Below are 144,179 nucleotides of genomic sequence, written 5' to 3'. Positions count from 1 at the left end.
CTGGGAGCTGCTGGCTCTGGGCAGGCTGGGAGCTGCTGGCAATGCATGCTGGGAGCTGCTGGCTCTGCGCAGGCTGGGAATTGCTGGCAATGCATGCTGGGAGCTGCTGGCTCTGGGCAGGCTGGGAGCTGCTGGCAATGCATGCTGGGAGCTGCTGGCTCTGCGCAGGCTGGGAATTGCTGGCAATGCATGCTGGGAGCTGCTGGCTCTGGGCAGGCTGGGAGCTGCTGGCAATGCATGCTGGGAGCTGCTGGCTCTGCGCAGGCTGGGAATTGCTGGCAATGCATGCTGGGAGCTGCTGGCTCTGGGCAGGCTGGGAATTGCTGGCAATGCATGCTGGGAGCTGCTGGCTCTGCGCTGTGTTGCTCCCCCGCGGACTCAGAGTGTAGAGAGAGGCAGAGAGATGTAGTTCCTGTCCCGGCCTCTCTCCACACACAGCGCCACCTACTGGCCGGCGGCGGCGGCATTGCATCTAATTTCAATCATAAAAAAACAGGTTATTGCTGGTGTTCTATCAGATTACTATGTTTACACCTGTATTATTGTAGCCTGAAATACCGGCCAGGTGGCAACCCTAAGCACAGACTGGGTGAGCGTTTAATGGAAAAGGGAAGGGAGTTCCACAAGAACGGCGGAGCCTTAGAGAAGGCGAGCATGGGGTTCGAACGGTGTGTATTGGGGAGTCATGGGGTGTGAGTATTGGGGAGTCATGGGGTGTGAGTATTGGGGAGTCATGGGGTGTGAGTATTGGGGAGTCATGGGGTGTGAGTACTGGGGAGTCATGGGGTGTGAGTATTGGGAGTCATGGGGTGTGTATTGGGAGTCATGGGGTGTGAGTATTGGGGAGTCATGGGGTGTGAGTATTGGGGAGTCATGGGGTGTGAGTATTGGGAGTCATGGGGTGTGAGTATTGGGGAGTCATGGGGTGTGAGTATTGGGGAGTCATGGGGTGTGAGTATTGGGAGTCATGGGGTGTGTATTGGGAGTCATGGGGTGTGTATTGGGAGTCATGGGGTGTGAGTATTGGGGAGTCATGGGGTGTGAGTATTGGGAGTCATGGGGTGTGAGTATTGGGGAGTCATGGGGTGTGAGTACTGGGGAGTCATGGGGTGTGAGTATTGGGAGTCATGGGGTGTGAGTATTGGGGAGTCATGGGGTGTGAGTATTGGGAGTCATGGGGTGTGTATTGGGAGTCATGGGGTGTGAGTACTGGGGAGTCATGGGGTGTGAGTATTGGGAGTCATGGGGTGTGAGTATTGGGAGTCATGGGGTGTGTATTGGGAGTCATGGGGTGTGAGTATTGGGAGTCATGGGGTGTGTATTGGGAGTCATGGGGTGTGAGTATTGGGGAGTCATGGGGTGTGAGTACTGGGGAGTCATGGGGTGTGAGTATTGGGGTGTCATGGGGTGTGAGTATTGGGGAGTCATGGGGTGTGAGTATTGGGAGTCATGGGGTGTGTATTGGGAGTCATGGGGTGTGAGTATTGGGGAGTCATGGGGTGTGAGTATTGGGGAGTCATGGGATGTGAGTATTGGGGTGTCATGGGGTGTGAGTATTGGGAGTCATGGGGTGTGAGTACTGGGGAGTCATGGGGTGGGAGTATTGGGAGTCATGGGGTGTGAGTATTGGGGAGTCATGGGGTGTGAGTATTGGGAGTCATGGGGTGTGTATTGGGAGTCATGGGGTGTGAGTATTGGGGAGTCATGGGGTGTGAGTATTGGGGAGTCATGGGGTGTGAGTATTGGGGAGTCATGGGATGTGAGTATTGGGGTGTCATGGGGTGTGAGTATTGGGGAGTCATGGGGTGTGAGTACTGGGGAGTCATGGGGTGTGAGTATTGGGGAGTCATGGGGTGTGAGTATTGGGGAGTCATGGGGTGTGAGTATTGGGGAGTCATGGGATGTGAGTATTGGGGTGTCATGGGGTGTGAGTATTGGGGAGTCATGGGGTGTGAGTACTGGGGAGTCATGGGGTGTGAGTATTGGGAGTCATGGGGTGTGAGTATTGGGGAGTCATGGGGTGTGAGTATTGGGAGTCATGGGGTGTGTATTGGGAGTCATGGGGTGTGAGTATTGGGGAGTCATGGGGTGTGAGTATTGGGAGTCATGGGGTGTGAGTATTGGGGAGTCATGGGGTGTGAGTATTGGGAGTCATGGGGTGTGTATTGGGAGTCATGGGGTGTGAGTATTGGGAGTCATGGGGTGTGTATTGGGAGTCATGGGGTGTGAGTATTGGGGAGTCATGGGATGTGAGTATTGGGGAGTCATGGGATGTGAGTATTGGGAGTCATGGGGTGTGTATTGGGAGTCATGGGGTGTGAGTATTGGGGAGTCATGGGATGTGAGTATTGGGGAGTCATGGGATGTGAGTATTGGGGTGGCATGGGGTGTGAGTATTGGGAGTCATGGGGTGTGAGTACTGGGGAGTCATGGGGTGTGAGTATTGGGAGTCATGGGGTGTGAGTATTGGGGAGTCATGGGGTGTGAGTATTGGGAGTCATGGGGTGTGTATTGGGAGTCATGGGGTGTGAGTATTGGGGAGTCATGGGGTGTGAGTATTGGGAGTCATGGGGTGTGAGTATTGGGGAGTCATGGGGTGTGAGTATTGGGAGTCATGGGGTGTGAGTATTGGGAGTCATGGGGTGTGAGTATTGGGGAGTCATGGGGTGTGAGTATTGGGAGTCATGGGGTGTGAGTATTGGGAGTCATTGGGTGTGAGTATTGGGGTGTCATGGGGTGTGAGTACTGGGGAGTCATGGGGTGTGAGTACTGGGGAGTCATGGGGTGTGAGTATTGGGAGTCATGGGGTGTGAGTATTGGGGTGTCATGGGGTGTGAGTATTGGGGTGTCATGGGGTGTGAGTACTGGGGAGTCATGGGGTGTGAGTACTGGGGAGTCATGGGGTGTGAGTATTGGGGTGTCATGGGGTGTGAGTACTGGGGAGTCATGGGGTGTGAGCACTGGGGAGTCATGGGGTATGAGTATTGGGAGTCATGGGGTGTGAGTATTGGGAGTCATGGGGTGTGAGTATTGGGGAGTCATGGGGTGTGCGTATTGGGGTGTCATGGGGTGTGAGTATTGGGGAGTCATGGGGTGTGACTATTGGGGAGTCATGGGGTGTGAGTATTGGGGAGTCATGGGGTGTGAGTAATGGGGAGTCATGGGGTGTGAGTAATGGGGAGTCATGGGGTGTGAGTATTGGGGTGTCATGGGGTGTGAGTATTAGGGAGTCATGGGGTGTGAGTATTGGGGAGTCATGGGGTGTGAGTATTGGGGAGTCATGGTGTGTGGGTATTGGGGAGTCATGGGGTGTGAGTATTGGGGAGTCATGGGGTGTGAGTACTGGGGAGTCATGGGGTGTGAGTATTGGGGAGTCATGGGGTGTGAGTATTGAGGAGGCATGGGGTGTGAGTATTGGGAAGTCATGGGGTGTGAGTATTGGGGAGTCATTGGATGTTAGTATTGGGGAGTCATGGGGTGTGAGTATTGGGGAGTCATGGTGTGTGAGCATAGGGGAGTCATGGGGTGTGAGTATTGGGATGTCATGGGGTGTTAGTATTGGGGAGTCATGGGGTGTGAGTATTGGGGAGTCATGGGGTGTGAGTATTGAGGTGTGAGTATTGGGGAGTCATGGGGTGTGAGTATTGGGGTGTGTCACGGTGTGTGAGTATTGGGGTGTGTCATGGGGTGTGAGTATTGGGGAGTCATGGGGTGTTAGTATTGGGGAGTCATGGGGTGTTAGTATTGGGGAGTCATGGGGTGTGAGTATTGGGGAGTCATGGGGTGTTAGTATTGGGGAGTCATGGGGTGTGAGTATTGGGGAGTCATGGGGTGTGAGTATTGGGAGTCATGGTGTGTGAGTATTGGGGAGTCATGGGGTGTTAGTATTGGGGAGTCATGGGGTGTGAGTATTTGGGAGTCATGGGGCAGGGCCGCCATCAGGGGGTGACAACCATAACGGTGGGGCCCATCGGGTGGCCCACACACTTAGGACCGCCTGATGGGCCCCCTCCTTCAGGGGCCGTCTGTCTGTCTGCATGTATGTCTGTATGAATGTATGTCTGCGTATCATTAAGAACGTATGGATGTCTAAATGCATGTATGTCTGTCAGTATGTCTGTATATATGCATGTATATCAGTCTGTATGTATGTATGTATGTATGTATGTCTGTATGTGATTATGAATGTATGTGTGTATGGGTGTCTGTATGTATGAATGTATGTGTGTATGTATGTGTATTTATGTCCTCATGCATGTGTGTCTGTATGTATCTTAGTATGTGTCTGTCTGTCACTATGTATGCCTGTGTGTGTGTGTCAGTATGTATACCTGTATGCGTGTATGTCTGTTTCAGTATGTGTGTCTGTTAGTATGTATGTGTCCTTTTGTATCAGTGTGTGTGTGTGTGTGTTTGTGTCTGTGTGTGTATTCCTGTGGGCGGTATTTGGAGGCAGACCCAGTGGGCGGTATTTGGAGGTGGGGCCCAGACCCTGAGCTGAGTTGGGGGCCCCAAAATTTCTGGTAGCGGCCCTGTCATGGGGTGTGAGTATTTGGGTGTCATGGGGTGTGAGTATTGGGGTGTGTCATGGTGTGAATATTTTTCTATGTGGACTTACTAATTACAATTTTTGCAACTGAAATGTAATTTATATTAAGAACAATGTATCATTAAAGGGACACTCCAGGCACCCAGACCACTTCTGCCCATTGGAGTGGTCTGGGTGCCAACTCCCACTACTTCTAACCCTGCAAGTGTAATTATTGCAGTTTTCTATAAACTGCAATAATTACCTTGCAGGGTTAGCTCCACCTCTACTAGACAGCCACTAGAGGGATCTTCCTGGATTATAGCACAGATTATCTGTGCTAGAGCGTCGCTGGACGTCCTCACGCTGTGTGAGGACCTCCAGCGTCGCTCATTTCCCCATAGGAAATCTTTTTCAATGCTTTCCTATGGGGAGACCTAATGTGCATGCGCGTTAGGTCTCCTCGGCCGGTGGGCGGGGTCAGTCTCGCCCACCGGCCGACGGAGTCAGTAGGAAGAGCGGCGCGGAGGAGGAGGCAGCGACGAGGTAACTTCAGTAACTGGGGATTGGGGGGTGGGAGGGAGAGGGAACCTGCAGTGCCAGGAAAACGGATTGTTTTCCTGGCACTGGAGATTCCCTTTAAATTGGGTAATAGTAACACTCAGCACGCCAGCCGCTCAGCAGCCCCACTGGACCCAGGGACTCCATGCCAGCACTCCTAAAGGTAGGGGGGCTGGGTGGAGTAAAATGTAAAAAAAAAAATGTATGTGTGTCTGTTACACACACTCACTAACACACTGCCACTCACACGCACAGTGTCACTTACACACTCTCACTAACACACACACTGCCACTCACATACACAGTGTCACTTACACACACTCACTAACACACACACTACCACTCAAACACAAACTCACATCACTTTACATAAAGTCACACTTTATTTACTCACACAGCAATTCAGTACACACAGACACACCAATTTACAATTATGTAAAATAATAAGTTCTCCTTACCTCCTGAATGGAGAAGGGGACTATCATCCAGCCTGCAGGAAGTGTTCTTGTTTCTGCTGGGGTTGCAGGAGAGCCGTGCACTCTGAGGACGGATTGCTCCCTGCTCTCTGCAGAGTGTTTCCGATGTTCACAGGCAATGGCAGCCAGGATACCAAGTCATGTTCTTCCCGGGAGGTGAGGAAAGGAGTCCAGCAGATAAATGGCTGCCAGGAAACCTCTCGATGGGCGCTCCAAACAGGCCGGCGCCCCAGGCCAATGCCTTATTAGCCTAATGGTAGCGCAGGCCCTGCTTGGCAGGTATGCAGAGGTCTGAAGTGTGCTTGATGGTTTATGCGGGTTGGGGTATGTCAGGTGGTTACTGTGTTTGGGTCATGGGAAGCTGAATGTGTATTTTATGTAATTATTCGTCTTGCATGGTGAATCCAGCAGGACACAGAGAATTAGCATATTTGGGGACAGCCCGTCCCTTTTCTAGGTCACGTTGGCCCCGTACCCACAAACTCTGAACTGTCCCAAACCAAGTCTAAACAACAAACTGCTGTCCTCGGAGTGGGAGTCACTCTCCAGACACAATATGACTAATTGGCTCGAAAGGCTTTGCTTCTAATGCTGGCCTGGCCAAAACCTATTTTAATTAGTCCATTAAGTATATGCATAAAATCTGTTCCCCGGTGAATATCTATGTGTTTTTTTTCTGCCTGGGCTGGCATGTGTTCTGCCTAATGCACCCTAAGTAATCGCTGCCGCTCTAATGAGCTTGTAAAAAGAAACGGTCAGTCTCGGCGTTCCTTCATTAGCCCTCTGTTATTTCTCCTGCCGGGATTCATTTAACCCTTCGCCGGCTTAGTCTGACGGCTGAAACAGTTGCTGCTTTGAGACGGAACTTGTGAAACAAAACAAAGTCACGTACTGCCCTCCCCAGCGGGTACTTAAAGAAGATTTCTCGGGTGTTATATGGCGGCTTTAAAGTCAGCGAGTATAAATAGCCATTATAGGGTTTATACACCAAATGTGTCATTCTGATGATCTGACAAGGCAATGGGAAACTTCAGGCCCACGCAGACAAACTACAATCTTTTAAAAATATATCTTGGCCTAAAAATGGCAAATCTCTTGTCAATTCTCTACAATGAGCTGTTTTGTATTAAACTTTAAAGTATGTCTTGCTCCCAAAAAGTTATAATTTGCAGTATTGAAGAGGAATTGTCAGAAATTCAAAAGGAATTCAGAGTGAAAGTCAAATTTTAGGCCAAATTACATGTACCCAGCTCCATTTTTTTAGAGCCTCCTCTGTGCTGCTCGGGCTAGTCAGGAAGCATAGTCTGAGCAGCAATGGGCAGCTGTGATTGGCTGAGAGTGTCAGCTGATCACTATCAGCCTATCACAGTGCCATTGCAGGTATGAATGGCCACAAGGAAGTGTATAATCTCTGCCTTAGCCACACCTCCAGTGGGGGCGGAGCTATGGGAAGCCAGGGACTCTTATTCAGTTGAAAATGGTTTAATACTGGATGGCTGGACAGCACCAGAGGACTCCAGGTACTATAACCACTTCAATGATGTAAGCTCGATTGAGCAGGGTCCTCTTCAACCTATTGTTCCCGTAAGTTCTTTGTAATTGTCCTATTTATAGTTAAATCCCCCTCTCATAATATTTTAAAGCGCTACGGAATCTGCTGACGCTATATAAATGGCAATAATAATAATAATAATAATGAGATGATATTGTTATAATGCCTGCAGTGTCCCTTTAATGTCCCAATCCTCTGGTGAATTCTTGACAATCTGTGGATTAGTGTGTAACCCTAACAGTTTCACCATGCATATTTTACTTGTTTTGCCAGGTTCACAATTAAGGTTTGAGTCCCAGTTGATGTGAAAGAGCTCGGCTAGACTCACAAAATCCAGTGAAACACCCACTGCTGAAACCGTGAACAGACTCTGCTTTAAATGTCATGTCACGCATTTATTTAATAAGTAAAAATTACACATGATTTGGACATCTGTGGGTTGAGTATACAGTTTGTATGTAATACATTTTATCTATGTCTGCTAGCTAGAACTGTGGTGGAATCTCGGTAAAAATAAATTTAGTAGGCCGAGATTACCACGTGGCATGTGTACGTGCATATGCTGACGTATCGATCAGTTGGTTGCACGAGGCAAGATACGATCAGTAGTGTACGGAGCATGTGCAAGAATACAGGATATAGTATTCCCCCTCCTCCATTGTGCTGGACAAGCCATGCGGTCAAACAGGAAGTTAATTCTTATTGTGTTGATTGGTTAAGAGAATGTGCGGGTGGAGCTTAATATGGGAGGAGTTATATGCCTATATAAGGAGCCTGCACTATTGTCCGGGGCTCAGAACTTGTGGTATTTTGGTGACGCTAGTCCCTCTGAGTCCCGATCGGTGATCCAATAAAGAATCTCTTCCTTCCTGAAGAAACCTGTGTCCATCTCTCTGTACTTGGCTTCCGTCAGTTTCTCCGGTATCATTTGGTGCATTGGCCGGGAAGCTCATCGTTCAACGGTAGCTGAGAGGCAGAGGCGTGAGACGGTCTATCTTTGCCCACGTTCTCTACGGCTGCACCCCTGAACTTCTGCGTGGACCTCCCTTCGTCTCGGCGCCACTGGGCCGTTGTCCAGGAGATCATCGGCCTCTACGTGAGAAGTGCTGGGGTGTCCCCGTCGATGAGTGTGAACTCAGGTTCAGGAACGAGGAGGTAAGACAACTGCTGTTTTAGACGGCAGGACCCACTAGGGGTATACCGATTGTGCGGTAGGCCCAAAGGGGTTTTGAATCTGTGTATCTGCCCCCTCTGTCGGAGGGAAGGAGCGAAGGCGCACCGCTCGATCGAACGCTCTTTAGTCAGACCGTTTGATTTGGTTAGTCAGGCGGGGCGCTCTGGTGTAAAATAGCCCTAGCCGGACACCGGTGTCTTGTCTAGACTAGCGTTCTAGGGTGTATATTTTGTTCGCTAGGTCGGAGGGACCGGGAGACTAAGCGGCGTCTGTGTAAATCCGGTTCGCTAGTTCTCATCCTATCTGGGCTAAGTGGGAAGGCGTGTAAATTTGGAACCCACTAGACTTTTGATAGTGCGACTAAGAGGCGTCTGTGTAAATTCGGTTCTCTAGCTCGCTATATATGTGGTGATTGGGCAGTGTGGCTAACCAAAACGTATGTAGATTGTTTTTAGGTAGTCCATTCAAGGTACTGGCCAATAGTTTAGTTGGGAATTGTAAATGTGTTAGCGATTGTTTAGTAAAGTGTATATCTTGTTAGATAGCGCGAGCTCAGCCGTCTAGCGAGAGTGTTAATAGTGTGTTGCTGTATTATAATGCACGGTACCATAACCCTGTATATTTACTGACATTGTATAATAAGTACTAATCATTGTCGTCCATTGCATGTTTAACACCATAACCACTAATAATTGTATTGTGACCTTAACTTGTACTTTGACCTATGCTAACCGTACTGTAACCGCTATTTGTAAAAGACGATGTTACTGGGGTGTGTTATAGACGGGTAATTCGTATATAGAGAATTATAGCGTGGGTGACTGTATAGTTACGCCAAAGGGCATAATATTGATTATCTAGTGACTGGTGTAACAGCTGTGTGTGTACGGGAATTCCCTGAGTGTTTATTGTTATTGTGTACGTTTCACTTGGTAACCGTACCACGTGGTGCTGTTGCCAGAGGAAACGGGTGTGACTGTTGAATAGTACGCGTGTATAGTATTTGTTGTCGACGACGTTCCATTGTTAAGTATGGGTGCGTCGCAGTCAACGATTCCGGATCCCTTAGGTTGCATGGTAAAGAATTTTAAAAAGGGATTTAAAACTTGTGATTTTGGGGTTAAGATGTCTCCTGTACGTTTGGTTACTTTGTGCACTAGGGAGTGGCCTACTTTGGTTGCGGCATGGCCGCCACGTGGCAGTTTGGATCTAACTCTGGTACAGCGCTTACACGTGGCTGTATCAGGTAGGCCTGAACTTTACGGCCAGTTTCCTTATATTGACTGTTGGAGACAGGCCGTAAATGACTCGCCAAAATGGCTCCAGACATGCCACGAGGAGCAGTGTCGCCTCATGGTAGCTAGGACTTGTTCGTCCACTAGGACTGGTGTTAGGCCCATTTTGGACACGCCCCCTGAGTCCGAGATCCCTTTGCCGCCCCCTTATTTTCCGTTAAGAAGAAGTGACGCAAACGCAGGAAGCCCTGCTGTCAGGATCGGGACAGGGATCCAACACGCAGAGTACAAAGAGTGGAAAGGTACGTATACCGGGCCTTAGAATGGCCGGACTAACGTACCGAGAGTAATAGAGAATAGTCAGAGACAAGCCGAGGTCGAGGGAACGGGAAGACAGATAAGCGAGAGACAAGCCGGGTCAAGGGAGAACAGAGAAGCAGGGAAGTACAACAAGCCGAGTCAAAACCAAATAGAGCAAACTAGAATACCAGAGCACTGAGTGACTAGACAAGCTAGAACCACGACAGGGCAATGAGCTGAAGAGAGAAGTAAGCTTAAATACCCTGGCTCTGGATGGTAATCACGCCTCTGACAAGTGCCGATTGGATATCGGACACTTGAGTGACAGGTCGCTCGTGATAGCGTCATGACGTCACGTATTGAGCGTCCTGCTAGAAAAGGATGTGGATTCCTCGCGGCCGGTGTTTAAGTGGCTGGATGGACCGCGAGGAACGGAGGAAACAGCTCGCCTGGACGGATAAACCACCAAGTCTCTACCTCCCTTAGAGGTAGAGACCTCAGGTACCCTGACAGTACCCCCCCTCTCAGATACGCCCACCGGGCGGAAGGAACCGGGGCGAGATGGGAAGCGGAGGTGAAATGCTCTGCGAAGGCGAGAAGCATGAACGTCCTCCTGAGGTACCCAACTCCTCTCCTCAGGACCATATCCCCTCCAGTTGACCAGATATTGCAATTTTCCCCTTGAAATTCTGGAATCAACGATGGAGCTTACCTCGTACTCCTCCCGACCCTCCACCTGAACAGGACGAGGCGAGGAGACTTTAGAGGAGAATTTGTTGCAAATAAGAGGTTTCAACAAGGAGACATGAAAAGAGTTAGGAATGCGTAAGGCAGGTGGCAGAGCAAGGCGATACGCAACCGGATTGATACGAGTGAGAACCCTGTAAGGGCCTATGTAGCGAGGAGCAAATTTCATAGATGGAACTTTTAGTCGAATATTCTTAGTACTTAGCCATACCCTATCCCCAGGAACAAAAACAGGAGCCGCTCTTCTATGCTTGTCAGCGTGTTTCTTGAACAACGAGGAACTATGTAACAGAATTTGCCGAGTCTGATCCCATAATTTCTTCAGGTTGGCGACATGATCATCAACCGACGGTATCCCCTGAGAAGAGGAAACCGAAGGAAAAATCGAGGGATGAAAGCCATAGTTCATGAAGAAAGGGCTAGAGCGAGTTGAATCGCAAACAAGGTTATTGTGTGCGAACTCCGCCCAAGGAATCAGACCGACCCAATCGTCCTGGTGTTCGGAAACAAAGCAACGCAGATACTGTTCGATCTTTTGATTGGTACGTTCAGCAGCTCCGTTAGACTGAGGGTGATAGGCCGAGGAGAAGTTCAATTTGATGCCCATTTGAGAACAAAAGGATCTCCAGAAACGTGAGACAAATTGAGAGCCTCTATCAGAAACAATCTCCGAAGGAATCCCATGTAGGCGAAAAACCTCTCTTGCAAAAATCTCCGCCAATTCAGGAGAAGTCGGAAGTTTAGGTAATGGCACGAAATGGGCCATCTTAGTAAATCTATCCACTACCGTGAGAATAACAGTCTGTCTCTTGGAAGCAGGCAAATCAACGATAAAGTCTATGGACAAACAGGACCAAGGTTTCTCAGGAATGTCCAAGGGGTGTAACAGGCCACATGGAGATGCATGAGGTAGTTTAGTCTTGGCACAAGTTTCACAAGCTGCGACGAACTCCTCAATATCTTTTCGAAGTGAAGACCACCAGAAATCCTTGGATATCAAAGAGTATGTCTTGCGAATACCAGGATGACCAGCTATTTTACTTTCGTGAAAACACTGTAAGAGCTCCAGTTGAAGTTCAGGAGGAACAAAGTTTCTTCCCTCAGGAGTGTTTCCGGGAGCTAGATGTTGTGACTTCAAGATCTGGTCAAGTAGCGGAGAATGAATTTTGAGACTGGTATTAGCAATAATATTGCATTTGGGTACAATGGAGGACATAAGTGGTTCAACTGAAGCAGAGGGCTCATATTGGCGAGATAGCGCATCGGCTTTAGAATTCTTTGACCCAGGTCTGTAAGTCAGAACGTAATTGAAATGGGTAAGAAACAACGACCAACGAGCCTGCCTGGAGGACAACCGCTTAGCCTCTCCGATATAAGACAAATTTTTGTGGTCAGTTAGAATGGTAACAGGATGTAATGTACCTTCCAATAAATGTCTCCACTCTTTCAAAGCCTTGATAACCGCTAGTAATTCTCTGTCACCAATGTCATATCTGCTTTCAGTACCGGTCAATTTTTTAGAGAAAAATCCACATGGATGTAATGGTTTATCAACCCCCAACCTTTGAGATAGGACAGCACCTAAACCAGTCTCTGATGCGTCTACCTCAAGTAGAAAAGGCAGAGAAGTGTCGGGGTGAACTAAAATTGGAGCGGAAGCGAAAAGCTCCTTGAGAGTTTTGAACGCAAGGAGAGCTTCAGTAGTCCAATTCTTAGTATCAGCCCCCTGTTTGGTCATATTAGTGATAGGTGCGATAATGGAAGAATAGCCCTTAATAAAGCGCCTGTAATAATTAGAAAAACCAATAAATCTCTGTATGGCTTTAAGACCTTTGGGTAAAGGCCACTCTAGAATGGATTGGAGCTTATCCGGATCCATCTTAAATCCCTCCCCAGAGATCACATAGCCGAGAAAGGTTACCTGGGTTTGATCAAAGCTACATTTCTCCAACTTGCAGTACAAGCCATGCTGGAGAAGCTTGTGCAAAACCCTCCTGACTTGCTTGTGATGAGTCTCAATCTCACTAGAATGAATGAGTATATCATCTAGGTATACAATGACGCAATCTTGCTGAAATTCCCTAAGAACCTCATTTATCAGATCCTGGAATACAGCTGGCGCATTGCATAACCCAAAAGGCATAACAGTATATTCATAGTGACCATATCGAGTATTGAATGCCGTCATCCACTCATGTCCCTGCTGGATTCTCACCAAGTTATATGCCCCTCTGAGGTCTAACTTGGTGAAAATTGTAGAGCCCTTCAAACGATCGAAGAGTTCGGTGATCAAGGGAATCGGGTAGGCATTTTTAATGGTTATCTTATTCAAGCCTCGATAATCAATACAAGGTCTCAAAGAACCATCTTTCTTTTTAACAAAAAAAAATCCAGCCCCGGCAGGGGAGGAGGACCTCCTGATGAATCCCTTGTCTAAATTCTCGTGAATATACTCCTCTAGAACTGAGTTCTCTTTTGTAGATAATGGGTATACATGACCTCTGGGAGGCATGGTACCAGGGAGTAGGTTAATTTTGCAATCAAAGGACCTGTGTGGGGGTAAGGTATCGGCTTTCTTTTTGTCAAATACTGCCTTTAAATCTAGATACTGAGGCGGAATTTGTGTCTCTGTAGGATTGTCAGAGGTAGTCGATGTATTAGTTAATCCGAGAGGTAAGACCTTCCGCAAGCATTTCTCTTGACAATTCTCTCCCCACGAAACTATCTCCCCTGACTCCCAATTAATAATAGGGTTGTGTCTCCTCAACCAGGAGTACCCCAGGACTATGGGAATAGACGGAGAAGAAATGAGCATTAAGGATATATCCTCTTTATGTAGGATGCCAACAGTTAAGTTAATCGGTATGGTCTCATGGAAAATAACAGGCTCAAGTAACGGTCTACCATCGATGGCCTCAACAGCCAGTGGTGTCTCTTTTAACTGGGATGGGATGGCATGCTTGGCAACAAAACCCTGATCTATAAAGCTCTCAGCAGCTCCAGAATCGATTAGTGCCATAGTCTTACTACTCCCTTCTCCCACCTCAAAGAAACGGGTAACAGAAGCCTGAACTCTTTGTAATTGTGAATAGAGGACAAAGTAGAAACACCCAAGGCCTGTCCTCTAGAGAAACTTAGGTGCGAGCGTTTCCCGAACGATTGGGACAATTTAGGCGTAAATGTCCTCTGACTCCACAATACATACATAAACCCTCCCTTCTTCTGTACTGTCTCTCTCTCTCTGTGAGATGAGTACTGCCTATCTGCATAGGTTCAGAATTACGTAAGTCCTCGAACTCAGAATTTTGAAAGGTAGGCGCTAGTTTAAAGGAGGGTCTACGGGTCCTATCTCGAGTGTTCTGCCTCTCTCTTATGCGTTCATCAATACGAGATATAAAAGAAATTAAATCCTCCAAATTCTCAGGGAGTTCTCTAGTAGCGACCTCGTCAAGAATTACATCTGATAACCCATTCAGAAACACATCTATATAAGCCTGTTCGTTCCACTTAACTTCTGCCGCCAAGGACCTGAACTCTAGTGCATAGTCCACAAGTGTTCGATTGTCCTGTCTAAGGCGCAACAGTAATCTAGCTGCATTGACCTTTCTACCAGGAGGGTCAAAAGTTCTTCTAAACGCAGCTACAAAGGCATTATAATTATAGACTAGTGGATTATCATTCTCCCATAAAGGATTGGCCCATCTCAGAGCTTTCTCAATGAGTAAAGTAATAACAAATCCAACCTTCGCTCTATCTGTAGGATAAGAGCGGGGTTGTAATTCGAAATGAATGCTAATCTGGTTCAGAAAACCACGGCACTTCTCCGGTGACCCGCCATAACGTACTGGTGGGGTAATACGGGAAGAAGCACCTACAGTGGCTACCTCTAGACCTGAGACTGCAGGAGAAATAGAAGGAGTACGTGTCTCCTCAGGTGGGTTACTAGCACGAGACAAAAGTGCCTGTAGTGCTAGAGCCATCTGATCCATCCTATGCTCCATGGCGTCAAACCTGGGATCAGAAGAACCAAGCTGACTGTTTGTACCTGCAGGATCCATTGGCCCTGTCGTAATGTCAGGATCGGGACAGGGATCCAACACGCAGAGTACAAAGAGTGGAAAGGTACGTATACCGGGCCTTAGAATGGCCGGACTAACGTACCGAGAGTAATAGAGAATAGTCAGAGACAAGCCGAGGTCGAGGGAACGGGAAGACAGATAAGCGAGAGACAAGCCGGGTCAAGGGAGAACAGAGAAGCAGGGAAGTACAACAAGCCGAGTCAAAACCAAATAGAGCAAACTAGAATACCAGAGCACTGAGTGACTAGACAAGCTAGAACCACGACAGGGCAATGAGCTGAAGAGAGAAGTAAGCTTAAATACCCTGGCTCTGGATGGTAATCACGCCTCTGACAAGTGCCGATTGGATATCGGACACTTGAGTGACAGGTCGCTCGTGATAGCGTCATGACGTCACGTATTGAGCGTCCTGCTAGAAAAGGATGTGGATTCCTCGCGGCCGGTGTTTAAGTGGCTGGATGGACCGCGAGGAACGGAGGAAACAGCTCGCCTGGACGGATAAACCACCAAGTCTCTACCTCCCTTAGAGGTAGAGACCTCAGGTACCCTGACACCTGCACCCCTCCCCTCATTACCCCCATCCACTTCCGCTTCCTCCTCCAGTACAGGATCCACCCCCCCTCGTACTAAATCTCCCCTTCCGGAACCAGAACCCACCCCCATTAGAAACGAATATCCTGATTTGGCGCCACTTCAGACTTCCGGTCAAGCTTCATCTAGCTCGGCTCGAAGTGTTTTATTTACGACCTTTTCCCAAAACCAACCTCCCACATCCCCATACCCTACCTCTCCCCGACCGGAACCCATGACTGACGCCTCTCTACGTAGCCCCATCCAAACCCGACAGTTAACTGGTGCCCAACAATTAAAGCACTATCAGATGCCTCTTCGCCTAAATCCCGGGTCAGCTTATATCGATGCCGCAGGTCAAATGGCACACGCTGACCCAGTCTTCGTATATGTCCCATTTACCACAACCGACCTTTTAAACTGGAAGACCCATAATTCCTCGTATACTGAGAAACCACAAGCCATGACTGATCTGTTCACCTCAATAGTACAGACGCATAATCCGACATGGGCTGATTGCCAGCAGTTATTAATGACTTTATTTAATAATGAGGAAAGAACGAGAATAAATCAAGCAGCCATTAAAGCATTAGAGGATAGAGCCCGTGCTTTGAACCAAGCTAATCCAGCAGCATGGGCCGCAACACACTATCCCAATACCGATCCCGATTGGAACGTAAATGGTGCTGACATGGTTCAACTCAGAGCCTATAGAGACGCTATAATTGCTGGCATGAAAGCAGGAGGAAAGAAAGCCATTAACATGTCGAAGACAGTTGAGGTGATCCAGAAAAGCGATGAAGCGCCCAGTGTCTTTTATGACCGATTATTGGAGGCATACCGCTTGTATACCCCCTTTAATCCGGAAGACGCAGACAATTCCCGAATGGTTAACTCCGCCTTTGTCAGCCAAGCATACGGAGATATTAAGCGCAAGCTACAAAAGTTAGAAGGGTTTGCAGGTATGTCAATCACCCAACTAATGGAGGTAGCAAATAAGGTCTATATGAACAGGGATACAGAAAATAAGAAAGAGGAAGAGCGCAAGATGCGTAAAAAGGCTGATATGCTAGCGGTAGCGATCGCAGGCGTAGATAGACGGGGCCCAGATAGAGGCGATAGTAAGTGGAATGAGGAACCTCTAAGTAGGAATCAGTGCGCTTACTGTAGGGAAGAAGGGCATTGGAGAAATGAGTGTCCGCGAAGAGAACAGTCTGAGAGAGACAGACCTAGGTCAGGTTACGGAAACTTTAGAGGCAGAGCGAGAGGTAGAGGAGGCCCCGGAGGGAGTAATGGTTATAGAGGAAGTAATGGGAACAGAGGAAGTGTTAGGGAAGATAGATATATTTCAGCAGCGCAGAGGTCCCGCGATAGAGAAGGTAGGGACTTTGTAGGATTGGCTGACACGGTCATGGAGGACTATTGATACCGACCGGGCTCCATCCCCCTTGGCCGAGCGGAGCCTATGGTCGATGTATCAATAGGGGGGAAAAGGAGTGCGTTCATGATCGACACTGGTGCTGAACATTCAGTGGTGACTAATCTAGTTGCTCCTCCATCTGGAAGGACTATTACTGTGATAGGAGCAACTGGAAGAAGTGCTGAAAAACCGGTTCTTAAAAGTCGACTCTGTACATTGGGAGGCCACGTAGTGAAACACCAATTCCTTTATATGCCTGAATGTCCAGTCCAATTGCTGGGACGTGATATGCTATCAAAATTACAAGCGCAGATTACGTTCCTACCAAATGGAACAACATCCTTAAAGTTTAATGGACCTTCAGGTATTATGACTTTATCCGTACCAAAGGAAGAAGAGTGGCGACTTTATACAGTGTTGACTAGCCAAAACCCTAGGAGTGATGAGACATTATTCAACATACCAGGAGTTTGGGCAGAGAACAACCCACCAGGACTGGCCCGCAATATTCCACCCATAAAAATTGAACTAAAACTTGGGGTTTATCCAGTAAGCCTACGACAATACCACATCCCACAGAAGGCTAAGAAGAACATTCAATCCTATCTGGATAAATTCATACGGTATGGTATCCTAAAATTCTGTACTTCCCCCTGGAACACCCCATTGCTGCCTGTTCAGAAGCCCGGTACAGATGAGTATCGACCTGTGCAGGACTTAAGAGCAGTCAATGATGCGGTTGTTAGCATACATCCAGTTGTACCCAATCCATATAACCTGCTTGCTTTAATTCCGGGCGGGGCTACTTACTTCACAGTCTTAGATCTCAAAGATGCCTTCTTTTGCCTCCGAATTGCCGCAGAAAGTCAATGTATTTTCGCTTTCCAATGGGAGAATGCTGTAACGGGCTCAAAACGCCAAATGACTTGGACAAGACTGCCCCAAGGGTTTAAAAATTCACCTACCCTATTTGGTTCAGCCCTAAGTCAAGATCTATTGGATTTCGAGTCCATCCCAGGAGAGTGTGTATTGTTACAGTATGTAGATGACTTGTTGATAGCAGCAGTTACCAAAGAAAAATGTCAGCAAGCAACGCACGATCTACTACACATTCTCTGGAAGGCAGGATACAAGGTGTCTAGAAAGAAGGCTCAGTTGTGTTTGCCAACTGTCAAGTATCTGGTATTCCATATCTCTGAAGGTCAAAGGATTATGGGGCCAGAGAGAAAAGAAGCTGTCTGCCAAATACCAATACCCAAGAATAGAAGACAAGTGCGAGAATTCTTGGGGGCAGCAGGCTTCTGTAGGATATGGATTCCCAGCTATGCGATACTAGCAAAACCTCTGTACGCAGCCATCAAAGGTACAGAGCACGACCCCTTCTTATGGACCCAAGAACAGCAAACGGCATTTGAAGATGTGAAGAAGGCTTTGATGAGTGCCCCAGCATTAGGTCTACCTGATCACACACGACCATTCTACTTATACGTACATGAGCAAAGAAGAATGGCTGTGGGAGTATTGACACAGTACTTGGGATCATGGCAAAGACCTGTTGCCTACATGTCTAAGCAATTGGATGCAGTGGCCAGCGGACTTCCACCTTGTCTAAGAGCCGTAGCTGCAGCCGCCCTGCTAGTAGCTGAAGCCGATAAACTCACTCTGGGTCAAGAACTTTATGTACGAGTTCCACATGCAGTACAGACGTTGTTGGATTACAAAGGAAATCATTGGTTTAGTAATAGCCGTATGACCAAGTATCAAGCAATGTTGTGCGAAAACCCAAGAGTGCATTTAGAGACTGTAAACACTTTAAATCCGGCTACCCTTTTGCCACAACCTACTGAAAGTCAACATGATTGTTTGGAAGTAATGGATGAAGTATTCTCAAGTAGACCAGATCTTCGTGATTTTCCCATCCAGAACCCCGATGTTCAATATTACACCGACGGCAGTAGTTATGTGAAAGAAGGGATCCGCTATGCAGGATATGCAGTAACAACAATAGACAAGGTGATAGAAGCTCGGCCACTGGCAAAAGGAACATCAGCACAAAAGGCAGAATTAATAGCACTAACACGAGCGTTACAATTGGCTGAAGGTTTAAGAGTAAATATCTATACGGACTCTAAGTATGCGTTTTTAACCACTCATGCCCACGGAGCTTTGTATAAAGAAAGAGGACTACTGAATTCAGAAGGCAAAGAAATCAAGTACGCAGCTGAAATCCTACAACTATTGGAAGCAGTGTGGGAGCCGAAAGAAGTCGGTATTATTCACTGTCGAGCGCATCTGAGAGGAGATGGTGATGTAACCAAGGGAAATCGGATGGCAGATAGTGCAGCTAAGCGTGCTGCCGAATCAGGAAGACAGGAGTATGTGGGGCATATAGCTGCTCTAATACCAACCCCACTGTCTCAATGGACTCCAGTTTATACAGCTCAAGAAGAGGAGTGGTTAAAGACTGAACCGGGAAAGTATTTGGAGAACAAGTGGTATCAGCTAGAAGATGGAAGAATAGTTATACCAGCATCACTAGCAGTAGAAATTGTCCAGAACTATCATAACGGGACACATTCTGGGAGAGACAGTACAGAAGAATCTCTCAGGAAACATTTCTACATACCAAGACTGTCCAACTTGACTCAGGCCATTGTACGTAGATGTGTAACGTGTGCTAAAAATAATGCAAGACAAGGACCAGTAAAGCCACCAGGAGTCCAGTTTATGGGGGGACTCCCCATGTCCGATCTACAAATAGACTTTACAGTGATGCCTAAATCGGGTGGACATCGTTACCTGCTGGTAATTGTGTGCACCTATTCAGGCTGGGTAGAAGCATGTCCCACTCGTACAGAGAAAGCAGGAGAAGTTGTGAGATTCCTGCTACGAGAAATAATACCCCGATATGGACTACCCTGTTCTATAGGATCGGACAATGGTCCAGCTTTTGTTCACCAGTGCCTACAACAACTGACTCATATGCTTGGTATAAAGTGGAGGCTTCATACTGCATATCGACCCCAGAGTTCTGGTAAGGTAGAGAGAATGAATAGAACTATTAAGAACCAGTTGGCTAAAATGTGTCAGGAAACCCAACTTAAGTGGAACGTTCTCTTACCCATAGCTCTATTGCGAATCCGCAGTACCCCTACCAGAAGGATGGGCCTCTCTCCTTTTGAAATTATGTATGGGCGACCACCTCCCGTACTTGGTAACTTAAGGGGGGATTTGAGTCAGTTGGGAGAAGGAATTACCCGGCAGCAGGTTGTAGAGTTGGGTAAGACTATGGAGGAGGTACAGAAATGGGTACAAGATAGATTACCTGTGAATATTTATCCCCCTGTTCATAGTTATCATCCAGGAGACCAAGTGTGGATTAAAGAGTGGAATAATGTACCGTTAGGGCCCAAGTGGAGAGGTCCTTATGTTGTTCTTTTGTCTACCCCTACAGCGATAAAAGTAGCAGAAGTGACTCCGTGGATACATCACTCCAGGGTTAAACCAGCAGCAGTCGATTCTTGGCAAGTTACAGCAGATCCAGAGAATCCCTGCAAGATCCGGTTGAAACGCACTACTCAGTCGGAGTAACGAGGAATTATTGTGGATTACAAATTTTATTGTTACAGGTGTGAGTGAGAAGGCCATAATAAAGCCTGTCCGCTTACCATCACATAGTGTATAAGCCAGGAAAGTCTCGAAGAGACACCTGTGAAGACGAGCAGAACTCCATTCCCTGCAGCCCTCACATCCTGGAAGCTGAGGTTCCATCGCACGGACGAAGACTGAGGATGACGGCGAAAGATGTGCTTTTGATTGTGTTTATTTACATGTGTTTTTATATTCAGGAAGGTAGAGGTACCGACACTCCTAGCTGTGAGGTATGCATTAAGACTACGAGAACAGGTAACCATATTTCCCAAACCCTAATTTGGCATTCACAATACGAGTGTAAAGGAGAGGTATCAAGATGTAGATACCTAAATATAGACTATAGTGTGTGCCATTTAGGAGTAGGAGAACCTAAGTGCTTCAGTCCGGAGTATCAACCTCGTACAATTTGGTTGACTCTCAGGAATGGAGATCCTCAGGGGACCCTAATTAATAAGACGGTGTTAGAATCCGTATATTCTTCGGGTGTTCTGCTATTTGATGCATGTAAGGCGATATCAAGTGGTAGAAAGCCGTGGAATGTATGTGGGGATCTTAGATGGGAGAGGACGTATGGATCTAACGATAAATATATTTGTCCCAGTAGTAAAAATAAATATGTGAGTCCTAGATGCCCAAATAAAGACTATAACTTTTGCCCATATTGGTCTTGTGTGGGGTGGGCGACTTGGGGACAGACAGTAGATAAAGACATGATAGTGACTAAGTTGCCGACTAGCCCATATTGTAAGTCTATGGAATGCAACCCAGTCCATATACTTATAAATAACCCCGACAAGTTCCTAGATAAGTATGGAAATTTATTTGGGTTTCAGATATACGGGACGGGTTTAGATCCTGGGACATTATTGTTTATAGGAATAGAGACTGATACGGTATCCTCCCAGACTCATCAAGTATACCATTCCTTTTATGAAGAGATGAGTATAGGTAATAAGATCCCCCATAGCGCTAAGAACCTGTTCATAGATTTAGCCGAAAGTATTGCCGGTAGTCTTAATGTTACCAACTGCTATGTGTGTGGAGGTACTAACATGGGAGACCAATGGCCTTGGGAAGCAAAGGAGGTAATGTCCGGTTCTGAGGCAGTTGACCAACTAATATCTGCACAAGCCGATTATCATTTGAGTGTTAGAGGTAAATCTGAGTGGAGATTAAAGACCTCCATCATAGGTTATGTTTGCATAGCAAGGAAAGGAATAATGTATAATACTTCTGTAGGAGAATTAACTTGTCTAGGGCAAAAAGCTTATGATGATGATACTAAAAATACAACTTGGTGGTCGGCTTCAAATGTCTCAGAACCATCTAACCCGTTTGCTAGATATGCCAATTTAAAGGATGTGTGGTTTGATTTATCCATCACATCTACCTGGAGAGCCCCAGCAAATTTGTACTGGATCTGTGGTAAGAAAGCCTATTCGGAGTTGCCACAGGACTGGGAAGGGGCATGTGTGTTGGGTATGCTCAAACCATCCTTCTTCTTGTTACCGATTGAAACAGGTGAGACTTTAGGTGTTAAAGTGTATGATGTGAATCATAGGAAGAAAAGGGGACCCCTAGAGATAGGTACCTGGGAAGATAATGAATGGCCTCCCCAGCGTATCATAGATTATTATGGGCCAGCCACGTGGGCAGAAGATGGTACCTTTGGTTATAGAACCCCTATTTATATGCTCAACCGCATTATAAGGTTACAGGCGGTGGTTGAGATTATCACCAATGAAACATCACAAGCACTCAATCTCCTAGTGAAACATAATACCAGGATGAGGACAGCAGTATACCAGAATAGATTAGCCTTGGATTACCTTTTGGCAGTAGAGGGAGGTGTATGTGGGAAGTTTAACCTAAGCAATTGCTGTCTTCAAATAGACGACGAAGGGCAAGCAATAGCTGAACTTACTAGCCATATGGTTAGACTAGCGCATGTGCCTACTCAGGTATGGAAAGGGTATAATCCAAGTAGTTGGTTTGGTAGCTGGTATGAGTGGTTTGGAGGGCTTAAGGCAGTGGTAGGTGGAGTCCTATTGATCTTATTGTTGTGTCTACTCCTACCGTGTCTTATCCCCTTAGTAGTTAGGTCTGTGCAAAGCCTGGTAGGAAGTATAGCAGAGAGGAAGGCTGCTGCACAGATAATGGCGATATATAAATATAGGGCTCTAGATCAGGGAGAACCAATGCAGGAAGATGAATGTTGAAGATTCACATCATAAGATAAGTCTGGTCTGGTTCAAGGTAACTTGCGGTGTAAGCAAAACTAAGGTTATGTGATGCCTCAAGTAATTGTAAAATATCAAGAGGCATCAAAGGGGGGAATGTGGTGGAATCTCGGTAAAAATAAATTTAGTAGGCCGAGATTACCACGTGGCATGTGTACGTGCATATGCTGACGTATCGATCAGTTGGTTGCACGAGGCAAGATACGATCAGTAGTGTACGGAGCATGTGCAAGAATACAGGATATAGTATTCCCCCTCCTCCATTGTGCTGGACAAGCCATGCGGTCAAACAGGAAGTTAATTCTTATTGTGTTGATTGGTTAAGAGAATGTGCGGGTGGAGCTTAATATGGGAGGAGTTATATGCCTATATAAGGAGCCTGCACTATTGTCCGGGGCTCAGAACTTGTGGTATTTTGGTGACGCTAGTCCCTCTGAGTCCCGATCGGTGATCCAATAAAGAATCTCTTCCTTCCTGAAGAAACCTGTGTCCATCTCTCTGTACTTGGCTTCCGTCAGTTTCTCCGGTATCAGAACTATCATGTCCTTACCTTGCTGCATTTTCTGACCACTAGACTTATTGTATCTTACTCATTCCGGAGGGTTGTTTAACTCACTAAACTCTGGGATAACCCAATTAACACCCAGAAACATGGGCGTAGAGAGCAAATAAGGTCCGAAGAATACAGCCATTTAAATGCAACTCTTATTATTTTACGTAATCTGCAGTGACGGAACGAGACAAAATGAAATGAACATACTTCTTGCAATCAATGTCAGTATTGCTTTTCATTTTATTATTTATCAAGTGCCTGCATGTTCTGTAGCGCAGTACAATGGTTAAATAGAACATTCAAAACATTGCAACAAAGCAAACTTGATATACTTCCACAAAGGAGCTTGCACTCTAAAGGAAGTGGGTAAACTGCACATGTTACTGAGGGAAGACAGATTTACGATCTAAGACAAATCTCGACTTTGCATAGTTTTAAATTAATTTTAAGATTTATTTATTTTTGTGAGTTGCGCAGCCTTATTGGTGACTGAGAATAGATTTGCAAACTGCTTGGTACACAGATGTTTTTGAGATAATGTATTAAGTTAATTGGAACATTTCTTGCCAAACACATAACAATCATCTACCAAGTTCAGCTCCGAGCTGGGAACGCAGCAAATCAACACCTATTAATGTTTACAACGAAATGTCAGACATTTTAACAATACGCCTATGCCGCAAATAGAATTCTATGAATTCATATGTTTGTACACTGCATATACAGAGAGAGACGTGCGCGTTCATTAAATTTGTCAGCAGACAGGACAGCGCGATGGGAGAGATTTACTAAGGAGTGAGCAATGTAGACGTTTCAGTAATATATTTGGAACTGCAGTGTTGTCTATAGATAATTTTACCATTGGGGGGTGCTGGCCTGCGAACAGTGTCCGTTTTACGTAATTTTGTAGGTGTAGATCATTAATATCGTTGGCAAGCAAATGTATAGGTCTAAAGGGAATAGCTTAAAATGTTACGGGTGAAAATTAATCATTGAAAATGAAGATTTAGTTGTAGGGAAGAAGAACAATGGTGGTGGCTCATTCAAACAAGTTAGTAAAAGTTAGTGAAGGTGACCATTAGTCATGATTCAATCCACTGTTTTGTTATATTTGTATTGTAGGCCAAGTAGTTCTGGCACAGCCTGGCATACAATGCAAATTCTAAATGTCCCATGATTCTCTACGTATGACTGTGAGCACGTGTCCTAGCAGGTAATTATGTGAATTATGGCATCACAATCGACTGTTTAGTAAATATTCCAATTTATTAGCGGCTGATCAATAATGACAATTCCATTGCATGAAGCAGTTATTGTACGCAATGGACTTTATTTTCGGACGACGTTGGCTGTTTAGACGGTAGGCAGTATCTGGCAGAACGATTACCCGGTCTCACACAGACGCAACTGGCGTCCGTACGATGCAGAGAAACAAGTCTTTAAACCCCCAGGAGAACAGATATGAAGGGGCTTTATTTACTAAGCTGTGAATTGGGAGAAACTGAAATGTGAATTTCAGAGATAAACCAACGCCGCTATTTGCCCGCTCAGTTATACTGGTTTAAAGTGTCCTATTCCCATCTGAATGCTCTGTTTCGTTGCCCCCAATATACTTGCAGGGGGGATGGGGCTTTAACTTGCAGGCATCGGCGTAGGAACCGGGGGGGATGGTGGGGACGCATCCCCCCCAGCAAATCATGCGGGTGGGACAGGTTATGGGGAAATCCCCCCCAGCTCCGCCGGCCCCCTCATGCTGCAGCCGCCCGAGCGCTCTGCAGAGAGCCTCAGGCGGCTGCAGCTTTGCCCGGGCTGGTGCGTCCATTAGGGCGCACCGCTCAGGCGCAGCATGAGGAGAGGGGCTGACGGGAGGGAACCACCCTGGGCCCTGTCACTCCCTCACTGTAGCGTGGCCGAGCCCTGTATGGTCCGCGGGTACAGGGAGCATCTGTCTCCTGTACCCGGCCGGACTAACAGGAAGTGCACACTGAGTGTGCACTTCCTTTTAGTCCGGCCGAGTACAGGAAACAAAAGCTCCCTGTACCCGCGGACCATACAGAGCTTGGCCACGCTACAACATAGGTAGGGGAGGGGGGAGGAAGAGAATGACAAGGGAGGGAGGGGGAGAAAAAAAAGAGAGTGACAAGGGAGGGAGGGAGAGAAAAAATAGAGTGGGGAGGGAGGGGGAGAAAAAAGAGTGGCAAGGGAGGGAGGGAGAGAAAAAAGAGTGGCGAGGGAGGGGGAGAAAAAAGAGTGGCGAGGGTGGGGGAGAAAAAAGAGGGGCAAGAGAGGGAGGGGGAGAAAAAAGAGTGGCAAGGGAGGGAGGGAGGGGGAGAAAAAAGAGAGTGGCAAGGGAGGGAGGGGGAGAAAAAAGAGAGTGGCAAGGGAGGGAGGGGGAGAAAAAAGAGAGTGGCAAGGGAGGGAGGGGGAGAAAAAAGAGAGTGGCAAGGGAGGGAGGGGGAGAAAAAAAGAGAGTGGCAAGGGAGGGAGGGGGGGGGGGGAAAGAGTGACAAGGGAGGGATGGGGAGAAAAAAGAGAGTGACAAGGGAGGGAGGGGGAGAAAAAAGAGAGTGACAAGGGAGGGAGGGGGAGAAAAAAGAGAGTGACAAGGGAGGGAGGGGGAGAAAGAGTGACAAGGGAGGGAGGGGGAGAAAGAGTGACAAGGGAGGGAGGGGGAGAAAGAGAGTGACGAGGGAGGGAGGGTGGGAGGGAGGGAGGGAGGGGGAGAAAGAGAGTGACGAGGGAGGGAGGAAGGGGGAGAAAGAGAGTGACGAGAGAGGGAGGGAGATTGACATCCATCACACACACACACAATCACACAATCATGCAACCCTTACACACACTCAATGCACCCCGTGCACACACACACACACACACACAAACACAATCACAATCACACAATCATGCAACTCTTACACACACAGAAACACACAATGCATTCCTTACACACACACAGAAACACACAATGCATTCCTTACACACTCAATGCACCCCGTACACACACTCAATGCACCCCTTACAGACGCGCACACTGCATCCCGTACATACACAGAAACACACATTGCAGCCCTTACACATACAAACACAGATTCACACAATGCATTCCTTACACACATATCAGGACATCCTCTACACACTCCACCCCCTGTGAACAAAATCATTGGTGGAACATGACCAGACCTTGAGCTGTGTAAAGGGCCCCCCAAAAATGGAGCTGCTTCCCGTTCTCCCAGAACATTGATTTTTGTGACCACAGTTACAAACAGCCTCCAGAGAGCCTGTTCTACACCAGACCAGTGGAGCCAGACTGCAGCTAGAGCCCATCATCATCCTCATCTGGTTGTAAGTAGGCAATATAGTATATTATTAGTGACACTAATCTCTAATTAACCTCACATTAACCCCTTAAGGACCAAACTTCTGGAATAAAAGGGAATCATGACATGTCACACATGTCATGTGTCCTTAAGGGGTTAAAGGGACACTATAGTCCCCAGAAGCACTGCAGCTTAATGTAGTGGTTCTGGTGTCTATAGCCTGTCCCTGCAGGCCTTTTAATGTAAACACGGCGGCACTCCCAGCACTGGCGTTAGTTACCATGGCAGAAAAATAATTGGAAAGGGTTAGGGGGGCTACTAATAAGGATAGGGGGAGAGGGGTAGGTAGAAAAATAATTGGAAGGGTTTAGGAGGGGGCTACTAATATGGATGGGAGGAGGGGGGAGGTAGAGAAATTATTGGAAGGGGTTAGGGGAGTACTGAGTTTGGATTCCAATATTGTTGAATGGGTAAGGCAGTGGCTGAGTGACAGGCAACAGAGGGTTGTAGTCAATGGAGTATATTCGAAGCTTGGGCTTGTCACCAGTGGGGTACCTCAGGGATCTGTACTTGGACCCATTCTCTTTAATATTTTTATTAGTGGTATTGCAGAAGGTCTTGATGGTAAGGTGTGTCTTTTTGCGGATGATACTAAGATATGTAACAGGGTTGATGTTCCAGGAGGGATAAGCCAAATGGCTAATGATTTAGGTAAACTAGAAAAATGGTCAGAGTTGTGGCAACTGACATTTAATGTGGATAAGTGCAAGATAATGCATCTTGGACGTAAAAACCCAAGGGCAGAGTACAGAATATTTGATAAGGTCCTAACCTCAACATCTGAGGAAAGGGATTTAGGGGTGATTATTTCTGATGACTTAAAGGTAGGCAGACAATGTAATAGAGCAGCAGGAAATGCTAGCAGAATGCTTGGTTGTATAGGGAGAGGTATTAGCAGTAGAAAGAGGGAAGTGCTCATGCCATTGTACAGAACACTGGTGAGACCTCACTTGGAGTACTGTACACAGTACTGGAGACCCTATCTTCAAAAGGATATTGATACGTTAGAGAGAGTTCAAAGAAGGGCTACTAAACTGGTTCATGGATTGCAGGATAAAACTTACCAGGAAAAGTTAAAGGATCTTAACATGTATAGCTTGGAGGAAAGACGAGACAGGGGGGATATAATAGAAACATTTAAATACATAAAGGGAATCAACACAGTAAAGGAGGAGACGATATTTAAAAGAAGAAAAACTACCACAACAAGAGGACATAGTCTTAAATTAGAGGGACAAAGGTTTAAAAATAATATCAGGAAGTATTACTTTACTGAGAGGGTAGTGGATGCATGGAATAGCCTTCCAGCTGAAGTGGTAGAGGTTAACACAGAAAAGGAGTTTAAGCATGCGTGGGATAGGCATAAGGCTATCCTAACTATAAGATAAGGCCAGGGACTAATGAAAGTATTTAGAAAACTGGGCAGACTAGATGGGCCGAATGGTTCTTATCTGCCGTCACATTCTATGTTTCTATATTTCTACTAATATGAATGGAAGGGGTAGGGTGGGTTCTAATATGCATGGAAGGGGTTAGGGGGTACTAATATGCATGGAAGCGGTTAGGGGGGTACTAATATGCATGGAAGGGGTAGAGGGTTAATATGCGTGGAAGGGGTAGGTGGGGTTCTTTTGTGCATGGAAGGGGTAGGGGTGGTTCTAATATTCATGGGAAGGGTAGGGGTGGTTCTAATCAGGAGGATCCCGGCGCTGTATCCGGGTAAGTAAAACCCCTTCCTTGTAGTGACCCTTTAATGTTATTATTTAATCATTTATATAGCAACTGCAAATTCCGTAGCGCTGTACAATGGGATAAACAACTCCTAGTTTACAGAATAAGAATATACCCGGCGAGTAAAAATGCTATCCCCCCCAGATTGTTTTGGGTTCCTATGCCCATTCTTGCAGGTAACACGACATTTAGAATTAGAAATGTTTTCTTACAGCTCCCGGTACCCTTAATTAAACAAACTGGCTCTAATTAGCAGCTCAGTAAATTAGTTGCATTTTTAAGAACATATAAGCGTTTTTTTTCCCCACTGCCTCTGGGTTTTGAAGAATATTGAGTAGATTTACTGGCACAAGAGGAGTTAAATGTAGAATCTGTTGGTAGTCGAGGGGTTAATAGAGAGAACAACATGAAAACCTGTTTTATATAACGTATTTATACGTGCTATTATGTTGTTTGTGTGTTTGGTATTTCTATAAGATTAACAGCTTGGTTCTCCCTTTCTGCCATCCAGAGAGACTCCCAGGCCGGCTAGGGAGCCGGTGAGGCACGGTGCACCTGACCAGGAACTAACTGTAAATCTTCTGGAACTCCTGATTAGATCATAGAGTTGCCGTGGTCCGGTGAAACTTTGAGGAGGGCTTGACAGAGGAGGTGGCGAGATTTCCAACGATACCAAGGACTTGAGGGAGCTCCATGTACTGACTGAAACCGCTATCATTTAAGGCGACCGCTTTTCTACCAAGCACTCTGGAACTCTGAGCCGGATCAGAGGTTGGTCGCGGTCTGCTGAAAACTGCACCTTCTAGTCCTTCACCATCTAACTTGGACTAGAAAACTGAATCAAGTGCTTTTTGGACTGATTGAACACTCGTAGGAAAGCTTCTCAGGGATGGCATGGTTGTGATGATGTGGGTACAAGAACCTTTTGTTTTACCCATTTTTTTTAACCGTGTGCCAAGGTGCCAGGCCGCTAATTCCATTTTCAGCTCAGGTACAGATACCAAGGCACTGGGTATGTCGCATTTGCATTGTTCTTCCTGGGGACCTCCTGTTGTGGCTTCAGGTATACAAGTGTGACCGTGTGACGATAAAATAAGTTCTAATTCACCCTTCACTAAGTTTGGGCTAGTGTTTGGGTGAGACGGGTATAACACAGTGGCAAGGAGCCGTAATCACTCTATAAACACAAGGGAAAGGTGGACCTTCGCAGTGACAACCCAACTACTCAGGGGTATACCACCACAGACCAGAACAGCCGTATTCACCGGTTGCTGGCAAACCATCTGTAAATGTGTTACCGTGGGGAATGGGTATTTCACTTACTGCTAGGACCACGTCTGTAAAATAGCAACCTGTTAGCCTGTCCGCCGTAGGAAAGGCGAGTATTACTGAATACAAGTCTGTAATGGACGCCTGTTCTGGCAGTGAGTCAGTTAATGGGACACTGGGCAGTCTTGTTCTATGGCACCGGATTCCTTTGTACGCCATTTTAATTGTACACGGGAAAGGGCAGCTGGTTCCCAGGATGGCTGTCACATGACTCGGGGTCAGGGTTCACCATTTGTCCCAAGCTGATAAGAATTGCATTGGTAAAGAACACATTTTTTTAGAAGGAAACCATGGGTAATTAATTATTGAAGACTGCGGGGAAAAAAGCTTTTTAAAGGGAAAAACAGAACTCACAGTGTGTGTGTAAAGGAAGCCATTTTGAAATGGGACATACATAATTTCAATGCAATTAACGTTCACTCTGTAACATGGCCAACACAGAGAGAGAGCTACTGTGATGGTGAATAGACCGGCCATGTCGCTGTTAAACGGTGCCAGACTACACCGTGCCCTGCGTATTATGATGCCAATGTCTTTATATAAACTCATGCATTTAGATAACAGTCTCAGAACATTTAGTACCACTGAAAACCATTAGTACTTGAATTACATTTTCTCTGTTCTCTTTTATATCTGTCACAACAGAAGAATTTAAACGAAAGAAGTGAGGTAGCGCTCCTTACAAATGGTGAGGTCGTGTCTGCTTGAATAGACGCCCAGGAGGTCGCGTTGGCACAAGAATATTTTGTCACAAGCAGATAAGCCGCAGACATTGTATCACCATGTACGAAGCTGTGGTATTGTTCTTTGAAAGTGAAGGGTCTGCGATGGGCGACAACAAGAACTGAAGAATAGAGGGAGATGTCAGAGTTTGTGCAGGTGGTCAAGATAAGAAATCTGACGAAGCATAGCCAATAGTTCCATTGTTGGAGATTTCAAGTCCTACTCTACTAGCCAGCCCTAAAATGTACTAGCCACTGCAAGCAAGACGGTTCTGGGCACACTCATCAGGGGGAGTTTCTACTCCTGGCTAGTGGCAATTGGAAATTTTCAAAATTTTTGTTTGGCCTTTCACATATCTCTGTTTGATGCAATTCCTAATTGTGCTACAAAAATATTAGTAAATTTATCATGTCTTCAAAACGAGTCAGATTTCTCTGTGGATTAACTAGTGGTAAATACTCGACATATGATTGGTTAATATGCCCCATTTCCCTTACAGTCTGCATCTAATCTGGGTGTCCATTGGGATAAATACAAATCATACCCATTCAGCGCCAGTTCCAAGCGTAGCTTGTGGTGATTGCAATGCTAGTGAATGGTCAGTGAGGGCCGTGTTTGTATTATCTGCAGACAGCTGTGACCTTTCAATACACTGGTTACAGAGCGAGGGCTTTGGGAATTTATTTTACAATAGTAAAGACCCCTTCCTCTGGCTGGCAGGTGACCCATTGCAGTTTGGCAGCCACGAGAGTTGTGCTATGTCTTTATTTCTTCCTCCCAATGCCAACGTCACCCTTTCTGTGCCCCTCTGAGCACTTTCATTGTCAATAAGAGGAAAGAATGGATTCACAATGGTAACAGACTAAGGGAGGACATGTACTAACAATGAGTAAAAAAAAAACCTGATGTTAATAAATAATTATAAATTTTTCTTTCCCCCCGTAGTGATTTATAAATCAAAGTGCGTTATTAACAAATCAATCGATTAAATAAATAGAGGTATTTTAGCATGTCGGTCTACCCTAATGTCACAATACCCGGTAATGCCAACTCTATCTTTGGAAATGAATGTTTTCCTCGCACATTTTGTTCATTATTGTGCAATGATTTGTCCATTATTTGATGCACATTTATTTTCAATTTATCGATTTATCATTATTTGCTGCATACCGATAAGACTTTCGAATAATGAAGAGGTTGAGCCAAATTCTCATTTTGGAGAATTTATTCTTAATACCACGTACAGCCCGTATTAATTGTTATTTGTTGTTTCCACATAGTGATTTGTGTTTTATTGTAATATAAAGTGTTTTTTCCTAACTGACGCACAGAGGATCCTTCCCAAAATAAACTATTTACATTGAGTTGCCGACAGACCTGTCAATTTTTCCAATGAAGTATTTTGACTTGTTCTCTGATGGCTTAGGCCTCAATTCAACAGTGTTGGATACGTTTTCAAATGATTTCATATTTGTATATAAGTATATACAATATTTACAAATGATATCAATTTTTTTAAAACATGTCAAAATATTCAAATATTTTTTTCAAATATTTAACCATTTTAAAAGTTTATCCAAAAAAAATTAAAGTTTATCCAACCATATTAAATTGAGGCCTTAGTTGGCAAATCTTTCCGAACTTGCAGTTTTATCCACTTTGTCTACGCATCCCAAATCAGTGTTTAGCAAATAAATCCCCCAGTAATTCTCTGTAGCCGTGTGGCCCCTCGCTCTCGCAGATATAATACGACTGGGAGGTCATTAGTGGTTTCAGCTGCTTTGAAGAGATCTGTGTCCCTTTTGGCCTAGGAAGCGATCGTCAGAAATCACAGCCAAGTACAATAGAGGCTCACTTTGGCAGGGAATATTAATTTTTACAGGATTCAGCTACTCTGGGAGTTTCGCTGCGCTTACTCTCATTCTTCCTTTTTTGGACAAGCTGAGATGAGGAAAATGTCCGTATTTCTTTATACATGAATTTGGCTGAAGGCAGACAGGGGGGATAGACTTGTCCCCACATAAATAAATGAATTGGAGCAGGACCAGGCAGTGGCATATGTGATGATCTGATGGAGCCCATCGGTGGGTCATGGCAAAGATTAAAAAAATATTAATGGCCATTGGCTGGGCCTTTCACTGTGTTTGAGAATAATGGTCGGCCAATGGCAATATGTGCACCACTGGATGTAAAAACTGTTGGGTAGACAAGACATTTCTGCATTCGGTAAGATAGCACTGTAGGTTACGGTGTTCAGTGGTGGCCCATGTTACCATGAATAGGTTTGCTGAGAGTCCTGACCCCATGATATTCTGACCTCACGGTGTGGCTATCTTTATGCCATTGTAAGGACCTACCTCATCTTCACCCACTACGCTCTTCTGGCCTGTGCGACTCTGGGGGTCTGACTCTGGATGTAGTTATGGAAACTCAACGAAGATAGCGTCAATCTGTCTCACACACAACTGAGAGCAAGCTCTTGTGCACCCCCGTTATCTCCAAGAGACGCTCTATGCACTAACACAGGTCTTATGTCGTGCCCTCAGTTTCCCCACCTTGGTGGCCTTTGGCGGTCTTCTTCTGATTGCACATGTTTTAATATTTTATTATTCGAGGTTGGCTGTACTGATCTTTAGCTGGTTTTCAATGAGCGCCCTCTGATCTCCTGACCTCAGACGTGTTCTGTTTTCCGATTTCTTCTGCCTTTCGATTTTTTACCTCCTTGGGTGGAAAGTTGGATGTTCAGTAATACACAACTCTTACTTCCCGTGCCTCTATCAGGCCACAAACACCTGAATTTGCAGTCACTGAGGGGATCTAAGACGATCCTGACACCCAGTCTAGGTGTTTTGAACTCTTTATTTTATTTCCACTAAATCAGCAGGTTACAGCGGTGGTTTTCAGCATATGTGGTTGTAATCATCCATTTTCTCTTGACTCTTTTCATTTTGAAAGACTAGTCTACGTGGGATCATCATCGTACCTTCTAATGGTTGTATTGCCGTCACACATTTTTAAGTCAAGCTGATTAGGAATGGCTTGAGCCACTGGTTATGTCAAACCATTCTTAAATTTAAACCTCTGGACTATACCAGGACATTGTAGGCAACATAACCATAACTGCGAGCTGAGATGGTCATGTTGCAGAGTGCTCATTTAACTTGTATAAAAAGGTCATATGGCTTCGATACTGGTTCCCTGGGATTATTCTGGCTATTTAACCCCTTATTTATACCCTGGCAGTCAAGGCATGTCATCTGTCAAGAAGGAGTTAAATCAGATCAGATACGTTAGTTGACCAATAATAACCAGGGTAGGCTTGCGTTAACCCTGCAGGTGCTATCCGTGTGTTACAGCGCATTGCTCGACCCCTAGCAGATGAAGCATGGCGGACACTGGCGGCCTGTCCCGTGTGACTAATGACGCGGGTCTGCTTTAAATCTGACATCCCCAGGCTACAGCGCTCGCTAAACAGAGGAGAAAGGGATTAAACGCTGCACGCTGCCTGTCTATACTTTGTTTATAGTCATAACAATCTGGTTTGAATCAAAAGATAAAACATCTCCAGTATCATGAGTTAACACTTCCTACGCCAGACTCTGCGCGCTGCTTCCCTCTTTCAACCGATATCTTTCACGTTTCATACCGGGCCGGTGTATTTACCTCCAGATCTATAGCAAATAAAAACAAAGCATTACTGTTCATTCTGGGCAGCGCAAGAGACTTACCGTCTTTTTCATAACAACAATTTGTCTGATAGAATTCACTTTGTATATTTATGGTTGCGCACTAACCAGCCGCTATTAAAACCTCATCATGAAAATGATCAATGTGGGAAAATACTCACTAATGAATCCTCGGTCTTGTTTTCTTTAAGGTTATTTTCTGTTTAGAATGTGGTGCTTACTAATCGCCTGAAATACACAACATTTTGCTGGTTTGTTAAATTACTATATACAGTGCATGTGTTGGGGAATATTTGCTCTTAATTTCCCAATCAAACTATATATATATTTTTTAATTTTCTGTAATATTCATTCACAATGGGAGCAAGGCACAGTCTGGCATCTAATGCAAATGAACCATCTCCCCATGACTACAGCGCCCATGGCATCACCGAAAGAATATGATGAATATGCGAATCAGTCGGACGTGAGGCAGAGGCAGATTTTTACATTTACCTCCACTGCACACAGCACCCCATTAATAGTAGTTATTGGGGGTATCCCTTTACCCGTTGATTAATGCCCCTTTCCCATTGCTGCCATTTCCTCTGTTAGTTTTAGCAACATCCCTCTCTTCTTCTGTATGTTATCATTTAACCATTTCAGTGCCAGAGGATGAATGAGGCGATCTTTTTTAATGCAATCTTTGAAATAATTTTAAGTGCTGCTGTTTTTGACCAATCGATACGGCAGCAATTTGTCTTGGCCGATACTTTTGTAAAGTTAATGGCAGACCCCTGCATCTCTGGCTATTGATCCCTTTTCATTCCATTCTCTCCATCCTTCCATTCACTTCCCCCAGTACCCTTTCTCTGGTCTCCCGCATCTCTCGCAGGTCTCCCCCTCCTTCTCCAGATCTCTCACTTTGCCGTCTCTTTAACAGAATCTAAAGCGGCTAAATGAGACACTTAAACTCCGGTGTTTAAATCCCTCTTATTATCTTAACCATTTAAGAGTGAAATCTCCATGTAATTTCAATTTAAACTCATTACTACCAGCTGCATTTACTAGCCCCCATCCCACTCCCGTCGCTGACGCTTTCGCAATAAGAATACAGAGTTTTGTAGGACTTGTAAGCCATCTGTATCTAAAAGGAAAAGAATTACACAGACACACAAACACATTTACACGTGTGCGCTGACATAACTCACAAGTGCCTTTTATTTGAACACATTTAAAACGCTCACTTTAATGGAGAGCCCGCTGTATAGATAATGAGCTCCTGGTATCTGACGGATACTCTCGCAGGCTGAGCAAATAATACGCTTTGACAATAGGCCGTCGAATTGACATGGATATAATTTGTGGTAATTTTCTGCTCGTTTTGCTTAGACTTTAATGACAGGGATTTGACAGATTGGGATTTAAAGGCTGTCAGAGGAAGGAAGTGAATTTAGCGTGAGCGAGTGCACAAGCTGGCTTTAACTAGCTGAGGCAAATCTGACTGGGCCTGTGCGGCATGATTCGCTTCCAAGACGCACGCCGCAAAAAGTCTTCTGTAAAAAGGTTCACCCAGAATAGGCCGCGCTGCCTTACCTGAGAAAGTGAATTTCTCTTCACGGCACAGTTTGTGTTTTTTTTTTGTGTCCGATAATATTAGAATATGTTGGAATATTATTCTGACAACAATAATCCCGCAGCGGGCAGATATTTTATTTCTATAGCAGATACATTTATTTTAGAGAATACACCTAATTTCTTTTAGTAAAGTGAAAAGAGATTTTCAATCATTCATTACGTAAAGGGACACTGCAAGAACCATCACTACTACAACTCATTATTCTATTACAGCTTATTGCATTATTACAGCTCAGTGTATTATTACAGCTTATTGTATTATTACAGCTCGTTGTATTATTACAGCTTATTGTATTATTACAGCTCATTGTATTATTACAGCTTATTGTAGTATTACAGCTCAATGTATTATTACAGCTCAGTGTATTTTTACAGCTCAGTGTATTATTACAGCTTATTGTATTATTACAGCTCGTTGTATTATTACAGCTTATTGTAGTATTACAGCTCAATGTATTATTACAGCTCATTGTATTATTACAGTTTATTGTATTATTACAGCTCAATGTATTATTACAGTTTATTGTATTATTACAGCTCGTTGTATTATTACAGCTTATTGTAGTATTACAGCTCAATGTATTACAGCTCAATGTATTATTACAGTTTATTGTATTATTACAGCTCAATGTATTATTACAGTTTATTGTATTATTACAGCTCGTTGTATTATTACAGCTTATTGTAGTATTACAGCTCAATGTATTACAGCTCAATGTATTATTACAGCTTGTTGTATTATAACAGCTTATTGTAGCATTACAGCTCAGTATATTATTACAGCTTATTGTATTATTACAGCTCATTGCATTATTACAGCTCAGCGTATCATTACAGCTTATTGTATTATTACAGCTCAGTGTATTATTACAGCTCGTTGTATTATTACAGTATTATTACAGCTCAATGTATTATTACAGTTTATTGTATTATTACAGCTTGTTGTATTATTACAGCTCAGTGTATTATTACAGCTAATTGTATTATTACAGCTCAGTATATTATTACAGCTTATTGTATTATTACAGCTCGTTGTATTATTACAGCTCAGCGTATCATTACAGCTTATTGTATCATTACAGCTTATTGTATTATTACAGCTCAGTGTATTATTACAGCTCGTTGTATTATTACAGCTCATCGTATTATTGCAGTTTATTGGATTATTACAGCTCAGGGTATTATGATAGCTTATTGGGCAATGAATGTGGCTACTGAGAGGATGGACAATGAATGTGGCTACAGAGAGGATGGACAATGAATGTGGCTACTGAGAGGATGGGCAATGAGCGTGGCTACTGAGAGGATGGGCAATGAGCGTGGCTACTGAGAGGATGGGCAATGAGCGTGGCTACTGAGAGGATGGGCAATGAGCGTGGCTACTGAGAGGATGGGCAATGAATGTGGCTACTGAGAGGATGGGCAATGAATGTGGCTACTGAGAGGATGGGCAATGAATGTGGCTACTGAGAGGATGGGCAATGAGCGTGGCTACTGAGAGGATGGGCAATGAGCGTGGCTACTGAGAGGATGGGCAATGAGCGTGGCTACTGAGAGGATGGGCAATGAATGTGGCTACTGAGAGGATGGGCAATGAGCGTGGCTACTGAGAGAATGGGCAATGAATGTGGCTACTGAGAGGATGGGCAATGAGCGTGGCTACTGAGAGGATGGGCAATGAATGTGGCTACTGAGAGGATGGGCAATGAGCGTGGCTATGGTGTTTGGGTGCAGTCTTTCCAGTTTTTGTTAAATTATCTTTCTGAGGGTTTCTGGACACCGAAGGCTAATCTCAGTTCTATCTGGTTATTTACCAACGTGAGAATTCAGGGTGAATGTCACATTTAACGCCAAAGTATCTGAACTGACGGCATAGCTAATTAGAGAATGTTTACAGTTTGGCTATTTTAACCCTAATTTAGAAATTCATGTTGAATTCACACCTTAGTGAATATCCCTGGAACAAGAACATTAGCAGAGGGGTTTCCATGGTAACTACAAAACTATTAGAACTATTAGAAGCCCCAGAAGTTCTCTTTATCAATCTCACTCCAGCACTGCGTACACGTTGCTAAATCTTATTATCGTAAAGCAGCCGTGCCCCTCACACAGACCCTCACTCACAATTTCCAGGCTCTTTATACGAACGCCCGTTTCCCCATAAAACAAATAAAATGTAACCTAAGCCCTCACTGTGAAACGGCTCCCTTTAATCTCCGGCTCCTCTAAGCTCCCAGCCCTTCACTCACAAGTGGAAGAGTTCAGTGCAATTAGTGACCCTAGAATCTGCTAAAACAACTTCACTTTCCCCCCAAAAGACCTGTTTGAATAAATAGAACTGACAAAAAAAGCCTTGGAAACAAGAAACAGGAAAGGGATCGATGTTTGGCAGAGAAAGAGGCTCGCTTTAGGGGGATTCTTGTCATAAAGTTTATCCGCTGAATTGTTTGAGTGAAACATCTAATTATTGTTATGTGTTAAGCGCCAACATATTCCGCAGCGCTGTATGATTTCTGCCAGTGATGAATGTATAATGTGTATATAACTATATTGAACACTATGATTGTAGGGAGTGAGATTGCTCTGTTTAATGTCTTCATAAATGGCCGCTGCGTTGAGAAGCTCCTGCCTGACGTAAATAATATCCAATATCCACCAAAAACCACCAACATGATATACACAAGCTATAGGTAAGGGGGCGAAACTATACCAAAGCTCTCCCTAGCAATGCCTTGGGGACGGGTACTCAGATCCTATTAACAGAGGGGCACCTTGGAGGCTGGGCTCCCCCTGCTGTGCTGTGGGGGGCAGTTTAAAGAGACTGCGCACAGTGGATGACTGTCTGAACCTTTGCTGTTTAACTCCTACACGTTGTTTACTAAGAGGAACTGGAATGTAAACCAATGTGCTTCGGTCTGATTAAAGAAATTCTCTTGGGCCAGTGAAAGCCAACATCACACTGGCTTTCTGCGGAGTGCGGTAAAACAAATCAGATCATGTTCCAAATTGGCCCAGGCCGGAATATGACCAGAAACAAGCAATTAAACAAACACAAACATGAGCATCGACGTGCAATCTGCAAAGCAGCTAGTCCGGCATGAAAGAGCAAATTAGGTTATTTTTGGCACACTGCGATACACAAAACTTGGCTCCTGAATATACAGCCTGCAGTGGGGGGCAGTTATAGTTTGTGCTTTGTATATTATTATTATTATTTTATTATTTATATAGCGCCAGCAAATATATTTAGATATCTCTGTCAGTGTACACATCGCTGTGCTAGGTTTGTTAAATTGTGCATATGTGTCTCTGTCAGTGTACACAGCGCCTTGCTATGTATGTTACAATGTATAATGTGTCTCTGTCAGTGTACACAGGACTGTACTAGGTTTGTTACATTGTATAATGTGTCTCTGTCAGTGTACACAGCGCCTTGCTATGTATGTTACAATGTATAATGTTACAATGTATAATGTCAGTGTATACTGTGCTGTGCTATGTTTGTGACATTGTATAATGTGTCTCTGTCAGTGTACACAGGACTGTACAAGGTTTGTTACATTATATAATGTGTCTCTGTCAGTGTACACAGTGCTATGTTTGTTACAATGTATAATGTGTCTCTGTCAGTGCACACAGTGCTGTGTTTGTTACAATGTATAATTTGTCTCTATCAGTGTATACAGTGCTATGTTTGTTACAATGTATAATGTGTATCTGTCAGTGCACACAGTGCTATGTTTGTTACAATGCATTATGTGTCTCTGTCAGTGTACACAGTGCTATGTTTGTTACAATGTATAATGTGTATCTGTCAGTGCACACAGTGCTATGTTTGTTACAATGTATTATGTGTCTCTGTCAGTGTACACAGTGCTGTGCTGTTTGTTACATTGTATAATGTGTCTCAGAAATATGTTTCTATTCCTTACATATATAAGACATTTAACGAATAAGGAGATCATGTATTATTTAAAAAAAAATGTGTCTCTGTCAGTGCACACAGTGCTATGTTTGTTACATTGTATAATGTGTCTCTGTCAGTGCACACAGTGCTATGTTTGTTACAATGTATTATGTGTCTCTGTCAGTGTACACAGTGCTGTGCTGTTTGTTACATTGTATAATGTGTCTCTGTCAGTGCACACAGTGCTATGTTTGTTACATTGTATAATGTGTCTCTATCAGTGTATACAGTGCTATGTTTGTTACAATGTATAATGTGTCTCTGTCAGTGCACACAGTGCTATGTTTGTTACATTGTATAATGTGTCTCTATCAGTGTATACAGTGCTATGTTTGTTACATTGTATAATGTGTCTCTGTCAGTGCACACAGTGCTATGTTTGTTACAATGTATAATGTGTCTCTGTCAGTGTACACAGTGCTATGTTTGTTACAATGTATAATGTGTCTCTGTCAGTGCACACAGTGCTATGTTTGTTACAATGTATAATGTGTCTCTGTCAGTGCACACAGTGCTATGTTTGTTACAATGTATAATGTGTATCTGTCAGTGCTCACAGTGCTTTGTTTGTTACAATGTATTATGTGTCTCTGTCAGTGTGCACAGTGCTATGTTTGTTACATTTTATAATGTGTCTCTGTCAGTGCACACAGTGCTATGTTTGTTACATTGTATAATGTGTCTCTGTCAGTGCACACAGTGCTATGTTTGTTACATTGTATAATGTGTCTCTGTCAGTGCACACAGTGCTATGTTTGTTACATTGTATAATGTGTCTCTGTCAGTGCACAGAGTGCTATGTTTGTTACATTGTATAATGTGTCTCTGTCAGTGCACACAGTGCTATGTTTGTTACATTGTATAATGTGTCTCTGTCAGTGCACACAGTGCTATGTTTGTTACAATGTATAATTTGTCTCTATCAGTGTATACAGTGCTATGTTTGTTACATTGTATAATGTGTCTCTGTCAGTACACACAGTGCTATGTTTGTTACAATGTATAATGTGTCTCTGTCAGTGTACACAGTGCTATGTTTGTTACAATGTATAATTTGTCTCTATCAGTGTATACAGTGCTATGTTTGTTACAATGTATAATGTGTCTCTGTCAGTGTATACAGTGCTATGTTTGTTACAATGTATAATGTGTCTGTCAGTGTGCACAGTGCTATGTTTGTTACATTGTATAATGTGTCTCTGTCAGTGTACACAGTGCTATGTTTGTTACATTGTATAATGTGTCTCTGTCAGTGCATACAGTGCTATGTTTGTTACATTGTATAATGTGTCTCTGTCAGTGCACACAGTGCTATGTTTGTTACATTGTATAATGTGTCTCTGTCAGTGCACACAGTGCTATGTTTGTTACATTGTATAATGTGTCTCTGTCAGTGCATACAGTGCTATGTTTGTTACAATGTATAATGTGTCTCTGTCAGTGCACACAGTGCTATGTTTGTTACATTGTATAATGTGTCTCTGTCAGTGCATACAGTGCTATGTTTGTTACATTGTATAATGTGTCTCTGTCAGTGCACACAGTGCTATGTTTGTTACAATGTATAATGTGTCTCTGTCAGTGCACACAGTGCTATGTTTGTTACATTGTATAATGTGTCTCTGTCAGTGCATACAGTGCTATGTTTGTTACATTGTATAATGTGTCTCTGTCAGTGCACACAGTGCTATGTTTGTTACATTGTATAATGTGTCTCTGTCAGTGCACACAGTGCTATGTTTGTTACAATGTATAATGTGTCTCTGTCAGTGCACACAGTGCTATGTTTGTTACATTGTATAATGTGTCTCTGTCAGTGCACACAGTGCTATGTTTGTTACATTGTATAATGTGTCTCTGTCAGTGCACACAGTGCTATGTTTGTTACATTGTATAATGTGTCTCTGTCAGTGCACACAGTGCTGTTTGTTACATTGTATAATGTGTCTCTGTCTGTGCACACAGTGCTATGTTTGTTACATTGTATAATGTGTCTCTGTCAGTGCATACAGTGCTATGTTTGTTACATTGTATAATGTGTCTCTGTCAGTGCACACAGTGCTATGTTTGTTACATTGTATAATGTGTCTCTGTCAGTGCACACAGTGCTATGTTTGTTACAATGTATAATTTGTCTCTATCAGTGTATACAGTGCTATGTTTGTTACATTGTATAATGTGTCTCTGTCAGTACACACAGTGCTATGTTTGTTACAATGTATAATGTGTCTCTGTCAGTGTACACAGTGCTATGTTTGTTACAATGTATAATTTGTCTCTATCAGTGTATACAGTGCTATGTTTGTTACAATGTATAATGTGTCTCTGTCAGTGTATACAGTGCTATGTTTGTTACAATGTATAATGTGTCTCTGTCAGTGTGCACAGTGCTATGTTTGTTACATTGTATAATGTGTCTCTGTCAGTGTACACAGTGCTATGTTTGTTACATTGTATAATGTGTCTCTGTCAGTGCACACAGTGCCATGTTTGTTACATTGTATAATGTGTCTCTGTCAGTGCATACAGTGCTATGTTTGTTACAATGTATAATGTGTCTCTGTCAGTGCACACAGTGCTATGTTTGTTACATTGTATAATGTGTCTCTGTCAGTGCATACAGTGCTATGTTTGTTACCTTGTATAATGTGTCTCTGTCAGTGCACACAGTGCTATGTTTGTTACAATGTATAATGTGTCTCTGTCAGTGCACACAGTGCTATGTTTGTTACATTGTATAATGTGTCTCTGTCAGTGCATACAGTGCTATGTTTGTTACATTGTATAATGTGTCTCTGTCAGTGCACACAGTGCTATGTTTGTTACATTGTATAATGTGTCTCTGTCAGTGCACACAGTGCTATGTTTGTTACAATGTATAATGTGTCTCTGTCAGTGCACACAGTGCTATGTTTGTTACATTGTATAATGTGTCTCTGTCAGTGCACACAGTGCTATGTTTGTTACATTGTATAATGTGTCTCTGTCAGTGCACACAGTGCTATGTTTGTTACATTGTATAATGTGTCTCTGTCAGTGCACACAGTGCTATGTTTGTTACATTGTATAATGTGTCTCTGTCAGTGCACACAGTGCTATGTTTGTTACATTGTATAATGTGTCTCTGTCTGTGCACACAGTGCTATGTTTGTTACATTGTATAATGTGTCTCTGTCAGTGCATACAGTGCTATGTTTGTTACATTGTATAATGTGTCTCTGTCAGTGCACACAGTGCTATGTTTGTTACATTGTATGATGTGTCTCTGTCAGTGCATACAGTGCTATGTTTGTTACATTGTATAATGTGTCTCTGTCAGTGCACACAGTGCTATGTTTGTTACATTGTATAATGTGTCTCTGGCAGTGCATACAGTGCTATGTTTGTTACAATGTATTATGTGTCTCTGTCAGTGCACACAGTGCTATGTTTGTTACATTGTATAATGTGTCTCTGTCAGTGCACACAGTGCTATGTTTGTTACATTGTATAATGTGTCTCTGTCAGTGCACACAGTGCTATGTTTGTTACATTGTATAATGTGTCTCTGTCAGTGCACACAGTGCTATGTTTGTTACATTGTATAATGTGTCTCTGTCTGTGCACACAGTGCTATGTTTGTTACATTGTATAATGTGTCTCTGTCAGTGCATACAGTGCTATGTTTGTTACATTGTATAATGTGTCTCTGTCAGTGCACACAGTGCTATGTTTGTTACATTGTATGATGTGTCTCTGTCAGTGCATACAGTGCTATGTTTGTTACATTGTATAATGTGTCTCTGTCAGTGCACACAGTGCTATGTTTGTTACATTGTATAATGTGTCTCTGTCAGTGCATACAGTGCTATGTTTGTTACAATGTATTATGTGTCTCTGTCAGTGTGCACAGTGCTGTGCTGTTCCAAACTATCCTCACTGGTTCAAGAACCATGGTAGATTGTCCCTATATTTAATCCAACATTAACAGGAGTGTATAAGGGCAGTTATTCCAGCATTTATAGGGTGCACTGTGTGATAATTTCAGGCCATCTGGCAGTAAAGTAGTTAATTTCTGATTCAATTAAACCCACACATTCCATCAGAAGAAAAGCCTGTAAAAGCTCTGCTTTGCACTTTCCCTCCATAAACATTAAGTAGTGCGTATCGCCATTAAGCGTTCCTGTGTTTTACAGACAGGGGAGATAAGGATGTAGTCACAAGACTAAACAGCACAGATATTCATGGCTGCGTCAGCTCATCGTCTCCCATCGTCCGGAATTATTCCAGGAGATTGATACTATCCATGGATAACAATCGTCCGGAATTATTCCAGGAGAGCGATACCATCCATGGATAACAATCGTTCGGAGTTATTCCAAGAGAGCGATACTTTCCATGGATACCCATCGTCCGGAATTATTCCAGGAGAGCGATACTATCCATGGATAACAATCGTTCGGAGTTATTCCAGGAGAGCGATACTATCCATGGATACCCATCGTCCGGAATTATTCCAAGAGAGCGATACTTTCCATGGATACCCATCGTCCGGAATTATTCCAGGAGAGCGATACTATCCATGGATATCCATCGTCCGGAATTATTCCAGGAGAGCGATACTATCCATGGATATCCATCGTCCGGAATTATTCCAGGAGAGCGATACTATCCATGGATATCCATCGTCTGGAATTATTCCAGGAGAGCGATACTTTCCATGGATACCCATCGTCCGGAATTATTCCAGGAGAGCGATACTATCCATGGATATCCATCGTCCGGAATTATTCCAGGAGAGCGATACTATCCATGGATATCCATCGTCCGGAATTATTCCAGGAGAGCGATACTATCCATGGATATCCATCGTCCGGAATTATTCCAGGAGAGCGATACTATCCATGGATATCCATCGTCTGGAATTATTCCAGGAGAGCGATACTTTCCATGGATACCCATCGTCCGGAATTATTCCAGGAGAGCGATACTATCCATGGATAACAATCGTCCGGAATTATTCCAGGAGAGCGATACTATCCATGGATATCCATCGTCCGGAATTATTCCAGGAGAGCGATACTATCCATGGATATCCATCGTCCGGAATTATTCCAGGAGAGCGATACTATCCATGGATATCCATCGTCCGGAATTATTCCAGGAGAGCGATACTATCCATGGATATCCATCATCCGGAATTATTCCAGGAGAGCGATACTATCCATGGATATCCATCGTCCGGAATTATTCCAGGAGAGCGATACTATCCATGGATATCCATCGTCTGGAATTATTCCAGGAGAGCGATACTTTCCATGGATACCCATCGTCCGGAATTATTCCAGGAGAGCGATACTATCCATGGATACCCATTGTCCGGAATTATTCCAGGAGAGCGATACTATCCATGGATACCCATCGTCCGGAATTATTCCAGGAGAGCGATACTATACATGGATACCCATTGTCCGGAATTATTCCAGGAGAGCGATACTATCCATGGATACCCATCGTCCGGAATTATTCCAGGAGAGCGATACTATCCATGGATATCCATCGTCCGGAATTATTCCAGGAGAGCGATACTATCCATGGATACCCATCGTCCGGAATTATTCCAGGAGAGCGATACTATCCATGGATATCCATCGTCCGGAATTATTCCAGGAGAGCGATACTATCCATGGATATCCATCGTCCGGAATTATTCCAGGAGAGCGATACTATCCATGGATACCCATCGTCCGGAATTATTCCAGGAGAGCGATACTATCCATGGATATCCATCGTCCGGAATTATTCCAGGAGAGCGATACTATCCATGGATATCCATCGTCCGGAATTATTCCAGGAGAGCGATACTATCCATGGATACCCATCGTCCGGAATTATTCCAGGAGAGCGATACTATACATGGATACCCATCGTCTGGAATTATTCCAGGAGAGCGATACTATACATGGATACCCATCGTCTGGAATTATTCCAGGAGAGCGATACTATCCATGGATATCCATCGTCCGGAATTATTCCAGGAGAGCGATACTATCCATGGATACCCATCGTCCGGAATTATTCCAGGAGAGCGATACTATCCATGGATATCCATCGTCCGGAATTATTCCAGGAGAGCGATACTATCCATGGATATCCATCGTCCGGAATTATTCCAGGAGAGCGATACTATCCATGGATACCCATCGTCCGGAATTATTCCAGGAGAGCGATACTATACATGGATACCCATCGTCTGGAATTATTCCAGGAGAGCGATACTATACATGGATACCCATCGTCCGGAATTATTCCAGGAGAGCGATACTTTCCATGGATATCCATCGTCCGGAATTATTCATCACAATCTTCAAACCATCTGTATTACTGATAGCAAACAAGGCTGCAGTAAACATGTGATGTCAGCAGCCAGTCAGAGTGCTGGATTTTCAGTGAATTTCCCGACATTCCGCTAGTTGTTTGAAGTCTCTCATTAAGCTCAGTGTTCCATGTCTAAAGTTAGTTGTATTTGATTTTTATAAAAAAAAACACTCCCAAAATTATTCAGCGTTAACCTGATCCCCTCAAGGCAGATACAGATGCATAATTGATATAATGACAGATCCACAGAAGGCATGCTGGATTTTGGGGACAGGTGTTATGAAATTTCCACAATATAATCCGGTCTATCCACTGCAGTGGGTATGCCATGTTTTAGTGTGAAGCATGCTGGGAAATGCCGCTTTTCTCAAAGGGAGACCAGCGACTCATCGTAGTGCATTCTCTCTACGGTTTCCTTGTAAATAATGAAAAATTAACTCATACTTACCAATATTTTCCTTTCGCGGTAATGGGCCACGGCAGTATTAACAGTAGAGTTAAGCTCCTCCCACCACTCCCAATGGACAGAAATAAAACTATTAAGCAATTAAGAAGACACTTAAAATACCCCTCCAAACTGGGCGGGGCCTGACCAGCATGGCGGAGAGACGTGTTCTCCACGAGCTCCTGCACAAACTCGGCGAAACGAGAAAAATAAGGCCCCTACAGGCGACACAAGCGGCAATCCCAGGCACCCTCCTGCCACCCACAACAGGGGGCACGCGATGGGACGCCGGGCAATCCGATTGGGACCAGCTGGAACCGCGACAGAAACAGCGGCCTGGGCGGATAAGCACAAAACAAATAAATAGTGTTGGTAAGCACATAAATATATTAAGCTGAAATAAATTAAACAGTTGAGGCCAAAACTATGTCCTGGTTAAGGTGAAAGCTGGAAACCAACGGAATTCTGGAACTGATCATAGAAATATCCTGAACACCATTCTTCTACCAATAAGGCTGTCTATTTCAAGCTCGTCTGCCAGAGGTAAAGGCCATCAGGAGAGCTGTCTTCCGTGTAAGTAGAACATCAGAGGGATGTCCTGTAAAGGTTCAAAGCTGAGAGACCCAATGGTAAGCCCCATGGAGGAGAGGAGAATCGCACTGTAGGTGGGATATGAAGAATAGCTTTCATAAATTGGGCAACATCTGGGTCTAAAGCCCAACGGACACCAGAAACTACTGACAATTAATGAGAACTATCTGTCTAATGAAGGTCATTGAGAAAATTACTTCTCTCACCCCCCATTCTCTCCATTAATCGCTTGTAACCTCCACCACCCCAACAAGAAGCATTTTATTTAACTACATCTAAAGCCATCCTGCAGCCAAGACAGTGCTCCTGAGTATCTAACCACTGCTCCTAGGTACAATACACCTGCCTATGCTCTTTTTGTATTTATTTGGCCGTAGTTTAATGTTTATGATTTGCTGAGCAATTAGAAAAGAATGGTGGATTTTGTAACATTTTAAGAGAATTAAATGGCTGAAATGTTTATCGATTCTCCTAACTCCTTTTGTTTTCCCATCACCATCAAACCTGGGACCTTGTTGTCTACACATGACAAGAAGTGGCCAATCTCCTGTTCTTGTGCAGATACAATAACCTAAAGTGCCCGATTTACCACCTCTTTGGACCTGTGGGAGCTATCCTAGTTGACACCTCCTTTACAATGCATAGAACTGCTTAATTCCAGACCTTCAGGATTCATGTTTATGAGTGTGTCTCCATTCTACTACTTTCTATCCAATATGGCTGACCATTCTAGCTTGGCGAAGACCACAAGGTATGCAAGGTTTTCAGGCCTCACAGGGACTTTCTCAGCAGGTTTAATAGCCAAAATATTTTTATTACCCTCAGGGTTATTATCTAAAGTGAGAATTCAAAGGGAATTTAAAGTTAATTTCAAATTTAAAGTCAAATTTAAAAATGATCTAAATCTACAATGCATTCAGTTTGGGTACTCTGACTTAAAATATGAAATTCCCTTTAGTAAATAACCCTGTAGACTGCCGAGAAGGAGACTCGAGAAAAGATCCAGGCTGGAATATGGGTCTGTGACTCAGCAAGTGGCTATATTTTTTCATTTATTCAATATACAATGTTACTGTTGAGATGGCTACTGGATAAGGTCATTTATCTTCTTTTTATCTCCAGTGTCCACTTCCTGATATATGAAGCCAGCTTGGGGTGTAACGTACAGCATCAAACACGCGGGTATAGAATAATTATTTTTGTTGTTTTTCTTTTTATCCTTTTTTTATGGTGAATTATCTGAATTTAAATAGTCCTGATTCCATAGAGCACATATATAAATAGTTTTTTTTTTCTTGAAAGGAAAAAAAGATTGGTTGATTATAAAAACAGAATTATTTACGAAATTCGAGAGCAGACCAATTATACCGGTGTCCTTATAATTTGTATTTAATAAGTGTGTATAACACTTTTAAATTAAGTGCTTAATGATTGCCTGATTAAATGTATAATCAAAATGCAAATTACATCTCATTTCTTGTCTTTTGGTGAACCATTTCAGTTCTGGAGGATTCTGGGATTGAAATTCCACACCGGCGGGTGTTTGTAACGCAGGGTTATAAATACATTGACGTTGTAAAGGTGAAGTGATGTAAAAGGGGGAGATTTAATTTTGGGGTGTAGTTTTATATCTATAAAAAACAAAGTAATCATAGATACTTTTATCCCCTCATACATTCTGATCGCATAACAGAAAGAACAGACAGATGGCTACAATTTCATACCGTGTATCAGAACGTCAATACATTGGGAGAAGCAGTTAATAACTGTGAGAGCTCAGTTAAGGTGTGAAATTATTTATTTAGGTATATAACCCACAGAAATACTGTCTCAGCTGTTATTTCGTACTTTCTGACCTTTGAAACCTTAATCAGTAAGCCGGGACACACTTTTCCCTAATTTTTAGTCCAGTTTGTTGAGTGATGGACAGGTACAGCTCCCGATAATAGTTGTCCGACTCAGCTCGAGTTTACATCCGCTATTTCCATCTCTGAGGAAAACCATTTTCTGCCTTCAGCTGAAGAGAGAGAATTTAAATGGAAAGTTATTGTGAAGCATCAAATCAGTGATATTAGCTGAAAGTATTATTTATGGTAAATAGTATTACAGGAAGGATATTGGGTAAGATATTGTCTATTTCGTCTCTTATTGACCTTACATGTCCATCTTTACGGCTGTATCCTTCTTCATATTCCGCATTTTCACCGAAACAGTCAAACCAAGAGAATTATCTCGGATTTTCTGCTTGGTCAGTAATTATAATCCCTGATTGGCCTTGACAACAATTAACACTATATTGAAATCTGAAGAAAGAGAAGCTCAAAGTATCATCAATCTGCTGAGATATTTAGACAAAACTGTGGAAGAAAAAATATTTAAGAATTAAAAAAATAAAATAATGTCCTTTATTCAATTAAAAAGGATTTGTGGAGAACTAATTGCAAATTTTACTCCAAAATTCTCAAAAGACTCATCATTCTCCAACTATACACCTGGCGAAAAGACTCCTTATTTTCCAACTATACACCGAGCATAAAGACTCATCATTCTCCAACTATACACCCGGCGTAAAGACTCATCATTCTCCAACTATACACCCGGCGTAAAGACTCATCATTCTCCAACTATACACCCGGCGTAAAGACTCCTCCTTTTCCAACTATACACCCGGCGTAAGGACTCATCATTCTCCAACTATACACCCGGCGTAAGGACTCATCATTCTCCAACTATACACCCGGCGTAAAGACTCCTCCTTTTCCAACTATACACCCGGCATAAAGACTCATCATTCTCCAACTATACACCCGGCGTAAAGACTCATCATTCTCCAACTATACACCCGGCGTAAAGACTCATCATTCTCCAACTATACACCCGGCGTAAAGACTCCTCCTTTTCCAACTATACACCCGGCGTAAGGACTCATCATTCTCCAACTATACACCCGGCGTAAGGACTCATCATTCTCCAACTATACACCCGGCGTAAAGACTCCTCCTTTTCCAACTATACACCCGGCGTAAGGACTCATCATTCTCCAACTATACACCCGGCGTAAGGACTCATCATTCTCCAACTATACACCCGGCGTAAGGACTCATCATTCTCCAACTATACACCCGGCGTAAAGACTCCTCCTTTTCCAACTATACACCCGGCATAAAGACTCATCATTCTCCAACTATACACCCGGCGTAAAGACTCATCATTCTCCAACTATACACCCGGCGTAAAGACTCATCATTCTCCAACTATACACCCGGCGTAAAGACTCCTCCTTTTCCAACTATACACCCGGCGTAAGGACTCATCATTCTCCAACTATACACCCGGCGTAAGGACTCATCATTCTCCAACTATACACCCGGCGTAAAGACTCCTCCTTTTCCAACTATACACCCGGCGTAAGGACTCATCATTCTCCAACTATACACCCGGCGTAAGGACTCATCATTCTCCAACTATACACCCGGCGTAAAGACTCCTCCTTTTCCAACTATACACCCGGCGTAAGGACTCATCATTCTCCAACTATACACCCGGCGTAAAGACTCATCATTCTCCAACTATACACCCGGCGTAAGGACTCATCATTCTCCAACTATACACCCGGCGTAAAGACTCATCATTCTCCAACTATACACCCGGCGTAAAGACTCATCATTCTCCAACTATACACCAGGCGTAAGGACTCATCATTCTCCAACTATACACCCGGCGTAAAGACTCATAATTCTCCAGCTATACACTCGGCGTAAAGACTCATCAGTCTCCAACTATACACCCGGCGTAAAGACTCATCATTCTCCAAGTATACACCTGGCGTAAAGACTCATAATTCTCCAAGTATACACCCGGCGTAAAGACTCCTTATTTTCCAACTATACACCGAGCGTAAAGACTCATCATTCTCCAACTATACACCCGGCGTAAAGACTCCTTATTTTCCAACTATACACCGAGCGTAAAGACTCATCAGTCTCCAACTATACACCCGGCATAAAGACTCATCATTCTCCAAGTATACACCTGGCGTAAGGACTCATCATTCTCCAAGTATACACCCGGCGTTAAGACTCATCATTCTCCAACTATACACCCGGCGTAAAGACTCAACATTCTCCAAGTATACACCCGGCGTAAATACTCATCATTCTCCAAGTATACACCCGGCGTAAAGACTCATCATTCTCCAACTATACACCCGGCGTAAAGACTCATCATTCTCCAAGTATACACCTAGCGTAAAGACTCATAATTCTCCAAGTATACACCCGGCGTAAAGACTCCTTATTTTCCAACTATACACCGAGCGTAAAGACTCATCAGTCTCCAACTATACACCCGGCGTAAAGACTCATCAGTCTCCAACTATACACCCGGCGTAAAGACTCATCATTCTCCAAGTATACACCTAGCGTAAAGACTCATAATTCTCCAAGTATACACCTGGCGTAAAGACTCCTTATTTTCCAACTATACACCGAGCGTAAAGACTCATCAGTCTCCAACTATACACCCGGCATAAAGACTCATCATTCTCCAACTATACACCCGGCGTAAGGACTCATCATTCTCCAAGTATACACCCGGCGTAAAGACTCATCATTCTCCAACTATACACCCGGCGTAATGACTCATCATTCTCTAACTATACACCCGGCGTAAAGACTCATCATTCTCCAAGTATACACCCGGCGTAAAGACTCCTCATTCTCCAACTATACACCCGGCGTAAAGACTCCTCATTCTCCAACTATACACCGAGCGTAAAGACTGACCATTCTCCAACTATACACAGCGTAAAGACTCATCATTCTCCAACTATACACCCGGCGTAAAGACTCATCATTCTCCAACTATACACCCGGCATAAGGACTCATCATTCTCCAACTATACATCCGGCGTAAAGACTCATTATTCTCCAACTATACACCCAGCGTAAAGACTCATCATTCTCCAACTATACACCCGGCGTAAAGACTCATCATTCTCCAACTATACACCCGGCGTAAAGACTTATCATTCTCCAACTATACACCCAGCGTAAAGACTGACCATTCTCCAACTATACACCCGGCGTAAGGACTCTTCATTCTCCAACTATACACCCGGCATAAGGACTCATCATTCTCCAACTATACATCCGGCGTAAAGACTCATTATTCTCCAACTATACACCCAGCGTAAAGACTCATCATTCTCTAACTATACACCCGGCGTAAGGACTCATCATTCTCCAACTATACATCTGGCGTAAAGACTCATTATTCTCCAACTATACATCTGGCGTAAAGACTCATTATTCTCCAACTATACACCCAGCGTAAAGACTGACCATTCTCCAACTATACACCTGTCATAAAGACTCATCATTCTCCAACTATACACCCAGTGTAAGGACTCATCATTCTCCAACTATACACCCAGCGTAAAGACTGACCATTCTCCAACTATACAACTGTCATAAAGACTCGTCATTCTCGAACCTTACACCTGGCGTAAAGACTGACCATTCTCCAAATATATATCCGGCGTAAAGATGGTCTACTGTGTTCTATGGGTTGTGAGCTCAAAGACCACTTTGAAGCCAACACTTACTGTATAGACTGAGGAAATGTTAAAGGGGAACTACCCCTTCCATGGAAACTACACAGTGAACTAAGCATTGAAAATTGCCTATAATCCGTGCCGAGCTTTGAGATTAGATGCTTCATTTTCCTTTAAATTATTTTCTGATAAGATAAAGATAATCTGGTTCAGCTCACGCGCAGCCAGAGAACACAGTATATTGGAGGAAGAGACATAGATACCGTGTTCTATTGCTCCTCTTCACTGTTTGCTCTCTCTCTGCTGATTGCCAGGTACAAAGGACAGAGCTTATAACAATGAATGACAGGAAGCCAGGCTGAGTGTCGCAGATTTCTATATTTAATGTTATTTTGAGACATTAGAAATACCTATTTGTTAAACATAGGGGTTAATTATATGCAGTGGCGTACTAAAGGGGGGGCGGGGGGGGCGGCTCGCCCCGGGTGCCACTGACTAGGGGGGTGCCATGACGTCCAGTGTCATGTGTCACCCCCCCATCATTACGCTGCGGCGGCTGCGCACAGCCGCAGCACCTTTGCGCCCGGCGGGACTTAATTCAAGGAGAAGGGGGAGGAGTGTTGCGGGCCGCGACGTCGCGCAACATGATGACGTCGTGCGCAGCGCCGTCAGCCCGCCTTCACGGATATTCAGGCGGTCAAGGCATCATCAAAATGTGAGTAGTCATTTTATGTGATGGGGCTAAATTAATTAAAGGGGGGGGTGGATAATGGATTAATTAAAGAAGGGGAGGGAGGTTTAATTAAAGGGGTGAGGATTAATTAAGGGGGGTGTATTAATTAATTAAGGGGGGGTGTATTAATTAATGGGGGTGAGTATTAATTAAGGGGGTGTATTAAGGGGGTGTGGATTAATTAAGGGGGGTGTGAGGATTAATTAAGGGGGTGTATTAATTAAGGGGGGTGTGGATTAATTAAGGGGGCTGTATTAAGGGGGGTGTATTAATTAAGGGGGTGTGGATTAATTAAGGGGGTGTATTAATTAATTAAGGGTGGTGTATTAATTAATGGGGGTGAGTATTAATTAAGGGGGTGTATTAAGGGGGTGTGGATTAATTAAGGGGGGTGTGAGGATTAATTAAGGGGGTGTATTAATTAAGGGGGGAGTGAGAATTAATTAAGGGGGTGTATTAATTAATGGGGGTGAGTATTAATTAAGGGGGTGTATTAATTAAGGTGGGTGTATTAAGGGGTGTGAGGATTAATTAAGGGGGTGTATTAATTAAGGGGGGTGTGGATTAATTAAGGGGTCTGTATTAATTAAGGGGGGAGTGAGGATTAATTAAGGGGGTGTATTAATTAAGGGGGGGTGTGGATTAATTAAGGGGGCTGTATTAATTAAGGGGGGAGTGAGGATTAATTAAGGGGGTGTATTAATTAAGGGGGGTGTGGATTAATTAAGGGGGCTGTATTAAGGGGGGTGTATTAATTAAGGGGGGTGTGGATTAATTAAGGGGGTGTATTAATTAATTAAGGGGGGTGTATTAATTAATGGGGGTGAGTATTAATTAAGGGGGTGTATTAAGGGGGTGTGGATTAATTAAGGGGGGTGTGAGGATTAATTAAGGGGGTGTATTAATTAAGGGGGGAGTGAGAATTAATTAAGGGGGTGTATTAATTAATGGGGGTGAGTATTAATTAAGGGGGTGTGGATTAATTAAGGGGCAGTGAGGATTAATTAAGGGGGTGTATTAATTAAGGGGGGTGTGGATTAATTAAGGGGGGTGTATTAATTAAGGGGGTGTGTATTAGTTAAGGGGAGTGTATTAATTAAGGGAAAGTGAGGATTAATTAAGGGGGTGTATTAATTAAGGGGAGTGAGGATTAATTAAAGGGGTGTATTAATTAATGGGGTGTATTAATTAAGGGGGGTGTATTAATTAAGGGGCAGTGAGGATTAATCAAAGGGTGTGTGTATTAATTGAGGGGGGTGTATTAATTAAGGGGGGGTGGATTAATTAAGGGGGGTGTATTAATTAAGGGGGTGTATTAAGGGGTGTGTGGATTAATTAAGGGGGTGTGGATTAATTAAGGGAGGTGTATTAATTAAGGGGGGTGTGGATTAATTCAAGGGGGCTGTGGATTAAAGAATTAAAGGGGGAGGTTTAAATAATGGGGGTGCAGGTTTTTTTTGATTAAGGGGGTTGCAGTATTCTATTTATTAAGGGAGGATGTGCACTGCAGATTTTTGTTTTGTTTTAAGGGGGTGTGCAGGGTTTTTATAAGGGGGGTGTGCAGGTTTTTTGTTATTAAGAGGGGTTGTGCTCGTTTTTGTTTTTTATTAAGGGGGTGTGCAGGGTTTTTTATTAAGGGGTGTGCAGGATTTTTATGTGTAGGGAGTGAATGAAATTTATGTGATCGGGGTGCAGGGTTTTTATGTGTAGGGAGTGTCTGAAATTTATGTGATCGGGGTGCAGGGTTTTTATATGAAGGGCGAGACAAGGGGCTTTGTAGAAAGGGGCAGGGCAGGAGTTTTCTAGAAGGTTCTCACCAGCCCCTTTCTACAAAAGCACTGGTCTTCCCCCTTCTACAAAACTGGCGCATTTTACAAATTTTACAAGCAGTTTACAAATGTGTGCAATAAATATTATTGAAAACATTTAAAAAAATGTGGGTGTTTTCTTACATTTTTATTATGGGGGGGGAGGGGGGGGGTGCCACACTCAGGGTCCGCCCCGGGTGCCAAATGCTCTAGGTACGCCCCTGATTATATGTTATATTAAAATCCTGGGAAGGGATGGTGCCCCTTTAAATCCTGAGGAGGACAGACTGTATTAGATGAAGTCAGGCTCTGTCACTCGGTGGAGTTCCTGTGATAGAATCGCTGCAGTGCAATAAAGCATTTTAATATAATTTATACTGCCGTAACATTCTAATACAATGCAACCTTTAGATAACATCCCAATGGCACATGTCTGCAGATTTCGGGGAGATATCTTAAACCTTCATATAACTCAGGATATTGGACGTATAACATTAAGGCCCGTGGTACGTTATTAAAATGATATATTAATAGGCGTCTCCTTAACCCTTTCAGCATCACGGCCAGGCAATCGCTTATGTTCTGGACGAATCAATGGTCTTGAAAGGGTTAAATATACACAACATGGGATCAATACGTGTAGGTTTACGAGGTTGCTTTGCCATTACAGCAGAGACTAAGAATTTCAATTTAAATTGTATGAATATTTGTTTGTAAGATATTTGATTATTCTGTCCTGTAAGAGCAGGACTGGAGGATGATAGCTGACTCCCAAAATGTAAATCAGGTGAAGATATACACATGATGTCATAGATTGTGCGTGGAGTCATAGATTACATGTGATGTCATAGGTTGTACACATGGAGTCATAGATTGCACATGATGTCATAGATTGTACAGATGGTGTCATAGACTGCAGTGATGTCATAGATTGCACTTGGAGTCATAGATTTGCGTGATTTCATATATTGTACATTATGTCCTAGATTACACATGGAGTCATAGATTACACATGATGTCACCATGTGATACATTGTATGATTTTTCATTTCAAAGAACATTCTATTGCTCCGTAGAATGCAGCCCTAGAATGCAGTAATAGAATGCAGCCCTAGAATGCAGTAATAGAATGCAGCCCTAGAATGCAGTAATAGAATGCAGCCCTAGAATGTAGTCATAGAATGCAGCCATACAATGCGGTAATAGAATGCAGCCATAGAATGTAGTCATAGAATGCAGCCATGCAATGCGGTAATAGAATGCAGCCATAGAATGTAGTCATAGAATGCAGCTATACAATGCGGTAATAGAATGCAGCCATAGAATGTAGTCATAGAATGCAGCCATACAATGCGGTAATAGCATGCAGCCATAGAATGCAGCCATGCAATGCGGTAATAGAATGCAGCCATACAATGCAGTAATAGAATGCAGCCATAGAATGCAGTCATAGAATGCAGCCATGCAATGCGGTAATAGAATGCAGCCATAGAATGTAGTCATAGAATGCAGCTATACAATGCGGTAATAGAATGCAGCCATAGAATGTAGTCATAGAATGCAGCCATACAATGCGGTAATAGAATGCAGCCATACAATGCGGTAATAGAATACAGCCATACAATGCGGTAATAGAATGCAGCCATACAATGCGGTAATAGAATGCAGCCATAGAATGTAGTCATAGAATGCAGCTATACAATGCGGTTATAGAATGCAGTCATACAATGCAGTAATAGAATGCAGCCATAGAATGTAGTCATAGAATGCAGCCATGCAATGCGGTAATAGAATGCAGCCATAGAATGCAGTCATAGAATGCAGCCATGCAATGCGGTAATAGAATGCAGCCATACAATGCGGTAATAGAATGCAGCCATAGAATGTAGTCATAGAATGCAGCTATACAATGCGGTAATAGAATGCAGTCATACAATGCGGTAATAGAATGCAGCCATAGAATGCAGCCATGCAATGCGGTAATAGAATGCAGCCATGCAATGCGGTAATAGAATGCAGCCATAGAATGCAGTCATAGAATGCAGCTATACAATGCGGTAATAGAATGCAGCCATAGAATGTAGTCATAGAATGCAGCCATACAATGCGGTAATAGAATGCAGCCATACAATGCGGTAATAGAATGCAGCCATAGAATGTAGTCATAGAATGCAGCTATACAATGCGGTAATAGAATGCAGTCATACAATGCGGTAATAGAATGCAGCCATGCAATGCGGTAATAGAATGCAGCCATGCAATGCGGTAATAGAATGCAGCCATGCAATGCGGTAATAGAATGCAGCCATAGAATGTAGTCATAGAATGCAGCCATGCAATGCGGTAATAGAATGCAGCCATAGAATGTAGTCATAGAATGCAGCTATACAATGCGGTAATAGAATGCAGCCATGCAATGCGGTAATAGAATGCAGCCATTCAATGCGGTAATAGAATACAGCCATACAATGTGGTAATAGAATGCAGCCATGCAATGCGGTAATAGAATGCAGCCATGCATTGCGGTAATAGAATGCAGCCATGCAATGCGGTAATAGAATGCAGCCATAGAATGTAGTCATAGAATGCAGCCACTCACTTTCCTGTGCACCAAAGCAGCGTCTTCATTAGTTTTATTCCCTACATCAGGGTTCTGCTGAGAACTGCAAAATTGCAGAACTTAAGCCAAAGTAGCTGAAACAGAAACATGCAGCAATGCAGGGAGTTTGCCCAATCATTTCAATCCCCTTTCAGTTCCCACCAGGTTAACTCACTGCATGGTGAATAGTGGGGAATCGTACATCGAAATTTCATGTCAAAATAGTCAAATTAGGACCAAACCGGCTATTTTGACCTGAATGGTGTTTTCCTATTTCCAGCTGGATAAATTCACTGTTTAGTAAATAAAACCCATTGGTGAATTCCTAACAAACTGTCAGTTTGTATAACCTTATATATTTTCACTAAATACTCTGAAGCAGCTCACCTGGTGAAACTCCCTCGTCCCCTGATTATTACTATTATTATTATTATTATTACTATTCTATACAAACATCTAGTTCAGTGTTTAGTGAATAGTTCGATATGTTTAGACGTGGTTAATGGATGAGATCTTGTCTTTGCCATGCCAGGTGTCCACGTGCTAAGTTTAGCAGCGGTGGCACGGCTGAGATAAGGGCTCCCCTCACTAATGTCTAGGCGGTTAGCAAAACATTGGGTTTTAGTTTGTGGTCCGTGGCGCTGGGGCCACCGACCTACTCCCTCGTGGTCAGCAGCTGCTCCGGAAACGGCCAGTGGAAGAGCCTGAGCCCAGCCAATGTCTGAAGGGAAGTGAGAGCGAGTCGAGAGTTCTCTCTCTGATAAGATCCTGAGAAAGATCTTCTGCCCATCTGTAGCGCAGGAAACAAGCCCTCACCAGACCTCCTATCATTATCTGCAGAACCTCTGCCTTTCCTGTCTTCACCTTCCTCCCCCTGGGCTGCGTACAGCCTGATTTCCGAGCCTGACCAGTGCCAGCGTCACGCCACAGAGCTTAGTATAGGTCAGAGTCGCACAATGACAGACACTCTATCTCTGTAACGAGTCAGGGATACTTTTAGATTATACTATTTCCCACTTTCCTTAGAAACAAATAGAAGTAACTGTTTATTTATTTTTTAGTTTTATCATTCAATCATTTTGTTTTGTTCCTTTTTTATCCATTACATTTAGAATTTAATTATGAATTCATTTATAACATTACTGCCCATCTTCCAATAAATTGCAAGCTTTTTTGGAGAGTGTGAAATGACATATTAACTCCTCCCTATTCCTGTCAAATGGACAGAATAAATAAATTGGGGAGAAATAATCCTTTTAATATGATTACGATGGATGCCCCCAGCATGCTGAACCATTAGATCTATACGAATAGCTTTAGCACGATGGGGCATTCAGCATTGAATGATTATTGCACTATAACTGCAGCATATAACGCAGCGCTACCAACAGGGTTATCCACAACACCACGAACTGAAGAGAACTGGCAAATTTTAGGCAAAATAATAGAAGCCGAATTGAGCCTAAAATCTGCAGTTTTAGTATCAGTTATCAGCAAATTTCTAGTTTAGTGAATGTACGCCAGATTCAGCTATGTTTGCTTACATGGTGATTTGGAGAATTGACTCTTGAGGATGGAATCTGATCTAGAAGATGGGAGACAAACATTTGTCTAACTGTTACATTATTATTATTTTATTATTTATATAGCGCCATCAGATTCTGTAGCGCTGTACAATGGGACATTGATCCTTTATGGAGTTAAAGAGTTTTTTTTTTTTTCTGTCATCTCGGTTCCAAAGATTCCTTGCCAGCACGTGGAAGGATTAGTTACAGATCCGTCGCTGCTTTGCGTTACTCTGACGCTCAGTTTTGGTTAAACGTCTCCCTTTACAAACAATCTTTGGGGACTAATTCCAGATAACGTCTCAGCCAGTCAGAATGCGACAGCTATACGATGCGTACGGAGAGATGCGCAGAGGATATAAAATTCTAGCGAGCGTTCAGTTCAGCACCTACACAGAGATGTTAATTAAATGAAAATTAGGCCATCTGTTCGTGTGACAATGAAACTGTAAAAGGTGATTAAACGGAAATGAAGTTTTTCTATATATGTAAATTTATTATATTTCTTTTAGATCGTTTAACTGAATATATGTCTTGGCATAAAGGGGTTAATGGGAGAACGATGGAGAAGATTTAATTCACTAACCTTTTATTGAGATTGGTAAATATTGCTGATTTGTGTTATTTTACCTGCTACAATCAGATGTCTCCTGCTTTCACGTCATTCAGCCTTTGATCAATATCTGATTTGTGTCCTAATGTCATTGCGGTGACATTGCAATGACATTTTAGTTGACACAAATTGGTCGCTGAAACAATCGTAACACACCTGTATACACAACACACCTAATACTACGGAGGGGAAAACGTTTCTACTGTGACACAAAAGCTGAGTTTAAAGCAAACAGATTAATTGCTACTGACTGCATAAATATTCACCCCCCCCTTCCTGTCGAACCCTATCATAAACTCTGGTGTAACCAACAGCAGAGTTACAGGACTAGCTGAATGTAAACCACCTGTGCACAAGCATCACACAATGAACAAGTAATGTCTCAATGCTTGGAGAAGGCTGTCCTCAAAATCGTATTGACCAGCAGGACTTTTACTGGGTTACAGAAACACCGGGGGCTTGTGCTCAAAGTATAATTCCATAACCCCTACACTAACAGCGAGGTGGGACGCTAAACCATATCCCGCCTTTTTATGTTATGTCCCCACCTTTGTAAATCTTGTCCCCTCTTCTCTACCCATAACCAGCTGCCGTTGCTCTCCAGGATCTTAAAGAAACAATCTACAAGGCCAGGTATTCAGTGTGATCCTGCCACTACCGAACTAATAGAGGGGTATCAGCAACGTTCTAATCCACAGTACCCCCTCCTGACAATCACCTGGGGGCACCACCTCCTCGGGCTAAGTTCTACACCTGCGATCTATCTACATATAGTAGGCGGCTGCTTTGAGTGGTGGCTCCCTGATGTACATTTAAAAATAAAAGCACTAATGTCCTGTTACATGATCCACCAACTGTTCACATCTGGGGCTTAAGATCCCCACACCTGCGACTTCTGCCCCGAAGCTCCCTCCAGCAGCGCCTGTGATGACCAGGTAAACACGTACGTCAGAGAAGCATATTAGAGCTCAGTGATGGTATTGTTAGGAAGGCGCATGTATTTACAATATCCACACTGTTTAATTAAACTGAAATGGAGCCGTTTCCATTATAGGAAAATGTCGATTCAGCACTCATGGTTACGTAGCGTCATTATAGTTTAATGTATTTTACAATTTTATCTTCAAACTGTGGTCTTGCGAATTCTGACTGATATCACTATTTGTGCTTCCATTTTATTGTGCTAGAAATGAATAAAAAAACGAACCTTTTAATATTGCCCATTTTAACCCATTATGCTCTTTCTCTGTGCCACGTATAGCCAGGCAGGTCACTGGCAGGACAGAAGACTATTTGTGGCACAGCGTGGGACCGGTGCTTGTCAAAATGTCCTTTTTTAGGAACAGAAAGCACTTTTAAAAATATAGATATGAACACAATTAGTAGCATATCCCGGCCAGCCTGAGGAAGGAAGCCGGGGCAGATCAGCGTGCGTTCTGGGGAGGCTCGATCCCACATCCGAGATCAGGAAATATTTTCTGACATAATCGGGAAAAATCACTCTCCCTGCGTTAACCCTTCCAGCGATTTGCAGGCAGGATTGGAACCGTACCTCACAGTGTTCAATGCTTAAAGGTTAAAATTCAGACTGTGACCAACAGGGTTAGCGGAACCCCGTATTGTTTTCTAGGAGTTCCCTTAGGATTTACAAATACTCTCCATCTTTATCTCTGCTACACCCTGAATGAAACAAGAATCAGCAAGTTGCCACAGTTTGCCAATAGTGAAAGGGTGCTATCAGCTGGGGAAATGTTTGTGGATGTCAGGACGCTGTGACGGCAGCTGTCAGTATCCGTCTATCTCTCTGTGTGTTCAGGACGTGATACTGTAACAGATCCTCCACGGTTTCCTAGACACTTTGCACAGTGCGAGAAAAGTTTGTCTCTGTAGTATGCAGCAGTTACATTATGCAAAGTTATTTATTAAAGGAACAATGCAATCGCTATGAAGTTGTTATGGTGTCCCTCACGCTGGCTGACCTTTAAGGATTTAACCATTAATGAATGTTTTAACCACAACGCTTTTTAGCTCCTCTCATCTCGCTTTTCTCCAAGTCTTGAAACAGTAAGTCTCAGACAAGGGCGCAGCTTATTGGCTTACAGTGCCAGCTGGTGCGCTAAGCCAATTAGTAGCCACCCTTTCACAAAACGCTGCAGAAATGTGGTTGTGGTGCCTGGAGGTTCCCATTAACAGCCATTCACTAAGCAGTTCCTTTGGATTCCTCTTTGATTAATAAATAGGCCCCTCCGTGCAGTGGCGGATCCGGGGGGGGGGGGGGGGGGGCAATGGGGCAATTGCACACCCCCCTCCCTCCAAGAAATTGAACAACGCTCCTTCTCTCTTGCCTCCCCCCTGGCTCTCCCTCACTCTCCCATGCAGGGCTGGCGCTATGCAAGTGCCAGCCCTGCTGTGTGCTTTCACGTAACGGAGAGGAGATCAGAGATCTTCCCTCTGGCCCACAGGCACATTGCTGGCAGCTGGCATGGGAGCGAGAGAGGACTCCGGAGCTCAGCCTGCACCCCTCACTCACACTGTACCCCCATACACTCACTGCATCCCTCAAACACACTGCCCCTCATACACTCACTGCACCCCTCCCATACACTCACTGCCCCCCACACACACTGCACCCCTCACTCACACACCCTGCTGCCCATACTCTCACTACACCCCTCACACACACTGCACCCCTCACTCACACACCCTGCTGCCCATACTCTCACTACACCCCTCACACACACTGCACCCCTCACTCACACACCCTGCTGCCCATACTCTCACTACACCCCTCACACACACTGCACCCCTCACTCACACACCCTGCTGCCCATACTCTCACCTCACCCCTTACACACACTGCCCCCCATACAATCACTGCACCCCTCACACACAATGCATCCCTCACTCACCCTCACTGCATCCCTCACACACACTATCCCACACATACACACACTCACTGACCCCTCAAACACACACTGCATTTCACACACACACACACTGCCCCCCTCATTCACACACACAGCCCCAAACATACTCACACTGCACCTCTCGCACACTACATCATTTATAGACACAAACAAACTGTACCCCGCACACACACTACACCACTCATACACACACACTGTACCCCTCACACACAGTACACCACTCATACACACACACTGCCCCTGTCCCCTACTACAGGCCCTACCCCGACAGACCCCAGGTAAGCCGTCAAACTGTTCCTAAACAATTTCACTACTTACTCTGTTTCGGTTCCACGATACTCCTGGCACCATAACCAGTACAGTGAGCTGTTGTGGTTATTGTGCCTGGATTGTTTCTATAAATAACCATGTGCCCCTCCCGAGATTGGGTTCCGGATCCGCCCCTTCCTCCTTGCAACATATGAATTGCCCATAGCAGAGGGCAGCATTCTATACAATCTGCCCAGCAGGTTACTCAGTACAGTACGGATGTTAGGTTAAAGTAGCCAGATCAGCAATATTATTAGTTAAAATGGAAAATGAACTTTAAATCCACTATGATTGCTCAGAAATGCCCACTTTAGTGACACAGGCTGTAATATACAGCAAGGAATGTGTTCAATGTCTCGTTTATCATTTACAATACAGCAAAATTCAGGCTTAAATGGCCGAGCTGTGACTGTAACTCGTTGGAGAATATGTTTTACGTTCACCATTATGGCTTTAATTTTACAACTAGTTTTTATTTTGCTACCATTCACTCCACACGGATATGCCCTATTATACTTAAGATTTCAGTAACTTAGCAGGGATCACATTGAAAGTTTTGGGAATATTTTAGTTTAGCAGAGATATGCCTTGGGTGGCAAATCCTGTGCAGAAGCCCCTCCCTTCCTCAAGCTCCGCCTCCTAATTATCCCCAGGCACATTTGCTTCTATTACTGGGGAAGGCAAGATATGCAAATTATCCCAATATGGCTGCCCCCAGTGAGGTGCAGATTATACTTTGATAATAAATATGTATCTCTTTGAAAGGCTTTCTGAGCATTCTGGGGAATGTAGTTGACGAATAGCTGCAGTGCCAAGATTAGCTGCTATTGATACATTTACCCTCAATAACATTGCTATTTATTTTTATTTTAAACTGGCTGGATAAACACTACCCCCCATGCACACTACACCTGATCATTTATATTCATATTATAAATACAGAGCTTAGGAGGTGGAAATCGAGATCTTGTTAAATCTTCGCCACACAATATATGCGTAATGTTTCATTTCCAGCGCTTTGTTTCTGTTCACAAATGAGTCCCAGGTGTTCTATCCCCCAAATCAGGCGTTATTTATTCTCAGAGCCCTGAAAATCACAGGGTTTATCTAGCACTGTACCCCCATCGCCAGCATTAACCCCTTCCTAGCCGCACATTTCAAGCTGCTAATCTTGCTGTTGACGAGGTGTGTCAGAGCGAATTAAAACAGGCTGATTCAGGTCACTTTTTATGGAGAGTCGCGCACTCTGAGATTAACGCCACAAAGAAGGGAATTACCTGTCAATCCGTGCAACAGCCAGAAACAGATTGTCAGCTGTGCGATCACTAAACTAATGTGTAAATTCGCAGAGCGCTAACAGCCGGGATTTGTAACAATTATTGTGAATGAGTTGTGGGCAATAACTGTGTCTGTTACCGATATGTGATCTGTTAAACATGTTCCCTCCGTTACTGCTCCCGGTAATAAAGCACAACTACCACTTTCTGTGTAAGTCACCAAGCGACATTCTGACGATTACCGACAGTGGGTGATCAGTTCCACAGGCAATAAGTGCCCCATTTTAATAACCCCAGTGCACCAGCCATGGAGGTATTTTCCCTAACTTTTCTTTGTGTCTTTGTTTTATATAAGCAGCTTGCCAGCTGTAACACGGGGATGTGAATGAGTGAATGGGGCATTTTGTGCTAGCACCCCTCCACAGACACATAAACTGCGACGGCAGATAAGAACCATTCGTCCCATCTAGTCTGCCCAGTTTTCTAAATACTTTCATTAGTCCCTGGCCTTATCTTATAGTTAGGATAGCCTTATGCCTATCCCACGCATGCTTAAACTCCTTTACTGTGTTAACCTCTACCACTTCAGCTGGAAGGCTATTCCATGCATCCACTACCCTGTCAGTAAAGTAATACTTCCTGATATTATTTTTAAACCTTTGTCCCTCTAATTTAAGACTATGTCCTCTGGTTGTGGTAGTTTTTCTTCTTTTAAATATAGTCTCCTCCTTTACTGTGTTGATTCCCTTCATGTATTTAAATGTTTCTATCATATCCCCCCTGTCTCGTCTTTCCTCCATGCTATACATGTTAAGATCATTTAACCTTTCCTGGTAAGTTTTATCCTGCAATCCATGAACCAGTTTAGTAGCCCTTCTCTGAACTCTCTCTAAAGTATCAATATCCTTCTGAAGATACGGTCTCCAGTACTGCGTACAATACTCCAAGTGAGGTCTCACCAGTGTTCTGTACAATGGCATGAGCACTTCCCTCTTTCTACTGCTAATACCTCTCCCTATACAACCAAGCATTCTGCTAGCATTTCCTGCTGCTCTGTTACATGACAGGTGTATAGTCGCCATTTGGGCAGTCGGAATCCAGGACAAACCAAACCCATATCCTAACCCAATAACACGCAGACACTAAGAATATGGGGAAATTTGTCCACAGCTTTATTAACCAATAATAATAATAATAATAATAATAACGATAATAATAAATTAACAGGTAAACATGGGTCATTGCCCCCCATACTCCGCCCTCGCATCCTGTTCCTCCTGCTACCATACAAAAGGCAATATAAATAACACATATACATACTTATAACATACACCAACATTATTCCAATCCACCAATTGTAAAAGTGCCAACCATCCATTAACCACGGCAGGGGTATACCCGGATACCCCTACCCCACCAGGTTCTGAGCCACCTCCAGCACTCGAAACCTCTCAACCACCGATGACCACAACTTGTTTGTTCCACCTCACGTTCATCCTGGGGAGCCTATTTCCTCTCCTTCAGCTCCCCGTCCCGCCGCTGTGAAAGAAACGGGTAAATTGACACATAACAAACAGAGGGAGGGTGGGTGGGACAAACTCAACCAGGTAGAAAGTTAGAATGACTCACCTAAAATGGCTGCCCATTTAAATAGCCAATCCCACTTACCCATAACTCCAATACTTGCTTACTTCCTCCTAAGCCCGCCTCCTAACCCCTGTCAAGGCCTTTTTCCGCTTAGCTGCGCTCTAGCTACATGGGGCTACATGACAGGTGTATAGTCGCCATTTGGGCAGTCGGAATCCAGGACAAACCAAACCCATATCCTAACCCAATAACACGCAGACACTAAGAATATGGGGAAATTTGTCCACAGCTTTATTAACCAATAATAATAATAATAATAATAATAACGATAATAATAAATTAACAGGTAAACATGGGTCATTGCCCCCCATACTCCGCCCTCGCATCCTGTTCCTCCTGCTACCATACAAAAGGCAATGACCCCCATATAAATAACACATATACATACATATAACATACACCAACATTATTCCAATCCACCAATTGTAAAAGTGCCAACCATCCATTAACCACGGCAGGGGTATACCCGGATACCCCTACCCCACCAGGTTCTGAGCCACCTCCAGGACTCGAAACCTCTCAACCACCGATGACCACAACTTGTTTGTTCCACCTCACGTTCATCCTGGGGAGCCTATTTCCTCTCCTTCAGCTCCCCGTCCCACCACAAGCTCAGACCTTGACCCCTTAAGCTGTCTGAGCTCCGCCACCCCGAAGAAACAGTGCCATCTGAATACCATCCTGCCAACCCAAGTTGAGCAGGTCCAGACCCACATCTGAGAGATGAACACCATCCGAGCGGTAGTATCCTGGCAACCCTTCCTCCAACTCATGGTGCCTCACTACCACACCCCCCACCTTTCTTACAAAGCTTGCCATCAAGCTGTTCACTTTCTTCCTGCCCTTATCAACAGCCATCGGGTCCCGTGCGTGCCGCCATCGGCGCCGCGGGACAATCTCCGACCAAACCAGCATAACACCCGGAAGCAGATCCCTCAACTTGTTAATGTCCTGCTTCATCCACTTCACCAGCCGGCGTTGCGGCGTAAGACCCAGGTCATTACCCCCTGCGTGCAGGACCAGCAGGTCCGGCGTGCGCCCACCCGCCAGCATCCTGAACAGTGCTCCACAAACATCCCCCCAGCAGAACCCCCGGTACCCAAACCATCGAACCGCCAACAGGCCCCTCGGAAAACCCAGCTGCTGGCCTTGTGCTCGAGCTGCGGCCCCCCTCTCGGCCCAGAAGACAAAGGAATGGCCCACGATCCATGCAACACGCCCTGGGGAGGAGAAAACAAACGGTGAGGGAAGTCCGAGAGAGACCCTCACACCCAACCCAAAACATTACAGTGTGCCTCCGTATTTTTTTTAATTTTTTTTTACTATGCTCCCCGGCAACGTTAATCCAATAAACCCAACCGTACATAGGAACGGAACCTTACCGATTCCCATCTCCCTATCCGCTTCACGACCTCATCCCCAAGTCCCAACCGTGCGGCCTCCGTGGCCGCCCCAATACGGAACGAGTACGTTCCAAAACATTCAGCCCGGAGCCCCAATTTACTTAGACCCAACCGAAAAACCTTCGTAAACTGAAACCGAGAAAGGGACGATCCATCGACATGGACCAACAGGGAACCCCTTACCGCCGGCCTCCGTGCCAGGTACTCCGCCATGGCGGCCAACGGGCACAATGCCGATCCCGGCAAGGCCCACAACGTTACGTCCCGGCCCACGCCGCGGACATCCGTTTTGGACCTTCCAAGGTGCACCACCACCTTCCCATCCAAAATACGAACCCCCGAAACTTGCAGGCCCCCCTGCACCACCTTATTAGCACTCACCAACTCTCCAATGCGGAACGCCCCAAAAAACGCCAAGAGAAACGCCGCTTTGAACAGAGAGACCTCAAACCCATCGAAACAGACCTTGGGCAACAGACCCACCAAATCCCCCAATACCCTAACCGACACCGGGCGCCTGGTATCCGGCGACCTGCGACCTTTGCGATAACCTTTCAAAGCTTGCCTGATGACGAAGGTCTTGGTAAAGTCCTCCGCCCCGCGCCACCTAAACCAAAACGCCATAGCCGCCATGGACCTGTCAACCACGGCAGGGGACGCCCCTTTTGCCAGCAACTGACAGGTGTACCACAGGAAAGCATCCCGCAGCGCATCCCCGTTCCCTGTGGTCAGCCCGTCCAGGGACCGTTCCCACGAGTCCCAAACCTTACTGTATGAGGCCCAGGTGGCCGGTGCCAGAGAAGTCTTCACAAGTCCTCCAAGCAGGATGCTCCCAGCTGCCATATCTAGTCCGGGCAAGCCTGCCCTTCCTTCGATGCCCCCGGCGCTGCCAGACAAAATCGGGACCACTGAAAACGAGACAGAGCATCAGCCACCTCGTTCAAATACCCAGGAACATGGCGCGCGCGAAAAACAACATTCCGAGACATACACAGCAATACAAAACGCCTGAGCAGCTTAACCACCGGCTTCGAGGCCGCGGACTGACGATTCACCGCGTGTACCACCGCCATGTTGTCCGAGAAAAAGACCACCTTCCGATCGCGCAGCCCGTCGCCCCACAGCGCCATTGCGACGACCAACGGGAACAACTAAAGGAAAGCCAGGTTGCGCATAAGTGGGCTCGACCCCCAAGACTCCGGCCACCTCTCCGCGCACCAGCATCCGCCGAAATATGCCCCAAAGCCCACACTGCCCGATGCATCTGTGAAAAGCTCCAGCTCGGCCGCCGACCGGCCTTCCTACCGGAAAAACACCGTCCCATTAAAATCCTGCAAGAAGGCATCCCAGACGCCCAAGTCCGCCCTCATGGCCGCAGACACCCGGATGAAATGGTGTGGGGACCGAACCCCCACGGTAGCAGCCGACAAGCTGCGACTGAAGACCCTCCCCATTGGTATGACCCGGCATGCAAAATTTAGCATCCCAATCAAAGACTGCAGCTGCCGCAGGGTAACCTTGTGCGCCCCAGCCACAGCATCCACCGCCCCTCTGAGCCTGTCCAGCTTATCCCGGGGCAGCCGGCATTCGCCCAGCCCCGAGTCGACCTCCAGTCCCAAGAAACTCAGACATGTGGTCGGGCCCTCAGTTTTATCCGCCGCCAGCGGAACCCCGAAGTGGCCCGCCACCCACTCAATCGTCCGCAGCAGGCGCAGGCATTCCAAGGAATCAGCCGGCCCCACACACAGAAAATCATCCAAGTAATGAACGACAGAACGGTTCCCCGCCTCCTCCCGTACCACCCATTCGAGAAAAGTGCTAAACTTCTCAAAATAGGAGCACGAAATGGAACAGCCCATAGGCAGGCACAAGTCCACGAAGTAGGCCCCCTCGAAAAAGCAACCCAGTAGGTGATGACAGTCCGGGTGGACCGGCAGCAGCCGAAACGCAGCCTCAATGTCCACTTTAGCCATCAGAGCCCCACGCCCGGCCCGTTTGACCAGCTCGACCGCCCGGTCGAAAGATGCATACGAAACCGAGCATAAGTCCCTACTAATACCATCATTCACCGACTCCCCTTTCGGGTACGAGAGATGGTGAATGAGTCTGAACTTCCCAGGCTCTTTCTTGGGAACCACCCCGAGGGGGGAAATCCGCAGGCCCTCCATCGGAGGTACAGCGAACGGGCCCGCCATGCGGCCCAGCCCGACCTCTTTGCCCAGCTTTTCCCTCACCACGTCCGGGAAGTCAGTAACAGACTTCAGGTTGCGCAGCCTCCCCGACCCCTCCCCCCGCTCCTGGAACAGAATAAAAAACCCACTCGCAAAACCCGCCCGGAGCACAGTAGCATCAGCCCTGTTAACGTAGCGGCTTAGCCACGGTTCCATCGCGCCTAGCCTCACCGGGGTTAGGCCCCGGGGAAGCGGACGCACCCCCTCCCCCAGTTGCGACAGCTGCTCCGGCGTTTCCGGACTCACCCTTCTTGAAGCAGCGGTTGAGCCCATGAGCACCCCCGCAGCCGGAGCTCTCGTGCTTGAAACGACAGGTGGCTCCCCATTTGCATTGGCCCTCATTATAGAGCCAGCATAAGACCTTTTGTAAGGCGGCCGACGAGGCGGACTGCCCCCTTGCGCCGGCCGAGTTTTGAAAGGGCTGCGCCTTCTGCGCCATCATTAGCTTCATCCAGAGCGGCAGGTCCATCTGATCCCACCTCATACCTGGATTAGCCGACAGCCGTTGCCTAAACTGCTCGTCATACCGCCACCAAGCCAACCCCCCATAAGTGCGGTATGCCTCCCAAATACCGTCCAGATAGCAAAACAGAGACGAGCATAACCCCGGCGATTTCTCGCCGAGCACGCTGGCCAGCACGCAAAAGGCCCTCAACCAATTACCAAAGGATTTCGGAATCTTGCGATACCGCTTCCTCTTCTCCTCCTCCTCTTTCTTCTCATCCTTTTTATCCTCCTCCTTGAGGTCAATAAAGTCCTCCAACGGGAGAAGGGAGAAAATCTCGCAAAACTCACCCTTCCAGATCTTTTCCTTCACGTCCTGTTTCAGGTGAACCCCCAGCGGGCCCGCGAAAGAGACATACGCGTGCTGCCTAGCCGCGTCGGGGATACCCCCTGTCAACTCAGCCCGCTCACTCCCAACCTCCCTTAGGTCCTGCGGCACAACCGTGTCCCCACCCGAACTAGGCCCTGCAGAATTCCCGACCCGAGAACCCGTAGCCCCAGCTCCTGGGGCCCACACCTGACCAATGCCGCCCCCAATGTCAACCCCCTGCCCCCAATGAGTCGAGTAGTGCTTGAAGTGTGGTAACTAAAGCGCTGGAGTGTAGTGACCCACTGGACTCACCGGCCAAGCCCCCCGACACCTGAGCGGTGGGGGCTGCATTGTCGATCGCCCGACGTCCAGGAAGAGGAACTTCCGCCGCGGTCTCGCCAACCGGGGAGCCAACCTGGTGCCTTGCCTGCGAGGAGATGGAACGGCTCCGAGATCTAGGAAAAGGAGAAGAAGTCCTGGGTAGGGTGTAATGAACATCAACTCCCCTCCCGTCACGACCCCGGGAGCGCCTGCCCTGAACCGAAGCCTCCCGCGGAGCTCTACTTCCCCGTGGCACCTGAGAACCCCTGGGACTACGACTCCTCTCGTCCCTACCCGTGGACCGCCCCCGCCGACCATACCTGGGGGCTGCCACACCATCGCCTGCTGAGCTGTCTGAGGGGGAGCAATGCCGTCCAGACCTACCCCGATTACCCTTGGACCCCGAGGATCTAACCGGCGAGGGGCTGCCACTACTACTCCCCAAACCCGAACCACCCCTAAGGCCACAGCCCCCCAACCGCCCACCCCCCGCGGAAGATCCCAACCCCCTACCTACCCAGCCTCTCTGCCTAGCCGCACCCGAAACCCCTCGCCCCGCACCAACCGCCTCAGCCCCCTTACCGGTCCCCACATGCTTACCCGACCCTGACAGCCCAGGCCTACCATCACCACCCCCGCTCACTGACCCAGCAGCACCCCCTAAACCCCCACCACCCCCAGTACCCACTCCCCTTAAGCCACACTTTCTCTTAAGGGCCCCAGAGCCCCCCCCCTACAACTAAGTCCCGGGCGCCCTCCACTGGCAAACTCCTGCCCCCCCCCTGTAACAGAGCTCCCCCCAGCGTCGTTCCCGCCAAGAGGGCCCCAGCCGGGGCCCCCTGCACTTGCCTGTTGCCTCCTGGGCCGGCCATGCGTCCTCCCGGATCCGGTCCCGTCATCCTCGATCTCTGATGGGGGGGAGGCCCTCCTGGGCCTCACCTCCGTGGTCCCCGACCCACCGGGGGGCCGCCCGGTCACCTCCGACCCGAAAGCAGCAGCACCCCCGTCCACGACATCCTTCTGCCTCCGAGCACTCATCCTAGGCTCTGGCCGCACGCGGGGAGGCAGGGCCTCGACCACGCGGCTACCAGGCCTGCTGCCGGCCACAACCGAAACTCCACTACCTCCAGGGATAACTTCACCGGGCCCCGCGCCCGGGCTTAGCCTCCTCGGGGGCCTCCTGGCCCGAACCGGTCTACCGCCATCGCCGTCCCAATCCGCCGCCTCCGCCAGGGCAGGGCCCAGCTGGGCCAGAAGCCAGTCCGCACCCTGATGCCGTGCCGCCGACCTGATCCCCTCCAGCAAACGCTCCACGTTGTCCATTGGCCCTGCAGAGGACACAAAGAAAATCCGACCAAGCAAAGTCCGCGCACACCGGGGTGAACACAAACTCAACCAGGTAGAAAGTTAGAATGACTCACCTAAAATGGCTGCCCATTTAAATAGCCAATCCTACTTACCCATAACTCCAATCCTTGCTTACTTCCTCCTAAGCCCGCCTCCTAACCCCTGTCAAGGCCTTTTTCCGCTTAGCTGCGCTCTAGCTACATGGGGCTACATTGTCTGCCTACCTTTAAGTCATCAGAAATAATCACCCCTAAATCCATTTCCTCAGATGTTGAGGTTAGGACTCTATCAAATATTCTGTACTCTGCCCTTGGGTTTTTACGTCCAAGATGCATTATCTTGCACTTATCCACATTAAATGTCAGTTGCCACAACTCTGACCATTTTTCTAGTTTACCTAAATCATTTGCCATTTGGCTTATCCCTCCAGTTTTACACTTGGCCGTATTTACCTGACATCCGAGATGTGTGAGAAATTGCAGCAATTATTATCTCTGATCAGGAATTCTGCCATAAATCAGCAGCAGCTTAAATAAAATAAAAAGAGATTACACTGAGCTGAAGTCTTTGTATTTATTTATTTATCAAAGTAACTATTTCACTGCCTTGTATTGCATCACGTAATCGATTTCACTTCCTTTATAAATACTTCCAAAAACATAACATACTGGGACATAATTTCTAATTAGTGGGGTAATAGCTGCTTGATCCAAGGAGATATCTGACTGCTATTTTGGGGTCAGGAAGGAATTTTTTCCCAGTTTGTATCAAAATTGGAAGCGCTTCAGACTGGGTTTTTTCCCTCTTTTGGATCAACAACAAAATTCAAATGTGAGAAAGGCTGAACTGGATTGACACTATAACTATGTGACTATGTCACTCTGTCATCAAATTAAAATATAAGTGAAAGAATTGAGTAGGACAAGATCATTTCTAAGAACTGACTAGAAGTCTCTATTATTACTAATAATGGCCGAATATCACCTGAAATCGCACAGGGGTAATATCTGGAATAACGTGGAGAGAGAAGGATTTGGGTAGCTCTACTTCATATATGAATTACTTGTTTATTTAGATCCCAGACCAGACTCCTTGAGTTAGGCACCTCACCCCTTCATACACCGGTCACACATGCCAACAGTCCCGAATTCATCAGGACAGTCCTACTTTTGGGCCCTTGTCCTGTCACCTCAAGTGTGAGCACATGTGTAAATGCATTTACTGCAGCACCAGGCATGCATCACAGAGCATGTCAGACCAGCAGGACTGTGCAATGTGCAGAGCTTTTTGACTTGCTGCAGATACTGTCATCCCGGCACACATTCTCTTTATCCCAGATTGAGTGCCTGGCATTCTTCACTCGGGGCACCACAACCTCCTGTCCCGGTCTCATACATGTCAGAGTAGGCGAATCCGCCAAGTACCCCATTACAAATGTCCTGAGTAGTATATAAATCTGAGCAGACCCTCTGGGAGCCATTTATGCTGTGTATAACGTAGACAGAGTCTGTATCTGTTATCTGAATAGGTGATCAGGACCCAGCAGTATTGGGGGCACTTCCAGGTGGGGTCCTAAAATAGTGTGATTATACAGCTTGACTAAACCCCCTTGTGTGTTAAGATTTTAAACGTTATGCTATGTGCGCAATGCTAACACATTCTTATCGTGTCACGAAATACCACACCCTGGTCTAGAATTAAATAAATTACCCAGTGTCTCCATACAATACGTGTCCTTTCTTCAAGTGGGCTTATAGAATGGTAGATTATATTTATATAAATTGCCAAAACAACCAGAGTATTGCACTTTGCAATTATATCTTTTTTTTATTAGACTAAATATTTAAAAGACAAGTTTTCGATAGTTCTGAAGCAATACTGATCAATATATATATATATATATATAGATGAGTCTGCAAATTTTTCCAAATCAGCTCTTTCTGCCTAAGTTTTGCAAAAAGATTTCCGATCGATTCACTGCAATTCTTTATCTTAGTAAATAAACCTCTGCGTCGTTATCGGATAAGACTATCCAGCAACTCCCATGATCCACCCAGAACCCACCGCTATGCTGTGTGGCTGAGAATGACAGATCAGGAAAGCAGTGACCCATTTGCTTCCCCTGTATATTATTATTATTATTATTATTGCCATTTATATAGCGTCAACAGATTCTGTAGCGCTTTACAATATTATGAGAGGGGGGGGGGGGGGGAATGTAACTATAAATAGGACAATTACAGGAAAACTTACAGGAACGATAGGTTGAAGAGGACCCTGCTCAAACGAGCTTACAGTCTATAGGAAATCTGTATATTCTATAAGTGACTGGTCTCTGTCTATAAACAATTTTGTCATTAATATTACATATGTTTATATGCATTTGAAAACTCAGCTCCGATTGTTCTTGTGTCAATATTTTTCCGGAATCGGTCACAGGACACTGATTTATAGCCAACTTTGAAATTTGTTCTTAAAAACTAATTTCCTTTGACATAATCAAAGCCAGCTGTTTCGCCGCTGCTCCGGTGCCAAAACAAATCTGCCTCTTTGTGACAGACAATCCAAACTTGCTTTATTGGGGCTCGGTTTTTTAACACCCCCTCTGGCAGCCCCCCTCCTCCTGCCCTAATATACACAAAGCTGCTGCGTTTTAACCCATGGAGGACACGTCTGTTAAAATGACAAAGATTCCTGCGCTGTTTGAGTGGGGGCTACGAATCCTCGGAGTTTCCATCTTGAAGAGATTCAGGAATTGAAGGGAAGGTCTAATTTGTCCTGTTTACAGAAATCCAATGTAAATTAGCCTTGCTCAATAGTGTTTGAGTCCGTCTGAAGGGAAGAAGCGTTTGCAATGTATTAAAAAGACGCAAGAAGAGGGCAACAAATAGGCAGACCCTTCAGAGGACTGTTTAGCTGTCTCCGGGTCTGATCCCTATATGCGGAGTGTCACTGTAAGGGGCACTGCAAGCTGGAGGACCCCCCTTATTTATTTATCACAATCATAAAAATATATATACACACACAAACACCTACACACAAATACATACACACACAATCAAAATAATACAAACATAAACAGATTATTCAAGTTCATGCATTTACTGAAAATCCCCTGACTGTGCAGGTTCTGCTGAGTTCTCAGCCCAGACCAGGAAATGATTCAGCCAATCATGATGCTCACTTCTTCACTCTTATTATAGAACTGCTAAGCTTATCCCATAACTCAGTGTTTCTCAACCTTTTAGGGAAAAGTAAAAAAAATAATTTCTATTGATTTAACTTCCGAATGAAACGTGTAGACATGAATATTTACGTTAGTCCCACATTGGAGAACAAGCCTGATTAAAGGTAATAAAGAATATTTATAAAATAAATATGGCACAATGTGAATATTGTGTATGTAAGGAGGAATGAAATATTAATCTGAAGTATAAAAATGTAATGCACACATAATACTAACACACAGAGAACACCAATACACACAGACACACACATACACAGAGGACACCAACACACACATTTACACACAGAGAACATTGTCACACATACATGTATACACAGAGGAAACTGACACACACACAAATGACAGTGACATATATTTACACACAGAGGACACCAAAACACACACACACATTTACACAGCAGCACACACACATATTCACACAGAGGAAACTGACACACTCGCAGTTACACAAAGAGGACACATTTACACACAGAGGAAACTAACACACACTTACACACAGAGTATACTGACACACTCTCACTGATTTGACACACATTGACAGACACACTTACCGACTCACACACACACACACACACACACATTCAATGACAGACACACACTCTCACTGACAAACACACTCACTGATTTGACACACACTGGCAGACACACCTACACACACACACACACACACACACATATTCTCAGTGATTTCACACACTGACAAACACACACACACACACACATTCACTGACAGACACACTCATTGACAGACACATACACATTCTCTCACACACACTCACAAATTATAATTGTTTACCTTAATTATTAAAGTTCACCCAGCCTCCATACCTTTGGGAGAGCTGAAGTGGAACTCAGAGCCAATCCTGGGTGGGTGTAGATCGCCCAGGTGGTCTGCAGATAGGTGGGGTGTGCAGTGCTAGGCTGTGCCCTCTTGGTTAGTGCCCACTCCCTCTCATTAGAACCTGCCTTATGTTGTCTAGCATTGATCATAAGGGTGCGGAGCCTAACACTGCCCACCACCCCACCTATCTACAGAGCAGCTGGGTGGCCTGCAATCACCTATGATCGGCTCTGGTGAATCCATTCCGTGGGGTCCAGTGGGATCCTTTCCCTGGGGTCTAGTGTTGCTGCTGTCATCTTCATGTTCTTCTTGATCTGCTCCTTCACGCGCTGTTTAGTGATCCTGGGGCTGGAGTGACGCCATAACCCAAATCCCGGTATCACCGCAGGCCATGCCAAGGAGCAATGCTGGAAGAGCACAGAGATTACAGCTCCCTCACCGAGCAGTTACAGCCATTCCCCGGACACGGCATATTTGGACAGTCAGATGTCAGGTGTCGACTCTGCCTAAGTGCACAGCCGGCCGCATGCTGGGGGCCCTAAGGTAGTCAGAGGGCCGGTTCCCTGGTGTACCCAAGTATGCACCTTACAGGTTGAGAAAGCAGACCATAACAGATACCTTCTTAAGCTGTTTTTCAGTTCTCACCTTCCCATTGTGACATGCTAACGGCTAAACCACAACTAACTGACGGGAAGCTCAATGAATGCGTTTATTTTATGGCCCGAGTTAGAAAACCTCTCTTATTGGGTGTTATTGTGTCTATCTTAAATTGTACAACTCTTCTCTAACTGGTTCATGACTCAATATAATGAGCCACAATGTTCAGAACAGATTTAGGGAATGTTAATGAAACAGTGTTTTCTTTCTTTAAATACGTTAATAACTTTTTTGTCACTGGCCCCATTTTACGAAAATACTAGAATCTGCTAGAATTCCGCAAGGTAAAGTTTTCACGAGTTTTGTTTTTGTTTAGTTACAGTTATGCAGAAAGGGCGATGGACCCCCAGGAGGCCACCTTCACTCACATCCTAATTCAGTACTCGCAATCTACCAGACAGGCTGCATGGTGGCTGGGATTAAGCCCTTCACTGCCAAGGATAAATAGAGAAATATAGTTTTTTCACTGCTCCCCTGGTTCTTCCTCCTGTTGGTTGATATATTTTAAAATACGCTCCTATCAGTGTGCTGCAAAATACGTACATAATATTTACCGTATGTGGTGATTAATATTTATACTACGTACATTTTGTACAATGCACTGATTGGCCCATATTTACACCCTTTTGGTTCATGTGATTCGTTTCCCAAATTAGTTTTTTGGTACCGAAATTCTGCCGATTTAAACCGACATATGGCTTAAATTCAGCCGTTCTGATAATTGTTTTATTTTCAGAAAAAAACTAGTTTGACTGACAAGTCTAGTCTTTTGCTATAACATCGTCACTATATCCTCTAAGGGCAGGATAGAGTTTTGAGATTCCCTCGTGTCTGGTCTTTTACCTAATAAGACATTCTTTCGATATCTGTGCGTGCCGTAAACGTCATATTAAGAGCTAACAGATCCTAACTGCGCAGAGACAAAATATTGTGATGGAATTTGTAGTGTTCGTTATATTGTTGTTTAGACCCTGTATCAGCATTAATCACCGTCACAAACCCCTAATAATCTCATTAGAGCTACTAGACTGTTTTATAACACGTACATCTCACGGGTGCTGTAAAGGTTAATGGGGTCTCACTCCTCATGTGTCACAGGTCCCTGTGAGGGGTTAAGGGTTAATATGTCTTTAAGGCAGTAATCCTTCTTATATCCCATGCCTTGTGTCAGACTTCCAAACCTCTGCTACCCCAGACTTCACATGAGTAAGGGACGCTCCTACCGTAAAAAAACTGAATGAATTTTATCATGTCTGGTTATCAACACAACCTATTTATTGTTCACAGAAAAACATTAATTGCTAAACCAAAACCAGCATCACACACTTACCCACATTTCAAATGTGGGTCATTTTAGCGGTGGGAGTGGGGATGTGGCCGGGGGCGGGATGTTTTCACTTACTAATAAAAAATTATAGAACTAAAATGTAGTTTACAAGAACAATGTATCTTATTTACACAGACTGATTTCTAAACACATTTATTGTAGCTTAACCCCTTAAGGACCAAACTTCTGGAATAAAAGGGAATCATGACATGTCAGACATGTCATGTGTCCTTAAGGGGTTAATGACACATTACTGGGAGTATTATTACTGTGGAGCTCTGTTATACACTCAGACACATTACTGGGAGTATTATTGCTGTGGAGCTCTGTTATACACTCAGACACATTACTGGGAGTATTATTACTGTGGAGCTCTGTTATACACTCAGACACATTACTGGGAGTATTATTGCTGTGGAGCTCTGTTATACACTCAGACACATTACTGGGAGTATTATTGCTGTGGAGCTCTGTTATACACTCAGACACATTACTGGGAGTATTATTGCTGTGGAGCTCTGTTATACACTCAGACACATTACTGGGAGTATTATTGATGTGGAGCTCTGTTATTCTCTCTGACACATTACTGGGAGTATTATTGCTGTGGGGCTCTGTTATACACTCAGACACATTACTGGGAGTATTATTGCTGTGGCGCTCTGTTATACACTCAGACACATTACTGGGAGTATTATTGCTGTGGAGCTCTGTTATACACTCAGACACATTACTGGGAGTATTATTACTGTGGAGCTCTGTTATACACTCAGACACATTACTGGGAGTATTATTGCTGTGGAGCTCTGTTATCCACTCAGACACATTACTGGGAGTATTATTGCTGTGGAGCTCTGTTATACACTCAGACACATTACTGGGAGTATTATTGCTGTGGAGCTCTGTTATACACTCAGACACAGTACTGGGAGTATTATTGCTGTGGAGCTCTGTTATCCACTCAGACACATTACTGGGAGTATTATTGCTGTGGAGCTCTGTTATACACTCAGACACAGTACTGGGAGTATTATTGCTGTGGAGCTCTGTTATCCACTCAGACACATTACTGGGAGTATTATTGCTGTGGAGCTCTGTTATACACTCAGAAACATTACTGGGAGTATTATTGCTGTGGGGCTCTGTTATACACTCAGACACATTACTGGGAGTATTATTGATGTGGAGCTCTGTTATACACTCAGACACATTTCTATGAGTGTTATTGCTGTGGAGCTCTGTGATAAACTCAGACACATTACTGGTAGTATTATTGCTGTGGAGCTCTGTTATACACTCAGACACATTACTGGGAGTATTATTACTGTGGAGCTCTGTTATACACTCAGACACATTACTGGGAGTATTATTACTGTGGAGCTCTGTTATACACTCAGACACATTACTGGGAGTATTATTACTGTGGAGCTCTGTTATACACTCAGACACATTACTGGGAGTATTATTACTGTGGAGCTCTGTTATACACTCAGACACATTACTGGGAGTATTATTGCTGTGGAGCTCTGTTATACACTCAGACACATTACTGGGAGTATTATTGCTGTGGAGCTCTGTTATACACTCAGACACATTACTGGGAGTATTATTGCTGTGGAGCTCTGTTATACACTCAGACACATTACTGGGAGTATTATTGCTGTGGAGCTCTGTTATACACTCAGACACATTACTGGGAGTATTATTGCTGTGGAGCTCTGTTATACACTCAGACACATTACTGGGAGTATTATTGCTGTGGGGCTCTGTTATACACTCAGTCACATTACTGGGAGTATTATTGCTGTGGAGCTCTGTTATACACTCAGACACATTACTGGGAGTATTATTGCTGTGGAGCTCTGTTATACGCTCAAACACATTACTGGGAGTATTATTGCTGTGGAGCTCTGTTATACACTCAGACACATTACTGGGAGTATTATTGCTGTGGAGCTCTGTTATACACTCAGACACATTACTCGTACACCGGGGAGACGTTACATGTGTCTGAGAAAAGACTGCTAATCTGGTAACTGTAACGGAAGCAGGGTCCGTGATCTACGAAGGGATTATAGTACGCACTATAGAGAGATAACCCGCCTTCTCCAGTAACCGAGAGACAATGAACAAACCCTATGATGGGGCGATTTGTCAGTCATGATTCACAATCCCGTCTGGATATTTATGAGGGGTTTTTCCTTCCAGTAAATTGGACGTTTGTCCAAACTGCTGTGGTTAGACTGAGGAATGTATAACTATAGTGTTCACAAAGAGACGTAGGCTGACGCTGGATCTGGCTACAGTGAGATTTAATAATAATTACCGCTCTGAATTTTAACTGTCATATGCTTAACCGCGTCGCAATACATGCCTTTATTCCCACGCCAGGTGGAAGGGTGTGGATACATCAGAATCCAAGCCAAAGAGGCCTTTGATTTACTAAAATACTTAATTAAAAAGGAAAAGTTGTATCACTGTGGCCAAGAATCACATGAAGAATTATATTAAGAATAAAAGAACAAACATGTGGGTCTGTTTAAAAAAAATAGACCAAATCTGGATAGGGCAAAAATATTTAGCAACAAAACATCGAAATATTTTTAATTCCAAGGTAATTTGCAGACATGATCCAGCGTGACGTGAGTGAGTTTATTCGCTAAATTGTGAATTGTAGAGAATTGCAAATGGAATGGCAAATTTTAGGGGCAAAATTGCAAATTAGAAAAAAAAATCATTAAGATTCACCAGTATTCCAACTCATCTTTTCGCCGGCCGAATAGTTCATGGCGAACGCGTTTGCCACAGATGGCGAATATATGCGATGTTCGGTCCGCCCCCTATTCGTCATCATTGAGTAAACTTTGACATTATCCCCCCCATAGCCAGTAACCTGTGTTTATTATACATTATCCCCCCATAGCCAGTAACCTGTGTTTATTATACATTATCCCTCCCATAGCCAGTAACCTGTGTTTATTATACATTATCCCCCCCATAGCCAGTAACCTGTGTTTATTATACATTATCCCCCCATAGCCAGTAACCTGTGTTTATTATACATTATCCCCCCATAGCCAGTAACCTGTGTTTATTATACATTATCATCCCATAGCCAGTAACCTGTGTTTATTATACATTATCCTCCCATAGCCAGTAACCTGTGTTTATTATACATTATCCTCCCCATAGCCAGTAACCTGTGTTTATTATATATTATCCTCCCCATAGCCAGTAACCTGTGTTTATTATACATTATCCTCCCCATAGCCAGTAACCTGTGTTTATTATACACTATCCTCCCATAGCCAGTAACCTGTGTTTATTATACATTATCCCCCCATAGCCAGTAACCTGTGTTTATTATACATTATCCCTCCCATAGCCAGTAACCTGTGTTTTTATACATTATCCCCCCCCATAGCCAGTAACCTGTGTTTATTATACATTATCCCCCATAGCCAGTAACCTGTGTTTATTATACATTATCCTCCCATAGCCAGTAACCTGTGTTTATTATACATTATCCCCCCCATAGCCAGTAACCTGTGTTTATTATACATTATCCCTCCCATAGCCAGTAACCTGTGTTTATTATACATTATCCCCCATAGCCAGTAACCTGTGTTTATTATCCATTATCCCCCCATAGCCAGTAACCTGTGCTTATTATACATTATCCCTCCCATAGCCAGTAACCTGTGTTTTTATACATTACCCCCCCCCCATAGCCAGTAACCTGTGTTTATTAGCCAGTAACCTGTGTTTATTATACATTATCCTCCCATAGCCAGTAACCTGTGCTTATTATACATTATCCCCCATAGCCAGTAACCTGTGTTTATTATCCATTATCCCCCCATAGCCAGTAACCTGTGCTTATTATACATTATCCCTCCCATAGCCAGTTACCTGTGTTTATTATACATTATCCCCCCATAGCCAGTAACCTGTGTTTATTATACATTATCCCCCCATAGCCAGTAACCTGTGTTTATTAGCCAGTAACCTGTGTTTATTATACATTATCCTCCCATAGCCAGTAACCTGTGTTTATTATACATTATCCTCCCCATAGCCAGTAACCTGTGTTTATTATACACTATCCTCCCATAGCCAGTAACCTGTGTTTATTATACATTATCCCTCCCATAGCCAGTAACCTGTGTTTTTATACATTATCCCCCCCCATAGCCAGTAACCTGTGTTTATTAGCCAGTAACCTGTGTTTATTATACATTATCCTCCCATAGCCAGTAACCTGTGCTTATTATACATTATCCTCCCATAGCCAGTAACCTGTGTTTATTATACATTATCCTCCCATAGCCAGTAACCTGTGTTTATTATACATTATCCCCCCCATAGCCAGTAACCTGTGTTTATTATATATTATCCCCCCATAGCCAGTAACCTGTGTTTATTATACATTATCCCCCCATAGCCAGTAACCTGTGTGTATTATACATTATCCCCCCCATAGCCAGTAACCTGTGTTTATTGTACATTATCCCCCCATAGCCAGTAACCTGTGTTTATTATACATCATCCCTCCCATAGCCAGTAACCTGTGTTTATTATACATTATCCCCCCATAGCCAGTAACCTGTTTATTATACATTATCCCCCCATAGCCAGTAACCTGTGTTTATTATACATTATCCCCCATAGCCAGTAACCTGTGTTTATTATACATTATCCCCCCATAGCCAGTAACCTGTGTTTATTATACATTATCCCCCCATAGCCAGTAACCTGTGTTTATTATACATTATCCCCCCATAGCCAGTAACCTGTGTTTATTATACATTATCCCTCCCATAGCCAGTAACCTGTGTTTTTATACATTACCCCCCCCCATAGCCAGTAACCTGTGTTTATTAGCCAGTAACCTGTGTTTATTATACATTATCCTCCCATAGCCAGTAACCTGTGCTTATTATACATTATCCTCCCATAGCCAGTAACCTGTGTTTATTATACATTATCCTCCCATAGCCAGTAACCTGTGTTTATTATACATTATCCCCCCATAGCCAGTAACCTGTGTTTATTGTACATTATCCCCCCATAGCCAGTAACCTGTGTTTATTATACATTATCCCTCCCATAGCCAGTAACCTGTGTTTATTATACATTATCCCCCCATAGCCAGTAACCTGTTTATTATACATTATCCCCCCATAGCCAGTAACCTGTGTTTATTATACATTATCCCCCATAGCCAGTAACCTGTGTTTATTATACATTATCCCCCCATAGCCAGTAACCTGTGTTTATTATACATTATCCCCCAATAGCCAGTAACCTGTGTTTATTATACATTATCCCCCCCATAGCCAGTAACCTGTGTTTATTATACATTATCCCCCCCATAGCCAGTAACCTGTGTTTATTGTACATTATCCCCCCATAGCCAGTAACCTGTGTTTATTATACATTATCCCTCCCATAGCCAGTAACCTGTGTTTATTATACATTATCCCCCCCATAGCCAGTAACCTGTGTTTATTATACATTATCCCCCCATAGCCAGTAACCTGTGTTTATTATACATTATCCCCCATAGCCAGTAACCTGTGTTTATTATACATTATCCCCCCATAGCCAGTAACCTGTGTTTATTATACATTATCCCCCCATAGCCAGTAACCTGTGTTTATTATACATTATCCCCCCATAGCCAGTAACCTGTGCTTATTATACATTATCCTCCCATAGCCAGTAACCTGTGTTTATTATACATTATCCCCCCCCATAGCCAGTAACCTGTGTTTATTATACATTATCTCCCCATAGCCAGTAACCTGTATTTATTATACATTATCCTCCCATAGCCAGTAACCTGTGTTTATTATACATTATCCTCCCATAGCCAGTAACCTGTGTTTATTATACATTATCCCCCCCATAGCCAGTAACCTGTGTTTATTATACATTATCCTCCCCATAGCCAGTAACCTGTGTTTATTATACATTATCCTCCCCCATAGCCAGTAACCTGTGTTTATTATACATTATCCTCCCATAGCCAGTAACCTGTGCTTATTATACATTATCCCCCCATAGCCAGTAATCTGTGTTTATTATACATTATCCTCCCATAGCCAGTAACCTGTGTTTATTATACATTATCCCTCCCATAGCCAGTAACCTGTGTTTATTATACATTATCCCTCCCATAGCCAGTAACCTGTGTTTATTATACATTATCCTCCCATAGCCAGTAACCTGTGTTTATTATACATTATCCCTCCCATAGCCAGTAACCTGTGTTTATTATACATTATCGGATTGTATGCTTTTAAGCGGATTGTATGCTTTTCTTGTTCAGCTGTTCCAGTTCGGAGTGTTATTTCGTATCCAGATCGGGAGTTTGGTGTTCTGCAGTAGCTGTGCCTGTCTCTAGAAAAGGGGATTATCGCCTAAACTGGGTTTTATCCTCTTGTAAGTGAAACGGTCCGTTACAATTGGTGTCAGCGGTGGGATCGTTCCTACAACCAGAGGGACAGCTACAGACAACACCATTCCTGGATTACAAAGTGAGGGCAACGCTAGTACTCGTACAGCGTCCCCACCAGCAGTCATGTTCTATCGATATGAAGGCGTAGAGTTTGCTAATGAGGTAATGAGGAGAATAGCCAAATATGGCCCGAATCCCCTGAAGGTGATTGTTGATGCAGCTATACAGCAACTGCTTGAAGAGAACCAGAGGTCACGTGATCTCGAGCACGATTTCATCCTGTTAATGGTGAGTCATGGTCAAGAAGATGAGGTAGCCGATATCCTCCTCCAACACAAACCAGAGAAACCCAAAGTAGAGGACTGCATGGAGTGGTACTGGAAAGGCCCCCAGCAGGCAGGTGGAGATGGGACCGAGGTCTCTCTACCGGCCCTACAGGGATGCTGGACAGTCGGCCCAGATCCCCAACGGCAGTGTGTACCCCAGGGAGCTGATGGTGTCGTCCATCCTCCCCAGCGGCAGTGTGTGTCCCAGGGAGCAGAAGGTGCAGTCCTTCCTCCCCAGCGGCAGTGTGTACCCCAGGGAGCTGATGGTGTCGTCCATCCTCCCCAGCGGCCGTGTGTGTCCCAGGGAGCCGAAGGTGCAGTCCTTCCTCCCCAGCGGCAGGCTGAGTTACAGGGGGCAGAGGTAGTTGTTCCTGCCCCCCAGCAGCAAAGTGATATGCCAAGAAGGCAGTGTGAAGTGAAGGGAGAGGAGAGCAGCGTCCTCCCTCCCCAGCGGCAGTGTGTACCCCAGGGAGCTGATGGTGTCGTCCATCCTCCCCAGCGGCCGTGTGTGTCCCAGGGAGCCGAAGATGCAGTCCTTCCTCCCCAGCGGCAGGCTGAGTTACAGGGGGCAGAGGTAGTTGTTCCTGCCCCCCAGCAGCAAAGTGATATGCCAAGAAGGCAGTGTGAAGTGAAGGGAGAGGAGAGCAGCGTCCTCCCTCCCCAGCGGCAGTGTGTACCCCAGGGAGCTGATGGTGTCGTCCATCCTCCCCAGCGGCCGTGTGTGTCCCAGGGAGCCGAAGGTGCAGTCCTTCCTCCCCAGCGGCAGGCTGAGTTACAGGGGGCAGAGGTAGTTGTTCCTGCCCCCCAACAGCAAAGTGATATGCCCAGAAGGCAGTGTGAAGTGAAGGGAGAGGAGAGCAGCGTCCTCCCTCCCCAGCGGCAGTGTGTACCCCAGGGAGCTGATGGTGTCGTACATCCTCCCCAGCGGCAGTGTGTCCTGCAGGGAGCAGAGACAGTCAGTCTCGCACCCCAGCAGCCGGACAAGAGAATGAAAGGGGAGACAGCTGGTCCCCCTTTCCACCAGCAGAGAGAGTGCCAGGGAGAGGAGCCTGCTAACCCCTCTCCCCAGCGGCAGTTTACCATCCAGAGAGAGGAGCTTGTTACACCCTCTCTCCAGCGGCAGCCTAACCCACCAAGGGGAGATGTTAAGCCCCACATCGGTGCAGATGGGACCGTAGTCTCTGCACTTACAGCACCAGGGGTAGGGACGGTCGGTCCTGTCCCCCAGCCACAGAGCGATATATCCAAAGGGGAGACAGTCGGTCTCCAGCAACCAGGCTCCAACCAGACTACTCCCGTGGTAGTGCTGGCAACAGGACAGAGTACAGCTGGTCTCTGCCTCCTCAGCAACCCACCAAGGCAGCCTACCAGCCCCCCACACAGCCGTGGTGAGGCACCTGAACCCGGACAAGATCCTCCCTCACCCAGGTGTAGTAACTGTTTATTGTGGGTGGGCTGCTCTACTATTTCTATTTTGTGGGTGGGTTGCTGGACTAACCAGGGCACTGACCGGCAGGAGGTCAGATACCCTGTTAGTCTAATTGGTAAAGGGGAGAATTGTGGCGAAACCAACTACGCCACTGTGAACTGGAGAAGCCTGGTTGCTAGCCTCCTGCCCTGCGACTATGGCCCCTGGACATATTGTACTGGAAAAACTATATTTGGGCATGTAATAATGTATATTACTGCTACTGGGCCTTTAAGGGCCATCCGTGGATCTATGGGGACTTTTGGGATACTGTACCTCTAAGACTGTGGAGCGTAGTACAGTAATCCTGCCTTTAATACTTTAATGTCATGTATGTATTTTTGTATGCAGTTAACCTGGGTTATATATATATGCAGCATTCATCTGATTGTTCGGTAGAATCACTCCATTCATTGTATTGAGGAAACTACCGAACAACCAGACCACCCAGGACTAAGTGTGCCTCCAATTACCGTTTGCAACAATGTTGCAAACGGGTAATTGGCAATCAGTGTAGTGTGGTCCTTGTCCTCTGGGTGGCCGCCATTCGGGAAACAAACACGTGGCGGCGGCCATCTTAAACTACCGAACAGCGGTGTTTTGCCGTCGAGTGTCTGGAACTGAAATCGGACACTCGACTAGGCAAACACCGCTGAGACCTCCAGACTTCCAGGATTTCGTGGGGAAACTACCGAACGGCCCGCCGTTCGGTAGAAAGAAACGTACGAACTAGGGGATTCATACGAATCCCCCTTAGTCTCTATAACACTAGTAATTCGTCTGTTTCATTCACTTGTTTGTGACCGACCGCAGGGCCAAAATGCATGGAACTGTTTTCGGATACTTTACCCATGCGGTCGGTCAAATCTTTGGAACCTCATATCTCCCGAACCATTCATCCGAATGACCTGATTCTTGAATATGTTGTCCCCCTGAATAAGGGCTATCAGGGATATCTGTTTTGGAGGTGTAGCATATGTATTTGGGGTACATCCAGGAATTGGGGAAAAGGGTGTACGGTATAATTATATTAAGTGCTAATCTAAGGGGAGGAAATGTGTGGGAGGTACATCCCTGTGATTGGTTAATTTCATACTCCCCCTGGGAGTGTCCTGTATGTACTTGTTTGTAATAAAAGCCAGACTGGGTGTCCCAGTCCTGAGTTCCTGCTTAACCCTCAAAATGAAGTGTCGTCTCGTTATTGGGGGGAATTGGATTGTAAGCTGACTGCCAAGAGTGTAAGCGGATTGTATGCTTTTCTTGTTCAGCTGTTCCAGTTCGGAGTGTTATTTCGTATCCAGATCGGGAGTTTGGTGTTCTGCAGTAGCTGTGCCTGTCTCTAGAAAAGGGGATTATCGCCTAAACTGGGTTTTACCCTCTTGTAAGTGAAACGGTCCGTTACACTTTCCTCATTTCTTTCTCGGGATGAGGAATATATCGGTTGTAGACTGAGGATTTCCATCTGCCCAATCTTTTAATAATATACACTGGAGTGTCAGTGTTGAAGGAGACCAAAGCTGCCCCTATTCTAAATGAAAGACCCGAGACATGGATACAACCCAATCTTAGAAGTAGTGTTCTGATGTAGAAGATGAATTTAGCCGTAGTCAGAGGGATTCAGTGAGAGTAGTGGTGAAATGTGTGTGGCATGACTGAGTGTGGGTAAGTAAGAGTCAAGTATTTTAACTGGGCACTAGTTCTAGGTGGGATAAAGTGGTATAGCGGATGGATGAGTAGTTTGGTTCGTTTTAGAGGTTTGTAGAGAAAGTATATAGTGATCATGATTTTTAGCGATATCCAATATTTTTAAGGTGGTCCCAGTGCCACCACTCATATCTGGTGTCACAATAGATTGCATTTAAAAAAAACCAAAAAACTTTTTTGACTGTAATATATTAGCAGTCAGTTTCCTTCGCACGTGTGCATTTCAGGGCCTGCCAGGGCACAGTGTCACACCAGTGCAACTCATATCTGGTGTAACAGTAGTGTACATTTAAAAAAAAAAATACAGGGGGCTTGTTGTCACCTTTCGGGGACCCTTGGTGTTGTACGTGGCTGGGTGGAGGAAGAGACCTTCAATGACATCAGTGAGGACAAGGAACGGGACATAGCTAGCTTGGTATCCAACCTTGTGCAAATGGGGAGTTTGCGGTTGTGCAAATGGACTGTTTGCGGTTGTTTGCGGTGCGTTAAACGGGGAGTTTGGTCTGTCACTGTGAAGCGGGCGTAGCCCTTACACTTCCTGATCGATACAACATCATACCTGATGTTTTAAAGCACGTTATTCCAAACAATTTAGGAATGTTAGGTGATTTATGCCCTTTATGGATTAAAACCAGACTCTGCATCAACTATGTCATTTTCCATGGGAGGTTTGCCATGGATCCCCCTCCGGCATGCCACAGTCCAGGTGTTAGTCCCCTTGAAACAACTTTTCCATCACTATTGTGGCCAGAAAGAGTCCCTGTGAGTTTTAAAATGTGCCTGCCTATTGAAGTCTATGGTATTTCTGACCTAAAATCCACAATTTTAGTGAATTTAGGCTCATATTGTTACTCAACAGGATTGCTGGGGTTAACCCTGTGAGTGCCAACTTCTCCTGCGAAGGTTTAATTACCTCAGCGCGATTTCATGGAACTTGATACTCTGCGTGTGCACGGATTCCGGAACAATCTGTGAGAAGCGTTTCAGCGATCTGATAAATATCTGTTTCCGAGAACCAGTTTGGTTTAAAATAGATGCAGATTTTCTGAAGTTCTTGGTCGGGTTTCAATTACCTGCATGTCGTTTCTTTATGGTTTATCTTCAAATTCTCTTAGTTTATAGAAAGTAAAAGTTAAAAAAAAAAAAAACTCTTTCAACTATTTCACAGCTAATATAATCCAGCTCAGGCACGGATTCTCGTGACTTCCGTTCCATCCATTAGACCCATTACAAGCTGAATTGACAGCACAGAAATGTAAGATTTGTGGATTTCACTTTGCCCGCCATATTTCCGAAGAACGCAAACAATATCGGCGCTTCTTGTAACCAATCCGCAGATTGATAGGGTTATTCCTAAAGGGCAAATTGTCAGGAATTATAATTTTAGGTCAAAGTAAGTCTAAATTTAGGTCTGAAATTTCAAATAAACTTTTTGAATTCACTTTGAATTCCTCTCAGTTCCCGTTAGTGGGTTACATTTTCAGAGAAATAGGGAAAAGGTTAGATGTTTTGGCTAAATCTGGTCCAGTGATGTGTTGTGCGGTGCAACAGTAATCAAGCAACTTCAGCACTTCATACCACAGAGGAACACAATTCTAAAAAATGTGATGATGATCCTAACCTGTAACCTGAACGTAGCAATAAACTAGCTGGTGTTCAACCATCAAAGTTGCAGATTTTGTTCCCAGTGGGGTAACTCAGTCCCTCATCCTTGTGAGGTTGACAGCATGACTACACCGTCTATAAGATAAGAATACAGCAAATTATACCGTGATCTAAGTGTTTGGAAGTCCATTTAGGGTAAAAAAAAAAGTGCTGTGCGGATATTTATTACATTCCACCAATTCTATCGGAATTATTTCAGCAATATTTAACATTACTACTGTTCCCACCATAATAATAATAATAATAATAATAATAATTATAATAAAAAACTTGTAAGGATTTGTCACATATTTAAAAAGCTTTTAACTTTTTTTGCAATTTACCTAATTTGATGAGTTCCAGTTCAGCCCCCGCTGTGTTCCCTATCGGCCCTAAATGTGCCCCAAATAGTTTAACAGGTTATTTATTAACGTGGGACTTGAGGGGAATTCAAAGTGATTTCTAATTTGAAGTCCAAAATCAACAATTTAAGCAATTTTTTTCCTTAAATTTGAAATTCACTATGAATTCCCAATAATTCAAACTTTATTTGAATGAGAGTTTCCCAGAATGAATCAATCCTGGCCGTTGGGCAGATCCTACCCTTAGTTACAGGGGTCTTCATCCCACCGTTAGTGATACATTTGACATATTTTGGAATATTGAATAGCCCTGTCATAAAACTCCTTCATTCCAATTTTAGGGGGAAACGTTATAAATTGATGACAAAATGATTACAAAGCACCCATTGTATAACGCTGTATCCAGCACCCATTGTATAACGCTGTATCCAGCACCCATTGTATAACGCTGTATCCAGCACCCATTGTATAACGCTGTATCCTGCACCCATTGTATAATGCTGTATCCAGCACCCATTGTATAACGCTGTATCCAGCACCCATTGTATAACGCTGTATCCAGCACCCATTGTATAACGCTGTATCCAGCACCCATTGTATAACGCTGTATCCAGCACCCATTGTATAACGCCGTATCCAGCACCCATTGTATAACGCTGTGTCCAGCACCCATTGTATAACGCCGTATCCAGCACCCATTGTATAACGCTGTATCCAACACCCATTGTATAATGTTGTATCCTTCACCCATTGTATAATGCTGTATCCTTCACCCATTGTATAACGCTGTATCCTGCACCCATTGTATAACGCTGTATCCTGCACCCATTGTATAACGCTGTATCCAGCACCCATTGTATTACACTGGATCCTGCACCCATTGTATAACGCTGTATCCATCACCCATTGTATAACGCCATATCCAGCACCCATTGTATAACGCTGTATCCAGCACCCATTGTATAACGCTGTATCCTGCACCCATTGTATAACGCTGTATCCTGCACCCATTGTATAACGCTGTATCCAGCACCCATTGTATAACGCTGTATCCATCACCCATTGTATAACGCCGTATCCAGCACCCATTGTATAAAGCTGTATCCATCACCCATTGTATAACGCCGTATCCAGCACCCATTGTATAACGCTGTATCCAGCACCCATTGTATAACGCTGTATCCTGCACCCATTGTATAACGCTGTATCCTGCACCCATTGTATAACGCTGTATCCAGCACCCATTGTATAACGCTTTATCCAGCACCCATTGTATAACGCTGTATCCAGCACCCATTGTATAACGCTGTATCCTGCACCCATTGTATAACGCTGTATCCAGCACCCATTGTATAACGCTGTATCCAGCACCCATTGTATAACGCTGTATCCAGCACCCATTGTATAACTCTGTATCCAGCACCCATTGTATAACGCTGTATCCAGCACCCATTGTATAACGCTGTATCCAGCACCCATTGTATAACGCTGTATCCAACACCCATTGTATAATGTTGTATCCTTCACCCATTGTATAACGCTGTATCCAGCACCCATTGTATAACGCTGTATCCAGCACCCATTGTATAACGCTGTATCCAGCACCCATTGTATAACGCTGTATCCTGCACCCATTGTATAACGCTGTATCCAGCACCCATTGTATAAGGCTGTATCCAGCACCCATTGTATAACGCTGTATCCAGCACCCATTGTATAACGCTGTATCCAACACCCATTGTATAATGTTGTATCCTTCACCCATTGTATAACGCTGTATCCAGCACCCATTGTATAACTCTGTATCCAGCACCCATTGTATAACGCTGTATCCAGCACCCATTGTATAACGCTGTATCCAGCACCCATTGTATAACGCTGTATCCTGCACCCATTGTATAACGCTGTATCCAGAACCCATTGTATAACGCTGTATCCTGCACCCATTGTATAACGCTGTATCCTGCACCCATTGTATAACGCTGTATCCAGCACCCATTGTATAACGCTGTATCCAGCACCCATTGTATAACGCTGTATCCAGCACCCATTGTATAACGCTGTATCCTGCACCCATTGTATAACGCTGTATCCAGCACCCATTGTATAACGCTGTATCCAGCACCCATTGTATAACGCTGTATCCAGCACCCATTGTATAACGCTGTATCCTGCACCCATTGTATAACGCTGTATCCAGAACCCATTGTATAACGCTGTATCCTGCACCCATTGTATAACGCTGTATCCTGCACCCATTGTATAACGCTGTATCCAGCACCCATTGTATAACGCTGTATCCAGCACCCATTGTATAACGCTGTATCCAGCACCCATTGTATAACGCTGTATCCAGCACCCATTGTATAACGCTGTATCCAGCACCCATTGTATAACGCTGTATCCAGCACCCATTGTATAACGCTGTATCCAGCACCCATTGTATAACGCTGTATCCTGCACCCATTGTATAACGCTGTATCCTGCACCCATTGTATAACGCTGTATCCAGCACCCATTGTATAACGCTGTATCCAGCACCCATTGTATAACGCTGTATCCAGCACCCATTGTATAACGCGGTATCCTTCACCCATTCTATTTATACAATGGGGTAAATGCTGTTGCTTTATAATTGATAACATTAATTATCCTTTGCAGTAGAATGGGCGTTCTTGGTGTCTCCTCATTGTGTTCCCCACAGCTGTTCTTGGATATAAATCAGTACTAAACACTGTTACAGGTTCCAACATAAATCTTCTGATCCTGCCTATCTGCAGTTTGTTACAGCTTGAGGACCTTAGGATGCCATTTAATGTGATCACATCTGGAGGGTGCAGGATTGTCCCCATGGTCACAGGGTTTAATCCTTGAAATGTCAGAGTCAGATCTACAGCCGTCATGGGGAGCGGGCACTGGGACATTGCGGAGAGGCCTGAGAAAAGGCTTCCTGGCCCCTGAGAAATCTGGGGTTTTTCATCGAAATGCAGTCTAACCCCTTTCATTAAAACCTAATTTGGCTCCAGTATAATACCCCAGGGCTCAGCTTGCCCTGCTGTTATTGCCCACTCGCCATCTTGCCCCTCTCTGCACTTTGCATCACAGTGCAGTTTGGTGCCCCCCCAGAACACCCCCACTGCAGTTTGAAGCCCCTTTACCTTGATGCAGTTTGCCAACCCCCATACCTTGTGATAACCTGAAACTTGCCAGCCATCCCTAGCTTGGTGCCCCAGGAAATATTTATTTTTAACTTTTAATCAAGTTACATTATATCAAGCACGAGTCTCAAATTAATATTGTTGTTTAAGTTTTCAAATAATTTAATATTTTTGGATAAACTTTTAAAATATATATATTTTTTAAATATTAATATAAAATAAAAATATATCAATATATAAAAAACAATATCAAAACATCAGGAAATTTAAATATTTTTTAATAATATCAAATCATTCTAAAAGTTTATCCAAAAATCTGAAATAGTTAAGAAAGCGTATCCAACAATATTAAATCGAGGGCCGAGTTGCGAGAAGTGGCTACAATAAAAAAAAAATATATATTTTACGACTGGAGTGCATGGTGTCCAGTCGGATAGAGACACAGACATGAAAGGATCATTTTTAAGAGTAACATTTCTGATAAATTAGCGTTAAACAGCCGCTGCGTAACCACAGAATGATGTGAAAAGAGCTATTCTGGGACAAAATGTTAAATGTGGGCAACTGTTTCTATAATGACTGCTCAATTCCCCACAATGCACTTTTTCTCAGCACCATTATTATCAAACAGTTGGATTCTGGGAGTTGTGGTCTTTCAGCAGCTGTGTTGAGTTTATTAGTATCAGTGATAATGCTACACATTGAGCCAGCATGTCGCACTGTTGTGTACGTGTAAAATGCCTAATCACAAGCTATCAGGCGATCCGTCACACCGCGCCGGCTGACCTAAACCGTTTTTTTTGGCAAGTTAAATGATATGTTCTTGGTTCTGCGTTGTGTAGTTTGCAGAAGACATCGTTTCGTGAGAAATGGATAAGATGACATCCATCAGTGGGAATCCGAGATGTATAATTACTTCTGCATTTTATTCCCACTACCCAAACGCAGAGACCATATGACTAAGTACCCCTCCTTCCTAATTGCACCTCAATCTTTCCAAAGTGATTAATGTCTCCAGCTAATTGTGCTTCTCTCTCACCCAGGGCCTCCTCTCCGCCCCTGTTATTCTGCACTGGGAATGCTGTCTACTAGCTATCCCAGCCACATGGCGCTCACTACGGGACGTCACACTCCGGACTTATCATCACATCAAGACTGTCCCCAGGGCGATAACAAGATCAAAGGGAGTCTGTGGCAAAGATTGAATTACAGGCCGCTATTGGTAAATTTGTTATCGGGTCTCCGTCCCAAACTTCCAGGGTTCTGCAGTGCTCGTTTCCAACTCAGTCTCCGAAGGGAACGCCAATCCGAGTTAAACAGAATCTGTCATTCAGAGTTATCATAGTGACACTTTGTAGTCAGTTTTAATAAATGCTAGATAGATATTCTAGGGTTATTCTGCATTGCCAGTGTGTGCGGTGCCTACTTCCCAAAAAACTCGCCGATCACTACCAGAAGACAGTCTGTTAGACAGTAATACTGACTGCATATCGCGGCGAGGTCTATTAGCAAAAGTGGTGTTAGTGAAATGTTTAATCTATAAATTTGCTGCTGATATTGTGAGCCTAACAGGAGAATTACATTTGAATCTGGAGGGTCATCGAGACCTTTGTCGTGATCTTGTCATCGAGACCTTTGTCGTGATCTTGTCATCGAGACCTTTGTCGTGATCTTGTCATCGAGACCTTTGTCGTGACCGCTAAGGAGAAACAAAACTTGCCCGGACCCTCTGGGGAGCATGTTTCCTAAGATGCTAGATCCATGCCAAAACAGCAAGTTTTCGTTATTTTTTCCCCACCTGGGCTAACTCTCTCAGAGTCTCACTTTGCTCTCTGTCTCTGGTGTTATTACCATATCCCAGGTATAAATCTAACTCGGGGACGATAGTTTTGTTACCGGCAAGTCAATGCGTTTATTTTGCTGTCTCATCCTCTTGCAAAGAAAATGGATTTAATGCAAGTTTCTCCCCATCTGGAGTTAATGTGCACCCCTCCTGTAGGAGCCCTTTTTTGTATCATATGTACAAATCCTGCACATGGAAGGAATTTAACAGTAAACGGTCCGTGTAATTGTTGAAACGTAGAATGTTATCTGCCGTGAGCGATGTAAATGGAAGGGAAGAGGACATTGCGTAGAAAGAAAATGTAAACTACTTCTGGGGTGCAGGCATCATAAAACTGAAACCCCAAGATACGCATCTCTGCACTGTGTACAGATACACTATCATTATATCACTGGGATAGTTATATCTTATATTTTATAAAGCTCCAACATATTCCATTGTGCTGTACAGCAGATAATGTCTGAACATGGAATATTTGGGCTGCTCGGTAGCAAATTGACTTGGAACCCGCATCACCCCGTCTTCTTCTGCTCTCTGTACAAACCAGAATTGGGACAATAATAAGGCAATGTGTTCTGGGGGATTCTTTATATTGAGCAATTATGTGACAAAGAGCAAAAAACTTGAGCCAGAATGGCAGATGTTTTGAGTGACTGGGCAGAGGGGGGGTAGAGCCGACTGGTATTTGGGTCGGCAGCCAGAGACGTAGATTCTGGGAGCCATCACTTTTATTCTCTAGCCAAGTGCAGATTGGGGTCACAAAAAGAAGAGGCAGGTTTACTAGAGAGACAGTAGATGGGGTCCTCCAATTGCCGGCCATTTTCAATGAACATGATATGACGCTTGCCCCCCGTAGCCCCAGCTTTACCTAATTAAATTTATGCAATCCAAAACACTTTTAAATTGATGCTCCCTGCATACCGTGTCTAATTAAGTCATGGTCCGGTATTTGGATGCCTAGGCCAGCTGAGAGGTCATTAGTTAGTGCCCCTACCACAGCAAACAGAGGTTAAATATTGTTTACAGAATTAGTATTACATCTGGGGCTCCTATTATAAACACACATGACGGGGAATTAACGTAATACACAGAGTGTTTTATTAAGGGACCCGGCATGGCCCTAATCTGTCAAGCAGTCATGCCTTCATTACCATTTTAGCAGAAATCCAAAGTAAAAGAAAACAATGTTTTGTCGTCCTGAATTTCTGTGAGAGCTTGACAAAGGCCCCAGTGGATGTCTGAAATGGGAGATTTACTGATCAAACCCCGCAGAAAGGAATAAAATGCCTTTAGACCATTCAGTGAGTGCGGGATTCCATCATCAATCGGGGCTCATAGACTGGGGTCACAGAGATATGGGTTGTTTTTTTCTCCAAGTGTTTTTCTTTAATTTGTATTCAGTTTTAAAACAGACGACCTTTCACCTCCTGTGCTCGTTATTTTACACAGAATCCATTTTCCTGTCTTTATACAGCTGAGAGTCATTTGTCAGGCCAAGCTAAGGACTTCTTGTCGAGTGATGGCTTCTGTTAAGCTCCCTGTTTGCTGCCCTGCCCAGCTGAAAACACAGGCATGGGGGCAACTCAACCAGGAGGTCAACGGCCAGAGTCTGGAACTGTAAAACCAACCTGTGTGTTTATTACTATTACTAATTGGGGACTGGGGGTACAATAAGGGATCGTATTAGTAATTTCTCTATGACGAGAAACATTGCGCTCTTCCACCCCTACTGAACGCCAAATGCGGATAAGGTGCAGGTCCATGCCACTGTCCTTTCTCGCCCTGACTAATGTAATCCGCTTCTCACTGGTCTTACGTGCTCCCAACTCGCGCCACTGCAGTCTATAATGAATGCGGCGGCGAGGCTCATCTTCCTGTCCGCCCGCACGCCTCATCCTACATTGGCTTCCCGTAAGATATAGAACTCAATATAAAATTCTGTTTCTTGCTTTCAAATCTCTACATAATGCTGCTCCCACCTATCTATCCTCCCTAATACACAAGTATGTCCCGTCTAGGCCCTTACGATCTGCTGAAGACTTACGTCTATCTTCTGTCCGTACTCCACCCTCTGATGCTCGCCTTCAAGACTTCTCAAGGGCTGCACCGTTCCTGTGGAACTCACTTCCCTCCTCCGTTAGACACTCACCCAGTCTCCACTCCTTCAAAAAATCATTAAAAACTCACTTCTTCCTAAAATCGTATCAATTAAACTGTTAATGACTCAAAAAACAAAACAAAACACTAAGCCTTCATTGAATACTATACCAATCTACTTCCCTAATACTATCCCTACCCTTTTGTGTCACTGTGTCTGGCTGGATTAACCCATAGGTAAACATAGCAGTTTCTCTGAATATAGTAATGACATTCTCTGAAACTGCTATGTTTACAGCAAAAAGGGTTAAACCTAGCTGGACCTGGCACCCAGACCACTTTGTTAAGCTGAAGTGGTCTGGGTGCCTATAGTGGTCCTTTAAACATACAATAATATCTGTATCTACTGCATTTTAAAATCTAGCAATTTTTCTGCAAATGCTAAATATTACAAATGAATTTAAACACTTTGATTATGACATATGAAGAGGCGTTCACGTGTTTGATATTTTGTCTGTGACATTATTTTTACAGCAAGAAAAACCACAGCAGAACTCCTAATAATATCTGAGCTATTTAAATATCTATAAGTGGCTAAAATTGAAATTCAGAATCAATCATTGTCTGTCTGTCCAGACATCTTTCCATCTGTCTTTTAACACATATGAATTCTCTCAATTTTTGCCTATTCTGTCTTGTTTGTCTGTCTCTGTCTGTATCTGTCTGTGTATTTTGTCTGTCTGTAGCTTGTTTTTCTGTCTCTATCTATCCTGTCTGTCTATATTGTCTGTCTGTCTATGCATTTAGTATCTCTGTCTGTCTCTATGTTGTCAATCTGCCTGTGTGTTTAGTGTAATTTAATGTGTTTTTGATAAATATGTTGGAGTTCTACTATAAATGATAGAACAATATGTTTATAGAGAGTGCCAGATTCAGACACAATAAAGAAGGAGTGAATGAAACCAATTGCACACCCCATTTAACTCCGTTTGCCATGATGCTCAGCTTGTCGATGACATTTTTGGGATGTCAAGGTTATCCATTACCAAACTTGGGTGTCTTGTTCAGCTTTAGTACTGAGTCTCTGGCATAACAAGGGACAGGACAATTACCCGGTTTAATTTACATTCTCCAAGGGTCTTCTTCAGACATTTATTTTCATTTTTTTAGGGATTTTTTTTTATCGACTTCGTAATCCCCTAATACCTTCACTAAATTCGCCCCACTTTCTGCGGAACGCCACTTTCTCTTTGCGATTTGCAAAATGCAAGTGAACAGTAAAGAAGGAACGCGTTCGTGGAAGAGAAATAATGACCTCAGGAAATGTTACTAATTAAGATGTAGAGAACGCGCACGCTAATGGCCCCCTCTCTCTTTTTGAACTGTGACATTTTAATGAGGGTGTTTTAAAGAGTGGCAGATGAGTGAAAATTGTGTTTTTGAAACGTTCGGGCTTGGCTTCTTTTCAGGGTCTTAATTATGTTCGAAAGTCACTTCATGCGGCTCCCGCCCCCTCCTTTGATAAGCACTTTCACAATTGTTGGGAGAAAAAAGCTTTTTCCTCGTTAGCTGCATGTTCAGTACTTGCTCTGTTGACTGATAGGGTGTGTTTGTGTACTTGTGTTTGTGTTTGTGTGTACATGTATGACTATGTGTGAGTAAATGTATGTAAAAGAGCGTGTATTGCACATGTATATGTGTGTGGAATGTGTGTATATGTAACTGTGTGCATGTGTGTGTATGTAACCGTGTGTGTTTCTGTGTAACTGTGTGTGCATGCATGTATGTCTGCATGTAACAATGTGTTCATGTGTGTGCTTGTATGTAACTGTGTGTGCATGTGTGCGTGTAACTGTGTGTGTAAGTAGCCACGCATGCCTGTGGGTGTATTTGTCTGCATATGTGGTGGTTTTGCATGTGTGTGTATGTAACTGTGTGCATGTGTCTGTGAGTCTATGTGTGGTACCAGTGCATGTATGTGTGTGTGATTTTGTGCATGTTTCTGTGTGTGTTTGCATAGACCAGTTGTTTTATGTTTCATTGTATCTGAGGAATACCAGCCATCCAAGGGAATACAATCTCTTCCAACACGTAAATGCCCAACCACAGTATAGGAGTTTGTGCAGGTGGGATACTGAAATAAAATGAGGTCTGCAAGAGGGAGGAGGAGTTCCTTCTTTCGTTAAATAAGATTCCTCCCTCTTCAGGCATCTTGTTTTGCAAGGCCTTGCTCCTTCCACAGTAATTAACGAGTAATTATGTAGCTGTGGAGAGATGAGAGGATAAAAGGAACTCTTGCTGCTGCCAATGACATGCGATGGGGGAACTGTCCATCACACGTTTGATGTTCCAGAACAGGCACATTGCAGAAATACATTGTAACGGGGCCTTCTCCACCTGCTGGGTCACTCGGGGCGAGGAGAGGGATATTATCAGACAGGGTGAGGGGGCGCTGGGTCACTCGGGGCGAGGAGAGGGATATTATCAGACAGGGTGAGGGGGCGCTGGGTCACTCGGGGCGAGGAGAGGGATATTATCAGACAGGGTGAGGGGACGCTGGGTCACTCGGGGCGAGGAGAGGGATATTATCAGACAGGGTGAGGGGGCGCTGGGTCACTCGGGGCGAGGAGAGGGATTTTATCAGACAGGGTGAGGGGGATGCTGGGTCACTCAGGGCGAGGAGAGGGATATTATCAGACAGGGTGAGGGGGATGCTGGGTCACTCAGGGCGAGGAGAGGGATATTATCAGACAGGGTGAGGGGGACGCTGGGACACTTGGGGCGAGGAGAGAGATATTATCAGACAGGGTGAGGGGACGCTGGGTCACTCTGAGCGAGGAGAGGGATATTATCAGACAGGGTGAGGGGACGCTGGGTCACTCTGAGCGAGGAGAGGGATATTATCAGACAGGGTGAGGGGGCGCTGGGTCACTCGGGGCGAGGAGAGGGATATTATCAGACAGGGTGAGGGGGCGCTGGGTCACTCGGGGCAAGGAGAGGGATTTTATCCGACAGGGTGACGGGGCGCTGGGTCACTCTGAGCGAGGAGAGGCATTTTATCGGACAGGGTGAGGGGACGCTGGGTCACTCGGGGCGAGGAGAGGCATTTTATCGGACAGGGTGAGGGGACGCTGGGTCACTCTGAGCGAGGAGAGGCATTTTATCGGACAGGGTGAGGGGACGCTGGGTCACTCGGGGCGAGGAGAGGGATTTTATCAGACAGGATGAGGGGGCGCTGGGTCACTCTGAGCGAGGAGAGGGATATTATCAGACAGGGTGAGGGGGACGCCGGGTCACTCGGGACGAGGAGAGGGATATTATCAGACAGGGTGAGGGGGCTGGGTCACTCGGGGCGAGGAGAGGGATATTATCAGACAGGGTGAGGGGGCTGGGTCACTCGGGGCGAGGAGAGGGATATTATCAGACAGGGTGAGGGGGACGCTGGGTCACTCTGAGCGAGGAGAGGGATATTATCAGACAGGGTGAGGGGACGCTGGGTCACTCTGAGCGAGGAGAGGGATATTATCAGACAGGGTGAGGGGGACGCTGGGACACTTGGGGCGAGGAGAGAGATATTATCAGACAGGGTGAGGGGGACGCTGGGACACTTGGGGCGAGGAGAGAGATATTATCAGACAGGGTGAGGGGACGCTGGGTCACTCGGGGAGAGGAGAGGGATATTATCAGACAGGGTGAGGGGGACGCTGGGACACTTGGGGCGAGGAGAGAGATATTATCAGACAGGGTGAGGGGGCGCTGGGTCACTCGGGGAGAGGAGAGGGATATTATCCGACAGGGTGAGGGGACGCTAGCTCACTCTGAGCGAGGAGAGGGATATTATCAGACAGGGTGAGGGGACGCTGGGTCACTCGGGGCGAGGAGAGGGATTTTATCCGACAGGGTGAGGGGACGCTGGGTCACTCGGGGCGAGGAGAGGGATTTTATCCGTCAGGGTGAGGGGGCGCTGGGTCACTCGGGGCGAGGAGAGGGATATTATCAGACAGTGTGAGGGGGCGCTGGGTCACTCGGGGCGAGGAGAGGGATTTTATCAGACAGGGTGAGGGGGATGCTGGGTCACTCAGGGCGAGGAGAGGGATATTATCAGACAGGGTGAGGGAGATGCTGGGTCACTCAGGGCGAGGAGAGGGATATTATCAGACAGGGTGAGGGGGACGCTGGGACACTTGGGGCGAGGAGAGAGATATTATCAGACAGGGTGAGGGGACGCTGGGTCACTCTGAGCGAGGAGAGGGATATTATCAGACAGGGTGAGGGGACGCTGGGTCACTCTGAGCGAGGAGAGGGATATTATCAGACAGGGTGAGGGGGCGCTGGGTCACTCGGGGCGAGGAGAGGGATATTATCAGACAGGGTGAGGGGGCGCTGGGTCACTCGGGGCGAGGAGAGGGATTTTATCCGACAGGGTGACGGGGCGCTGGGTCACTCTGAGCGAGGAGAGGCATTTTATCGGACAGGGTGAGGGGACGCTGGGTCACTCGGGGCGAGGAGAGGCATTTTATCGGACAGGGTGAGGGGACGCTGGGTCACTCTGAGCGAGGAGAGGCATTTTATCGGACAGGGTGAGGGGACGCTGGGTCACTCGGGGCGAGGAGAGGGATTTTATCAGACAGGATGAGGGGGCGCTGGGTCACTCTGAGCGAGGAGAGGGATATTATCAGACAGGGTGAGGGGGACGCCAGGTCACTCGGGGAGAGGAGAGGCATATTATCAGACAGGGTGAGGGGACGCTGGGTCACTCGGGACGAGGAGAGGGATATTATCAGACAGGGTGAGGGGGCTGGGTCACTCGGGGCGAGGAGAGGGATATTATCAGACAGGGTGAGGGGGCTGGGTCACTCGGGGCGAGGAGAGGGATATTATCAGACAGGGTGAGGGGGACGCTGGGTCACTCTGAGCGAGGAGAGGGATATTATCAGACAGGGTGAGGGGACGCTGGGTCACTCTGAGCGAGGAGAGGGATATTATCAGACAGGGTGAGGGGGACGCTGGGACACTTGGGGCGAGGAGAGAGATATTATCAGACAGGGTGAGGGGGACGCTGGGACACTTGGGGCGAGGAGAGAGATATTATCAGACAGGGTGAGGGGACGCTGGGTCACTCGGGGAGAGGAGAGGGATATTATCAGACAGGGTGAGGGGGACGCTGGGACACTTGGGGCGAGGAGAGAGATATTATCAGACAGGGTGAGGGGACGCTGGGTCACTCGGGGAGAGGAGAGGGATATTATCAGACAGGGTGAGGGGGACGCTGGGACACTTGGGGCGAGGAGAGAGATATTATCAGACAGGGTGAGGGGACGCTGGGTCACTCTGAGCGAGGAGAGGGATTTTATCAGACAGGGTGAGGGGACGCTGGGTCACTCGGGGTGAGGAGAGGGATATTATCAGACAGGGTGAGGGGACACTGGGTCACTCAGAGCGAGGAGAGGGATATTATCAGACAGGGTGAGGGGACGCTGGGTCACTCGGGGCGAGGAGAGGGATATTATCAGAAAGGGTGAGGGGACGTTGGGTCACTCGGGGCGAGGAGAGGGATATTATCAGACAGGGTGAGGGGACGCTGGGTCACTCGGGGCGAGGGGAGGGATATTATCAGACAGGGTGAGGGAGCGCTGGGTCACTCAGGGCAAGGAGAGGGATATTATCAGACAGGGTGAGGGGGCTGGGTCACTCGGGGCAAGGAGAGGGATATTATCAGACAGGGTGAGGGGGATGCTGGGTCACTCAGGGCGAGGAGAGGGATATTATCAGACAGGGTGAGGGGGACGCTGGGTCACTCGGGGCGAGGAGAGGGATATTATCAGACAGGGTGAGGGGGCTGGGTCACTCGGGGCGAGGAGAGGGATATTATCAGACAGGGTGAGGGGGACGCTGGGTCACTTGGGGCGAGGAGAGGGATATTATCAGACAGGGTGAGGGGGACGCTGGACCCTATACTAGTATTATATGTAAATGTGGTGGCTGTTAAAATTGCTCTATATTATTGTTGTCAATGTTAAATTGATCAATGATTTGAGAGGGACAGTTTATTTATTTGTCATTTTTAGGAGTATTTTTAGTAATAAAAAATGTTTTCTATTCCCTTCAGTTTATTTATTTTGTAATCATTTTTTACTTTCGTTCTATCATGACGGTGGACCGTGTGCTGTGTGCAGATCATAGTATCCCCAAGCTAACCTGATAAAGGAGTTTTCAGGCTATGCGTTAGTAAAATCAAAATGAAGGTAAAAATGTTTTGTAAGTAGTTTAGGATCTGTTGAGCCCATATTGTCACATATTTGAAGTGTTTGATGTTCTGAGCAGTCATCCTTCCGGCTCGTCTCCTGAATGGTGAAACTATCTCAGCAAACTCAAACCACAAAGAATCTAATTAAAGCTGTCCGTGTATCCTCTTCCTGCATTCACCTATCAGCTCACCCATTATCTGATCTCCACGTGTGGGGAACACGGAACGTCAGAGACCAGCAGGCCTGCTCGATTAGGACAAGATAAGCAGGGCCGCACAGAAAGGAGACAAAATGTCCCCAAATCTTTTGTTCTCCTTGCAGCTTTTGAGTTTCCCGAGTACCTGGTGCAAGCACACTTGCACCTTTTCACCACTAGGTGGCAGAGGTCAACAAAGGCGTGAAATTTGGGGGGGATTAAATTATCATTAGCATTTATATAGTGTCAATTTATTCTGCAGAGATTTACAATATCGTAAAAGGGGGATTTAACAATAAATGAGACATCACACAATGTTACAGGAACAATAGGTAACTGCTCAGACAAGCTTACAGTCCAGATGAGGTGGAGCATAAAACACAACAGGAAGGGCATCGGGGGGATAGCGACCTAACAACATGGTGGGAAAGTAGCAGAACTGGGGGCGAGAGTGGAATATGGGCCTTTAGGAGAGAGCGAGAGACAGGTTTGTGACATGCAAGTTACTGGGGGGGGGGGGGAGTCCATAAGCATTTCTGAACAGATGGGTTTTGAGGGACTTCTTAAATGATTGAAGACTAGGGGAGAGTCTGATGGCGGTATGCAGGCTGTTCCAAAGAAAGGGAGCCACGAGAAGTCCTGCAAGCGTGAGTTAGCAGTAAGGGTGCGAGCAGCGGACAGGAGAAGGTCACCGGCAGAGCGACCGAGAAGGGGCATACCTATGGATCTGTGAAGCAATGTAACAGGGCCTGAAGTTGGTTAGAGATTTATAGCTAATGGTTAGTATTTTAAATTGACACCTATAGGATACAGGGAGCATCTTGTGTGAGAAAGGGGCGAACCTGGGTGATATTTTTAAAGTGGAACTGACAGATTTTGGAAACAGACTGGATGTGAGGTGTAAAGGTGAGGCCAGAATCAAAGATAACACCCAGACAGCGAGCTTTCAAGAACGGGCTAATGTGAGTACCTGACATGCGCACAGTCGATTATTCGGCAGGTGCGCTGTTTACCCCAACCCCCCAATAACTTACAGACACCGTATTTCTGTTGGAATAAAAAAGTCCACAGCTTTATTTATTATTATAAACAAGGTAACAAATTGGGGTCATTGCCACAAAAGTAAATATACCTCCACCCCCCACCGTACATAAATTACCCCCGGCAATGACCCCGCCCAATAACAATAAATAACATTATAAATAACAAATAACACATAACACATGGCCTACCAAAGAGGCCCCATATCCATAACTTTTTTAACTGTAGGGGTGTACCGAGACCCCCCTACACCACCTGGTTCGGAGCCACCGATGAGCTCGAACCCACAAACCATTTCACACTCCAGTTTAATCCAGCCTAACCAATTTATACTCCTCCTACCTTCCAATTACCCAAGCCCTATCCCGCCGCTGTGACCAAACGGGAACTCCAAAACAACAGGGAGGGTGGGAGGGACAATTACCAGGTAAGTGTCAGTTTAGTTAAAATGTCCCTTAGTCATAAAATGGCCGCTTAATATACTCCTATAGTCCAACCCCCATTTACCAATAACCACACCCCTTTAACTGGTTACTCCCCTGCCTACTCCTGGCTCTGTCAATGCCCACTCCCCTGACTGCGCTGTTCCATGGGCTACATGACATGCGCACAGTCGATTATTCGGCAGGTGCGCTGTTTACCCCAACCCCCCAATAACTTACAGACACTGTATTTCTGTTGGAATAAAAAAGTCCACAGCTTTATTTATTATTATAAACAAGGTAACAAATTGGGGTCATTGCCACAAAAGTAAATATACCTCCACCCCCCACCGTACATAAATTACCCCCGGCAATGACCCCGCCCAATAACAATAAATAACATTATAAATAACAAATAACACATAACACATGGCCTACCAAAGAGGCCCCATATCCATAACTTTTTTAACTGTAGGGGTGTACCGAGACCCCCCTACACCACCTGGTTCGGAGCCACCGATGAGCTCGAACCCACAAACCATTTCACACTCCAGTTTAATCCAGCCTAACCAATTTATACTCCTCCTACCTTCCAATTACCCAAGCCCTATCCCGCCATAGCAAGAGACTTGAACCCTTAATGTCTCGAGCGACCCCCACCACACATAAATAGGGCTTTGGAAATACCTTCCTGGAAACCTAAATTTAATAGATCGCACCCCACATCAGACAGGTGCACACCATCCCGCCTAAAATAACCGGGCAACCCGCCCTCCAATTCAAAGTGCCTCACTGGGACCCCCCCTATTCTCCTAATAAAGACAGACATGGCCTTATTTACTTTACCACGGCAACGTGCCACAGCCGCCGGGTCCCTGGCATGCCTCCAGTTCAACCGCGGCACCATTTCAGACCACACTATTGTAACTCCAGGGACCAGAGCCCTCACCCTATCCAGGTCCCTCTTCATTCTCCTGACCAATACCTTCTGGGGGACCAAACCTAAGTCATTGCCCCCACCGTGAATCAACAGTATATCTGGGGCACACCCCCTGGACAACATCCCAAAAATTTCACCACTTATACTCTGCCAGCTGAAACCCCGAAAACCAAACCACCGAAGGTCCACTGTGTCCAGAAGAAAACCCAGTTGTGTGCCTTGTCTCCGAACTGCGGCCCTCTTCTCCGCCCAGTAGACAAACGAGTGACCCACCAGCCAAGCGACCAAGCCTGAAAGGAAACAAATTCAGTTAACCGGCAGAGCACCCTTTACCCACATCCACAACATTCCATTCACACCAACCTTTCCGGCCTTACATATGCACGGAACCTGATGGATTCCCATCTCCCAATCTGCTTTATCCGCTCCTCCCCCAGCCCGAGACGCGCCGCCTCAGTCGCAGCCCCGATACGGAAGGAGTGCGTACCAAATTGTCCGGGCTGCAAGCCCAATCTCGTCAACCCCATGCGGAAGACTCGCAAGAACTGAAAGCGCGACAGCGCCTTCCCATCCTCGTGAATCAGGAAGCAACCACCAACCTTCGGGCGAACCCGTAAAAACACGTCCCCACACGCTACCGGGCACACCGGGGACCCTGGTAGCGAGGACAGGACAACATTCTTACCCTTTCCGAAGACGTCCGTCTTCGAGCGCCGGAGCCAAATCACGACCTTGTCCTGTTCGATAGCCACATCCTCATACCGGAGGCCCGATGCCCCTGACCTATTGGCGCTCACCAATTCGCCAATACGAAAAGCCCCAAAGAAAGCCCACACGAAAGCCACAGAGAACAAAGTTACCTCAAATGCCGAACTACACACTTCGTTCAACAACCCCACCAACCCTTGAAGGGTGGCAAAGGACACAGGCCTCCTTGTATCCACAGACCTCCTGCCCTTCTTGAAACCCTTCAAAGTTTGCTTCACCAAGAAATGTTTCGTCAAGTCTTCCCACCCGTTAAACTTGAACAGGAAGGCTAACGCAGACATGTAGCGCTCCACCCTAGAAGGGGACGACCCACCTGCCACCAACCTGCAAAGAAGCCACAACAGCGTGTCCAACCTACCGGCTGCAGAATCGCCTGCTCCCGCCTGGGACAACATTTCCTCCCATTCACACCAAACCTTAGTATAAGCGGTCCAAATCCCCGGCGCCAGTGAGCTCCTTATGTATCGCCCAAGCACAACGTCCCGAGCCGCCACATCTCCTCCGGGCACGCCTGCCCTGTCGCTTGCGCGTCCAGCGCTGCTTCCCGGAACCGCACCCACTGTGAACGAGACAGAGCGTCAGCGACCACATTCAGCAGGCCCGGCACGTGCCGTGCCCGGAAGACAATGTTCCAAGACATACACAAGAGCACTAGCTGCCGCAACAACCTAACCACTGGCAGGGACGAAGCCGATAGACTGTTAATTACCTGTACCACTGCCATATTATCAGAGTGGAAGATAACTTTCTTGTCCCTGAGCTCCTCGCCCCATAGTGACACCGCTACCACAACTGGAAAAAGCTCCAAAAAGGCGAGGTTCCGAATCAAGGGGCTCTCGGACCAAGCCGCAGGCCAGACCTCGGCACACCACTTGCCCCCAAGGTAAGCCCCAAAGCCAACGCTCCCCGAGGCGTCCGTAAACAGCCCGGCGTCGCCCGATGCCTTCATCGCATCCCTGAAAAACACCCGTCCATTAAACTCAGTGAGGAAGCGGTCCCATATGTCCAAGTCCTCTCTCATACCAACCGACACCCTGATGTAATGACTCGGCAGACGGACACCACAGGTAGCCCTAGCCAGCAATCTACAAAAAACTCTACCCATAGGGATCACCTTACAAGCGAAATTAAGGCTGCCGAGCAAGGACTGCAGTCCCCGAAGCGTAACTTTCATAGCGCCCTTTATCGCGTGCACCTGCTGGCGGAGCACCCTCAACTTCTCCTCCGGCAGCCTACATTCCCCCACGACCGAGTCGATTTCCAGCCCTAAAAAACTCAGACACTCGGTCGGGCCCACTGTCTTGTCCTCAGCCAGAGGAATCCCAAACTGTTGGGCTAACCTCTGAAACACCCGCAGTATTTGGGCACATCTGTCGGACCCAGCCGGGCCCACACACAGAAAGTCGTCCAGGTAATGGACCACCGTACCCCCGCCCGATTCCCTGCGCACTACCCACTCCAGGAACGTGCTAAACTTTTCGAAATACGCACATGAAATGGAGCAACCCATGGGTAGGCACAGGTCCACGAAAAACTCACCCTCAAAAAGGCACCCTAACAAATGGTGACAGTCTGGGTGGATAGGAAGGAGCCGGAATGCTGCCTCCACATCCACCTTCGCCATCAAGGCCCCTCGCCCTGCTCTCCGAACCAACTCGACAGCGTGGTCGAATGATGCATACGATACGGAGCACAGGGCCTCATCGATGTCATCATTTACTGACGCCCCTTTCGGGAATGATAAATGATGAATCAACCTAAACTTACCCGCCTCCTTCTTGGGGACTACCCCCAGCGGGGATACCCTCAAGTCAGGCAGCGGCGGAGCCTCGAACGGCCCAGCCATCCTACCCAGTTGCACCTCCTTCAGCAACTTGTCCCTCACAACTCCCGGGTGTTCCCCCACCGACTTGAGGTTACTGCATAACCTCCCCACATCCCTACTCTGAAACGGTATTGAAAAACCCTCCGTAAAGCCTTGCCATAAGAATTCAGCGTCCTGACGGTTACCGTACTGTTTTAGCCACGGCAGCATCTCGCCTACTTTCACCGGGGTTGCCCCCCGCGGCAGCGGAGGGGGCCGACGCTCCAACGGCTCCCGCTCCTGGCGCAGACTTACCTCGCTTAAAACACCGGCTGGCTCCATGTGCACCCCCACAACCTGAGCACTCGTGCTTAAACCGGCACGACGTACCCCACTTACATTGGCCCTCGTTAAAGAGCCAACAGAAGCCTTTCTTTTGCCCGGCCGATGCAGGTCCCCCAGGGGCCGCACCGGCCGTCCCTTGAAAGGGCGCAGCCTTTTGCGCCATCATGAGCCGCATCCAGAGGGGAAGGTCCATTTGATCCCACCGCATGCTGGGATTCGCCGCTAACCTCTGGCGAAATTGTTCGTCGTACCGCCACCAGGCGACCCCGCCATAGGTCCGGTACGCTTCCCCAATCCCATCTAGGTAGCAAAACAATTGGGAGCATTTATCCGGCGACTTTTCCCCTATCACGCTGGCCAGGATACAAAAGGCCCGTAGCCAGTTCCCAAACGTTTTAGGAATCTTCCGATACCTACGCTTTTTCTCCTCCTCCTCCTTCTTTAAATTATCATTAGCATTTATATAGTGTCAATTTATTCTGCAGAGATTTACAATATCGTAAAAGGGGGATTTAACAATAAATGAGACATCACACAATGTTACAGGAACAATAGGTAACTGCTCAGACAAGCTTACAGTCCAGATGAGGTGGAGCATAAAACACAACAGGAAGGGCATCGGGGGGATAGCGACCTAACAACATGGTGGGAAAGTAGCAGAACTGGGGGCGAGAGTGGAATATGGGCCTTTAGGAGAGAGCAAGAGACAGGTTTGTGACATGCAAGTTACTGGGGGGGGGGGGGGAGTCCATAAGCATTTCTGAACAGATGGGTTTTGAGGGACTTCTTAAATGATTGAAGACTAGGGGAGAGTCTGATGGCGGTATGCAGGCTGTTCCAAAGAAAGGGAGCCACGAGAAGTCCTGCAAGCGTGAGTTAGCAGTAAGGGTGCGAGCAGCGGACAGGAGAAGGTCACCGGCAGAGCGACCGAGAAGGGGCATACCTATGGATCTGTGAAGCAATGTAACAGGGCCTGAAGTTGGTTAGAGATTTATAGCTAATGGTTAGTATTTTAAATTGACACCTATAGGATACAGGGAGCATCTTGTGTGAGAAAGGGGCGAACCTGGGTGATATTTTTAAAGTGGAACTGACAGATTTTGGAAACAGACTGGATGTGAGGTGTAAAGGTGAGGCCAGAATCAAAGATAACACCCAGACAGCGAGCTTTCAAGAACGGGCTAATGTGAGTACCTGACATGCGCACAGTCGATTATTCGGCAGGTGCGCTGTTTACCCCAACCCCCCAATAACTTACAGACACCGTATTTCTGTTGGAATAAAAAAGTCCACAGCTTTATTTATTATTATAAACAAGGTAACAAATTGGGGTCATTGCCACAAAAGTAAATATACCTCCACCCCCCACCGTACATAAATTACCCCCGGCAATGACCCCGCCCAATAACAATAAATAACATTATAAATAACAAATAACACATAACACATGGCCTACCAAAGAGGCCCCATATCCATAACTTTTTTAACTGTAGGGGTGTACCGAGACCCCCCTACACCACCTGGTTCGGAGCCACCGATGAGCTCGAACCCACAAACCATTTCACACTCCAGTTTAATCCAGCCTAACCAATTTATACTCCTCCTACCTTCCAATTACCCAAGCCCTATCCCGCCGCTGTGACCAAACGGGAACTCCAAAACAACAGGGAGGGTGGGAGGGACAATTACCAGGTAAGTGTCAGTTTAGTTAAAATGTCCCTTAGTCATAAAATGGCCGCTTAATATACTCCTATAGTCCAACCCCCATTTACCAATAACCACACCCCTTTAACTGGTTACTCCCCTGCCTACTCCTGGCTCTGTCAATGCCCACTCCCCTGACTGCGCTGTTCCATGGGCTACATGACATGCGCACAGTCGATTATTCGGCAGGTGCGCTGTTTACCCCAACCCCCCAATAACTTACAGACACTGTATTTCTGTTGGAATAAAAAAGTCCACAGCTTTATTTATTATTATAAACAAGGTAACAAATTGGGGTCATTGCCACAAAAGTAAATATACCTCCACCCCCCACCGTACATAAATTACCCCCGGCAATGACCCCGCCCAATAACAATAAATAACATTATAAATAACAAATAACACATAACACATGGCCTACCAAAGAGGCCCCATATCCATAACTTTTTTAACTGTAGGGGTGTACCGAGACCCCCCTACACCACCTGGTTCGGAGCCACCGATGAGCTCGAACCCACAAACCATTTCACACTCCAGTTTAATCCAGCCTAACCAATTTATACTCCTCCTACCTTCCAATTACCCAAGCCCTATCCCGCCATAGCAAGAGACTTGAACCCTTAATGTCTCGAGCGACCCCCACCACACATAAATAGGGCTTTGGAAATACCTTCCTGGAAACCTAAATTTAATAGATCGCACCCCACATCAGACAGGTGCACACCATCCCGCCTAAAATAACCGGGCAACCCGCCCTCCAATTCAAAGTGCCTCACTGGGACCCCCCCTATTCTCCTAATAAAGACAGACATGGCCTTATTTACTTTACCACGGCAACGTGCCACAGCCGCCGGGTCCCTGGCATGCCTCCAGTTCAACCGCGGCACCATTTCAGACCACACTATTGTAACTCCAGGGACCAGAGCCCTCACCCTATCCAGGTCCCTCTTCATTCTCCTGACCAATACCTTCTGGGGGACCAAACCTAAGTCATTGCCCCCACCGTGAATCAACAGTATATCTGGGGCACACCCCCTGGACAACATCCCAAAAATTTCACCACTTATACTCTGCCAGCTGAAACCCCGAAAACCAAACCACCGAAGGTCCACTGTGTCCAGAAGAAAACCCAGTTGTGTGCCTTGTCTCCGAACTGCGGCCCTCTTCTCCGCCCAGTAGACAAACGAGTGACCCACCAGCCAAGCGACCAAGCCTGAAAGGAAACAAATTCAGTTAACCGGCAGAGCACCCTTTACCCACATCCACAACATTCCATTCACACCAACCTTTCCGGCCTTACATATGCACGGAACCTGATGGATTCCCATCTCCCAATCTGCTTTATCCGCTCCTCCCCCAGCCCGAGACGCGCCGCCTCAGTCGCAGCCCCGATACGGAAGGAGTGCGTACCAAATTGTCCGGGCTGCAAGCCCAATCTCGTCAACCCCATGCGGAAGACTCGCAAGAACTGAAAGCGCGACAGCGCCTTCCCATCCTCGTGAATCAGGAAGCAACCACCAACCTTCGGGCGAACCCGTAAAAACACGTCCCCACACGCTACCGGGCACACCGGGGACCCTGGTAGCGAGGACAGGACAACATTCTTACCCTTTCCGAAGACGTCCGTCTTCGAGCGCCGGAGCCAAATCACGACCTTGTCCTGTTCGATAGCCACATCCTCATACCGGAGGCCCGATGCCCCTGACCTATTGGCGCTCACCAATTCGCCAATACGAAAAGCCCCAAAGAAAGCCCACACGAAAGCCACAGAGAACAAAGTTACCTCAAATGCCGAACTACACACTTCGTTCAACAACCCCACCAACCCTTGAAGGGTGGCAAAGGACACAGGCCTCCTTGTATCCACAGACCTCCTGCCCTTCTTGAAACCCTTCAAAGTTTGCTTCACCAAGAAATGTTTCGTCAAGTCTTCCCACCCGTTAAACTTGAACAGGAAGGCTAACGCAGACATGTAGCGCTCCACCCTAGAAGGGGACGACCCACCTGCCACCAACCTGCAAAGAAGCCACAACAGCGTGTCCAACCTACCGGCTGCAGAATCGCCTGCTCCCGCCTGGGACAACATTTCCTCCCATTCACACCAAACCTTAGTATAAGCGGTCCAAATCCCCGGCGCCAGTGAGCTCCTTATGTATCGCCCAAGCACAACGTCCCGAGCCGCCACATCTCCTCCGGGCACGCCTGCCCTGTCGCTTGCGCGTCCAGCGCTGCTTCCCGGAACCGCACCCACTGTGAACGAGACAGAGCGTCAGCGACCACATTCAGCAGGCCCGGCACGTGCCGTGCCCGGAAGACAATGTTCCAAGACATACACAAGAGCACTAGCTGCCGCAACAACCTAACCACTGGCAGGGACGAAGCCGATAGACTGTTAATTACCTGTACCACTGCCATATTATCAGAGTGGAAGATAACTTTCTTGTCCCTGAGCTCCTCGCCCCATAGTGACACCGCTACCACAACTGGAAAAAGCTCCAAAAAGGCGAGGTTCCGAATCAAGGGGCTCTCGGACCAAGCCGCAGGCCAGACCTCGGCACACCACTTGCCCCCAAGGTAAGCCCCAAAGCCAACGCTCCCCGAGGCGTCCGTAAACAGCCCGGCGTCGCCCGATGCCTTCATCGCATCCCTGAAAAACACCCGTCCATTAAACTCAGTGAGGAAGCGGTCCCATATGTCCAAGTCCTCTCTCATACCAACCGACACCCTGATGTAATGACTCGGCAGACGGACACCACAGGTAGCCCTAGCCAGCAATCTACAAAAAACTCTACCCATAGGGATCACCTTACAAGCGAAATTAAGGCTGCCGAGCAAGGACTGCAGTCCCCGAAGCGTAACTTTCATAGCGCCCTTTATCGCGTGCACCTGCTGGCGGAGCACCCTCAACTTCTCCTCCGGCAGCCTACATTCCCCCACGACCGAGTCGATTTCCAGCCCTAAAAAACTCAGACACTCGGTCGGGCCCACTGTCTTGTCCTCAGCCAGAGGAATCCCAAACTGTTGGGCTAACCTCTGAAACACCCGCAGTATTTGGGCACATCTGTCGGACCCAGCCGGGCCCACACACAGAAAGTCGTCCAGGTAATGGACCACCGTACCCCCGCCCGATTCCCTGCGCACTACCCACTCCAGGAACGTGCTAAACTTTTCGAAATACGCACATGAAATGGAGCAACCCATGGGTAGGCACAGGTCCACGAAAAACTCACCCTCAAAAAGGCACCCTAACAAATGGTGACAGTCTGGGTGGATAGGAAGGAGCCGGAATGCTGCCTCCACATCCACCTTCGCCATCAAGGCCCCTCGCCCTGCTCTCCGAACCAACTCGACAGCGTGGTCGAATGATGCATACGATACGGAGCACAGGGCCTCATCGATGTCATCATTTACTGACGCCCCTTTCGGGAATGATAAATGATGAATCAACCTAAACTTACCCGCCTCCTTCTTGGGGACTACCCCCAGCGGGGATACCCTCAAGTCAGGCAGCGGCGGAGCCTCGAACGGCCCAGCCATCCTACCCAGTTGCACCTCCTTCAGCAACTTGTCCCTCACAACTCCCGGGTGTTCCCCCACCGACTTGAGGTTACTGCATAACCTCCCCACATCCCTACTCTGAAACGGTATTGAAAAACCCTCCGTAAAGCCTTGCCATAAGAATTCAGCGTCCTGACGGTTACCGTACTGTTTTAGCCACGGCAGCATCTCGCCTACTTTCACCGGGGTTGCCCCCCGCGGCAGCGGAGGGGGCCGACGCTCCAACGGCTCCCGCTCCTGGCGCAGACTTACCTCGCTTAAAACACCGGCTGGCTCCATGTGCACCCCCACAACCTGAGCACTCGTGCTTAAACCGGCACGACGTACCCCACTTACATTGGCCCTCGTTAAAGAGCCAACAGAAGCCTTTCTTTTGCCCGGCCGATGCAGGTCCCCCAGGGGCCGCACCGGCCGTCCCTTGAAAGGGCGCAGCCTTTTGCGCCATCATGAGCCGCATCCAGAGGGGAAGGTCCATTTGATCCCACCGCATGCTGGGATTCGCCGCTAACCTCTGGCGAAATTGTTCGTCGTACCGCCACCAGGCGACCCCGCCATAGGTCCGGTACGCTTCCCCAATCCCATCTAGGTAGCAAAACAATTGGGAGCATTTATCCGGCGACTTTTCCCCTATCACGCTGGCCAGGATACAAAAGGCCCGTAGCCAGTTCCCAAACGTTTTAGGAATCTTCCGATACCTACGCTTTTTCTCCTCCTCCTCCTTCTTTGCGTCCTTCTTGTCCTCCTCTTTCATGTCTAAGAACTCCTCCAGCGGGAGCAAGGAAAAAACCTCCACAAACTCACCCTTCCAAATTTTCTCCTTGATGTCCATTTTCAGATGACAACCTAATGGACCCGAGAAAGACACGTGCACGTTTTGCCGCGCAGCGTCGGTAATTTCGCCCCCAATACCTACCTTTTCCCCCGACTCCTTACTAGTTTCGGACACAGATAACCCCACCTCGCTATCCAGTGTTGGGCCCACGGCCCTACCTTGTAACCCCTGGCCTTTCTCACACGTCCACACTCTCCCAAACTGAGGTGAAGCCATTTCCCCACCCGCCCATGAATCTAAGAAAGATTTTAAGCAAGTCAATAGTGTTCCTGCGTGTGGTGTAACATTTGACTCACCGCCTGAGCCCGAAGCCGCAGAAGGCCGTGGGTTCGTTTCCCTTCCGTCCGCCATGCTTGGCTCCGGAGCATCCAATTGGCGCCGACTCCCGTCAGCCTGGCCCTGCCTCAGGACCGCGGGTGTAGTGCTGCGAGACCTGCAAGGAGAACGACACCTGGGTAGTGTGTCCACATGATCACATACCCGCCCAACCTCCTTATGCTCCTGCCTGTAGTTCCGCACCATATCCCGTCTCCCTGCCTGGCCATCCCGGCCGTAAGCGCTGCGCCGCTGACCTGGCGAGCTCCTGCCTGATGACCCAGACGCACTGCGCCGCTGCCTCCACCTCCGTTCCCCTGAGGCCGATCTCCTCCTGCTAAACCTGCTTGCTGACCTGCTCCTCTCTCTACCCCTCCACCCGTCAGCCTGCCTCCTGTCATGCCTGGCACTGACGCCGCGCTGCTCCCTGCTGCGATGCGGCCTAGGGCTCCGCGAGAGACCCCTCGGTCCCCGGGAGCCGCCCCTGCGGCCCTCCCGCTCTCTCCCAGCCCGTCCTGTCTCCATGCCCTGAGCTGATTCCTGGGAGCTATCCCGACCCGCTGAACCTGGCCCCTTTTGGGCCGCCTTGCGAACTGGGGATTCCGCCTGTCTGTCCTGGCGTTTCCTGTCTGCTAAAGCCGCGGGCCCTGCCGGCCCCAATGTACCTGGCTGAGCGGACCCGCCGTCTGAGTCCCTTGTGCTGCACCTGGCCCCACTAGAGGCCGCCCCCGATGTGTCCCCTTGCCCAGGGGCTCCCCCTGCCATCAGGGGGACCGCCTGATCACTAGAGGCCTCCGCTCTGCCCCCCGCCCGCTGCCCAGCCCCAGCGCCATTCCCTGACTCACCGGGCCGCAACCGCTCACTGCTTCCACCATCCGATCTGCTCTGGGTCCTGGCTCCAGCCGCAACCGTCCCGCCTGCCGCCTCCCGGCGGGGTGCACACCGCGTGGTGGGCCTCGGCCTAGCTGCTGCCCGCGCCCGGCCAGCACCGCGTCGAACCGACGATGCCGGCCGCGGTACCTCCACTCCGCTGGGGCCCGCTACCTCATCCAAGGCCCCAACAGACTCCGCTGACGGGCTCCTCCGTCTGCCGACTTCGGGCTCCATGCCTGGGCTCAGCCGCTGGGGTGGTCTCGCCCTCCTCATGGAACGCCGTGCAGCCGCCGCAGGGGTTGTAGGGGGGGGGACCCTGAGCCCCCAGTTGCTCATGAAGCCAGGCCAGTCCTCTATCGCGCACAGCAGCTCTCACTCCCTCCAGGATTTCTTCCATCGATGCCATGATCTGCAAGACAAAGAAAAAACCAACACAGACCTGCCAAAAACAATTACCAGGTAAGTGTCAGTTTAGTTAAAATGTCCCTTAGTCATAAAATGGCCGCTTAATATACTCCTATAGTCCAACCCCCATTTACCAATAACCACACCCCTTTAACTGGTTACTCCCCTGCCTACTCCTGGCTCTGTCAAGGCCCACTCCCCTGACTGCGCTGTTCCATGGGCTACAATCAACTTTCAGGGACAGCGAAAACATCTGTGGGTTTCTAATCTGCCTTCAAAAGCCCTGTCTGCTCCACAAACCAAATATTCTACAGAATTCCTTTCCTCTCCCTTACTAGTCCAGCTGAGGGTAACTGCCAGGCCATTCTTATCAGACATGTAGCATGTCATTAATATCATACATTAATATCTTATATGTAGCATGTCATTAATATCATACATGTAACCATGTAATTAATATCATACATGTAGCATGTCATTAATATCATATATGTAGCCACGTCATTAATATCATACATTTAGCATGTCATTAATATCATACATGTAGCCACGTCATTAAAGGGACACTATAGTCACCTGAACAACTTTAGCTTAATGAAGCAGTTTTGGTGTATAGAACATGCCCCTGCAGCCTCACTGCTCAATCCTCTGCCATTTAGGAGTTAAATCCCTTTGTTTATGAACCCTAGTCCCACCTCCCTGCATGTGACTTGCACAGCCTTCCATAAACACTTCCTTTAAAGATAGCCCTATTTAGGCTTTCTTTATTGCAAGTTTTTTTTATTAAGATTTTCTTATCCCCTGCTATGTTACTAGCTTGCTAGACCCTGCAAGAGCCTCCTGTATGTGATTAAAGTTCAATTTAGAGATTGAGATACGATTATTTAAGGTAAATTACATCTGTTTGAAAGGGAAACCAGTTTTTTTTCGTGCAGGCTCTGTCAATCATACGTACATGCACAAACAATATTTTGGAATCACTGTGTGATGATCGTACAATGTTTGTAACATTATAAACCCCGTGGTCCATGTTGACCGAAGAATTTGACAGCAGATTGATACTGTAACAAACAGAGGAACATTGTGGGAACAGAGCTCTGAGTCCTTGACCGGAAGCAGTGAGAAGCAATGAAGATTAGGCTGAGATCGAGTTACTGCCGCAGACTGACAGCGACAACATGAAGTATGACTGAGGGGATCTGGGTAGGTCGGGGGTCACGGCTAGGTATGGCTCACTGGGACCGAGGGGTGAGTGGGCGCATTGCTCCGTCCCCGGTTCTGGGTGCAAACAGACTGAATGAGGCAGGGGCAAAATGGATCAAGAGGAGCTACGCCGACCTGAATGCTCTGACACCAATGGAGGTGAGTCCTAGAACACAGAGACTCGGAGCCAGGGAGATCGCAAAGACAAAGAGGTACGTGTCACTTTCACACGCAGTGTGTGGTCCCCCATGTGACATGCCGCAAACCCCCCTGCCCCGTGTTTCTGTCTATTCCTGTATCTGTGTCTTTCAGGATCTACCTGGACTGTCTCCGTGTAGACTCACACAGGATTCGCCTGCTGGCAGTGATGGTGTTCCTGGTTTTTCTGATATTCGCTGTCAGCGTCACGCTGCTCTCCCTCTGTGAGTCCTGCTTCTCTCGATGTATTTTATAAAGTAATTTGGGTTTTTAGAAACTGTGTCTTTCTGATCTCCCATGTGTCCTAAATCACAGACAATATATATTGTTATATTGGACCTTCGGCCCCCTGCTTACGGTCCTTTATCACCTTCACAGTGTGCGCACCATATCCAAGTTAAGATTTCTTTGGGCCCCTGGCAAGGTATCACATTAGGGCCCCTCATGCTTATTTGGCAATCATGGTGGCACAGTGAGTGGGCATATCTCTATATTGTTTGAGTGGCCCCCAGACTGCCAAGGGCCCTTGGCGTTATCTAGATTTCCCTGTGTTTAATGCCCCTGGGTGCTGCAGTGCTGACGGACTAAGGGGCTTTATCCACCAAACCTAGAATATAGAAAACTCTGAATGCTAAATTGCAAATGTTTGTCCAATAAAACGGGGAAATTCCTCCAAACTCGTTATCTGTTTTTTATGTATTCTTCCGGCTCAGCTTCAGTTCTCAACAATTCCTGGTTTAGTGAATAAACCCCACCGTAGGTTTTAGGATGAGAGGGCGGACTTTGCGCTCTGCTGTGAGTGTAGGGAAATTCTCACTGTCTAGAACTTTTTGCATTTTCTTTAATCTGCTGTTCTGGGCTCATTCCTGTTAATTCACCTTTTATTATATCTGCCATCCCTCCCGATTCCGCCTCTCCCCATGTCAGTTCACTGTTGCTTCTGTCAGACTTGCAGGCCGCTTCTTACCTGAACAGGATTCAGAAGGAAAAAAGCGAGTTACTTCTTAATATCAGCCGCTGGTTGGAGGACTTGGACAAGCAGCGGAAATTAAATTCTCTAATTCATGAAAACATGACCTCAGTAACTCAGAAACACTTGTCGCAACTCAAGGTCACTCTGCCCCAACTTTTAGTCAAACAGGCTTGGAGTTCTCAGGAGATCGAGCAGCAGGGACGGGAGTACCTGAACGATCAGAAAAACGTCACCAACCTACAGGACAAGTTTCGGAGATTGATTGAGAATTATGTCCTAATCCCTATGGGGAGCCCTCTGCTGAATAACTGCATGAAAATCAGCTCTGAAATTAACCGTGAGCCACCAATTATATTATTATTATTATTATTATGATTATTATTATTATATTATTATTTATACAGCGCCAGCAAGGTCTGTAGTGCTGTACAATGGATCATCTGAATTACACCTATATTATATATTTGTTTATAGATTTAGAATATGTTTAACCAATGAGAAATCTCATCTTGGAACACTTGCATAACAGTTAATAGTTACTTGGTAACAGAGAAAACAGAAATAAAACATAATCAAACATTTATTACAGATACGGCTTCATTGCAGATACAGAGAGTGTTGGAAGGTTAATAGGGAATAGAGAGTGTCAGCGGGGAGCTGGAGTGAGTGTGCTGACAGTGCCATTGTGACAGCATTGTAGCCCCCGGGCAAAGCAGTGCGCTGGGGCCCTGCCTACACAAAAACTCACAGAATTAGAAATGTAAATTATCGATCAAATTAAGCTTATACTTATTGGTACCTCTGACAAATGCAATACACACACACAGACTGCTGAATGCACACACAGACTGTTGAGTACACACACAGAGACTGCTGAATACACACACAGACTGCTGAATACACACACACACAGACTGCTGAATACAAACACAGAGACTGCTGAATACACACACACAGACTGCTGAATACACACACAGACTGATGAATACACACACACACAGACTGCTGAATACAAACACAGAGACTGCTCAATTCACACATAGACTGCTCAATTCACACAGAGACTGCTCAATTCACACACAGACTGCTGAATACACACACACAGACTGCTGAATACACACAGACAGCTGAATACATACACAGAGACTGCTGAATACACACACAATGCTGAATACACACACAGACTGCTGAATACACACACATACTGCTGGCGGTTACACACACACAGACTGCTGAATACACACATAGACTGCTGAGAACACACACAGACTGCTGGATACACACACACAGACTGCTGAGTACATACATATAGACTGCTGAATACACACATAGACTGCTGAGAACACACACAGACTGCTGGATACACACACACAGACTGCTGAGTACATACATATAGACTGCTAAATACATATTATAGGAGATGTGGGGAGGTGCAGTGAGTGTGCTGCTCAGGTAGTATGTGTTATAGGAGGTGAGGGAGCCAGAGGCGGCTCTAGACTTTATGAGGCCTTAGGCGAAACGCAAACATGAGGCCCCACTAACAAAAAAGTGTCACATATACACATTGACGCACTGTCTACCTGTGTATGTGCCTGAGAGTGTGTCTGACAGAGAGTATCCTTGTGTGTGCGAATGTATGTCTCTGTGAGCATGTTTGTGTTTTTGTCTGAGACCCTATGTGTATGGGGTAGCTGATGTTGAGAGGGAGCGGGGGTGTGATGGTGAGAGGGAGTGGACGGTGATGGTGAAAGGGAGCGGGGGGTTGATGGTAATGTGAGAGGGAGCAGGGGGTGATAGTAATGTGAGAGTGAGAGGGGTTAATGTGAGAGTGAGGGGGTTAATGTGAGAGTGAGGGGGTTAATGTGAGAGTGAGGGGGTTAATGTGAGAGTGAGGGGGTTAATGTGAGAGTGAGGGGGTTAATGTGAGAGTGAGAGGGGGTAATGTGAGAGTGAGGGGGGTTAATGTGAGAGTGAGGGGGGTTAATGTGAGAGTGAGAGGGGGTAATGTGAGAGTGAGAGGGGGTAATGTGAGAGTGAGAGGGGGTAATGTGAGAGTGAGAGGGGGTAATGTGAGAGTGAGAGGGGGTAATGTGAGAGTGAGAGGGGGGTAATGTGAGAGTGAGAGGGGGGTAATGTGAGAGTGAGGTAATGTGAGAGTGAGAGGGGGGTAATGTGAGAGTGAGGTAATGTGAGAGTGAGAGGGGGGTAATGTGAGAGTGAGAGGGGGGTAATGTGAGAGTGAGAGGGGGGTAATGTGAGAGTGAGAGGGGGTAATGTGAGAGTGAGAGGGGGTAATGTGAGAGTGAGAGGGGGTAATGTGAGAGTGAGAGGGGGTAATGTGAGAGTGGGGGGGTAATGTGAGAGTGGGGGGGCTAATGTGAGTGTGAGAGGGGGTAATGTGAGAGTGAGAGGGGGTAATGTGAGAGTGAGAAGGGGGTAATGTGAGAGTGAGAAGGGGGTGATGTGAGAAGGAGGGGGTGATGGTGAGTGGGGGGAAGCTGAGGGTGGTGACGGAGGGTTATGCTGAGGGTGGTGATGCTGAGGGTGGTGGGGGGTAATGCTGAGGGTGGTGGGGGTGATGCTGAGGGTGGTGGGGGGGTGATGCTGAGGGGGTGACGGGGGTGAAGCGGAGGGTGGTGCGGGGTGATGGTGGTGGTGGGGGGTGAGGCTGAGGGTGGTGGGGGTCATGGTGGTGGGTGGTGAAACTGAGGGTGGTGGGGGGTGATGGTGGTGGGGTGAGGCTGAGGGTGGTGGGGGTGATGGTGGTGGGTGGTGAAACTGAGGGTGGTGGGGGGTGATGGTGGTGGGGGGTGAGGCTGAGGGTGGTGGGGGGTGATGGTGAGGGTGGGGGGTGAGGCTGATGGTGAGGGTGGGGGGTGAGGCTGAGGGTGGTGGGGTTGATGGTGGTGGGGGGTGAAGCTGAGGGTGGTGGGGTGATGGTGGTGGGGGTGAGGCTGAGGGTGGTGGGGGTGAGGCTGAGGGTGGTGGGGGGTGATGGTGGTGGGGGTGAGGCTGAGGGTGGTGGGGGGTGATGGTGGTGGGGGTGAGGCTGAGGGTGGTGGGGGTGATGGTGGTGGGGGTTGAAGCTGAGGGTGGTGGGGGTGATGGGGGGTGAAGCTGAGGGTGGTGGGGGGTGATGGTGGGGGTGAGGCTGAGGGTGGTGGGGGTGATGGTGGTGGGGGTGAGGCTGAGGGTGGTGGGGGGTGATGGTGGTGGGGGGTGAAGCTAAGGGTGGTGGGGGTGAGGCTAAGGGTGGTGGTGGGTGGTGATGGTGGTCGGGGGTGAGCCTGAGTTTGGTGGGGGGTGATGGGGAGGGAGAGCCTACCTTTCCCTGGTGGTCCGGTGGCCCCTGCTCCTGGTCTGCAGCTCCACAGAGCTGCCGACCGTGTAATCTCGCGAGATTCAGAGCGTTGCCGTGGTAACCCGCGGCAACGCTCTGATTGGCCAATTCTCGCGAGTCACATGGTCTGCAGCTCTGCACACTGCGGAGCTGCAGACCAGTGTCTGCGGTGGCCGGCCTGGCAGCCAGGAGGGGCCTCGCACCCGGCGGCATACCGGGCAAGCCGCCGGGCCCCCTCCTGGTGTCAGGTCCTCGGTCACTGACCGAGGACCTGACACACTCTGACAACAGGCGGTTTAGGCGGCCGCGAGGCCCCAGCCAGCGCGAGGCCTTAGGCGGCCGCCTAAACCGCCTAATTAGAGAGCCGCCTCTGGAGGGAGCTGCAGTGAGCGTGCTGCTCAGGTAGTGTGTCTTATAGGAGGTGTGGGAAGCTGCAGTTAGTGTGCTGCTCAGGTAGTGTGTGTTATAGGAGGTGTGGGGAGCTGCAGTGAGTGTGCTGCTCAGGTAGTGTGGGTTATATGAGGTGTGGGGAGCTGCAGTTAGTGTGCTGCTCAGGTAGTGTGTGTTATAGGAGGTGTGGGGAGCTGCAGTGAGTGTGCTGCTCAGGTAGTGTGTGTTATAGGAGGTGTGGGGAGCTGCAGTGAGCGTGCTGCTCAGGTAGTGTGGGTTATAGGATGTGTGGGGAGCTGCAGTGAGCATGCTGCTCGGGTAGTGTGGGTTATAGGAGGTGTGGGGAGCTGCAGTGAGCGTGCTGCTCAGGTAGTGTGGGTTATAGGAGGTGTGGGGAGCTGCAGTGAGTGTGCTGCTCAGGTAGTGTGTGTTATAGCAGGTGTGGAGAGCTGCAGTGAGCGTGCTGCTCAGGTAGTGTGTGTTATAGGAGGTGTGGGGAGCTGCAGTGAGCGTGCTGCTCAGGTAGTGTGGGTTATAGGAGGTGTGGGGAGTTGCAGTGAGTGCTGCTCAGATAGTGTGGGTTACAGGAGGTGTGGGGAGCTGCAGTGAGCGTGCTGCTCAGGTAGTGTGGGTTACAGGAGGTGTGGGGAGTTGCAGTGAGTGCTGTTCAGGTAGTGTGTGTTATAGGAGGTGTGGGGAGCTGCAGTGAGCATGCTGCTCAGGTAGTGTGGGTTATAGGAGGTGTGGGGAGCTGCAGTGAGTGTGCTGCTCAGGTAGTGTGGGTTATAGGAGGTGCGGGGAGCTGCAGTGATTGTGCTGCTCAGGTAGTGTGGGTTATAGGAGGTGTGGGGAGCTGCAGTGAGTGTGCTGCTCAGGTAGTGTGTGTTATAGGAGGTGTGGGAGCTGCAGTGACTGTGCTGCTCAGGTAGTGTGTGTTATAGGAGGTGTGGGGAGCTGCAGTGACTGTGCTGCTCAGGTAGTGTGGGTTATAGGAGGTGTGGGGAGCTGCAGTGATTGTGCTGCTCAGGTAGTGTGTGTTATAGGAGGTGTGGGGAGCTGCAGTGAGTGTGCTGCTCAGGTAGTGTGGGTTATAGGAGGTGTGGGGAGCTGCAGTGATCGTGCTGCTCAGGTAGTGTGGGTTATAGGAAGTGAGGTGTGATGTGAGTGAGCGTGCTGCTCAGGTAGTGTGTGTTATAGGAGGTGTGGGGAGCTGCAGTGAGCATGCTGCTCAGGTAGTGTGAGTTATAGGAGGTGTGGTGTGATGTGAGTGAGCATGCTGCTCAGGTAGTGTGTGTTATAGGAGGTGTGAGTAGCTGCAGTGATTGTGCTGCTCATGTAGTGTGTGTTATAGAAGGTGGGGGAGCTGCAGTGATTGTGCTGCTCAGGTAGTGTGTGTTATAGGAGGTGGGGGAGCTGCAGTGAGTGTGCTGCTCAGGTAGTGTGTGTTATAGGAGGTGTGGGGAGCTGCAGTGATTGTGCTGCTCAGGTAGTGTGGGTTATAGGAGGTGGGGGAGCTGCAGTGAGTGTGCTGCTCAGGTAGTGTCGGTTATAGGAGGTGTGGGGAGCTGCAGTGATTGTGCTGCTCAGGTAGTGTGTGTTATAGGTGTGGGGAGCTGCAGTGAGTGTGCTGCTAAGGTAGTGTGGGTTATAGGAGGTGTGGGGAGCTGCAGTGAGCGTGCTGCTCAGGTAGTGTGAGTTATAGGAGGTGTGGTGTGATGTGAGTGAGCGTGCTGCTCAGGTAGTGTGTGTTATAGGAGGTGGGGGAGCTGCAGTGAGTGTGCTGCTCAGGCAGTGTGTGTTATAGGAGGTGTGGGGAGCTGCAGTGATTGTGCTGCTCAGGTAGTGTGGGTTATAGGAGGTGGGGGAGCTGCAGTGATTGTGCTGCTCAGGTAGTGTGGGTTATAGGAGGTGTGGGGAGCTGCAGTGATCGTGCTGCTCAGGTAGTGTGTGTTATAGGAGGTGTGGTGTGATGTGAGTGAGCGTGCTGCTCAGGTAGTGTGAGTTATAGGAGGTGTGGTGTGATGTGAGTGAGCACTGTTAGTAAAGGGCACATGTTGGATTCTGTCTAATAAGTTTGAATAAAACCGAGTGAGGAACTGATCATCTACACCTTTGATTTTGTGCTCAGGTATGAAAATGTTACGTTAAAGACCATCTAAAATTCTACAAAACTCGTTTTAGTGAAGTTAGCTTGTTCCATTAACTTTAAATATTACTATAAACGTTTATGATAGCAGATTTTACATAGCAGTTTGGATGAAAGCCCATTTTTAACTTTTTGTTTAAATCTGAAAATGCTATAAAAATGCAGCACCTGCAGCCAGAGGTTTTCAGTAAACGTGAAGTTAGCCGTCAGAAACCCCTCCTGACGAGTGCGGTGTGTAACGACAAGTGGTTTATCTCCGACAGGCATTGATTGTCCGTTCTGTTCGGCTGGGTGGAAACTTTTTGGACAGTCCTGTTATTTGGTTTCTTCAAACACTATGAGATGGCAGGAGAGTGCCCACTGGTGCCGTACTCATGGGGGGCATCTGGCTGTGATTAACAGCATGGAGGAGCAGGTATGGCCATTTCTATATGGAAGTTGGGTTCACCCTACTAAACATATCATAACCCGCCACGTCCCATTGTTATTCAGCTCTCTCCCATCCTACAAGCGTTAATCCAGACATTAGAACCATCTCATTCAACCTTGCATCAAGTTATCACAGCCTCCTCACCACCTCTTACCACCTCTTACCCATTACCCACCAATCTCTTATCCTCCCAACTTATCTTTTACCTTCATCTTTTCATTGCACTAAATCCCATTCTATCCCTTCTGACCCCACCATGTTTCTTCATCTTGTTTATTAACCACTAGGGTCTACCCTTTCAGCTTTTAAACAATATCTTCTTTCCTGGCTCCTCAGACGTTCCTCCAGCAGATGGTGACACAGACATCTTGGATTGGTCTGTCGGATCGCTTCCTGGAGGGACGTTGGCATTGGGTGGATGGTACTCCCTATGACGCAGAACCCAAGTGAGTAAATAGTTGGCCTAAATATCAACAATGAATGCATCATGAATTATGACCATGCTCTGCGTTTGTTTGGGATTTTGTTGTCTAGATGTTAATTCCATTTTCCAATTGTGCTTGTTACACAAAGATACCCTCCTACCTGCAGAGCCTTTATCAGAAATTCGCTTTAAGTTATGGTAATGATTTATAGTGATTCTAGAAAGTTAAGGACTATTGAGTTATCGACCTTCTAACTGGTGAAACTCTGTGTCAGAATAGTTCAGCAGTAGCTGGGTCCCCAAGTTCTGAGACAGAGCAAAACTGGGGTGCCGGAATGTGAGCTTTGGTTGGAGAATCAATTTTCCTTCTTGACAGCGGTAAGGATGGAACAATTCATATATTTCTTGTTTCATTTGTATAAAAAAACTAATCCCAAGCTGGAGTTTGAGGTCTGGAAAAGACATGTGCAAAAATATGGTTGGTCCTTTAACGAATCGATTTGTCCAAAACAAAATCCTTTTAATTCACACTGACATAGCTACATATCGTGCTCAACTGTACATTCTCCCTGCAGATTCTGGAAACACAACCAACCGGATAATTCGGACAACGAAGATTGCGTTACTTTGTCCAGCGATGCTGGGTGGAACGATGACAAGTGCCGGAAATTGTACAGAAGTGTGTGTGAGCTCAGTGCGGGAGAACTCAGCTTATTATTAGACTCTCCCAATGATTAAGATGGCGTCATTGCGGCATAGCACCAGGGGAAGTCAATCTCAACGTCTCATTTGTCGAAAAATGACATTAATAAAACGCTTGCGTAAATGATGGCAGCATCAGCAGGGTGTTTATGGGAAACTTACAGCTCTCTCTAGTTCCTCTCTCGTTATTACAAAAGGAAGGCGAGGGACTGGAGCTATGTTGTAAGTAGCAGGTTTTTACATTTTGGGTTATAATCATGAATCTGGCATAATGCAAAATATTGTGCAAAGCTTAGCTTTCTGCAGAGAAATTTGACAAACTACAACTCCCAGAAATCTTTGCTGTGCCCATAATTCCGTATTCCCTGCAATACTGTAGAAAGTTAAACGTCTATGATTGACATCCCTGATCGGACAGAGCTTACTGTAAATCCTGCAAATGCTGGAACTTTTTTATTTATTATTTTTCTGATATATTTTTTTGCATTCATATTTTAAAACATTATCTTTATATTGCAATAAAATATAATTATCCACTCCAGCCTTGCGTCCCTATGTGAGGTGTAACTCAGTGAGCTGGGTGTTGGACCTTTCCCTTGCCCATTGTTAGTAAATTGTGCAGAGTAAAGTGATTTTGCAGAACTCGTAGATGGGATTACAGCTTTATAAACCCTGACTAGTTAGATTTGGGAAACACAAGCTACACAAAAAAAACATCAAAAGTCACAATCAGTTAAACACATTTTTTTTAATACTGTCCGAGTCATGAATTTTTTAACAGAATCCCCTTATACATATCACACGTGTCCATCCCAGTTTCTATACACCCCATGTGGCCATCCCACAGACTTTGGCATTTGGGGCCAAATTAATATTTTTGGGGGTAATTTGCATTAATACACTTTATATATATATACATTTACTGTAATGCAGAAAAGTCTTTGTCCTTTTACAGAATAGCGATTTTTTTCCAGTAAAACATACGACACGATCAAGAAAATCTTCCAAAAATAGAAATCCAGATTTTGGCAGAAGTATGAAACGAGCGAGTCTGCCCATTTTCCTATCGACGCAATAGAAAGCTCAGACATATTTATTTAAACCCCGAGATTGGACATTAATTGTCAGTTCTACATTCTAATTAGAGCTCTTGGCGGTCATCCCAAAAAATAAAACGTACATTTTGGTCCGAGCGATGAATATAAATGGTGGCAGATATGTGGCGTGGACTGGAGATTAGTTTGCTGGGGATATGTCTGGCAATTTAGCGTTATATATCAAGGGGCAATTAGTGCTTTCATCTGGCTGAGATTCTTCGGGGTTGTAGTTCAAAGTAGGCCGCTAATACGGTGCATGCTCAGGGCCACGGAATAAAACTGTATCAATTATCTTTCTTTAGATCATCCTTAATGGCCCCGAGTTCTGTGTTTTCCTACTTTAAGTTATTTTTAATGTCAGAGAATGGCAAAAACTCACTGATTGGTGAGCGTTGTGCTTTTAATATAAATTAGCAAATTAATTCCACGTTAATAGACACGAAACCTACCCACTCCTTCAGACCCCAGGTGCTGTAATCAGAGTTAAAATGAAATGACGCCCCCGTGCAACACGCTTATTTGCATAATTAACGGCTGTCGGCAACTAATGAGAGAGTGATTATTGGGAAGAAAAGATAGTAAATGAGAGTTTGGTCATACATAGACTAATGTGAAAAGCAGGGCATAGATGGCAGGGGGCAAATCATTCATTCACCCACTAAGAAACCCAGCAACTAACAGACGATGAGACCTCTACAGCAATCACTGCAGCATAAAACTGTCTGAATTAGTGGCTTTACAGAAATGAAGGGATTTTCAGAAAAGAATTGTCTTCTATGTGCCATGTGTTGGAAGTATTATGGGGACACCGCTATCTCCTAGCCACGCACCAGGCACAAATCATGTGCGTGGGCAGATTCTCAGAGTCAATAGGCAGATTCCAAGGGCGAATGAGCAGATTCTCAGATGAATGGACAGATTCTTAGAGTGAATGGGCAGATTCTCAGGGTGGATGGGCGGACTCTCGGGGTAAATGGGCAGATTCTCAGAGTGAATGTCAGGTTCTCAGAGTGAATGGGCGGATTCTCAGGGTGGGTTGGCAGATTCTCATGGTGAATGGGCAGATTCTCAGAGTGATTGGCAGATTCTCAGAGTGAATGGGCGGATTCTCAGGGTGGGTTGGCAGATTCTCATGGTGAATGGGCAGATTCTCAGAGTGATTGGCAGATTCTCAGAGTGAATGGGCGGATTCTCAGGGTGGGTTGGCAGATTCTCAGAGTGAATGGGCGGATTCTCGAGGGAATAGATAGATGGTGAGGAAGCTGAAACATGATTCTTCCAACACTGCTCCCTCGTGCACCCTGCGGTGATGTTGGGAGCCAGGTTATGATGTCACTCCGGTCCCTGGGATCACTAAACAGTGCGCAAAGGAGCAGTTCTGTAAGTGGACAAAGATTACACAAGCCCCACACTGGAAAGGATCCACTCCAGCTCTCCCAAAGGTAAGGAAGATGGGTGAACATAAATAAAAATCATTTTCAAAAATATTATTTGTGAGTGTGTGTGAACGAATGTGTGAATGTGTCTTTTAGTGAGTGTGTGTCTGTGTGTCTGTCAGTGAGTGTGTGTAAGTGTGTCTCCCAGTGAGTTGTGTCTGTCAGTGTGTGTCAAATTAGTGAGTGTGTGTGTCTGCCAGTGAATGTGTATATCTGTCAGTGTGTGTTTAATCAGTGAAAGTGTGTGTCAGTGAATTTGTCTGTCAGTGTGTGTCAAATCAGTGAGTGTGTCTGTCAGTGAGTGTCCTCTGTGTGTAAGTGTGTGTGCCAATGTCTTCTGTGGTTAACTGTATGTCTGTCAGCGAGTGTGTGTCTGTGTGGCTGCCTGTTCGTGAATTGCTGTATTATATTCTGTGTGTTTCCCAGTTATTTTAGTATGAATGTGCCTGCTATCCGTTTGGGAGGTCATACGCGAAGGGAATACGTTCACCTCGCGAACGGGTACCACCCCAATAACTCATTTAGAATGTTGGTTTAAAACATTTGCACCTCGTAATGAGGTGTCAAAACCACAAATCGCAAGGGAAACCTTGGCGCGTGCCTCCCCTGGGTGGCAACCCGTTTGGTCACGGATTGCTTCCCACCTCGTTCGGTTTCCGAAGGAGGACCTCCCCAGTGCCCCTTGGAATGTTCGCACCAATCAATAAGAACATTGGTTATGTGCAACATAAGTGTGAAACTGCAAGGGAAGTAATTAATGAGTGCTTCCCTGGAGATGGCCGCTGTTCATATGGACGAACGCCAGCCAGGGGGAGCATTCGTGTCCCGAAATGGGACGCTTCCCATGCCTAGTTTCACCCAGGGACCCCCCGAACGGAGGCTGTTCATGGCGGTTACCGTTCTGGGGGTCCCTGAGATTTGTGGGGACACTCTTTGGGGACAATGGCGGTTTGGCGGTCTTTCTGTAAATGGAAGTCCAGGAGGCAGGAAGTTTCCCGCGCTGGGACTTCCAGGTACAGAGAATCCTGGGATGAAGACTCCCTTGTCACCGGAGGTGGGAAACCCTGAGGATGGGTGGCGGGAACAGGGGACAAAGGGACTGGAGTTCTGTTTCCGTCAGGAGACCCTGGTAGGGGGAGGACCCTGGGAGGGGACACTGAGTGGCAGGAACAGAGGACTAAAGGATTGAGGTTCTGGATCTGTTATACGACCCCTAGGAGGGGAAGGACCCTGGGAGGGGACATTGCCTTTATGTGTGATCCACCCCTTGCATGGGGAAAGTATAAAGCCGAGTGTGGCCAATAAAGTAGTTGTTGTCCGGTTACTGGGTGGAAAATGGGTCTTTGTGCATTCTAACTGACTCCCTTCTAGGAGAGGACGTGGCTGAGCAAGGACAACCAGACGGGTTGCTAGCAGGCCCTCTGCAGTATGTCAGTGAATGTGTGTGTGTGTGTGTGTTTTGCTGAAACGTTGGGGGTGTTGGTGACTGACTCTGTCCCCGCTTCTCACTGGTTCTGGCATGCTTTAATATCTTTTTTCTATATGTATTTATATGTGTGGGGTTAGAGTGGATTGGTATCTCATCCAACTACCTATGTTATAGATTGTGTTGTTCATAGATTACGCATTTGGCGTTTGCATATACATCCAGAATTGTTTTATAATATGATATGATTCTATATTCTGGTTTTTCATGTAGTGAGATACTCTATTAGTGTGTTCCCACTGAATAAAGATACTTTTTTGTATATAAACACTTATGGTTGTGCTCCTTATTCACTTTGTCAGTGAATGTGTGTGTCAGTGTCTGTCAGCTTGTGTCAAATCAGTGAGTCTGTCTGTCAGTGAGTGTGTCCTCTATGTGTAAGTTTGTGTCACTTGTGTGTGTGTGTGTGTGTGTGTGTCTCTGTTTCCTTGTAGGTAAATGTGTATGTCTGTCAGTGTCCCTGTGTGTAACCTTTAAATGTGCATTATTTTTTCATTTGGTGACTTTTATACTTCAGATTAATATTTCACACACTCCTCATTACATACACAATATTCACATTATATCATATATTTATTTATAAATATTATTTACTTCCTTTAACCAGGTTTGTTCTCCAATATGGGATTAACTTAAATATCAGTGTCTGCTCTTATCATTTGGAATTTAAATCAATACAAATGACTTTCTCGAGGCAGGGGTACTTAGGGATTATTTGTAGACCTCCAGGGGTACTTATCGTTAAATGTTGAGAATCACTGCTGTACGTAACTGGCGGTATCAATACAGCGTGTATCATTATAATATGTTTATGCATTAAATAAACTCTACAAATCGAAATAAAAAGGCAAGTAACCTATAGACTGATAAATGTACACATTATGCGGAGACAATGTTTGGAATTTTGGTACAAATTTACAATAATATTAATAATAATATATGATTATTTTTATATAATGCCAATAGTGAAGATTTTAGAGTGGTATCATTTCCTGACTCTGTATTGTATCCATTAATCGTATTAGTGGCTCTTTCCCCCAGCACACAGTATACCCAGCGCTGGCGTGTTAGGTCCGGTGAGTCACATGCTCGCACAAACCATCGAATGCTATCATTCCCACCAAATGACTTTTCACACCCCATTCTCGATCTGTAATAACTGCTAACAGGATTGTAGCCAGTTTCAGTGACACAATAACGCAGGACGCTACAGCCGTGTGACCAATTGTCACATTAACCCATTACTCATCCATTTCATTTATGGGTAATTACTGTAACACACGCATTATATACAGAAGGTTAAAAAAAGTATAATTCAAGGTTCAAAGGGGCGTCATGACGTATTAATCCGGTAACTACAAGAGCTGTATTCGTTGTATTTCTGAATGCCAACAGTTAATTGTCTGTTTGATAAACATGTTCAACTGATTTTCAATAAAGGACTAAAAAAAGGGAATGTTTGCCACTAAATATAATTTCTCATTATTATTATTTTGTCCACATTTCATTGGGGTCATTAGGAAATTAACAAAATACCAAAAAGTGGGTGTGCAAAATATTTGATGTATTTTTATCGCCATTTGCCTTTACCCTGTACTTAGAGTTATCACATTGTAATTTCGTAATCCATTTTAGGATTAGGGCAGTAAATACACGGGCAGACAGTAACCGTCTTGTGGTTACTTTGTGTGTCTTCATACATTCCTTGGGTTTTAAGTCTAGATCTCTCACCCAATGTATGTTTCCCTTCAATGCCCCCCAACATCACATACAGATCTACTAAAACTGTCCTTATTTTAAAACGTTTCGCTAGGAGAACAGGTTTACAAGCTGCACCCATTGGGCTACGTCCCTGCGTCTTACACGATGTTTTAAGGTTAATACCCCCAAGTCTTTAGAGTTCTGCAGCACTAGCAGCCTCCAGCCTGATATTGGGATATTTAACAATCTGTCTGCGCGAATGTTCTATGAACGCATTGTGTCATTTACCATTCAAGTAAAAAGATGGCCAGTGCCCGTTCCAACATTCGATTCGCACTGCACTGTACGCAGTCCAATGAATCCGCTCCATAAATCCTCCAGCGTTTTTAACAATAATTCACTGTTTGGGGGCTAAGGCTACAAATAAATAAATAAACGGCTTCCCTCCCACCCCGTAAGGCACCGCCAGTTTGCAATCATAACACCAGAAGAAAATGACTGGAATAGAGGAATCTATGAAACCTATCTCCTTATTTTGCACCTACCCCGCTGGGTGAGAGGTGGGGGAAGAGTTGGCATTTGAAAAGCAGACACTTTACTAGTTTGCGAGCTTTGGAAAGACTTGCTGCTGTTCCAGTCTCCCCTCCTGCCCTTCCGTCTTGCAAAGGTTCCTAATTGCCTCTCAATTGTTCAACTCAATTAAAGGCAAATAGTGCCTGCGAGGTGGGGGACTCAGACTGCACAAAAGGAACTCATTCCCCAAGCCCAGGGAAGAGGGTAGGAGGGGTCCGCTCGCTGGATGGCATTTTCAATTACCAGCAAATTTAGTGCAATTTAGCCTTTTTTCTGAGACTGCCCCATGCTGTGAATGTAATGGGAGCCTCAATATACAAACTTGCAAGGCTGCTAGATTCAGGTGGGAAACGAGGGGGCTAGGGAGGGGGGGACCAGGGCAGGGGGGGCGTAGGGGTAGCCAGGACCTAAATGAAAGTAACCACTTCAATGCTGGCATAGCGAGGGCACTAGCCAAGGGCTGCGAGATGCGAGGTTTAAGGGATTTGTCATCAGAAAGAGTTAAATCTAAATAAAGATGGGCGGACGGTTTCAAGACCTGCGTGGATTAAACGAAACTGTGAAATTGTATCTGGAGAGCCCTATCATTCACATTTGCTATTTTCTTTCAATGTAAATAAGCGATATGTGAAAACAGAAAATGAAATCTGTGAAAAGATTTATACTATTAGCTCCATCACGAAAAGTCAGTTTTCCTAAATCCACAAAATATTGCAAGTCTTAAACAGACTCTGTGTCGTAATACGGCAGTTTTTATAATGGTTCTTTGAATTTTTATAAAGTCCTTACCGAATGAGCATCTGCTGGGAGACAGTGCCACGTCTCAACAACATGTTTTGTTCAAGGCTGGTGTGTAACATCTTTTCAATTTACGACGCTCACATCTAATTCATATTTCCATATTTTCCTGCTATGTATATTGTTCTCTATTCCATTTAAATTATGGTAGTTAAAAACAGGTAGCAAAAAAAAAAGAATCGCTTTAAATATCTTCCATTTATTTCGCCCTTCGACGCGCCAGGTCAAATTTCAGTGAATGTCTCAGAGTGCTAACAACATCATAACAACTTCATACTGCCACATTTACATTACCGTAATGCATGCATACTACAGCGCAACCCCATAGTAGTGAGAAGTGTCAATTTACAATATCATTTTCATATCAATAAGCTTTCAATGTTTTAAATGGCTTTTTTGAAGCCATTAATAAGAGCACCCAAGGCACAGGATTAGATGGAGAATCCGGGTTAAGTAGGACTAAGGCTTTTCCTGGCTGAGGTTATGGGAGTTATAGTCCACAGCAGTTTAAAAACAAGTATGAACTGCAACTCCAATACTGCACCCCACTGGTCTCACTTACTGAGATCAGCCCCAGGTCCAGCAGTAATGACACTCGTCAAACCGCTCTATAATGGTGAGACATATGGGCAAGAAACATGGTCTTGTGAGCTAATATGTCCATGTAGGCAACCTTCGACACTCCAGGTGTTGTGGACTACATCCCTATAATGCTCTGGTAAAGCATCATGGGAGTCATCTGGAGTGTCAAAGGTTGCCTAAACCTCTTATATAATGTGTTTTTTTATTTTCTATAAATATCTGCAACCTGAAAAAACAGATTTAAAAAAACAGAACATGTCCTTACACTAAACTGGAAATTCTGTTTATTTCAAAAAAGATAATTTCAAATTTCAGAACCAAAATAGCAGATTTGAAAAACAGCCGACTTCCGATTCAGCTATTTTGTGGGGAAAAAAACTAATTCCCTGTTTTTTCCCCACAGCTCTCAGTTTAGTGAATAAACGCTGGAATGTGTCCAAAACGATGTCATCCTCAGATTTCACAAGTAGGAAAGACTTCAATTTAATATTGCTGGATAAACTTCGAAAATGATGTTAAGATATCGAAAAATATATCATACATAAAAAAACATATGTCAATATATCAAAAAATAATCAAAATATTAAAACATTTTTCAAAATATGAAATCAAGGCCCAAATTAGGGACGTGTTAATAATGACTATGAAACCAGTTTTCAAACCAGACTTTTACCAGATGTCCTCATTGCCGTCCGACATCACACTTTACCCCCTCCCAAATCCTTATCTTATTTAGGGCTTATACCCCGACCTATAGAGCAGATTATTGCTCCCCACTAAACGATTCAACCCCTACAATGGGTGCTGATACCTCCTGCTCCCTTCTCAAGGAATAATAAGATTAAACATAGTAAAGGGTAAATCTGGGATTCGCAGAGGGGGAGTTGCCAATACTCCTAATATCTCCCAAATAATGATAGAATGGAGTTAGAAAAATAAAGACAAAAAGTAAAACACGTTCCCAAAAGCAAATTAAAGACAAAACACTCGGTTTGATAAATAAAGACATTCTTGGATACAATATGTTGTTCAACCTTCAAAAGATACAATATGTCTGAAACAGCATGTCCTTCTCATGGCTGCGAATATTCACAACAACAACAACAAAAACAAATAAAATGATTGAAAAGATATGGGAATCTTATAATATAGTATTCTGTGTGACTCTTCATCAGCCCTTTCATGATTTAAAAAAAAAACAAAAACTATTAGGAATTTTTACAAACCAGTAAAGGATTCCCAAAGAAATTTTACCAAACGTTTTGTTTTAGTGTGTTTTTTTTTCCAGGAAGCCCAGCTTTTATAAAGTCAAATTAATAACGGTGTAGCGCTGCTTATAAGTGGAAATAAAGACTAATGGAGCCACGGATATTCCTGGCTGAGTGCGAGCCTGGCGGTGGCCATTTTACATGCACTTACAAATTATGTTGGCTACGTTGCAGGAAATCATGAAACGGCCGGTGAAAATTTGCGACAAACAGATCTTTGGTTAATAGCAGATAGCACTATTCAGGTTATAATAATGTTGATATAAGTTACCGAAGTAAGTTCTGTCTCTAAATATCTCATTAATGGAGAATCGGGCTATAAGTAAGAGTATTGTTCTATATATCGAGCTCAGCCATTTTGTGTGGAATTCTCTAGACAGGTAATCGGATTCGTGTCGTGATGAAAGGATATTTTCTGACACTAAATCAGAATAGCATATCTCCACCTTTACAGGGGTGTCCCCGTCACAGATATACTGGGCTATTCACTGAAGTGAGAATGGTCATGAATTAAATGTGAGTTCAGAGTGAATTTTCAAATGTTAGACTTAAATAGCCAAACTGAAATTCAGATATTTTGGCCTTAAATCAGAAATTTACTTTGGGATCGTAACTATTCCTACTTTGTAAATAATCCAGAAGGTTTGGCAACGCTAAATAAATGTTTGTGATTGGTCGCAATCAGATTTGGAAAAGCACTAGTTGAAAGGACATTGAAAGTAATTTAAATATTCACAATGTATTTCATTCTCTCTCTCTCTCTCTCTCTCTCTCTCTCTTTATATATATATATATTATCCACGGAGTAAAATGATTTCTTGGAGATAATGAAATATAAGATCCAATTTATCGACCCGTATGACGAGCGGTTTATTGCGTGCTAGCAGATCCAGGCCTTTGGAATCGGGTTAGAAATGTGTAAATATGTGTGATTGCTTGAAATCATTTGGCTGTCGTACTTCAAGGGCCAACACGAGGGGGGGGTACATTTTTAAGTAAAAACTGCTGTCACTTTAATGTGGAAACCTGAGCCGGCTGCTGGTGTTCGGGGAGATTTTAACATCTGTGACATGTTTGTGATGAGAAAACTGTTCCAAGCAAAGTGCTCTAAGCTCCATCACTGGGTTCCACAAACTCTGCTTGTTCCTGGTGTTAGATTAGCCGGTGACCGGAGCGTTACCCTGTTCTCTGAGGGGGGGGGAGTAAATTGCCCCCCTCTCCCCGGCTGTGGGCACTCCGGGGCCCTGCGAGGAAGGAGAAGGGTTAAATCTCTGTGCAGCCAGTGACACTGAGCTCTTTATAAAGTGGTGTTAGCGCCCCTCTCCCGGCACGCTGTATATAAACAGTGTTGTGTGGTTGTGGGTCTGACTCAGGAAAACCGGCTTGCTGTAATTGGATTCTGGGGGACTTAATTAAGAATTAAAGAAAACAGGGGATAAATGGAGGCCATTGAGTTAGAGTGGCTCACGGCTCACTTGGAGATAGAGTTTCATGGTGGGCCAATGGGACTTAGCAAGAGCCTGCTCTCAGCAATGCTTGTGCTGAACGCCATCTAGTGGTCATACTGACAAAGTGCGCACTGCTGTTAGACCTCTTTGCAGTGAGTGTTGGTGGCTGGTGGTGGCTGGTCTGTGGCTCTACAATCACAATCTACTACCACTCTCACGATGCTCAGACATCTGGCGGTCTGAGCACTATAGCTGACTGCAGCTGGATTCCAGGACCAGGCTAATAATAATTCTGTTATAGCAAAACTTTAATTAAAATCATTTATCTACCGCTATCACTGATTTTTTCCCCCAACTCAATTTCAGTTATTTTCTTAAGCACAGTGTGATGAAGGACTCCGTTTAACGTGTCAGACCCTGAATTTGCACAGATACTATAAGTCCTGAGCGTGGTGCATTAAAGGAACACTCCATTAAAAATAAATAAAATAATAATAACAATTTAGTATATAAAACGTGCACATGCATCTTTGGATGATTTCTTTGGGGGTATATGACATCTGGACTTGCAATGTCTGCAGATATAGCATGCTAGCTGATGTACGTTATGTGTGAAGAGCAAAAACCATTGTCTGCCTGGGTCCAAGGATGAAATGCTGCCCCCAACCTCACCGAAACACACCCACATCCATTATGCTATGTAGTGTGTGTAGTGATAGCAGTGTCTGTGTGTAGTGGATGCAGTGTTTGTATGTAGTGGATGCAGTGTCTGTATGTAGTGGATGCAGTGTCTGTGTGTAGTGGATGCAGTGTCTGTGTTTATGTAGTGGATGTAGTGTCTGTATGTAGTGGATGCAGTGTCTGTGTTTATGTAGTGGATTCAGTGTATGTGTGTAGTGACAGCAGTGTCTGTGTTTATGTAGTGGATGCAGGGTCTGTATGTAGTGGATGTAGTGTCTGTGTGTAGTGGATGCAGTGTCTGTGTTTATCTAGTAGATGCAGTGTCTGTGTTTAAGTAGTGGATGCAGTGTCTGTGTGTGACGGACCGCCTGGCACCCCGACCAGGTACCTCCACCAATACCAATACTCCACCCTACTGTACTAAACTCAATTATCTCCAGGCAGTGGCGTACATACCAGGGTCGCAGGGGTCGCGGCTGCAACCGGGCCCGGCCCACCAGGGGGCCCGGCCGCCCTGCGACCCGATATGTACCCACTGTGGCCAGCCTCTTCCCCTGGGGGGCCCAGGAGCCGGCCACCTCAGGGCCCCCAGAGGCTGGCCGTGGTATCACCGGGCTGGCGGGCGCGCGAGGGAGCACTTTCCCCTGAGTGCTCCCTCTTCAGCTCCCTCGCGCACCGCACTGATACCGGAGCCGGAAGATGACGTCATCTTCCGGCTCCGGTATCAGTACGCGGCGCGCGAGGGAGCTGAAGAGGGAGCACTCAGGGGAAAGTGCTCCCTCGCGCGCCCGCCAGCCCGGTGATACCACGGCCAGCAGCACCACCACCACTGGACCCCAGGGAATCCCCTCAGCCAGTGGCGTACACACAACCCATGGGGCCCCGGTGCGAAAACTGATCCGTGGCCCCCCCCCGCGCGCTTACTCTGCGCGGGCTGGGGCCGCAACACATGGCGGCGGGCACCTGGTCGCAGGGCTGCAACCCCTGCGACCACGTTATGTACGCCAGTGCATGCATAAACACATACACTTAAAGGACCACTACAGACACCCAGATCACATCAGCTCAATGAAGTGGTCTGGGTGCCAGGTCTCTCTAGTTTTAACCCTGCAGCTGAAAACATAGCAGTTTCAGAGAAACTGCTATGTTTCACTGAGGGTTAATCCAGCCTCTAGAGGCTGTCTCATTGACAGCCGCTAGAGGATTTTCTGCGTTTCTCACTGTGAAAATCACAGTGAGAAGACGCTGAACGTCCATAGGAAAGCATTGAGTAATGCTTTCCTATGGGCGGTTTGAATGCGCGCGTGGCTCTTGCCACGCATGCGCATTCGGACCTGAGAGGCGGATCGGGGCGGAGAGATCCCCAGCGCCAAGGGAGTCCGGCGCTGGAGAAAGGTAAGTGCTTAAGACACACACGCACACATTAACTGACAGACACACACTCAGTGACAAACATACATACACACTCACTAACAGACGCACACAGACACACACTCTAACACTAACACGCACACTCCAACACACACACTAACACACACACACTCTAACACTAACACGCACACACTCCAACACACACTAACACACACACACTCTAATACTAACACACACACACTCTAACACTAAGACAAACACTCTAACACTTACACACACACACTCTAACACACGCTCACACACACACAAACACACTCACTAACATACACTCACACACACACTCACTAACATATACTCACACACACACTAACACACACTCACTAACACACACTCACACACACACACTAACATACACTCACACTAACATACACTCTCACACACACACACAATAACATACACTCACACACTAACTAACATACACTAACACTCACACACACACACTAACACACACTCACACTAACATACATTCACACACACACTAACACACACTCACACACACACACTAACGAACATACACTAACACACTCACTAACATACACTCACACACACACACACACACACACTAACTAACATACACTAACACACTGACACACACACTAGCACACACTCACACTAACATACACTCACACTAACACACACACACACACACTAACACACACTCACACTAACGAACATACACTAACACACTCACTAACATACACTCACTAACATACACTCACTCACACACACACACACACTAACTAACATACATTAACACACTCACACAAACACACACTCACACAAACACACACTCACTAACATACACTCACTAACATACACTCACTAACATACACACGTTTTTTTTTCTATTTAATCCCCCCAGCCTCCTTACCTGTGGGAGAGCTGAGGGGATTCCCTGGGGTCCAGTGGTGTCACCCGGCGGGCAGTCAGGCTGGCGGGCGCGCGAGGGAGCACTCTCCCCTGAGTGCTCCCTCTTCAGCTCCCTCGCGCGCCGCGTACTGATGCCGGAGCCGGAAGATGACGTCATCTTCCGGCTCCGGTTTCAGTGCGGTGCGCGAGGGAGCTGAAGAGGGAGCACTCAGGGGAGAGTGCTCCCTCGCGCGCCCGCCAGCCTGACTGCCCGCCGGGTGTAAGCAGGGCCAGCCTCGGGGGGCCCGGAGGTGGCCGGCTCCTGGGCCCCCCAGGAGAAGAGGCTGGCCCAGTGAGTACATACCTGGGTCGCAGGGCGGCCGGGCCCCCTGGTGGGCCGGGCCCGGTCGCAGCCGCGACCCCGGTATGTACGCCACTGCCCTCAGCACTTCTAAAGGTAGGGAGGCTGGGGGGATAAAAAAAAAAAAAGTGTGTGTGAGTGTGTGAAGCTCCTCTAGCGGCTGTCAATGAGACAGCCACTAGAGGATGGATTAACCCTCAGTGAAACAAAGTAGTTTTCCTGAAACTGCTATGTTTTCAGCTGCATGGTTAAAACTAGAGGGACCTGGCACCCAGACCACTTCATTGAGCTGATGTGATCTGGGTGTCCGTAGTGGTCCTTTAAGTGTATGTCTATCTGCATGCACTGGCGTACATACCGCGGTCGCAGGGGTCGCAGCCCTGTGACCCTTCTGAGCAGGTGCCCACCGCCAGTTCGCGCAGAGTAAGCGTGCGGGGGGGGCCCACGGATCAGTTTTCGCACCGGGGCCCCATGGGTTGTGTGTACGCCACTGTCTCCAGGCACAGAAAACACACATTTTAACAACCTCCCAAAAGTACCCCCCAAACTCATGGTAACCCCACAAAAGTCACATCCCCTGATCTGGGGGACCAACATATCCAAAAATAACCCAGATTCGGGATTTCCATGGAGGTCATAATTTGACTGATGCTTCTGCCCAAAAGAGTTCCATGAAATCAGGCTGTGTGGTCAGTCTCTTTCAACAGTTCATTCGGTATACAAACAGCATTAGTCTAATCTGTTCGGTAAGCCCCATATTCAGAACCATATAAGTACGAAATGCACAAACAGTGCCTTTAACCAAGGTTTATCACAGGGGCCATAGTCCTGGGGTAGGAGGTTGGCAAGCAGGCTCGTCCAAAAAACAGTGGCGAGGTTCTGTTCGCCACACTGTGTGTAGTGGATGCAGTGTCTGTGTTTGTGTAGTGAATGCAGTGTCCATGTGTATGTAGTGGATGCAGTGTCTATGTTTATGTAGTGGATGCAGTATATGTGTTCATGTTTAGTGAATGCAGTGATTGTGTGTAGTGGATGCAGTGTCTTTGTTTATGTAGTGGAGGCAGTGTCTGTATTCATGTAGTGGATGCAGTGTCTGTATGTAGTGGATGCAGTGTCCGTGTTTGTGTAGTGAATGCAGTATCTACGTTTATATAGTAATTGCAGTGTCTGTGTAGTGGATGCAGTGTCCGTGTTTATGTAGTGGAGGCAGTGTTTGTGTAGTGACTGCAGTCTGTGTTTGTGTAGTGGATGCAGTGTCCGTGTTTATGTAGTGGATGCAGTGTCTGTGTGTAGTGGTTACAGTGTCTGTCTTTGTGTAGTGTCTAAGTTTATGTAGTTACAGCAGTGTCTGTGTGTAGTGGTTACAGTGTCTGTCTTTGTGTAGTGTCTAAGTTTATGTAGTGACAGCAGTGTCTGTGTGTAGTGGTTACAGTGTCTGTCTTTGTGTAGTGGATGCAGTGTATGTCTGTGTGTAGTGGTCACAGTGTCTGTCTTTGTGTAGTGGATACAATCTAGAAATAAAAATAACAAATAATGGTGCAGTATATAAAAACACCAAGACTGCGCTGGAGGCTAAAATGCACTCACAAGATAATAATTGATTGCAGGCGTATAAGTAATCATAAAAATGGAAGGAGCTTGATCTTCTTCTCTCTCGACCTTAAATAGGGGTTAAGTGAGAGACACAGACATAGTGTACCAATAAAATAACTTAATAAGTATTTATTTAGATTGCACGCACAGAATCAATGTGTAAATCCAGCATATCTCAAAACCAATCCCTGGGGACCACAGACTTGGATGGAATCCCTTGGGGTCTGGAACAAGCTGTGAAGCAGCCGAAAAAACACACAAAAATAAATTTCTATTAAGACGACCTAAGGGAGCTTCTTACAATCTATTGTACTATAAGGGTCAATTTTATTTTATATATTTTTTAACCACTTTTGGGGAGCACGTGTGCTATATAGACATCTGTATTTGTATAGTGGATGCAGTCTCTGTGTTTATGTAGAGGATGCAGTGTCTGTATGTAGTGGGTGCAGTGTCTGTATGTAGTGGATGCAGTCTCCGTGTTCATGTAGTGGATGTAGTGTCTGTGTTTATGTAGAGGATGCAGTGTCTGTGTTTATGTAGAGGATGTTGTGTGTGTATGTAGTGGGTGCAGTGTCTGTGTGTAGTGGATGCAGTGTCTGTGTTTATGTAGTGGAAGCAGTTTCTGTGTTTGTGTAGTTGATGCAGTGTATGTGTGTAGTGGATGTAGTGTCTGTATGTAGTGGATGCAGTGTCTGTGTTTGTGTAGTGGATGCAGTGTATCTGTGTAGTGAATGCAGTGTCTGTGTTTGTGTAGTTGATGCAGTTTCTGTGTATAGTGGTGCAGTCTTCGTGTTTATGTAGTGGATGTAGTGTCTGTGTTAATGTAGTGGATGCAGTGTCTGTATGTAGTGGGTGCAGTGTCTGTGTGTAGTGGATGCAGTGTCTGTGTTTATGTAGTGGAAGCAGTTTCTGTGTTTGTGTAGTTGATGCAGTGTATGTGTGTAGTGGATGCAGTGTCTGTGTTTGTGTAGTGGATGCAGTGTATCTGTGTAGTTAATGCAGTGTCTGTGTTTGTGTAGTTGATGCAGTTTCTGTGTATAGTGGGTGCAGTCTTCGTGTTTATGTAGTGGATGTAGTGTCTGTATGTAGTGGATGCAGTATCTGTGTTTGTGTAGTGAATGCAGTGTATGTGTGTAGTGGATGCAGTGTCTGTGAATAGTGGATGCAGTGTCCGTGTTTGTGTAGTTGATGCAGTGTATGTGTTTGTGTAGTTGATGGAGTGTATGTGTGTAGTGGATGCAGTGTCTGTGTGTATGTAGTGGATGCAGTGTCTGTGTTTGTGTAGTGGATGCAGTGTCTGTATGTAGTGGATGCAGTGTCTGTGTTTGTGTAGTGGATGCAGTGTCTGTATGTAGTGGATGCAGTGTCTGTGTTTGTGTAGTGGATGCAGTGTATCTGTGTAGTGAATGCAGTGTCTGTGTTTGTGTAGTTGATGCAGTGTCTGTGTGTAGTGGATGTAGTGTCAGTGTTTGTGTAGTGAATGCAGTGACTGTGTGTAGAAATTGCTACTTTACATATAAACCGTGGTACACCCCCCTCGCTGTCAATCAGACAACAGATCCAGTTACTTCCTGGTTTGTTTCGCTCAGTGGAGATAACTTTAAGAAGCAACAATTGCCCAGAGCACCTGCCCTGCACAAACTTCTCATTGAGCTGCATTGGGAGTCTGTGATTGGACAGCCACAGAAAGTCTGGGCGGGGTTAAAAGGGGAGGGCTTGCAAACGCTGCAGATAAGAGATCTTTTAGTTATTCCCTTAATGAAAAAGTGCATAATTAAATGGATGCAGTGCAGTGTCTGTTTAATCCTCTCACCTCTAAAATACGTGATATTATACTGGCTACAAAAGTATGTGCGTAATGTAATAGAATTAAAGAAATGAGATACCGGATAATAAAAAGTGTGCAGGGAATTATTTACTAAACAGAGAGTGTGGTGGAATCTCGGTAAAAATAAATTTAGTAGGCCGAGATTACCACGTGGCATGTGTACGTGCATATGCTGACGTATCGATCAGTTGGTTGCACGAGGCAAGATACGATCAGTAGTGTACGGAGCATGTGCAAGAATACAGGATATAGTATTCCCCCTCCTCCATTGTGCTGGACAAGCCATGCGGTCAAACAGGAAGTTAATTCTTATTTGTGTTGATTGGTTAAGAGAATGTGCGGGTGGAGCTTAATATGGGAGGAGTTATATGCCTATATAAGGAGCCTGCACTATTGTCCGGGGCTCAGAACTTGCTGTATTTTGGTGACATTAGTCCCTCTGAGTCCCGATCGGTGATCCAATAAAGAATCTCTTCCTTCCTGAAGAAACCTGTGTCCATCTCTCTGTGCTTGGCTTCCGTCAGTTTCTCCGGTATCATTTGGTGCATTGGCCGGGAAGCTCATCGTTCAACGGTAGCTGAGAGGCAGAGGCG

At 45.9% G+C, this 144,179-nt stretch overlaps 1 protein-coding gene across 1 annotated transcript; it reads left to right on the top strand.

Annotated features, from left to right (window-relative positions):
- The first annotated feature begins 60,690 nt into the window (after nt 1-60,690).
- Nucleotides 60,691-126,896, top strand: LOC134573345 (asialoglycoprotein receptor 1-like). The gene is made up of 7 exons (XM_063433043.1): nt 60,691-60,716; nt 117,720-118,060; nt 118,161-118,270; nt 118,994-119,356; nt 125,159-125,310; nt 125,662-125,771; nt 126,325-126,896. The coding sequence occupies exons 2-7, from the start codon at nt 117,831-117,833 to the stop codon at nt 126,485-126,487; spliced, it is 1,128 nt and encodes a 375-aa protein (XP_063289113.1). The 5' UTR covers nt 60,691-60,716; nt 117,720-117,830; the 3' UTR covers nt 126,488-126,896.
- The last annotated feature ends 17,283 nt before the right edge of the window (nt 126,897-144,179 follow it).

This window comes from Pelobates fuscus, chromosome 9, assembly GCF_036172605.1.
Source record: "Pelobates fuscus isolate aPelFus1 chromosome 9, aPelFus1.pri, whole genome shotgun sequence".
NCBI lineage: Eukaryota > Metazoa > Chordata > Amphibia > Anura > Pelobatidae > Pelobates > Pelobates fuscus.
The sequence above is the reverse complement of the archived record's forward strand: the minus strand, read 5'-3'. Positions and strand labels throughout refer to the sequence as shown.

Excerpts from the sequence above, each read along its gene's own strand:
- LOC134573345 (XM_063433043.1), top strand. The coding sequence starts at position 117,831 with ATGACTGAGGGGATCTGGGTAGGTCGGGGGTCACGGCTAGGTATGGCT. Across the intron at positions 118,061-118,160 it reads GAGATCGCAAAGACAAAGAG|GATCTACCTGGACTGTCTCC; the intron begins GTACGTGTCACT and ends TGTGTCTTTCAG. Across the intron at positions 125,311-125,661 it reads TTAACAGCATGGAGGAGCAG|ACGTTCCTCCAGCAGATGGT; the intron begins GTATGGCCATTT and ends CTGGCTCCTCAG.